General features: G+C 58.8%; 14 protein-coding genes and 1 long non-coding RNA gene across 27 annotated transcripts; 10 read left to right on the top strand and 5 right to left on the bottom strand.

Annotated features, from left to right (window-relative positions):
• Positions 1-3,741: 3,741 nt before the first annotated feature.
• Positions 3,742-12,243, bottom strand: ZW10 (zw10 kinetochore protein). Its single transcript, XM_042034182.1, has 16 exons — positions 12,103-12,243; positions 11,586-11,720; positions 10,957-11,058; positions 10,738-10,815; positions 10,467-10,626; positions 10,111-10,260; positions 9,506-9,697; positions 9,157-9,320; positions 8,789-8,971; positions 8,367-8,605; positions 7,940-8,011; positions 7,186-7,355; positions 6,499-6,629; positions 6,125-6,256; positions 5,719-5,921; positions 3,742-4,905 (listed from the first exon to the last, which is right to left on the bottom strand). Exons 1-16 carry the CDS (start codon positions 12,217-12,219, stop codon positions 4,785-4,787), a joined length of 2,349 nt encoding a protein of 782 aa, XP_041890116.1. The 5' UTR covers positions 12,220-12,243; the 3' UTR covers positions 3,742-4,784.
• Positions 12,244-12,519: 276 nt separating this feature from the next.
• On the top strand, positions 12,520-14,527 carry LOC121667495 (T-cell surface glycoprotein CD3 gamma chain-like). The gene is made up of 5 exons (XM_042034184.1): positions 12,520-12,969; positions 13,257-13,466; positions 13,816-13,947; positions 14,107-14,147; positions 14,313-14,527. The coding sequence occupies exons 1-5, from the start codon at positions 12,546-12,548 to the stop codon at positions 14,373-14,375; spliced, it is 870 nt and encodes a 289-aa protein (XP_041890118.1). The 5' UTR covers positions 12,520-12,545; the 3' UTR covers positions 14,376-14,527.
• Positions 14,528-15,635: 1,108 nt separating this feature from the next.
• Positions 15,636-20,908, bottom strand: CD3E (CD3e molecule). Of its 3 annotated transcripts, XM_042034218.1 has the most exons (9): positions 20,783-20,906; positions 18,898-19,046; positions 18,699-18,801; positions 17,708-17,728; positions 17,423-17,437; positions 17,096-17,296; positions 16,657-16,809; positions 16,224-16,270; positions 15,636-15,920 (listed from the first exon to the last, which is right to left on the bottom strand). In XM_042034218.1, exons 3-9 carry the CDS (start codon positions 18,745-18,747, stop codon positions 15,864-15,866), a joined length of 543 nt encoding a protein of 180 aa, XP_041890152.1. In that variant the 5' UTR covers positions 18,748-18,801; positions 18,898-19,046; positions 20,783-20,906; the 3' UTR covers positions 15,636-15,863. The 3 variants fall into 3 exon arrangements, with proteins under 3 accessions (XP_041890152.1, XP_041890155.1, XP_041890154.1); XM_042034221.1 differs by lacking the exon at positions 18,898-19,046 and having other exon boundaries at positions 20,783-20,908; XM_042034220.1 differs by lacking the exon at positions 20,783-20,906 and having other exon boundaries at positions 18,898-19,190.
• An 86-nt stretch (positions 20,909-20,994) lies between these two features.
• Positions 20,995-25,670, top strand: MPZL2 (myelin protein zero like 2). 2 transcript variants are annotated; one of them, XM_042034209.1, is made up of 6 exons: positions 21,030-21,309; positions 22,681-22,847; positions 23,196-23,406; positions 23,623-23,767; positions 24,191-24,278; positions 24,789-25,670. In XM_042034209.1, exons 1-5 carry the CDS (start codon positions 21,255-21,257, stop codon positions 24,249-24,251), a joined length of 639 nt encoding a protein of 212 aa, XP_041890143.1. In that variant the 5' UTR covers positions 21,030-21,254; the 3' UTR covers positions 24,252-24,278; positions 24,789-25,670. The 2 variants fall into 2 exon arrangements, with proteins under 2 accessions (XP_041890145.1, XP_041890143.1); XM_042034211.1 differs by lacking the exons at positions 24,191-24,278; positions 24,789-25,670 and having other exon boundaries at positions 20,995-21,309; positions 23,623-23,772.
• Positions 25,671-26,527: 857 nt separating this feature from the next.
• MPZL3 (myelin protein zero like 3) lies at positions 26,528-32,616 on the top strand. The gene is made up of 6 exons (XM_042034213.1): positions 26,528-26,619; positions 27,332-27,498; positions 27,908-28,118; positions 28,742-28,907; positions 29,656-29,719; positions 31,593-32,616. Exons 1-6 carry the CDS (start codon positions 26,553-26,555, stop codon positions 31,617-31,619), a joined length of 702 nt encoding a protein of 233 aa, XP_041890147.1. The 5' UTR covers positions 26,528-26,552; the 3' UTR covers positions 31,620-32,616.
• A 797-nt stretch (positions 32,617-33,413) lies between these two features.
• LOC121667507 (junctional adhesion molecule-like) lies at positions 33,414-39,281 on the top strand. 2 transcript variants are annotated; one of them, XM_042034207.1, is made up of 8 exons: positions 33,414-34,107; positions 35,638-35,683; positions 36,986-37,143; positions 37,478-37,703; positions 37,795-37,921; positions 38,249-38,309; positions 38,517-38,612; positions 38,789-39,281. In XM_042034207.1, the coding sequence occupies exons 1-8, from the start codon at positions 33,928-33,930 to the stop codon at positions 38,948-38,950; spliced, it is 1,056 nt and encodes a 351-aa protein (XP_041890141.1). In that variant the 5' UTR covers positions 33,414-33,927; the 3' UTR covers positions 38,951-39,281. The 2 variants fall into 2 exon arrangements, with proteins under 2 accessions (XP_041890141.1, XP_041890142.1); XM_042034208.1 differs by having other exon boundaries at positions 33,429-33,894.
• Positions 37,459-43,572, bottom strand: LOC121667504 (microtubule-associated protein tau-like). Of its 3 annotated transcripts, none has more exons than XM_042034202.1 (3): positions 38,750-43,572; positions 38,008-38,267; positions 37,459-37,906 (listed from the first exon to the last, which is right to left on the bottom strand). In XM_042034202.1, exon 1 carries the CDS (start codon positions 43,161-43,163, stop codon positions 41,721-41,723), a length of 1,443 nt encoding a protein of 480 aa, XP_041890136.1. In that variant the 5' UTR covers positions 43,164-43,572; the 3' UTR covers positions 37,459-37,906; positions 38,008-38,267; positions 38,750-41,720. The 3 variants fall into 3 exon arrangements, with proteins under 3 accessions (XP_041890136.1, XP_041890135.1, XP_041890137.1); XM_042034201.1 differs by having other exon boundaries at positions 38,768-43,572; XM_042034203.1 differs by having other exon boundaries at positions 38,768-40,587.
• Positions 41,053-46,154, top strand: SCN2B (sodium voltage-gated channel beta subunit 2). Its single transcript, XM_042034212.1, has 4 exons — positions 41,053-41,137; positions 43,568-43,734; positions 43,887-44,097; positions 44,219-46,154. Exons 1-4 carry the CDS (start codon positions 41,068-41,070, stop codon positions 44,416-44,418), a joined length of 648 nt encoding a protein of 215 aa, XP_041890146.1. The 5' UTR covers positions 41,053-41,067; the 3' UTR covers positions 44,419-46,154.
• A 4,142-nt stretch (positions 46,155-50,296) lies between these two features.
• On the top strand, positions 50,297-56,451 carry SCN4B (sodium voltage-gated channel beta subunit 4). Of its 4 annotated transcripts, XM_042034215.1 has the most exons (6): positions 51,192-51,262; positions 51,830-52,100; positions 54,723-54,886; positions 55,552-55,777; positions 56,004-56,133; positions 56,221-56,451. In XM_042034215.1, exons 2-6 carry the CDS (start codon positions 52,049-52,051, stop codon positions 56,312-56,314), a joined length of 666 nt encoding a protein of 221 aa, XP_041890149.1. In that variant the 5' UTR covers positions 51,192-51,262; positions 51,830-52,048; the 3' UTR covers positions 56,315-56,451. The 4 variants fall into 4 exon arrangements, with proteins under 4 accessions (XP_041890151.1, XP_041890149.1, XP_041890148.1 ...); XM_042034217.1 differs by lacking the exons at positions 51,192-51,262; positions 51,830-52,100 and adding an exon at positions 50,297-50,507; XM_042034214.1 differs by lacking the exons at positions 51,192-51,262; positions 51,830-52,100 and adding an exon at positions 51,528-51,622.
• Positions 56,452-58,725: 2,274 nt separating this feature from the next.
• TMPRSS4 (transmembrane serine protease 4) lies at positions 58,726-65,987 on the bottom strand. The gene is made up of 13 exons (XM_042034206.1): positions 65,895-65,987; positions 62,645-62,675; positions 62,450-62,563; positions 62,153-62,305; positions 61,938-62,067; positions 61,113-61,214; positions 60,986-61,026; positions 60,405-60,564; positions 60,110-60,276; positions 59,810-59,905; positions 59,555-59,694; positions 59,269-59,418; positions 58,726-59,130 (listed from the first exon to the last, which is right to left on the bottom strand). Exons 1-13 carry the CDS (start codon positions 65,901-65,903, stop codon positions 59,119-59,121), a joined length of 1,305 nt encoding a protein of 434 aa, XP_041890140.1. The 5' UTR covers positions 65,904-65,987; the 3' UTR covers positions 58,726-59,118.
• A 689-nt stretch (positions 65,988-66,676) lies between these two features.
• Positions 66,677-70,651, top strand: LOC121667516. The gene is made up of 7 exons (XR_006017081.1): positions 66,677-66,936; positions 67,855-67,946; positions 68,309-68,496; positions 68,836-69,632; positions 69,943-70,059; positions 70,358-70,450; positions 70,562-70,651. It is a non-coding gene; the product is annotated as an uncharacterized LOC121667516 (long non-coding RNA).
• A 2,554-nt stretch (positions 70,652-73,205) lies between these two features.
• On the bottom strand, positions 73,206-77,397 carry IL10RA (interleukin 10 receptor subunit alpha). The gene is made up of 7 exons (XM_042034200.1): positions 77,266-77,397; positions 76,386-76,506; positions 76,119-76,297; positions 75,709-75,875; positions 75,241-75,391; positions 74,956-75,080; positions 73,206-74,827 (listed from the first exon to the last, which is right to left on the bottom strand). The coding sequence occupies exons 1-7, from the start codon at positions 77,327-77,329 to the stop codon at positions 73,901-73,903; spliced, it is 1,734 nt and encodes a 577-aa protein (XP_041890134.1). The 5' UTR covers positions 77,330-77,397; the 3' UTR covers positions 73,206-73,900.
• A 2,265-nt stretch (positions 77,398-79,662) lies between these two features.
• On the top strand, positions 79,663-90,014 carry TMPRSS13 (transmembrane serine protease 13). Its single transcript, XM_042034204.1, has 13 exons — positions 79,663-80,465; positions 85,036-85,210; positions 85,468-85,569; positions 86,239-86,361; positions 86,446-86,575; positions 86,790-86,882; positions 86,967-87,010; positions 87,275-87,434; positions 87,518-87,690; positions 88,052-88,150; positions 88,386-88,528; positions 88,630-88,782; positions 88,887-90,014. The coding sequence occupies exons 1-13, from the start codon at positions 80,445-80,447 to the stop codon at positions 88,899-88,901; spliced, it is 1,431 nt and encodes a 476-aa protein (XP_041890138.1). The 5' UTR covers positions 79,663-80,444; the 3' UTR covers positions 88,902-90,014.
• Positions 90,015-94,324: 4,310 nt separating this feature from the next.
• FXYD6 (FXYD domain containing ion transport regulator 6) lies at positions 94,325-104,366 on the top strand. 2 transcript variants are annotated; one of them, XM_042034223.1, is made up of 8 exons: positions 94,325-94,427; positions 101,095-101,154; positions 101,356-101,397; positions 101,482-101,556; positions 101,692-101,728; positions 101,949-101,998; positions 102,100-102,142; positions 102,608-104,366. In XM_042034223.1, exons 2-7 carry the CDS (start codon positions 101,097-101,099, stop codon positions 102,126-102,128), a joined length of 291 nt encoding a protein of 96 aa, XP_041890157.1. In that variant the 5' UTR covers positions 94,325-94,427; positions 101,095-101,096; the 3' UTR covers positions 102,129-102,142; positions 102,608-104,366. The 2 variants fall into 2 exon arrangements, with proteins under 2 accessions (XP_041890157.1, XP_041890156.1); XM_042034222.1 differs by having other exon boundaries at positions 101,092-101,154.
• A 99-nt stretch (positions 104,367-104,465) lies between these two features.
• On the top strand, positions 104,466-107,522 carry FXYD2 (FXYD domain containing ion transport regulator 2). 3 transcript variants are annotated; one of them, XM_042034226.1, is made up of 6 exons: positions 104,466-105,290; positions 106,112-106,150; positions 106,288-106,362; positions 106,975-107,011; positions 107,160-107,190; positions 107,333-107,522. In XM_042034226.1, exons 1-5 carry the CDS (start codon positions 105,218-105,220, stop codon positions 107,182-107,184), a joined length of 249 nt encoding a protein of 82 aa, XP_041890160.1. In that variant the 5' UTR covers positions 104,466-105,217; the 3' UTR covers positions 107,185-107,190; positions 107,333-107,522. The 3 variants fall into 3 exon arrangements, with proteins under 3 accessions (XP_041890160.1, XP_041890158.1, XP_041890159.1); XM_042034224.1 differs by lacking the exon at positions 104,466-105,290 and adding an exon at positions 105,339-105,496; XM_042034225.1 differs by lacking the exons at positions 104,466-105,290; positions 106,975-107,011; positions 107,160-107,190; positions 107,333-107,522 and adding an exon at positions 105,506-105,702 and having other exon boundaries at positions 106,288-106,339.
• Positions 107,523-114,323: the final 6,801 nt, after the last annotated feature.

Raw genomic sequence — 114,323 nt, 5'->3', positions numbered from 1 at the left:
CGCGGCGCCGGGGACAGAGAGGCTGCGGGGAACACGACAAACGTCAAAAGCCTTTGTTCGCTGCCTCCCCTTCGCTTCTCAGCCATTGACAAATCTTCCCGCAGTGAAACGCGAACGTGTTGATGAGGAAAGGCAGCCCCGGCCCGTGGCAGCAGAGCCGGAGCGCAGCTGGAGCCTCCCCGGTGCCCAAGGGGTGCCCAAGGTTCCTCCGTGCAGCCCTGCAGGAAAGAGCAGCTCCCGAAAGCGTTTGTAAGCGATGTGAAGAGCAGCTTTCCCCCTTCCTTGCCTGCAAACACGGGGCTGACTCATCACCTCGCAGATGAAAAAAGCAAAAATCTCCCTGGCACCGGGGAAAATGATGTTTTCTCGCACGTGCGAAGCATCTCTTTGTAATGCTGGGGTGAGAAAAGCGAGCTTTGGGCTCAGATACAGGAACTTTGTCCCAGTGCTGTGTTTGGGGCGATTTGTTAAACTGCTTCTCCAAACTCGAGCGAGTGAGTGAGGACCGATACTGCTGATGGGGTGAGGATGCTGTGCTTGGGCTGCTGCGGGGGTTTACAGCAGCCAAAATAAAAATCCCCTCTCTGTGCTGGACGGTCAGCGCTGCCCTCGGGTTTATCAGCGTTGGACGAGGCTTCAGCAGTGCAGATAACGCTCGAGTGAGTCGGGCTGAGTCACAGCCCTGAGCCGCTGCGGAGCTCAAACTGCTGGAAAAGCCGAATTAATTAGTTAGGAACTTCAGCCAGTTAATTATACGCGTGTTAGCCTGGCACCTTTTGAGCTTTGCAGCTGCACTGAGAATCGTACAACTCTCTGGTTCGAAACAAAGAGAAGAAATATATCTGGATTGCTGGGACCTACTAAAATATGTGTCTATTTTTGAGTCACAGATGGCAACTCTGTTAAGCCAAGCAGCTCCTTAGCACCGTACAAAAGCTCTGCTGGGCCACAAGGGGTGACACAATCTGGCAGGTCCCCAGGGCTCAGGATCGTTGTTCTCCCATTCGGGATCATTCTTGGTTCGTTGTGTTAAGCAAAGATGGGAAAAAGCCGTGGAAATAGTTGATGCTCACAGGTGTGTTCGGTTTCCTCCTTCGCTCAGCAGTTCTCGGAGTAATTATAGAAGTCTGTTCCAGGAGGGTAAATTGGGCTGATGCGCATCCGAGCTGATAAATGGGTACCGCAGCACTTCCTAAATTAAATCCTTTTTATTTTTTTTCCCCCTTTTCCAGTCGGCACGGGCTGCTTTGCAAACCTGAGCATTCCCGAGCTGCAGGAAGCTGCTTGCCCCGAGGAAAGCTGTGCTTGCCAAACTGCTGCAGAAGTGAAACAGAAAGAAAAAGAGGGCATTATTTTGTTTGAGCTTTAGGTGATCCTTCAGGGAGGCATCGAGGCCGCTGCTTTAAAGTGCTGAGGAAGTCCCCCGTGTGAATTTAGGGGAGGAAATAAATCAGAAAGGTGGAGGAAATAAATAAGAAAGCTGAAGGAAAGGCTGTATTGGAGCTTTACTCCCCTAAGGGTCGTGCCTTGCAGCACCGCTGCTGGTAAACGCTGGCATAAAGGGGAGTTATTTCTCTGTCAAGATGCATTAAAGATGTTGCACTTTGTAGCCTGGAGAAATGCAGAGAATTCCAGGAGGGAAAGGGTTTCCTGGTGCCAAACGAGGTGTCAGGGTGTGAAGGGGACAAGGGAGAGCTGCTCGGGAGGCGCGGGCCTGGGCAGGAGCTGCTCTGAAGTGATTTTCTCCTCAACCGAATCTATATTTTCTAATAGCTTTTCATAATTTTGTAATCGCAGGCAGCATATTTATTTACATAAGTAGTGGCTGTAATTACAGAGAGTGAAAATGTGTAATTATTTAATTAGGATCCATAATGAGGCTGTGTGAGGGAGCTTGGAGGCAGATGTTTTTGGGTAGCAGCACTGGCCAAGACTTTGTGCTGTGTCGTGGAGGGGAAGAAAGTCCGGATGCAGGAGAACACAACCAGGATCTGAGCACAGGAAAAAAGCTGCTGCTGGCTGGGGAAACCTTCATTTCTGTCCCGAGGAAGGAGGTTAGGTTGGGCAGCCTCTCACTCGAATATCTCACTTCGAAGACTGGCAGGAATATCCTGCCACTCCTGGATTCGCCTTTTCCTCGCTGAGGGAGAAGCCGCTGAGCTGAACAATGACAGATTTCCCGGGAATGCTGGCAGCTTAACTGCCCAGGGAAAGCGGAGGCTGCCCTGGAGCGCACGGAGTTAATTTTACCGGGTGTTTAGCAGCCTCTAAAGAGCACCCAGAGACCTGTAGATCTTCGCAGGTGGATAACTCCCTGGCAGGACGGTGATTGCAACTCCATTTTATACCTCGTAGAGCCAAAGCCCTGCCAGGGATGTGTCCCCAGGGAAGCACACGGTGCAGGAAGGTTCTCCAAAGGCAATGCTTCTTGAGAAAGAACCAGAAAGGGAAAATCCTGCTGCCCTTGACGTGGATTTCAGTGCCCCCTCCAGGAGCAGGGAGTGAAAAAACCAAACCCAGCGCCTGTTTGACTGCTGTTCAACAGCTGGGGTGAAATCCTGGAGGAAACAGCCCCGAAAGAGAGCAGGGCAGGGGTTCAGGGAGAGCAGCTGCTGGAACTGCAGCCCCGGGCAGCTCAGGAACATCGCCCTACCTTTGCCTGTGCCGGGACCCTGGGGACAGGAGCAGTTAATGGGGTGGAAGCTCCGTGCCAGCAGGCTCAGGGCTCTGCAGGGCTCTGCAGGAATTCCTCGCTGCTGGATTTGCTGAGCCTGGAATGTTCCCTGCGGGGGGGGGGGGGGGGCCGGCACCTTAGGACTGTCACACATCTGGGTTTCCTCCTCAGCCTTCTCAGTAAGGATTGTTGTATTTTCCCTGGTGCCCCTGGGGCCAGTCAGTGCCGGAGAAATCGCTGAAAACTCCGGAGGGGGGGGGTAGCTTTCTGTTGGGTTTTTGGCTCTGAAGAGGAAGGGGCTGGGCAGAGCAGTCCAGCCCCTGCAGATGGGGATGCTGCAGGGACCTGGCCGCCCTGCAGCCTCGGTGACATCACTGGGACTTCATCCGGGCTGCCGGGGAGGGCGAGTGGCCACCGTGTGTCACAGCCGGGGCTGCCTGTCTGGGCTGCGATGTGGGGCCAGCCCGGGGGCACAGCCGGGCTCTGCTCCGTCTCGGGGTCACCCCGGTGCCAAAGTGCTCCGAGTGCCACCCCGGGGTGACTCCCCTGCGGTTAAAAAGCAGGAATTCCATCCAGCCTCCTGAAAAGCCTTTCCCTTTTCCCTCTCTGGGATTTGGGTCCTCAGCAACTTGCAGCTCAGCCGACAAATGACAAATGAACTGTTTGGAAACGGGGGGGAAAAGGGCATTAACTTAACTTCTTAAGGCCCTTGGTGAGGCACAGGCTGCCCTGAGGTTTGGATGCTCCCTGGAAGTGCTCCGGGCCAGGTTGGACAGGGCTTGGAGCAACCTGGGGTGGTGGCACCTGGCAGGGGGTGGCACTGGATGAGCTTTACGGACCCAAACCGGGCTGTGATTCCATGATCTGCCTGACTAGGCCCCCTTGGCTGAGCCTCTTTCATGGTACTGATTCCTTTTTTTGGTTCCTTTTTTATTTCTTTTATTAGATCCACTAGAAATCAGGCAAGGACAGACTCCACAGACCAACACTGTGCCCTTCCTACAAGTGCCAAACAGCCCAGGACTGGCTCCTCCTGTGTCACTGTAACCCAAAGAGACTCCCAGATGTGCTCAGTAGAAATAGTTTATTAAAGAAAGTAGGAAATTACAATTCTGTGAACAATCTACAGGGGAGAAGTGTTTTTCAAAATAGATGTTTTTTGGCCATGTTTAAGGGGGCTGGGGACCCCACGAGATGCCAGTGTTCTGGGAACACTTGGAGGAGGGAAAAACAAAACCAGAGGGGTTTCTGTGAGGACTGGGGTGACAGGAAAGCCTCAGCCCCTGCACAAACACTTGGAACAAAAGTGCCAAGGACAAGGAGACAACAGGAGACAACAAATTAAAATATTAAACTCTGACTGAAAATCTTCTAAGCCTGACAGGGCAGGAAGGATCAAACAGAGCCTTTTGTGACTTAAGAGACAACGCTGTGAGTGTACCTTTCATTCCCTTTTTATACTGGTTTTTCATTATTTTCTATTATTTCTCTCATTATTCTTTAAGGACAGAAAATGTAACACCAGAAAGACACCACAGTTACCCAGTTCACACCCAACAAAAACATAAAGGAACGAGCTGAAATGGCTTCTACAGTTGGGAAAGTGGGATTGAAAAGTTCTAAGTCAGTTTGAAGACATTTTCCATGAGAAGTAAGAGAATTTTCCTCCTTGTGAGAATCAATGGTTCATTCAGCACAGGATCTCTCTTCCCCACATCCCTCCCTAAACTGTCTCCCCCTTAAGGTCTGCTCCTCAGGGGAACCTGAGATGGGAAAGTTTGGAAGGACATCCAAGTGGCTTCCATGTGTGGTTTGAGGGACAGAGGAGGTCACAGAGGGGCTGCAGGTCCCCTGACACAGAACTGCATAGAAGAGTCCCAGCTGAGCACTGAGAACGCCCCTGCAGCGCCCTGAGCCCAGCCTGAGATGAGGTTACACAAACACTGAGCCAGGAAATGCTCCTTCCCCCCAGCCAAACTCCAGGGAGCGCTTCCCCAATTCCCAAGTTTTCCAGACCAGTACAAATAAGAAAGGTGCAACCAAAAACGTGTTTGGAAGTGTTGGTTTGCTCTGCAGCACCACGAGGTGCAGGTGCACGTGTAAACTGGAGTCACTTGATCTTGGCCAGTGCTGCCGCTCTCCTCTCTGTGTTCTGGAACAAGGCTCGGATCAGGCTCTTCACCTCAGCTGCTGAGAACTGCTCTGCCAGAGGCCCCTTCCCATCTGCCCACCTGGAGGGGAGACAGGGAGAGCTTTATTTCACCCACTTGCCCAGAAATGGCACCTCAAACGAGCCTCCAAGGACCTGTGCCAGCGCCAGCAATCCAGGTACGGGAGTCCAGAATTGTTTAGCCAGGTACACAAAGGTGGGAGGTGATTTTTGCACTCAGAACCTTTTCCTTCTCCTAAATAAGACTAGAGCCTGCCTGCAAAACTCCCATTTGCCTCCTTAACAACACAAAAAAGTGCTTTATGCACTGGTGGAAGAGTTGGGAAGCTTTGGTGACTTAGATGTTTCCAAGAGCAGGGCCCAGGGCAGGAGCTGCTTTCCCTGTCCCTTCCTGGCTTTACCTGCTGGAGACAGGGTGTTCTGCCCTTCAGAGCTCTCTGGGAGGCAGCTGGGAGCAGGGAATGCCCAGCTGCTGACAACTCATGCCAACTAAAGTAACAGAAATAACGATGCAAATCCTTATGGATAAGGCAGATGAATTCCCCATTGCAAGGCAAAAGGAGGAAGAAAAAAGCACTTGGGTGGAAGGACAGCAGCAGGCAAAATGCCAGGCTGCTCCCTGTGAAGTATTCCTGAACTTGGAGAAGCCAAGGGGATGCACAAGCTGTGCTTTGGATCTCTCATGGCACCTGTTTTTTTACCATTTTGCTTTTCTCTTCAGAAAAGAAATACATGAGCAAATTTTAAATGGGCTGTGAAGACCCAGCCACAACCAGGAGCTGATCCTGACCCTTGCTAGCAGTTTCTGCCTCTCCTCTGAACCCCAACTCCCTGGCACAGGTCTGGAGAACCAGCTGGAAAGGAGAACACCTACCGATCCACGATCTCCTGGAGGTTGGCCCGCAGGATGATCATCAGCTCCCTGAATGTCATCCACTTCTGCACATAGACAGGAACTTCCTCCTGGTACTTCTTATTTTTGTCCTCTTCAAGCAGAGGGGTGAAAACTTGGGGTCCCTCATCCACCATGATCTTGCAGAGTGAGTACAGCCTGTCTGCACCCTCTGCAGAAATATCCTGGGAAGGGGAAAACATGAACAGAGGGGAAGTGAACTTTAATTTTGGAGTGCCAAGCGAGATGGAAAATTTGGACGGTGAGTATTTCCCACGGACACACCATTATAATTTCTGTCTGAGTGAACCCTTCCCCCGAAATGTGATTGTGGGGAGAGTTTCTGGAGGTGACAAACGCTGTCCCCAGCACCCCCTGTGGCTGTTACCTCCAGGGCAGTAATCCTGGTGACAATCTCTGCCAGGGCTGTGTTCAGTAAGGTCCCCATGGCCTTGCAGTACACGTGCACAGGGAGCACATCCTGCCACACCGTGCCCAGCCCCCTCAGCTGATGCAGCACCTGCAAGGCAACAGCTGAGTGTGACACCAGGAACAACACTGGGGCAGGCCCCAGGGGATCAGCTGAGTACAAACGGGGAGAAACAGCGGAGCAACCCTGCTAAAGACACAGCCTGGGACAAAAAACCCCGAAGCATCATGGCAGAAAATAGCAGTCCCACAGCTCTCAGGACTGGGATTACACACTGTACCCTCCCCATGATACCTGCAGGCACTGGGGTGTTCTTTCTCTGCCTTCCTTACCTGCTTTATGGATTTATTTGCTGCACGGTAATTCTCATCATCATCCATATTGGAAAAATTCCTGGCACTCCAGAGCCTGTCCAGGACTCCTCGCTTCTGCACTTGCATCTGAGCCAGAAAACACTCCATCCCTTCAGGAGCAAAATGAGCAGAGAGAAGCAATTATTAAATTTGCTCTGCCTATTTATGACTGTAAGTGCTGAATAATGAACTTGCTATAATGTTTTATTTTTAATCACATTTCCAGTCTCCAAACAATCTCCCAGAGCCAGTTTAACCAGTGAGCTCTCGTGCAGCTTGCATTGCTACAACACTGCTGGAAAAAGCAGCAGAGTAGCAGAATGAACTGTGGATGACTCCTGTTAGCTCACACAAACTCATCTCGGAATTTATTTCTATAGGATAACGAATGAAAATATCACAGGACTGAGCAGCAGACCCAAAAACACAGTGCTGCATCTGGCAGGACACCAAACTGCTCTTGGGACTCAGCTCAGGACAAGGAGATACGGGTTTCAAAGAGCCAAAACTTCCTAAACTGGAAAATGCCACCTGTTCAAAAATACCAATCCGCTGCCCGCACTGAGTGAGCAGCCACACCTGCATGAAACCATTCAGCAGCAACTGCCAGGGTTGATTCCCACGTGATCCATGAGCAAGTTTCAAGAGGGAAAGGTGGGAAGTTACCCAGCTTCCTGAAGTCAGGCACCATGTCCACGAAGGTGCCTCCGCAGTCGCTGAGCACGGCGCCGGTGAGGTAGCGGAACTGGTGGCCCAGGGTGAGCAGGTGGTGGACGATGTACATGCAGTTGTTGTAGTGGATGGCAGCCAGCTGGGGCAGCTTCTGCAGGTTCTCCCTGGCCCAACACGAAGGCAAAAGGAAGAAATGGGTTTATTTAGAGCTGGTTCTGTTAGAAAAATGGTCATGTCTGCCCTAGGCAAGGCCCGACTGACATCAGAGTTAAAACATTTAACTTCTCACATCCCCACAGGAACTGGCAGGAAAAAAAATGGCACTGAGGCATTTGAACCCTGTGTTATCCCACACTGTTTCCAGCCATGGACTTTCAAACAGGAATGTATTTTGTTACAGCAAAGTTACGGGGAGGAAAAGGGAGAGAAGTTGTCTAACAGGATTGTGACCTTTCCACCTCCACTGCTGCTCTTATTGCAGACAAAACATCATGAAAAATCTGTGCATCAGACCTGGGGTCAAAGTTACGTGGCTGGAAACAAATACAGCTGTGTGAGAACTTCACCCATGCCCTTCACTGTAAGATTGACAACGCAGAAACTCTCGAGCACCGGCTTTGCACAGGTATGGTTTAATCACAGATTGAATAGTTGATTTCTCCTGATGGAGCCCCTGGCTGTAGTGGACAAGTGGGACTGTTCCAACAGCATTACTGCCCCTCAGAACAGGAAACATGGACACACTCACCTGTGGTATTTGGGCACGACCTCACAGAAGACGTGGAAGATGTCCCGGACGCAGTTGCAGAGCTGCAGACAGCTACAAGGGAAAGAGGCCTCATGTCAGCCTGCCATTAATGTCTTGTTCACAGCTAACCCTCAACCTGCCCCAGAACAAGGTTTTATGAGCAGTGAAGCACTGGCACAAAGAGGAGATTGTCAGGATCAATGGCAGCACTGTCAACACTCTGGAAAGCTCACAAAGGCTGTGGTGACCTCGAGGTTCAGTGTGAAGGGAGATACGTGAAGCCCCAGAAGAAAGGGGACACTGTCCCTGCCCCTCCACGTGTGAACCTTCTCCACAACTGCCCCTGGAGACCTTCAAATAAAGATGCACCTCCTTACTAAAATTATCTCGAGTTTCATTTCTGGGAGGGAGGGGAAGGCAACAGTACCAGAACTTTGTGCTGGTTTTGGCCTCCTCCATTGTGTTATAAGCCAGCTCCATGAGCTGCTGCACGGAGGAGCTGATGCGGCACGTGGGCAGGGACAGGGTGGACTGGCTCAGACTGCTCTCACTGCCCAAATTCACGGTCCCACTGTCCAGAAGGTTGGAAGGTCCGTGCGTTTTCGGGTGGTCTCCTGACCAAGGAGCAGGGAGCTCCGGTAGGGCTGCGCTGGAATCGGGTGTGATCTAAGGGAAAACAAGAGAGAGGGGTAACAGAATTTAGAGCTCAGAAAGGAGAATCTGCAAGATTAAAAAGCACTGAATGGCAGAGATTTAAGACTCACAATAAACACAAGACTGCAGCACTATTAAAAAATATTTAGAGATTGTTTTCCAGATGGAAAAGCTGTGTGAGGCATCCCCAGTCACCTTTACAGTGTTGTGTATTTCTGAGGTCATCAGCTTCCTGGCTGCCTTGATCAAATCCTGGCACTTCTTGTTGGCGAAGTGGAAATTGACGTTGCAGGCGTATTTCAGCAAGGCAGTCTTGTCTTGCTTCAAAAACTGCATCTCCTTCAGGGCTTTCTCAAATTCCTTTGTGGATTCGATCACCTGAGGAGAGCAGATGTGTTCTGTGTTAGCACAGGCTCCCTAAACCACAGAACAAAGTTAAAATTGGGTATCAAAGCCGAAAGCAAAGGATGAAGGAGGCTTTGGAGGGCATTAAGCACTGGAATGACATCACACTGGAGTGCCTGGGCTCTGTGTTCAAGCCTGAGGGGGTTTTTGGGACCCACCTCTTTGTACTGCTCCAGCTGGCTGCTGCTGGTTGGGAGGGAGTGCACCAGGCAGCTGTGAATGAGGCAGTTTGAGAGCTCCTCCCAGATGAGCTCCCCCAGCAGCTCTGCCAGGGTGACTCTGCCGTCCTTTCCGCCTTTCCCAGGCTCCTCCAGAGGCACATCTGCATCCCAGAGAAGAAAAATGGATTTTAATACAGCTGCTTCCTGGACCAGACCCTCCATCAGTTCAAAGGCCTTTCCTCCTTAATTTTCCTTGCACGTAATGCTGACTAACAATCAGATATTCTAAAAAACTCTCATTAAATTAATTGATCATGACTAATTCCAAAAGAGAGGAACTACCTACTTAGCAGGTATTTGTGCAGAACTTCAAAAATCAGCTTGATCTTGTCAAACACCTTTATAGGAGAGAACTCATCCAAGGCAGGCTCCTGGGACCTAAACCTCAGGATGAACACATCTGGCTGCTCCTCTGTGACTGGCTCCAGAGATGGGTAGGAGATCAGCGGCTTCAGGATGTATTCCATCAACAACTGGCCTGAGGAAAGGGAAAAACAGAGGTTTTCCAACAGCAGATTGCTCCAGTGAGGTCCAACCCTGACTATTCTGGATTTAGAGACTGCAAGGAGTGGAAGGAACACCCCCTCGATCAGTTCTATCAGGGAATTACTAATGAGGTAAGGCTCTTTAAGCATCAGACTATGAAACCACATAGTCATAGATCAAAAGTACACTGAATTGTCAGGAAAGGATACATAATCCCAGGTAAATACTGGGATGAATATTCTCCTATTAATAAGAACCCCAGCATTCACCCCAGCGGGAAACACAAGCCAGGAGAGAGACGTTTTCCAGCGTCCTGCTGGAGTGAAGTGGATCTCACTATCCACGTTAAAACAAGCCTGAACTATCCACCTGAGCTACTGGGGCTGTTTCTGGGGTCAGTCTTACCAAAATCTTTGAGCTTGTAGTGCAGCTCTCCCATGACAGCCAAGGCCTGCAGCACGGCAGCGACGGCTGGGACAGCAGTGTCCTCACCCTGCGGCGGCACCGCGTGTAAGTGCAGCTCCGAGAGCACGACGGCCTCCAGGCTGCTGCTCCCTGCACACAGACCAGACACGCCCAGGGCTGTCACAGTGTCACAGCAGAAGCCACTGCAGTCAGCTGAAGCGAAGATCTCCCAGAGCAAGAGCTCGTTTAACCCCCTCAGTCCAAGAGTTTCACTGCATGTCCCACCTGGCAGGTGAGAGCAGGCACTTCAGTGGGGCGAAAAGAGTGAAAGGAAAGAGAGGAAAACCTGTGAGCACCTTTGGAATGGGGAAGCTTCCACACAATCAGCTTCTGCCACTCCTTCCCGAGCTGGTAGATGATGCTCTGCTCCTGCACCGTGAGCTCCTTGCGCAGGGCCTTCGGGATCCTCAGCTCAAAGCCCCTGTGGGATTCCACGTTCCTGAGGCTGCTCCGTGCCTGGTGGGGGAGAGCAAACACAGCTCAGGCAAGCGCTGCCCCTGCCAGGGAAAAGCATCCTCTGCAACTTATTCAGTGCATGAATCTACATTGCCAAGGGGTCACTGTTACCTTTTCCAGCCGCTGAGCTGCTCGCATGTACCTCTCTTCCAGCAGGGCAGTGCTGAACTCTTTCACAGCTGTGTCAAACTGCAAGGGCCAAACACACGCAGGTGTCACTGCAGCTCTGCTCCTACACTACAATTTGTAGGCTACAGCCACTTATTCCAAAGGGAAGCCCAGAATAATATCTGAGACGGGGGAGCAGGATTTTTTGCTCCCCCTCCTCACCTCCTGAAGCTTTTTCAGGACACTCAAGACCACTGAGTCCCTCTCCAGCTGCTGCTTCAGCTCTGTGAACTCAGTAACAGCGACATTTAGATCTTGCTGGACCTAAAATAACAAGATTTTTCAGTTCGCTGGCAGCATTTGTTAGCACACACATTTTTCTCTTACTTTAAATTTCATTTATCATTTATTTCTGTTCACAGAATAATTTGGTGAGAAGGAAAAAAAGACTCCATCCTTTTTATTCCTGTGTCACAACCCCTGCCACAGCCAAGGCTGGTCCTTCTCTCTGAAGGACACTGTGACACACTTCTCTACCTACACAGGAGTGACGATCCCTTAATGACAGCTCTTAATGTACACCCTGGTGCCACCTCAAGGCATTCTTTAGGACCACCCAGGGATCTCAGTCACAGAATCACAGAATCTCCTGAGCTGGAAGGGACCCCCAGGATCATCGAGTCCTGCCACTCACCCCAAAATCCCATCATGAAAGGGTTGTCCGGACACTCCTTGAGCTCTGGCACATTTGGGGCTGCGCCCTCCTCCCCCAAACCAATCCCAACACTCCGTGCCGGGGTGGGGCTACAGATTTGGGATGAAATGGAGCGGAATGTCCCCCCCGGAGTCACCTCGTTCTCGATGGCCGCCTTGAGTAGGTCGATGTCCATGCACAGCCCCTCCACCTCTGCCACCAGGTCCTCTCTGTTCTGCACGCTGGGCAGGAACTCGCTGTATTTGCTGTTCATCATGGTCCAGACCTCTTCCTACGGACAGTGAGCAGCGCGACAGCGTCACCCCGCGGGGAGCAGCACAGGAGCGCCGGGAGCAGAGCAAGCGAGCCTGACAGGGCTGGGGCACCGCGGGATGAACCAGGGCTGGGCACCCCCTGACCCCGGGCTGGGGCACCGCGGGATGAACCAGCGCTGGGCACCCCCTGACCCCGGGCTGGACATCCCGGGATGAACCAGGGCTGGGTACCCCCTGACCCCGGGCTGGACATCCCGGGATGAACCAGGGCTGGGAACCCCCTGACCCAGGGCTGGGCACCCCGAGCTGACGCAGTGCTGGACACCCCGGTCCTGAGCGGCTCCGCCGCAGCGCCGGTCCCGCGCCTCTCCCCACGCCCCCTCCATTCCCGTCCCTTACCTTGAGCTCCTCGACGCGGCGGGAGAGGCGCCCGACGTGGGCCCCCAGGTGCTCCTTGTCCAGCTGGCCCGAGTGCTCCAGCACGGCCGCCACCAGCGAGCCCGCTCTGCCCGCCATGGCCGCGCACCCTACGGCGGCCGCGAGGGACACGGGGCCGCGGGGCGGAGCTCGATCGCGGGGGCCGCGGGTTCGAGGCTGCGCGGTGACACCCCGAGATGGCGGGGTCGGGGTCCGCGGTTGTGGGGACACGGAGATGCCGGGGGGCTGCTGCAGGGTTCTGTGGGTGGCGTGAGCTGTGGCTGCTGGGGGCACACCAGTGGATGCTGGAGGTCTATGGCTGGGGGGACACCAGTAGATGCTGGCAGTCTGTGACTGTAGGGGGGCAGTGACTGGGGAGGGACATGGAAATACTGGGGGCTCCCCAGCTCTGCAGGGGTCTCTGGATGCTGGGGGGGGGACTCCCTGGATGCTGGAGGACCTGTGAATGCTGCTGGGTTCTGTGGACTTGGGGCACCTTGACTCCTGGGGGTCCCTGGCTGCTGGAAGCCCATGGCTGCAGAGGGGATCCCGACCTCGGCCCCTCACGTCCTCAGAACCCTTCCACGGGCTGCAGGCTGCGCTGGGGTGAGGAGGCCGGCGCCGAGCCCCTCATCCATCCCCAGCTGCCGGGGGAGCGAGGATCGGCCCCCAGCATCCGGTACCTGACGCAGCCCCGGGCGGGCGGTGCCTTGTGGTGGGTGAGCAGCTCTCTCCGCACGTCCTGCGAGCGGGGACAGGGCTGGCACCGCTGTGCCACCATGAGGGGGAAGGTCCTGAGTGCCTGGGCACTGCTGGCCAGCCTGGCCGTGGCCAGCTGGGGCGTCCGAGGTGAGTCCGCAGGTGTGGGGTCAGCGGCCGGACACTTGTTCCTGGAGATGCTGGGAGGGGTGCTGGCAGGGAGCCCCGCGGCTCGATGAGGTTTTCCGCCAGAGAATGAGGTTTGGAATGTCGATGGGGAAAAAGGAATCGGTGCAACAAGGATGGGAGAGTCTGCTTTTCCCAGAGTTTTTTTGGGACAGTCTGATGTGGTGCTTCATCCCCATAAGGAGCTCCGAGCTCTGCACCGCTGTCGGTAACTCAGAGGTGAAGCTCTCTGCTCTCTCTTCCTTTCACAGGGCAGGAGATATTCGTGAAGGAATTCAGTGGAAGGGTGTTCTTGGAATGTGTGCGAGGCCAAGGCAACAAAAACATCACATGGTGGAAAGATGGGAATACTGTGGGAAACGAAGCACAGCTGGAGCTGAGCGCAGCTTACGACGATCCCAGAGGTCTCTACGTGTGTGAGACAGGAGGCCAAAGGAAAAGCCTCCAGGTGCACTATCGGAGTAAGTGTTGCACACCTGCTTTTCTAGAGCCAGAGCTGCTTGGAGTTTTCACCCAAGCAAAATCTTGAGGGAATTTCCCCTTGTCTGGGGGTGTCTCCACCAGTTTGCTGCAGGTTCCTCTGTGTGTGGTGTCACTGTGGCAGCTTTGCAGCCTTATTTAGTGCCATAACCTGCCTCTCTGGCCCTGCACTGGGTGTGGGGGACACGTGGCAGCTTGTGCCACTGCCCCGGCTCACACGGCAAACCCAGCTGGTCTCTGTTGGCGGGGCTGGGGCCTGGACTGGCAGAGCTGGCTGAGCACTCTGGATGTGCCCCTGCTCTCAGTGTCCGTGTCCTTTTGGGCTTCCAGTGTGCCAGAACTGCATCGAAGTGGACGCTCCCACCATCTCGGGCATCGTCATCGCGGACGCCGTGGCCACGCTGTTCCTGGCAGTGGCCGTGTACTGCATCACTGGCCACGACAGGGGACACACATCACGAGGTGAGGGACGGGAGAGCCCCGAGGGCTGTGCCTGGGCACCTCCGGGGGCCGTGTGTGGTGCCCCGGGGCCGCAGCCAGCTCTTGGGTTTGTTTGTAAATGTTCCCCACATTGCCCATGGCTCCCCTGATCCTTGACCCTGACCTTCTTTCTTCCTTCAGCTTCTGACAGGCAGAACCTGATTGCCAACGAGCTTTACCAGGTCAGTGTGGGGGCACCTTCAGCACCCCTCTGTGTGTGGGGGGGGGGGAGGACACCTTCAGCACCTCAGTGTGGAGAGAATCTTCCCAAAGGCTGATCCAGCTCCCCCTCCCAGGGCTGGGCAGGCACAGTTTTGGCTCATGTCCCCTTTTTTTCCCCCTCCCAGCCCCTTGGAGAGCGGGAGGATGAGCAGTACAGCCGGCTGGCTCCTGCCCGCGCCCGCAAGTGAAGTGGGAAGACTCTGACACTCTGTGACTGCCTTCACCAGCGCGCTGGTTTTGCTTGGAGGCCCCTCCAGGATGGGCTGCTTGTAGCACTGTGATCATTCCATGACCTCTTGCACTTCTGTATTCCTGTCATTAAAGATGAGCCTGTCCCACAGCCTCCCTGCTCCATCCGTTTGTGTCGAGGTCCTGGGGAAGGCGCCCACGGGATGGGATCTGGTGGCTGGGAAGGTGCACTTGGGGTGGGATCTGGTCACTGGGCAGGCCAGGTCTCCGCTCCCCAGCCCTGAGCAGAAACAGTTCATGTGGTCTGAGTCCCCAGAATGGGACACTGGCACCAGACAGGGCCAGCCAGCATCGCCTCACCCTTGGAAGGACAAAGAGGTATTCCTTTGGTGCAGGTAAGCACAGAGGCAGAGTTGTTGTCACTGGGTGAGTGCTGATCCTGCTGAGACAAGGAATGTGTGGGATGGTACTGGTTGGGGCAAACACTGGGGCAAACTTGTACATTGCTGTACCCCAAAAATGGTGGTAGAAGCACTGGGGTGTAGCAAAATTTAGGTTTTTTGAAGCAAAATTTAGGCTCCATACACCCAGAGCGGTCCAAGCTTCTCCCACCCTACTCCAGGGTGGGAATGTCCTGCACGGCTGGGCTGAGCAGGCGGCCCTGCAGCAGTGCTGGTTTGCAGCAGGTAAGAACATGGCCCTGAGTGGTTTTGGAGCTGCTGGGGGTTAGTGCTGTGTGTATCTTGCCATCTCCCTGCTCGGGGTGTGGGGCCTGTTGTGGTGAATAAACCCAGCTGTGCCTCTGAACCGCATCCTGCGGGCGCGCGGCTCTGCCCCGGAGCTGCCGGAGCTGCTGGTGTTCACCTCGCCGGGGCTGAACCGCCCCCAGCCCGGCTCTGCTGCCGCTTCCTCTGCTCAGAGCTGCTGCTCTGCTCAGGAACAAACGGGGGTGGCTCAGCCAGGGTTCGACCTGAAACCTTTGCAGGCATCAAAGCAACCCAGGGGCCCTTCTTAACCTGTGCCGCTGCTGCTGGGCTGTTTGGGGGTTTTTACTGCCTGCCTCTGCTCCTTTGGCTGCAAATGAGGGTCAGGCTGTGAAGGTGAGAGCAGGACGAGGTCAGAGGCAAATCCCTCTGAGAAGGACCCACTCTCAGCCCCACGGGAGCAGATGGAGCCACTGAGGGCAGAAATTAAATTGGAGGGAAAACCAACTGGAGCAGAGAGAAGTGTGAGGGGAAAAGGAGACCAGGAACCACCAGTGAGGCTGCAGTCCTTTAATGAGAAGGAAAACTCCTCTTGCCAATGTGCTCATTTCTGTTCCCTGATGGCAAACCCAAGCACGCCCCAGGGTGCGACAGCGTGTCCCTGTCCTGTGGCTTATCCCAAAATGCCAGGGCCTCAGCAGAGCTGCAGAGAGCTGGGAACAAGCTGGGCAGAAGCGTTCAGCCCCAGTGCTGCTGGCTTCCAGCCTGTCATCCCCGGGGATTTCAGAAGCCCCTGGATTCCAGGCCTGCATACACCTCCCGCTGGCCTTTCCGGATGGGCTGTGGGAACAGCAGAGATCCTGGTTCAGGAATCCTTACCTGAGCCCGCACAATACGTGGAGAAAAGCACAACAGAGCAGGGGCAGCGCAGGGGAAGCTGCAGTTCTGCTCCCAAATACATCCCTGTGGCAGCACCAGGAAAAGGGGCTGCACCTTCACCACCTTTTTCCTCCACTGTCAGGAAAACTTGGAGCTTGACTGGATGCTTCCTCAAGGATAGATGACCTGGCTATCAGCCCCAGTCCCGGCCCTGGCTATCCCTCCCCAGGCAGCAGGGATGGAAAGCCCAGGGATAGTCCTCACCTCATAGTCCGGGTTTGGGACAGGGGGAGGGCGCTGCATCTTCGGACCTGAAACAGAGGCACAGAGAGGGAATCCTTGGGGATTCCTGTCACGAGGGACTTCCAGGATGATCCCAGAGCCAGGCACACCATGGGTCAGCTCCCATGGCTTTATTCTGAGCTCTTGAAGATGCAGCTGCTGCCAGGAGCTGGAGGGTTGGCTCCAGCACAACAGCCTGGGAAACGGGTTCCTGTGTGCAGGGAGCCTTTGGCACAGCAGCCACTCCCATCCCTGCACACACAGGCAGCCTGGAGAACACGTGGGAAGCAGGAGCATCGTTTGGAAGCTCCTGGAGAGCAGAGGATGCTCCGTCACGTCACGCAGTGGGGACGAGGGATTCACTGGGTGCTCAGCGGATGTCACGGGGAGCAGGGGGGTCTGGAATGGCTCTTACCTCGTGGCCGACTGTCCCCACCAGCACTGGCTCGTCCCTTCCTGCCTTTGCTGAAGTAATAGACCAGGATCAGCACCCCCAGGGTGATGAGAAGGTCTGCAGTGATGATCCCTGCCACGGTCAGGGCATCCAGCTCCTCGCAGTTGGCACACACTGCCGGGGGATGAGGGGAGGGGGAGATGCTCAGAGCCAGGGAAAGCCCTGGCCTCGCTCACCTGAGTGCTGGCACAGGGCTACAGGCAGGTGGGAAGGGGAAAAGGGCAAACTGAAAGGAAAGGGGAGATTCCTTCTGCCAAAAATCTGCTCTCAGACTCTTACTGCCCACACAGAGCAGGAAGGGGCTTGGCAGCACCATATTTACCCACCCCAGCGCTGAAAATGAACTCCCAGCTCCCAAAACCTGCCACTGAAATGTGCAGGCTGAAGGGTCTGCACTCACCTCTGGCATTCAAGTACAGCTTACGCTTCTTATTACCCAAGGAACAGCTCAGGTTGGCAGGAGTGCTGTCATGGTCCTTTATAATGAACTTCCCCTCCTCGATGTCCCCTCTTCTCCCAGATGGATCCCACTTGATGCCCTCGTCCTCCAAGGGACACGTGATTGTCACCGTGGTGCCAGAAATCTCCACCAGGAATTCCCCTTGGGAAGACAGACCAATGAGAAAGGAAACTAAGGGGAAACATCAAATATTTCTACCTCTTTTTTAGTCAGCTGCAGTTTTTATATTACACTAAACCGTTAAGAATGCTGATAAAATTCACTTACCCTCCTGTTCTTCATCTGCAAAACAGAAAATAAGGAGTGTTAAAAAATCATCTCACAACTGCCTCACTGCTTGGTGCTGTTGGAAATGCCCAACACTGATAATAATTAGGGACCAATTTCTCCAATCAGTAAGATCCCTGTCGATTAACAAACAGTGTATTTTTCCTACCCTGCCATATTTGCAAAATTCAAATATTTCTATTTGACTCTTAGTTCTCACTTTGGAGGCATATTTGGGGTTTTTAGCATGCTAAATAGCTAAGGATGGTGGTAAAACACACTTACCCTGCTGAGCTGCGGTGCCAACTGCAAAAAAAAAAGAGTAAGAATTATTAAGTAATTGAGCTTCTGCTATGATATGATTTCCTACTCCCAGGACATCCTTTCTGAACTCAGCTGCTTGAAAGAGATGTTCATAGTCCCCCATTCACGCTGAAAGCATTAGAAATATTCTGGTGGTGAGACAGGATGTTGTTCTGGAGTTGGAAGCCATTTTTAACGCAGCCTAACGCAGAATGGAAACTTGAATCATTTCCCGACCCAGCTCAGAAAAAGGGTTGTTATTGCACTCTGTCGCCCCAAAATTCTGCTTTATTATCACTGCTGGAAAACCCTGGTCAGAGGCTCTGTCCTCAGCAAGGGAACTCGCTGGGGAGTGGGACCCTGACGTTGGTGTAACGCTGTGAAACAGTTTATCTGTGTTATTTTTCTGCCTTGTAGGAAACAACTTGCTCCACGGAAGGCTCTGGAGCATTAAAGAAACCGATTTTAGGAGGTGTGAATCAGACCTGCGATTTCCTTTAAAGACATTTGTCTTTTTACAATAGATTTGAATTCCACAGACAGCGGACTTGGCTGGAGAGAAGGTGACCTGCTGCTTTTTTATTTTATGTAGATGAATTTAAATCTGAAACCAGAACAGGCCACTGATAAACTAGGCGCTGGTATTTGCAGCACATTGGCAGAGTAGCTGTAGTCTTATTGTAACAACTCTTAATGAACCGCTAGCGAGTTTATCTCTCCTCATTACTGGCTTCTTTAGAGCCTCTACAGGTACTCTGCACCTCATCCTAAACCAGCATTCAAACTGCTCAGGTATTGAAATTGCCGCCACACCCTTGATATCCCACCGAGTCTGCAGTTCTTTACCCAGGATCACGAAATGCTTTAAGAAAAGTGCACGAATAAAGGATAAACCCAAACTTTAAGACCGCGGCACCTCTCAGTTCTCAGTGCACCGAGCTCCAGCGCTGCTGCCTGCAGTTTGGGGACTCACCTGCACACAGCAGGAGCCCCAGGAGGGGCAGGGACCGCTCCAGCCTCATCCTCGTGTTCCTCCTCCTCCTCCTGTTCCTCTCCACCACATCAGACTGGCGTGGCTGTGGCAGGAAAGAACACGGTGGCTTCTCAAGAAAGAGGCCCAGGATTTTTTTTCCCAGAATTGCTAACGACCCGGGCAGGGCTGGGGGACTCACTGTTTCCAGAGCGGCCAAGGCAGACCCAGACACGTGAAATAAGCCCAGGTCAGGAAGTGCGGAGGCTCAAAATGTCTTCATGGGACGTCACCGCCAGCGAGGGGTGGCTGCTCTGCTCTGCACCAGCTCTGCAGGGCTCAGGAGCTGCCCTGGGAGCAGCAGGACAGAGAAATGAGCCAGAATCAGATTCGCCAGCAGGACCTTCCCAACCGCTTCTCAAAGTGAGAGCTTGTGAAGTTCCAGCTGTGCCAAACGACTTCACGTGGAATCACAGGATGGTTTGGGGTGGAAGGGTCCTTAAAGAGCATCCCATTCCACCCCTGCCATGGGCAGGGACACCTTCCACCATCCCAGGGTGCTCCAAGCCCCGTCCAACCCGGCCTTGGACGCTGCCAGGGATGGGGCCAAGCTGCTCTGGGTACCCTGTGCCAGGGCCTCACCTCCCTCACAGGGAGGAATTCCTTCTTCCCTGTATCCCATCTAACCCTGCCCTCGGCCAGTTCCATACCGTTCCTCCTTGTCCTATTCTACAGTTTCTGATCAAGAGTCCCTCTCCAGCTTCCCTACAGGTCCCTTTCAGGCACTGGAAGTTTGGAATAAGGGAACCAGAAGCACCACACGGAGCTCAGCACAGGAGCCCCTGAACGGAGCTTGGGCGCGCCAGGCCGGGACATCGTTCCCTGCCCGGCTCTGCGCTCAGCCCCCTCCCCACGGGCCCACCCGGAGGCATCCCAGCAGCATTTTTGGGAGGCTCTCCCGCCCGGGCGCTCCCACAGGGAAGTGGCCCGGCCCCACTAGAGGGGGCTCCTGCCCCGGCCAGCGCCGCACGCAGGGCACGGTCCCTCCCAGCTCGGGCTTGGGGCGGGCACAGACCCGCCGTGGCACCGGGACAGGGGCACTCCAGGTGGCACGGACAAAGGGAACGTTGTTGTGCCCCGTTTCCTTGATTGGGGTGCTCTCTTTGGCCGTCAGAGCTTTCTTGTCCTTATTTATGTTTCCAAATGGAACGTCGGAGAATTTAGGTTGTTGGTGGGTGTGCCAGGGACGTGGTCTTCTTTTAAAAGTTGGAGTCCACGCGTTTTGAAAGAAGATGGAGATTAGCAAAAGTCTGCAGGCAAAGGTGGGAACAGCGGCTGTTCACAGCCCTGTGCAGAACCAGGATTAGGAAGCGGCAGCAGATCGGCTTGCAGGTACTTTAAACACAACCTGAACAAAGCCCCAGACTGATAAATATTCGTGGTGGCAAGGAAAGAAAGGGAGGTGATACTTTGCAATAGTAACTGAGTGGAAATCCGGGGAGATGCAGTGATGAAGGGCTAACAGGCCCAGATCCCTCCCAGGGAGATAGAGATCCTTGGTGTCTCGGAGCTGTTAGCAGGGATGTGGTAGCAGACACAGGATTCCCTGCTCTGTTCGGGGGACAATGCACGGAGCTGATGGCCTCAGTGCTCTTTTTCCACCGCCAAATCCCTGAAGGGAGCCCCTCAAACACCCAGAGGTTCAGGCACCATCCCCAACCCTGCCCTGGCACCCTTGCAAAGGAAACCAGCACCAGCCACAGCTACCACCGATAACCTGGGATGGCTTCTTGGAACGGGATCGTGAACCAGACACAAACACTGGCACAGCCAGTGATTTATGGCCCTCAAATGCAAACTTCCTCATTTCGCCAACACACGGGCTCGGATTCGTTTCACATTCTCACAACTGCCTCGTGCCTCCAGCAGAATATTTCGTGTTCTACGGAATTTCTCCCTTGTGGAGCACCGCAGGGTTTCCCCAGCTGTGCCTGGAATGCGGCCAGGCTGACCCATTTTCCACTTGGCTTTTCCAAGAGCGCCAGGCTCCCAATCCTTGAATGTTCCGATTATTTTAGGGTAGGTACCTGTGGTTTGGTGGGACGTTTCCATCCTCTGGATGAGTGCTCGCACTGCGGCCGCGGACTGTCAGTTCTGGGCTGCTCTTTTGGGGATTGTTTGCAGGTTTTTTGCCGAACAAATGGCGCGCGTTCCTTCGAGCCACCTATGAACACCTCCAGGCAATTTTTCTTTTACCTCCCACGAGAGGGGAGTGGTTTCAGGTGGCAGCTGGGAGGAGGAATGATTGCAACACAAAAGAGCAGGGGAATATGGGAGGGAGAAGAAATTAATCTTACCTTGGGAATCTCGCTGATTTACGGGCAGAAGCGAGCGGGGCTGGGCACACCTCGGCAGGGAGCGCTCACCTTCCCTTGCAGGCCGAGCTGGCGGCAAGGAATCTGCCCTGTTGTGCTGGGAAGACTTTGTGAAACTCATCTTCCACCCGGTCACCGAGAGCCCGGAGCGGATTTGTCTTTGCAGACCTGGACTTTCTCCCCGATGCGCGGCCGCACCTGGCTGGGCGCTGCGCTCGTCCTTGGGGTGCAGCTCCGAGGTAAGGAAACCTGTCCCTGGCCGGCCGTGCTGCCGTCCTCACCCCCCTCTTCTGATCCCTTAAATTATCCCTAAGGCAGAGGCTTTCTCCCCGTCCTTGCTGCGATTCTTTCTGTGCGGGGTTCGCTGGAAGTGGCACGAAGCGGTTGAGTTTCTTCCCCGGCAGGTTTAGGCGTATTCCAGCGGAAGAACACCGATTTCCTTCACTGATCTCCTCCTCAGCTCGGGTTTCAAAGTCTTTTTCTCTCCTGCCAGGAATCTGAACTTTACTCCCAGCCTTTTTGTCTTTTTTTTCCCCCCTACCTTTGTTCCTAAACAATCAGGGATTGTCCAGGAGCCCCAGGTTCAGATCCTTTACACAGCAAAGGTTCCAGACGGACACGAAACTCACTTGGATTTTCAGTGGTTTATATCAAAACACCCGGATTTTAAGAATGACACGTCTTCTTTCCCAAATGCATCAGCACGCGGCGCGGGTGTAATCTGCCTTGGGAAAAAGTATTTTACACTTATTTCTCACTTAGTTCTTTTCAAGGAGTTTAAAATGAAAAGATTTGGCACCGAGTCTTCGTATGAGCAATGTGATCTCTGCCAGTGAAGTTTCGCACGTGTGAATAGCCTCAGTGTTTCGGCATTCCAAATATTTTCCCTTTTGAGATAAGGAATTATTTGGAAGGAAGTATTTAGTCATAAATTACTTCCAAATACGTCTTTATTATGCAGTTATGTTTTACAACCCTAGATAAGCTTTTTTTTGGCTGGAATCACACTGGGGTGAGTTAACTTCCTAAGGTGACAGGATAGTCTTTTTCCTTCACTAGCAATCATTAATTTTTCTTATTTTTCATTTTCCTCCTCTCTTTTCCTTGCTCTCCCTCCTGCTGGTTGTCCCTCTTCCAGGGGAGCATCAAGTGAGCGATGCTCACTTATTTTTAAAGCAGCAGCTGTGGTGGTTGTGGGGATGTTTCTTGGATAAACAAATCCACATTTACCTTGAGGATTTCCTCTAGAATTCCTCAGCCTGACTGAATTTACCTGCAGCTGCCCAGCTGGGCCATAAACCCTCTAAAACTGGCTCTGGATACATCAGTAAGAGCAGTTTCACTGTGGTGTGCATGAGGCTGAGTATAAAGTGTATAAAGGGAAGTTCTAGCACGGGAAACAGCAGTTATTGAGTGGGTTTCAGTCCAGTTTGAGAAGGTTTTTCTGAATAAATCTGCAGGACCACCCGCCTTGGAATGTGCCTGACACACTCAGGTTATCCATTGCCAGCGCACATAAGGCTCCCAAAGAACTCAAGCTGATAAGGAGCAGTGATGAGCTCACTCCAAACAGCGATTTCCCCCCTCTGAGCCCTCTGTTTGCCCTGCAGCGCTGTGGCTGGCGGCAGCAGTGGAAGTTCACACTGCCAAGGAGGTGGTTGCCGTGAACGGGACCAACCAGCGGCTGAAATGCACCTTTTCCAGCAGCAGCCCCGTGAGCGATCAGCTGTTAGTGAGCTGGAACTTCCAGCCCGAGGACCTGAGCTCTCACGAGCCGGTGAGTGAGATCTTTGTGCTCTGTTTCAGGGGTTCACCCTTGCCCCAACACCCAGCACTGGGTGAGCAGCGAGTGGGTATGGACACACCCAAAACCCACAAGTACATTTGGGCCTTTGTCACTTGTAGTGATTAATCCGAGTTCTGTTTATAGACCCTGCCTAAAAAACACCCTCTCATGTTTAGTTTTGGGTGATCAGGGTTAAAATATTTGTGGCTTGATAAAGCTGGACCTGCTGACACCACAGCTGAGCCCTGTCTTAGGTGACATCCTGCACCTGACGCGACTTCAGAAATCTTCCAGGTCCCTTCCAACCCAGGCCATTCGACATTTCGGTGATTTTTGTAGGTATTTCGCTACCTGAAGGAGCCCTACAAGCCCCCCTCTGGAAGGTTTAAAGAGCGAGTCACCTGGGATGGGAACATCGAGCGTAACGATGTTTCCATCATCATCTGGAACCTGCAGCCCACTGACAACGGGACCTTCACCTGCCAGGTGACAAACCGGCCAGATGTCTATGGCACCATCGGGGAGGTGCGACTCCGGGTTGTGCAGAAAGGTGAGAGGCCAAGAAACTCCCCCCGAGGCCGTGTGGATTTAGCCAGAGTGGCCTTCCTCCACACCCGGGAAAACTATGGGAGAAAAGGGGTTGTAAGTAGAAAGCGTGAGGGGAAAAAGAGGAGACTGAGGGAAGGTTTTATTCACAGATACAGGATCCCAGCCTCGTTCCTCCTGGGTGTCCCTCTGGTTCACTCCTCTGTCTCTCCCCACGCAGTGACTTTCTCAGAAATCCATTTCCTGGCCATTGCCATCGGATCGGCCTCTGGCCTGATGATCATCGTGGTGACAGCTGTGATTATCTGTCGGCAGCATCGTAGGAAAGCGCGAGACAAGAGGATCGAGGTGGCAGACACTGAGCTGTAAGGACATGGGAGGGAGGGAGGGAGGGAGAGGCTCCTGGGAGAGCTTGTCAACTTTATCTCCACGGCCTTTCTGAATTATTGGTGTGGACCCTGCACGGAGCATCTACAATGCAAAACTGCCAACCCAATTAGCCATAATTGGCTGTGTGCAGGCAGAACAGAGCCCCAGGATGGACAAGCTCTGGAGTCCTCATTTGGCTGTTGCCTCTCTCAGTGGCTCCTCACCCAGAGAAGGAGCCAGGTGCCGTGGTGGTGGCTGGCAGGTGACCACCCTGTCCCCTGAGCTGTGCTCACCACACGTGTGGCACACTCACCATCTCACCTTGGGTGTGCTGTGTGTAACTCAGGACACCCTGCTGCTCAGCATGACACTGATTTGGGATTTTTTTTTTTTTCTCTTTTCTCCCCTTTTTATAACAGTAAAGAAAAGGAGAGTCTGAAGATGAGGGAAGAAAAGGAACCCATTCCATTGGAAGACTAAAGGTCTTTGCTGGTGTGCACAATGCAGGTACACATCCAAGCCTTCTGTAATTAATGTCTCAGTGTTCCTGTGGGCTCTCCAGGACAGATTCCCTCGGGTATTTTCCTGCTATTCACAGTCAGAACTGAGGCCACAGTCACACTTTGCTGTTGAGGATCCTTCAGAGACAGCTGAACAATCCCTGAATCATCACAGCCTCATAAATATGCAAGAGATTTCTCCACCTTGGTGTTGAGGAGCATTTGTAGGAAAGCCATTGTTGCTGCTTTCCATGGCATTCCTGCTTTGTGGATGAAGAGGAATGAATTACTTCCCCTTTGTCAGTTTTGTATCTGCTTTTTGATTACTTTAACCTTTATTGTTTTAAAATTGCTACAGGAAGACTGGATCTGTTTCCATATTCCCTGGCTTTGCCTAAACTTGTCAGCATAAATTTTACCCACAGTTTCTGAGGTCAGCAGTTGCCTCTATTATTTTGGTTTTTGACAATAACCCTGAGTAATGGATGTTTGTTTTTCTTATAATCTTTCTTCTCAGGTACTTCCAAAGCAGCTGGTGAAAGCTTGTAATTTGGGGTGTTAGAACAAAGCTGGATTACAGACGCCCCACGCTGCCCGTGTGGTACCTCTGCTCAACCTGAAAGTCTTGCACGGAGATAGGGTGACTTTACATGAGCTGTGAATTCCCTCCAGTGAAGCAAAGCAGGAGGAACTTGCCCCATGAACAAAGAACTTTCCTCTCCATCTTCTCACCTGTGGAATGCGAGCGAGGCTCCTCTGGAAGACAAAAGTGCCAAGACAGCAGACTGAACGGAGGGCTGGGAGGTGTTTGAGCAGATGCACTCTTGCACCTTAGAAACCACAACGTGCCTTTGTGTTGCCCTGTTTTTATTCCCTGAGAATCCTCCCTGAGATCCTGAAAAGGAGGACTGAGCAGTGAGGGCTCAGCTGGTACAACAGACGTACTTGGAATCGCTTTTCTGCGTTAGATGGACAGTGTTAGAGCTGGGCAATGTGTGCTGTTTGTTAGGGACAGCGTTCACCAGCCGGGGTGGTTTTCACATCCATCTCTTGCAGCTTTGGGAGGCTCTGGGGGCTGAGGAGTTTTCTGCCTGGATTCAGCAGCTCCCCCTCCTGTTCACATTCCCACGCTCGTTATCCCAGTGCTCCCCTCTGTTCCCCTTAGTTCCAGCCCCCAAAACTGGAACCCATGGAGCTATAACGGCGTCTAACCAGCCCCAAATCAATCCCATTACAGTATTTACCCAGCCCCAAATCAAAGCCTTGACCAGTTTGTTTGTAGGGCGTCTTTATTGCTTTACAACCTGTGATGTGCCCGCACGTTCCCAGGCTGTTCCTGGCTGTTTGTTTTCATTTTCTCTCACCTGTGTTGTAAATAAAGACACCTTGCTGAGAGCTATGCTGGTATGGAGGGGGGCTGTGACCTGGGAGTCCCTGACACCTCAGATGAGCAGATTTGCACTGTTTGTCCCCAAAATTGGATTTGTTACCTGGTGTGCAACAAACCAATAGTGAAATACTTCATGGAGATGTTGATTATTATTTCAGAGGAGCCCAGGCCTGGGTGCTCAGTGGTGTCTCACAAACCCAGCACCCCCCAGCAGACTTTTCATGCCATTATTTATACACAGAAATTCAGCATTAATAACTTTACGAGTACAGCCCCTCTCTCACGCTGGGTTATTAATTCCCGTACAAGTTACGTCACCCCAGCCAACTTCTACCGCTGCTCAGGGGAAGGGTCTTCACCTGGCCAGGGTCTTTCTGATCTGTAGGTGTGATTTTTATTATTATAACCAAGATAGTTCAGCTCTGGGATATATAAACCTTGGGTGTTTTGCCCAGTTAGCCATGTACACATAGACACACATCAACATCTTGATTTAATACATCCTCAAAACGTGTCAGTTCCAGGATGTCCTTGGCTAAGGGATGCAGCTGCTGCCTGTTCCCCTGATTAGGTCTCCCTTTTTTTGCTGATTGCGCTTGAAAATCTACAAAGATCTCACAGCGAGGAACATCCTGACACATTCCTTGTTTTGCGGCAGCACCCAAAAAAAAAAAAAAAAAAAAAAAAAAAAAAGCGCAGGGAGCGGGCTGGCGGTGACAGGAACCGCTCGGGGATTTGGGGACAACCGCGGTGGCCACGCCGGCCCCTCCGCTGGCCCCGGGCCGGCTGCGCGGCCGTCCCAGGCGTCCCCAGCGCCGCGGCCATTTCGGGGCTGCCCCGCCCTCACCTGCGCCAGGTGAGCGCCATGTTCCGGGGCTGAGCCCGGCCGGGATGCGGCGCCGAGGGGCGGCGGGGGCCGGCGGCCGCCTCCTCCTCCTCCTCCTCCCGCTGCTGCTCGGTAACGGGGGGCTGCGGGGGGCGGGGTGGGATGGACGGGACGGGACGGGAGCGGCGGTGCCCGCGGTGCTCCGGAGGGTCCCGCGTGGGAACCGGGCCGGGAGCGCCCGGGCTGCGGCTCTGGGGGCGGTGGATGGTCCCGGGGCGGTGGGCACTTTGGAGGAGGTGGGAAGCCTGGGAAGGGCCGGCCGGGAGCGGTGGGAGGCTCGGACGAAGTTCTTCCCGGGAGCGGTGGGAGCCTCGGGAAGGGCCGGAGCATCGCGGCAGCTGAACGGGGCAGAAGTGGCTGCACACGCTGGAAACAAGAACTGAGAGCCCTTGGTGCTGTGGGGAGACTTTCGACCCGGTGCGTGTGAAATTCAGGCGCTGTGGCAAGAAACACAGAGCGGAATTGCATTAAAGTACCCAAAGCTGGGGGTTTGCGACTCGTCAGAGACGCAGCTGATTCCATTTCTCGGCTCTTGGTCTCCACACCTGAACAGCTGTGCTGGTACTTCCCAGGTACTTTATTTGGAGCCCGTTCCAGCCCCACGGAGGATTGGTCAGGGAAGTTTGCTGCTTTTCTTCAAATTTCAGTGTGGGGGAGGGAGGCCCTGCTGTGCTTTAGTCTTTGAATTTTGGTTGACCTGCACACGTGTCGGTATTTCTGGGACAATTTTGCATCTCACAGGTAACAAGAAATTAATCCCTGCCTTTTGTGCCTGTTCCATCAGATGTCTGCAGTGTTCTTTCCCTGGAAATTAAAGCCAGTCCTAAAGTCCGAGCTTTTGTGGGTGAGCAAGTGCTGCTGAAATGCTCCTTCAAATCCAGCTCCCCCATCACGGAGAGCCTGCTGGTGGACTGGACCTACCGTCCCCTTGCTGGGGGCCAGATGGAGATAGTAGGTGGAACAGGGCCAGGCCTCTGGGCATGCTGAAAATCTGAATTTTCTGTTTGCTTTGCTGGGCTGCTGCCTCGCTTTGTGGTTTGGGAGTCTCGTTGTTGCCTTCCTTCCCCTGTAAAATTCCTTTGGTGTTCTCTGGGTGAAAAAGTGTTCTATGTAAAGACAAAATAGAACAATAATGATAAAGTAGATAAATTTGTGGGTTTGCCACAAGTGCTGCATTGTGCGCTACACAGAATGACTGTAAAGATTTGATTGGTAGCTTTATTTCTCTTATATAGGAAATATCCTGCCTGGCTTCTTAGTGTGTCATTATTCCTTTATTTTTGCAATGCAACAAGCAGTTCACTCTGCTTTCTTGGGTGAGTGTTTTATTGCCACAATTATTGCCTTTCCCTCCTTGCAGGTTTTTCATTATCAGTCTGTTCCACACCCCACAACAGCGGGGAAGTTCAAAGACAGGATATCCTGGGTTGGGAATGTTGCTAACGGTGATGCTTCCATCGCTATCCAAAGCCCAGTGCTCAGTGACAACGGGACGTTCATCTGCAGCGTGAAGAACCCTCCGGACGTTTATCACAACATTCCCCAGACAGTGCTGGTGGTTACAGAGCGGGGTAAGGCTCCCTGCCCAGAATTTGGCCTCACCTATGTGCTAGAGTTGCTTTCTGGGATCTTGGAACCCTGAGCATCATGTGGGAAATGCTCCCTGGAGTTCCTTGCTGGAGTTTCAGCAGGGGTTGCCTCAGCCCCGCTCTCTGAGCTCAGTACTTTGAGAGCTACTGAATTGATTTGGGGCAGGAAGGGACAGGGGAAGCTGTGGTGATAACAGGAATCAAAAGCGTCCCTTTGTTCAGAAGTTTCAGCCTCCGCAAATTGTGGCAGAACAAGTTAAACATTGAGGAAACGCTGGCCTAAAAATAATCTCCACATCACAAGCACTGATTGTCAGTAATAATTTCCTCATCTGCCCTGCGTGCCAGCCCTGCCCCAAATTCCCAGCTCAGCCGTGCTGATAGAACTGTGTCGTGCCCTGCCTTCCTCTGCAGTGGAGGCACCTGGCTGGGCTGGGTTTGGGGACAGGAGCCCCGCAGATGTGGGCACTGGAGCCCTGCAGATGTGGGGACAGGCTGTTTCCAGTCTGCCAGCCCTGTGTTTCATGTGAAAGGGCCACCAAGCTGTGCTCTGGGTGAGCTTTTGTGCCAGAGGCTCAGCCAAGCTGTGTCTTACTGCTTTTCAGGCCTGGCCTTCCAGCTGACCTCAGCAGCTCTGCTCTCCATCCTGGTGTTTCTCCCTTCCATCCTCGTGGTCATTCTGCTGCTGGTGAGGATGGGGAGGAAATTCCGGGTGATGAAGGAGAAAGGAAAATGTGGCTACAAGAAATCCTCCATCGAAGTGTCTGATGAGTAAGTCCTGGCTGCAGGCTGGAGCCTGTATTTCCACTTCAGGGTGTTGGCGCAGGCATGAGGGATGATTTCCCCACTGTCCTGCAGCACAAACTGTCTGTGGTTCAGTCACTGGTATCTGCTTCTCACCCAGCAGTGGGAAAGCTTTGGGAAATTCCTGTGCTGGAGCATAAACCGAGTGAGTGCACATCCCCTTTTCCTGTCGTTCGCGTGAGGAATGCCGTGGAACTGCAGCAGTTTAGGGTCAGACACTATCTCACTTCTGTAATGAGGTTTATTTTAGCCTGAGTCAGCACAGTGTTTTGCATGGTGAGCTTTGTGTGTTGCATTTTGTACTGAAGTCACCATAACAACAAAATAAACCCAATAATGCTACCTGTGGTGGCCTGAGCAGAGATGCCACATACTGAAGGAGCCTTGGAGACTGAATTCCCTTCTGCTCAATTCCTTGCAGAATGATTTTTTTTTTTTTGCTGCAGTCTCTGAATCTTTTGATTGGTGGTATAAGATTTGCCAGCCAAAAAGCAACTTTTGTTTTAATCTTTGTGGCACTTAAGTGAAATATCTGCCTTCAAAAGGAGGCACCTGGCAGCTTTCAGTCCTTTTGGCTTTGCTGTGTGGAGTCAAAGGCTTTTCCTCACGATGAAAAACCTTCAGTTCCATGTGGTGTAACCAGAATTCAGTCCAGAGGAGATACCGGAATGTCTGGGGGGGAAAAGTCCAACCTGATGCCGTGCTTTTCCTGCAGGCCTGAGCACACAGACACAGCCGGCTGCGGGGGAAAACTCAGGGAGTGGTGCCTGAACTGTGTGGTAAGTGAAAGTTGGTGTTTTCACAGAGGTTTTGCCAACTTGGATGCTCAAAGAAGGTGCTAGGAGCAGCAGGTAAAGTGTCATAACATCTCTGGGTGTCCAAGGTGTGTCCCAAATGGCTCCTGGGAGCTTCCCAGCTATAGGGACTGAGAACTGCTGGTTGTACTGGTGGGGAAGCTGTCATGACATCCATCAAATTGATTTCTCATTTGACTTGATTGGAATCAAAGCTGTCATTTTAAGAAGAAAAATCAGGGCTGAAGTGCCAGCTGCTGTGAGGTTTCTTTAGGGGCTCTGTGTGAGCAGTTTGGGGTTGGCAGTGCTGCAGTGGGGAAGGCAGGCAGGCAGTCACCCCCCAGCCCCCCGTGTTTCTGCAGAGGTGGTGGAGATCTTCCTCCTTTCACCTCGTTTTCATTATGACAGAACATTGCTAAACCCTTGTGATTTGTTTGTTTGTTTCTGCTTTTTGTTTGTTGTGCTCTCTGAAGTGGTGGTTGCCTTTTAATTCTGCTCCTTCCCTTCCCACCCCAGCAGCAGCTCCTGTTAATCAGGTGCCTTGTGCTCCAGCTCCTGAGTGTCTTTGCCATCTGCTGCCCTTGTTTTGTGTGAGTCCTGTGTGCTGGAATCAGCAACCACAAGCATGGCACATTCCAGAGTAATGCCTGCTTTGAGAGGGCTTTCATTCTTCCACCATGTCCTGCAGAGCAGATTTACCTCAGGGGCACCTTTGAATCTCATGAACGCAGTCAGGACGTGTGTTAAGGAGGATTTAAATATGTGTTGCTCTTCTAATGCCAGTGATTTAAAATGTCCTAAATGCCCAAGCCTTCAGACAGGCGTGTGCTGATGGTTTCTATTAGATCCGGGATGAAAAACAGGCAATTACGTAAGTTGAACATAAAATATTTACAGTTCTGCATTAGACACAGCAGGTACAGAGCTGCAGTGTTGGGAACGAGGCTTTGGAGAGGTGCAGGAAGCAGGAAATGCTTTGTGCCAAAGGCAGAGTTGCCTTGGGAGGTGGAAAGGCTGTTCCAGGTGACATTCTGGGAACCAGGGAAGCACCAGGTGGGGAGGTGGGAAAGGATGGAGCCCCAGTTTGGTGAGGGAAATGCTGTCAGGGAATGGGAGATCTTAAAAGTTGAAAAATGTCCTCTCATCCTTTGGGAGGAGTCAAATTGGAGCGATAAAATCCTGCTGCTTTCATGTAGAGTACTTTGTCAGGTGTGATCCTTTGCTGTCTGATACTGCACTGTTTATCTGATCAGGTCTCTGAGAATGCTGCCCCACTCACTTTAATGATTCTGCATTTTTGAGGTGTCTCTAATGTGCTTTTTCAGGCTTCGTATGTGACCAAGCAATTAAAATTGCAAAGCCAATGGAAAACCTCTTTAGGCTCAAAAAGTCTGGGGTGTCAGTGAGATTTCCCTTGTAGAGCTGAGGTGTTGGGGTGAGTTTCCAGCTCAGAGCTGCAGAGGTGCTTGTGGGGACACCGTCAGATGAGTGCTGTGGTTAGAGCAATGATGGGGTGTCTGTCAGGGCTGAGAAACAATAATTTGTGCTGCTCAGGACTGTCTCTGCAGGGTCGTGCTGCACTTTCTGGTTCATCTTTAGCTGCTGCTTCTCTTGAAACACATTTCACTTGTGGGTTATGCCATGGTCATTGTGTCTGGGAGAGGTCAAACAGATTTAGTGCTTATATTTATATTTACAGCAGTGTTTTTGCAAGTCCTCAGGCTTGTTCAAGCACAGCAGCATTTCTGGGAAGCGTTTAGGCTCTTGCCAGCAGCCCAGCCAGGCTCAGCATTTGGCTGAACTCATGACTTCATTCATGTCTTCACACACAGTTTCTGTCTCCATGTTCCCTGTTCAGGACACGGATGAGGATGATCCATACTGATGGAAGACTGAAGCTGTGGAAAAATACTAAAATTTCAGCACTGAAAACTGTGGTTAGATCCTTCCAGAGGCTGCTGGATAACCAGTGCAGGTTGAAGGATGTGCTCTGCTCTCTGTGGATTGGAAGAATAATGCTGATGGGATAATTCACTTCTATTTAAGCACAAAATAATGATTTTTTTTTAAAAAATCTTTCTAATACATTGGGGAAAAGAAAGTCTCTTGCCCTCAGATCTGCAGGGCCTACAGAAGCCTCAGTGCCTACAGTGCCAGCGTGCCTTGGTTTACCTGCAAATTGGTTTTGTTTATTGGTTTGATTTTTTTTTTTTTTTTTTTGGTGACATTCCTCCTTTCCTGAGCCCTGGAAACCCAACTTCTTGAAGTAAAGGCTGCTCCAGCTCTCTGGGCTGCTTGCCTTTGGGCACTGACAAGGTTTATTCTCAGTTTTTGTGGAACATACTGACTCAAACCAGTTTGATGATGGTATCTGGCATCCTCTGTCTTGGAGTGAAGAGAACCTACTGCTTTTGAAGTATTTTTTGGTTTATTCAGCTGCATCACTGGGTACCTCTCCTTCTACTTGTAGAAGTGAAGCACAATTCATAGAAAGCTTTTTTTTTTTTCTTCTTCTTTTTTAAATCAGAAATGCCAATGGGGACTCTGTTTCTGGGGACACACAACCCCATCTACCTCAGCCATGGACTCAAGCACTGCCCAAAGGAATGTTCTGTTTGCAGTAGTTGTTTTCTTCCTCCCTTCTTCTAGGACCCATTTTATGGAAATGTTTAATTGTGCAGCATTACTTCCCCTCGAGGAAGGGCATTTCCTCTTTCCCCAGCCTTGTCCAACAGTGAATGGCAGAGAGCAGAGGAATTCACTCACTCAACCCCTAAAAAGCTGCTGTCTTTCTGTATCAGTCAAATATTCTCCTTTTACAGATGTGCTACAGGTTTGCTGTTGATTTTGCTGTGCAATTACCAATAAATTGCATTATTTCATTCTGGGCTGTGGGTCTCTTTATTTGGCTAAATAGAGCTGAACTCATAAAACTGCCATCCTGAGGTGTAAAAATTGTCGTGTGATGATGGGTAAAGGTTTTTAGGGAGCAGATTTAACCCAAAAGGGGACAGGTACCAGGTCCCCTCTCAGCAGCTCTGGGCTGGCTGCAGGTTTCAGGTGTGGTGACGCTCCTACTGAGAAGTAGGTCAGCTGTAGATCTGTGCCTCCAGATAAAGAAATAAAATTTTCTCCTGTCTACTATAAAGCAATATTTAAAATGTCTGTGCTCCCTGGTGACACAACACCTCTGTCAGCCAAAACATTCCTGGGAAAGGTTTTTGGGGGGATTGTGCAGCCTGCAGGAAGTGGCTTTGCTGTTCCCCTCGCAGCACTCACACCCACATGACTTCTCTGTGAAAACCAAAGGCTCTTTTTTGCTGCAAAATGTTGGATTTCAGCTCTGCCTCCTTGGCCATGAGTGTGCTGGATCCTGGGCAAAGCTCCCTGGTGCAAAGCTGAGCTGCCACCTTGGAGCTGTGACTGGTGCTGAGCTTTCTCTTCCTCTGCCGCCCACATGGAAATTTCTCGGTGCACCATGCAGAACAGGGTGCTACTGGAATGGAGAACAGGAGCTGCTCTGGTGTTTCAAGGAAAGAGGAAGGGTGAAAATGGCCTTTCGAAGTGGCCAGGAGGGGAAGCAGTGATGAAAATCAGTGGCTGGTGTGTGTTTCCGAAGGAAGCAGCTGCCCATGCTGTGCCAGGCAGGCCCAGGGGCCCTTCAGCCCCTTGAGGGTTCTGGCAGCAGCAGGAGGAAGGCACAGCCCCATCACTCAGTGTTGCTGCTGCCTCACTGGGACAAGATCCAGCGTGCAGCAGCGGCAGCTCTCCAACCAGCTCTGAGCCCCGAAAAACAAAGCAGGAGGGAGCACAGGGTGTGGGCCAGCAACCTCTGTGTCCTGGACTGGTCATCGTGACTGGTCAGGCCAGTCTGCCCCGCTGGGCCTGAGGCACAGCCGTGCCTGTGAGCTGCCTCCTGAAGCTGCCCCTTCGCCCCTCTCAGGCAGGTGCACCTGCAGTTGGTTTCTCCTCTCTGGTGCACATCCTAATTTGCTGTTCCGCTTTCTCTTGCGTGTGAAAGTGACCACCAGACTCAACCTTAAAGAAGGAACTGCCAAGAAAGGTCTTGCATATGCGACCTCGGGATGATTCAGAGTAGCTGAATCAGTCGCTGAAGAAGCCTTCATGCTAGACAAGCTGGCTTCCCCAGGCCACACTAGGTGAGTATTTTTTGCTGTAATATTTATTCCTGGATGCTTTTTCATTTGTTTTTCCCAGGAAGAGAACCAGGGGAGCAGAAGTGCTGGCGACTCAGATGCCACGTGCAAAAGCAGGGAGATGTGAAGGCCACGCGGTGTCCGTGCCCTTTCTCCCCCGATCTCTTTGGGAGAGGCGATTTGGATGTGTCAGCACTGGCACACGCAGCACAGCTGGTGAGTGGGTGCTGGCTCCAGCTGGTGCCTCCCAGCACCCTCCCACTGCTGTGTGGCACAGGGGGAGACCCTGCAAAATGTGTCCCCAGATGGGACCAGAAATCCTTCTCGAAAACAGGCCAATAAATCCAGCAAGGACTTGGTGGCACATAAAGCCCAGAGCCCCAGCTGCTCAGCTGCAGGGACTTTTTGGAGGTTCTGGGCATACAAACCTCAGCTTTCTGCAGCTGAGGACTGTTTGTGGAGCTGGCTGCTATTTTGGCTGCTGCACAGGGGTGGTCCTGGGAGGGTGGAGCTCTGCAGGTTTTGGCAGTGTCTCTGGGAAAGCAGGATGCTGTGTCTGCTGCCCTGAGCTGTGCTGGCCGTGCTGAGGGCCCTGGGGCTGGGCAGCAGTTGTGTTTGTAGGTCGGGTGTGCAAAGCGTGTCACGGCAGAGCTGCACAGAGCACAGCCAACCACGCAAAAACCCAACCCCAGAGGGCTCCTGTGTTTTCAGAGGCAGGTGGGAGAGGATTCCAGAAGGTTTGCTGCCACTTCTCAGGATATTTTTTTTGTGGAAAGGGCAGGGTGATGAAGGTACAAAGCTGTAGTGACTTTCTCAGCCTAGAACTGATCCAAGGGTCCTGAGCAGCTGATTCTGGGCCTGGAATCCCTGACTGTGGCTGACCTTTAGATCCTCTTGCTTGCATGATGGAGCAAAGAGAGAGAAGCCACCAAGATGCCAGAGATGATTCAGCTCTTGTCTTTCTATTTCTATTTCATTTCTGCACTATTGGAAAATACGTGCTGGTAATGGCAGCCTCAATTCCAGCTTCATGTGGGGCAGGAGAGCTGCTCTCAGTAACTTTTTACCCTTAAATAAGTTTGGAATGGCCACAGCTGGGGTTCGTGGAGCAGGGACAGGGCAGCAGGGTGCTGCCTCTTGCCTTCCTTTGGACACGGGCTGGCACATTCCCGGTGGTGACAGCCAGTCCTTCCCTGGGCTGCAGGAGAGATCTGTGATGTGCAGGAAGGAGATGTCAGCTTTATTCTGAGATATGTGGAGCAGGTCAAGCTGAATCCAGGGACCAAGTGTGGCACTGCTCCAGCAGAACCTCTCACCGTGTGCAGCACCCAGGGGCAAGGATTTAGTTCTGGAGTAGGGGGTCTGTGTTTTAGAACCAAGCTTCTCTGATTCTGTCATATTAAAAACCTCCGATTGCTTTCGGAGCAGAGTCAGCACCTGTGAACATCTCAGCTCAGATGTCAGAGGCTCGACCCCCAAACCACCGGAAAGATTCGTGACTTAGGAGAAAACACGAAGGGGTTTAGGCTGAGCCCTCTCCCCCACACTCGCTCTTCCTCTCCCGGCTCAGCACGGTCTCACAAACCAGAGCCCTGCTCCCTGCCCCCTGTGCTGCGCTGACTTTCAGCCTCCCAGCCTCAGAGGCTGCACATCACAGTCTTCCTCTGACCTTGAGCCTGTTGCCAGTCCTTGGTGTCCTGCCCCAGGGGACACTGGAGCATGTGTCACCTCTGCTCTTCTTTTCAGAGTGAGAAGATGTTGCTGAGCCTGACCCTGCTGCTGACATGGCTGGGTGAGCACTAAGTTTTATCTCCCTCTGCTTTCCCCCCTGCCTTTGCTGTGAGACCCATCAGTGCCTCTCCTCCCGTGGTGAGAACCCCTTGGGGCTGCTCCTCTCCTGGGTGCCCGTCCCTCCTCTGGCCCTGCATGTGCTCATCTCCCTTTCCCACAGACCTCCCCTATATAGGCTGCAAACTGCACTGGCATCCTTGGATGTGTCCTGTGTTTAGGCTCCAAGGCTTTGAAAGAAGCAGAACTGCTTTGCCAAGTCTAAATACAGGGAGAGGTTTCCAAGGTATTGATTTTGGCTCTGCTCAAGGCAAGGAGCTCCCTTGGTCCTCTCCGCTGGCAAATATTTGTCATTTTCAGCTCCTCAGCTGGTCAAGACCAACAGAACTTGTTTGGGAAGCTGCAGCACTTTGCATTCATTATTTACAGGGCTTCAGACAAACACTTGGTGCTTGGCCAGGGCCCAGCCCTCGGTGGTTGTGGACAGGCTGAGCAGAGTAGCCCAGCCATGAGGACGAGCCTACCTGTCTGAGCAGCTCCTGCTGAATCAGCTCAGCCAGCTCTCAGCAAACAACAGCCAGAGCCTCAGCCTCCCCTTGCAGCTCACTGCAGGCTCTGAGGCAGGTGGGGTTCCTGCTGACAAGCCCCAGTGACATTTTCTGCCCCACTCATTTCAGACAATCGTTTAGTTCGGAGAAGACCTTTAATCCCCTTCCTGCCACACACTCTGCAGCCAGCGAGCAGCAGCTGCTTCATGCCGGTTGTCAGCTCTCTGCTCTTTGATGTTCCCCTGGTTTGCTTTTTTTCCCACTGTCCAGCTTCTCTAGAAACCCCAAGCTGTGTTTACGTGGCCAGACAAGTACAAGCCCAGGTCTGGAGCCTGTGAGCAAAGGGGAAGGAAGCCAAATGGGCAGTGAGGGAGGAACTGAAGCGTTTCATGTGAAGCGCTTGAATTGCCCCTGGCCTGGTACAGATGAGAGCAGCACAGGTTCTCCCAGCCAGTGACTCACAGGCACAGCCCTGCAGGAGCTGCAGACTTTGGCTCCGAGGCGTGCAGGGCAAGGGTTGTGCATCCCAGCCTCCTTTCGGCTGGATCACACGGCAGCAGCCCTTGGTGTGGCGGCGGGAGGATGTGCTGCCCCACATCCCAGGCACGCCACGAGCAGGGGTCAGGCACAGGTTTGGCCTCTGGACTGGTCAGGGCCGGGAGCCCCAGGCTTCCCTGGAGAGGAGACAGTGATGGGGACAGGCAGGCTGCACCTGGCCGTCCTCCCTGGGCTCATCCTGCTGTCCTTGTACCCGGCAGAGCGATGCAGCGGGGCTGCCGGGGTGTTCATGGAGCCTCAGCTCCAAGCTAGGGCTGGGGACTCTGTGCTGCTGCGGTGCCTCTTCCTAGACCCCGACAGCAAGGGATGGACCCTGCACAAAGTGGACTGGCTGCACAAGGCAGGAGCTGGCACTCAGGTGGGTCAGGACAGGGGTGGCGCGGAGGGGACACGGGGGCCGGTGGCAGGGGAGCAAGGCAGCTGTGGGGAGGCTGTGGGGAAGCCCATCCGCCTGTCCCCAGGCCACGAGGAGAGGAAGTTTCCAAGAAGGGTCCCCGAGTGGTGGCGGGACCCGTCCGCATGGCCCCGCAGCACCGGGGAAGCACCGCTCTGGCTGCTGCATCCTGGAGCCTTCCCAGAGAGCGCCGGGCTCTGTGCGAGGAGAACAATCCACGGGATAGGGAGAGAGCGTGAATCTGAGGGCTCTTGAGGGCGGACAGGGCACCTGACATCCTTCACCTGTGCCCTGGCAGGAGGAGTTGGTGTTTTATTACTACAGCAACTACGGCGTCCCCGTGGGCCGCTTCAAGAACCGGGTGCAGTGGCAGGGGAACATGTCCCGCTGGGACGGCTCCATCCGGCTGCAGGACGCGCGTGTCAACGACAGCGGCATCTACGAGTGCGAGCTCCGGCTGCTCCAGAACAGCAGCATCTTCCGCAGCCGGACGGTGCTGCACGTCAGCCCCGCGGTACTCAGAGGTGCGTGCCGCGCCCCGGGGCTGCTCCCTCCGCCCGCAGGCTCCCGGAGCTGCCCGCGGTGCCATCCCCTGCCCTGGTGTCTCCCCGGCAGGAGGAGGAGCAGCAGACGCCGAGGATGCGGCGCCCCCGAGAGACTCTGGGTTCTGGCCGGCCGTGGTGGGCTGTGGCTGCGTGGCCGTGGTGGTGGCGTTCCTGGCCGGGCTCTGCGTGAGGAAGAGGTACCGGCGCTGGCTCTGGGTTTAGGGGGGTGAGAAAGCACCTCCCTGCAGCCCCCCCTGCGCTGCTCTCGCTGCTTTGCCCTGACCTTCTCGGGTGCGAGGGTTCAGCTCCTCAGCTGTGGGGTGCAGCCTCCTGCTGCCATCTAGTGTCACCCTGCCCTGGCCGGTGTCCCCTCGGCTCCCAGACCTCCTGGGCTGTGCCCAGGCAGCAGAGACAAAGGGATGGGCAAAGGGATGCCAGTGTCCGGGGAGAGGGAGGGAGGGAGGGACAGGAGCAGCGGGTGTTGCTTCTCGCCGGAGGTGACACTGCTGCTGCCTTCCCTCGAGGTTTGCAACCAACACGGCCCTGGAGAGGATGGGGAAGAGCAGCAGCAACAACAAAGCAGAGGTGAGAGCTGAGGCTGGAGGGATCACTGGGGTTGGGTGTGTGGGCCCAGGGCTGGGGAGGCTGAAGGAGGGGATCCCACACTGCCCAGGCACGAGGGGCCATTTGCTGGCCAGCTCCAGCCATGTTGCTTGCCCTGTAACTGGGGTCAGGCAGCCCCTCCGTGTTTGGGGCTGCTCGGTTCCAAACACCCCGATCTGCCCTTTGCAGGAAGCAATTTACTCCTCAATCCCTGGAGCTGAGGTACCCAAGGCTGAGCAGGAAACAAAGAAGAAAAGGAGAGCTGAGGACACGTACATAACCATGGTGAGGAGCTGCAGCAGGCATGGTGGGACCCCCACATCGCTGTCCCTGTTACCAGGGTCACGGCATCCAGGGCCTCACTCCCCATGCCAGACCCCAGCATCCCGTGCCCCCTGCCCCCTCCAAACCCACTCTGGTACCCGTGGTGAGGCTCACACCTTGTCGCTTGCTCCCTGCAGCACCCCTCTCACTGCCGGGACAACGGCGTCTATGTGCAGCTGGCCAAGAGGGCGATCCCGTCGGAATGGATGGCAGAGGGGACACAGGGGGATGGGCAGAGCAAGGAACCCCACAGCAGGCCACAGGAGGCACTTCCCTGGGCTCCAGAACGGGAGAAATAGCTGTGCTGTGGGATGGCAGCCCCTTGTCCAGGAGTGTCCAAGACAGCTTCGTCCGTCTGAGGACTGAGAACTGGTGACACGTCACTGTGTGCTCCGTGCCAGGGCACTGCTGCGGCACAGCCCAGCCCAGCTGTCTGCAGGGAACCAGGGGACACCTGGGCCTTGCCCCCTGGTCTCTGGAGAGGGGCACAGTGGGCACAGCCTCACGCTCCAGCTTTGATCCTGGCACAGGATAAGGATCTCCAGGGGGGAGATGCAGCAGGAGCCGTCACGTTATTTTTCTGTAGATAATAAAACTCAGGGAGTCTTCCCTGACCCTATCTTCGTTTTACCTCCTGCCTAAGCGTGTGATGTCCAAGTGTGCCAAAGTCTGCCTGGCCCAGGGCCTGGGAGCCCCTGCACCCTTGTGCAGCCTCGCATGGGCACCCACCAGCCCCGCTGGCTGCAGGCGGGAACAAAGCCAAACGGGACAAAAAAGGGGTCCCTTGGCAGCAGGATGGGGACGGAGGGGTTCAGGACAAGAGCCCGCGGGCAGTGGGGTCCCCCACGTGTGTCCCCTGGCCACGGGTGAGCAGCCGGGTGACGCGCAGCGCTGGCCGGGGGGAGCCCGGCAACCCCTCCCGGGCCGCCGGGGCAGCGTCTGGGCCGGCGCTGGCGCTGCTCCCGCTGTGTCTCTGGGTGCTGGGCGCTATCCCCGCTGTCGCGCTCTATCTTTAGATGTTTGACACCTCCAGGTGCGGAGGGAGCCGGGACCCTCCACCTCCCACCGCTGCCGGGAGACTGCAGCGCCGCGCTGCGCTCCTTGGTTCTCGTTGACACCCTGCTCTCTTTTCCCGCAGGCAGCCGCGGGACGGGATTCGGGAGGAACCAGCCCCCGGAGCTGGATTTGGGAGGGTCGGGGCTCGCACAGGGCCTTTGTAGGGTCGTGGGAGCTGTAGCAGCAGAGCAGAGCGGGCTTTGCCTGCCCAGGGTGGGTGGGAAAGGGCTGTGTGTGCAGTGAGGGTTTGCTGAGCGGGGCTGCTGGGACACTCCCGTGCCTTCTCTCCCGGCTGTCCTGCTTCCCCTCCGGACTCTGGTCAGGCAGCAGAGCCCCCCTGCACCCCTCCTGCCTCCCTGCTGCCCTTTCCGTGCCTCCCCAGGGCTCTGCTGCACAGGAACCAAGGTGTGCCCTGGCTCCGGGGCATCCCTCTCCTCTCTCCCCAGTGATGCTGTCCCAGCAAAAGCCACCGCCCCGTGTCCCGGGGCCTGAGCAGCTCTGTCACTGCCACTCCGGTCTCCAGGAGGTCTTCTTGTCTTTCCTGCACCCATTTCTGCAGCCTGAATCCAGGTTTGGAGCCCAGGGCCAAAAGGCTTCCTTGACTGATGGTGCGAAGGGGACCAAAGACTTTCTCCAGCCCTGTTACTGCTGGGCAGAGGCTCCCCGTCCCAAGGGCTGGGTGAGGAGAACTGTTATCCTGGGAGGAGGTGCTGCTGGAGAAGGGGAAGGAGCCTCCAGCAGAGTCTGGCAGCCCTGGGAAGCGATGGAGCTGTCCGGGAGCGCGCAGGTGACCGGGAGCACCTCCACCTGCTGCAGCCTACCTGGGGCATCCCGGCTGGGCGCCTCGGGCCCCTCTGCTCTCCCCAGCCCGGAGCAGCCCCTCTGCTCCCTGCCCGGCTCCAGGAGGGCATTTCCAACGCTCCTGGGCCCCGCTGGGCTCTCCAGAACGGGAACTGCTGCTGCGGGCGGTGTGAGCGGGGCTGGCCGCCAGCCTCCAGCAGGGCACAGGGGACACACCTGCACGTCCCCACTGCACCCGGGGGGCTGCGGGGGCCGCGGGCACCCACCGTGTGCCACAGCCCCTGCTCAGAGCAGGGAGCCGGCAGTGCCAGGAGCTGTCGCCTGCAGTTCAGGGGAAAATTTTTCCGCCCTCCCACTCCGGCGGCTGCAATCCACCAACCACAGCATTTACTGCTTTTTTTCGCCCCAGCACCGCTCCAGCCATATTGGGCTGTGGGGAGAAAGCGGCTCTAATGTTCTATGTCACCTGCAAATAACCCGGGCGTTCGAAAAAACACCTCCACCACCTCCACAATCCACACCAACACCACGTCCTCTTCACACACAAAAGTCCGTCAAAATGAGCCTGGAAGCCTGGCTCCCGCAGCCCACCTTGTTCCTCACTGGCCTCACCTTGCTCCTCTCGCTGGGTAAGTGTCGGCTTGAGCCCCCTTGCATGTGCCGAGGTGGGGAGACACCCGTGTCCCTGGCCAGGAGCCCCCTGCCCGTGTCCCAGCCCCGGGAAGCGCTGTGCCGCAGGGATGGGGATGGAGGTGGTCTGGCGTGCACCTTGCAGAGAGCCACCAGCCAGGGTGACCTGCTTTCGGGCAGGGTGGGGGGTATGGTGCCACTGCATCTTCTCCTAAAAATGCCCTGCATGCTGCTCGCTGGGGGCTGAGCACAAAGCCCTTTGCATGTCAGGCAGAGGAGCGGGCTGGCGTGGGGACAGGGCTGGGAAGGTGCTGGTGGGTGGGCTGGGCTGGCTTGTGGCTGTCCTTTGGGTGCTGGCAGGGGTGCTGTGGCTGTTCCTGTGGCTGTCCCTGGGCTGGTGGCTGTGCTGGGGGCCGCGGTCCGTGCGTGCTGCCCGGCCCCGCAGCAGCAGCGTTGTGTCAGCAGCTCGGCGGCCGCATCGATCGCAGCCGGGCACGCATCGCTCCTTTGAAGTGCTGTCCTGGAGCTCCTGATGGGCTGCTTTTCCCCAGGGAGACAGCCTGGGAAAGGAGGATACAAAACCTAGCCAGGGCTGCTGTAGAGGCTGCCGTAATTGTACCCCCCCAGCCTGGGTGCAGCGTGACAGAGCGTTTGGGAGCCTGCGCAGCGCCGCAGGACGCGGCCTGGATGGTCCCAGGGGTTTTGGGGCTTTCTTCCCCCACCTCTGTTGTCCCCCAGGGCTGAGTGCCCGGGCAGTGGCAAAGTTTGGACCCACACACGAGGGTGCTCCCAGGTCCTGCCAGGCCGCGGTCTCCCTGCTTGGGGTGGCAGGTTTGCTGCTGGTGGCACCTCATCCCTCTGTAGAGCCCTGGGCAGCCCCGAGGACATGGGACAAGGCCATGCCACCCACCCGCAGGCACACAGGGCATCGTGTGAGGGGCACCCAGACAGTGATTCCATGCAGGGATTCCTCCAACCATTCCTGCTGGCGCAGGCCGGCTCCTGGCTCTTCTCTCCCATCCCTGGTGGTGGCTGCCACCAGGCAAGGCTGCAACACTGGCTTGGGACATTTCTTCCTGCCTTGGGTGCTGTAATCGTCCCCATGCACCAGCCGTGCCATCCCTGTGTCCCTGAGCCCTGTGGGAGCCCTCCCTGCGCTGGGGCTGGGTGGAGGTTATTCCCCACAGCTGCCAGCACAGCAAGGAGCCGTCTCCAGGGCTTGGCCGTACCCGAGGGCACCGCTCTGCCTCCAGGGAGCTTCAGGGCGCTGCTGGTTCCCACCTCGCAGCGGGACCTGGGGCTCGACACAGCCGTACCTGCAGCTGGGAAAGGCTCTTCTCCCTGGCTGCAGAGCCTGGCCCCTTTCCTGCCCTGCTTGCAGGCGGAGCGGAGCGGCCAGCGGAGCAGCCCTGACATGCACCCAGCTTGGCCTCGGGAAGAAGGTTTGAGAGCAAAGAGCAGCAGCCCAAGGGGAGAGGTGAGGTGATCATAAAAGCACCTGGGGGCAGCGTCACTGTCCCTGCCCTGTAGGGTGTCACAGCCCCCCTGTACCCGTCGGTCCCTCCCAGGGCTCACTGTCCCCCTGTCCCTGCGCTTCTCAGGGCTTGGCCTCGTGTTTGCAGCCAGCTTGGCTGTTCCTGTCGCCCAGCCTGGGGACAGGTGCTGGATGCAGGCGCTGGGTTTGGGTGCTGCTGAGGGGAGCTGCAGGGAGCGAGTAGAGGAGGGAGCAGGGCAGACCCCCCATCCCTGCCCACTCCCCAGGTGAGTCCTGCCCTGTGAGCTGCACCAGGTAATGCCCCTGTTTCTCAGCAAGGCCGGGGAGCAGGGACTGGCCTTGCTCCCCCAACAGCGACTGAGATCTTGCTCTGGTCGTTCCCAGCTGGAGAATCCTTGCGTGGGCACTGCTGGCAGGGGAAAGCATCTGCATTCCCCCCCCCGAAGCCCCTGGGGCCGGCCCTGGCAGATCCCAGCCCTCGCTGCCGTAGCTGTGTCCTGCTGGGAATGAAATGTGATGAGCGCAGCCATAAATTCCGTGTGGCTGTGGCGCCGGGCCCCCGAGCTGACGCTGCAGCCTCGCACAGCGCCATCGATCCCGCAGCAGCACAGCCCCGGGGGACGGCCGGGAGCAGGGCTGGCCTGCAGGCAGCAGCATTCAGCACCGGGGATGGCACAGGAGGCTCATCAGCCCTGCCAGCGCAGGGATGATGCTTTTCCTGTGCAGCCAAGGGACGGTGCCAGGGCTGGGGGCTGCTCCTCTTGTTCCTGCTGGGCAGGGGAATTCCGGTCCTGGCTGGATGCAGAGTGCGTGGATGTGCCTGGAAGGCAGTGCCAGGCCCGAGGGAGAGCTCTGTGCAGGCAGGGCAGGATGGGGACATGGGCTCACAGGACGGCTGCCTGTGACACCCCCCTAATTCATCTGCGTTTGGCAGCACCCCCGGGACTGGGCATGGAGGTCATGGCCCCTGCCACCATCAATGCCTTGAATGGCTCCTCTGTGAAGCTCTCCTGCACCTTCAACTCCTGCTACAAGGTGGAGAACAAGCAGTTTTCCCTCAACTGGACGTACCAGGAGTGCAGTAACTGCTCGGAGGAGCTGGTGAGTCTCACTGGGGATCTGCTGGGGGTCCTGGGACCACCTCAAAGGGTGTTCCTCGGAGTTCCTTACAGGGCGGCGTGTGCAGGGAGGGGGTGCCTGGCTGGGGAATGAGCCCGTGGGGTGCCTCACCTGCTGTCCCCACGGCTGCCCAGTTCCTGCAGTTCCGCACGAAGATCATGAACAAGCAGCTGGACCGCTTCGGGAACCGCGTGGAGTTCACCGGCAACCCCGCCAAGTACGACGTGTCCTTCACCCTCAAAAACGTGCAGCTGGAGGACGAGGGCACCTACAACTGCTACGTCCTGAACCCCCCAGACCGGCACCGGGGCCACGGCAAGATCAGCCTGAAGGTGCTCACCAAAGGTCAGTGGTCCCCTGTGCTGCAGGGCACCCACGGGTGCAGGGTTTGCTCCCAGAGCCCTGCCCGTTCCCAGCCATTCCCGCTGGACACTGTGTGCCCTGAGCTCCTGCCATGTGTCCCCAGAGCCCCCGAAGCACGACTCGACGGTGGCCGTCATCGTGGGCGCCTCTGTGGGCGGCTTCTTGGCCGTGGTGATCCTGGTGCTGATGGTGGTGAAATGTGTGCGCCGGAAAAAGCAGCAGAGGCTCAACACGGACGACCAGAAGACGGAGGAGGAAGGGAAGACGGACGGCGAAGGCAACCCGGACGAGGGCACCAAGTAACGCCCCCCCTGCTCGCCCCTCCCTCCTCTCCCCTGTACAGCGTGACCCTCTTGATGTGCTTCCCAGAGCAAGGATTTCTGTCTCCCCAGAGCATCCCTCCTTCCATCCAAACACCCAACCCAGCCTGGAGCAGGGCGCAGAGGGAAGGTCCCTGGAGCCTGGCTGTGCTGGGCAGGGCTGGGGAGGGGGGGCTGCAGCCCCTGAGGCTGAGCTGGGACCAGCCTGTCCCCTGCTCTGAGTGCCGGAGAGTCGTGAGGAGGTGCTGGGGACAGGCTGGGGCAGGTGAGACATGGAAGGACTGCAGCAGGGGGTGCCAGGAGGGGCAGAGGGCTCTGGAGAGCCCCGTGCCCCATTGTCTGCTCTCTGTCTCAGTAGAAGATGCGAGCAGGGGCCAGCAGTCTGCCCTGGGGGTCACAGCTCATCCCGAGGTGCTCCTGCTGTGCCTGGGCCACTGGCACTGGCGTTCCCATCCCGAGGGATTCCGATAGCTTCCAGTCTCCTCCTTGCAAGCTCCTGCTCCTCAGGGACTGTCCCAGGCTGCTCAGAAGTCAGGGGCCAAGGCCATGAGCACACCTGGTATCTTGGAGCTTTGCGGTGTTTGGGAACCATTGATGGCTCTAGGTGTGCAAGGGATGGACCCTTCTGCCTCTCGGGCTGTTTTTGGGTCTGAGCATCTCAGCCCAAGGCGCTGGGCTGACGTTTTTGTGCTTGTTTCCTTCATGGGGAGGGTGATTGTGGTGGGAAATGTCCTGCTGATTTGTCAGACTGAGGTGGTGGAGACAAAGAGCTGCTCAGAGGAAGAGCAGCTTTTGGGCACTTGCTGGGAAGGACTGGGCACAACAGCAGGCCCGGAGTTAGGACAGCTCTGTCACCCTGGAGCAGCCCTGTCATGCTGAGACTGCCTCCTCCAGCCTCCCCACAGAGCACTGCACACCCGTAACTGCCACGGCAATGCACTGCCAGCGTGCCCAGCCCCGTATGCCACCTGCCTCCCCTGCAGGTGAGCTGTGCTGGGCAGCACCAGGGGTTCAGGCAGGGAATGACCCAGGGCAGTGTCCCCTGTGGCACCGGGCCTGAGCTTTTCTTCTCCCGTGGCTGCCAGGAGGGGGACAGTGCACGGAGCCACGGGGGACACTGCCCAGGGGCAGGTGGTGGAGGTCCCGTCACCCACGAGCAGCACTGCCAGGGGAGAAGGGAGACCTTTGCAGTGTCCCTGTGGAGAGAAGGGACACCTTTGCCATGTCCCTGTGCAGGTGCCACCCCGGCAATGCCATCAGGCCCCAGGGATGGCAGGACAGCTGTGCCCTCCCTGCTCTGCCCCATCGCTTTCCACCCCAGCCCTACATGCCCTGTCCATCCCACTCGACCCCCCTGGGCTCCACGCTGCTCCCCTCCCATCCGCAGCAGGAATGTGCCGTGTCCCACGCGTGGCTCCCTTCCCCGGGCCCTGCTGCCCAGGGAGGGCCGGGCTGTCCCCGCACCCCCGCACAGTGCCAGCGGTGCCCCGTGCCGCAGGGCTCCCGCACCGCCTTCCGCCAGAGCCGGGCTGTCCCTGGCTGCTGGTGGGACTGAGCCAGCACCTCGGGGGTACAGAGGCCTCTGAGTGTTGCACATGACCAGTCTTGCATCTGCCTTTCATTTCTTTCGTGCACTATCCTTGGATTGCAACTTGCCAATGCATCTGTCTGTACATGGCTGTACACAGCAGAGACAAATACAGATCTGTACACACAGGAGGAGCTGCTGTGGGTCGTGCTGGGGCCTTGGGTGTGCGCCTTCCCCTTGCCGAGCACTCTGCCGAGCGCAGGATGTTTTTATTGCTCTTTGTACAGTCAAACAAACGAAAGAACAACAAAACACCGACTTTGCCCTCGATGCTTTTGTGCCGCTGCCTGGAGGGGCAGGATGGGTCCCTCATCTGCTCTGCCTGGAGGGATGAGCCCGCTCCAGTGTGGAGCTCTGTCCTGCTGGGGTGCTTTGGGTGCTGAGGGAGCCCAGGGCACCCTGTGTGTCCACAGCTCTGTCCCTGGGAGCCGTCGCAGAGCCAGGGCAGTGCTGGGGGTGGGAGTGTGGCCAGTGCTGCCCCAGCCTCCCCACAGGGAGATTTCAGGGGTGCTCCACACCCACTGCAGGGCCTCCAGGACCTGTGCCCTGTCAGCTTCTCCACCTGTGCTTCTCAGAGAGCTTGGATTGATGGCTGCTCTCGGCAGGTAAGGCTCAGCAGGCTCGAGCAGAGCCCAGGGCATGTGCTGGGTGATGGACACCCGTAACCAGCTGTTCTCCCAACCCAGCAACGCCGTGGGGATGCTCCGGAGCAGCACGACACAACTGGGGCACAGTTAATAGGCACATCCATCAGTTCACCCACCGTGGAGACACGAGGGAAGCTCTGACAGCCGCCCTCTGCTGTGCCTCTCCCTGCTGCCCTTCACTCGGGGCTGCCGAGTGCTGGCGCATCCCAGTTCCTCACACGAGCAGGGTCTGGCCACACACTGCCCCAAGGCACTGCCACCACCTCTTTCCACCTTCCAGCCGTGCCTTGCCCCCTCCCCAGCCCCCTGCCTTTCTCAGCTCACCGCTGTTCCCAGCAGCAGTGCCAGTGGGATGAGCTCTCGCAGTGTCCCTGTCCCTGCCCGCCCGGACACTGCGCCCTGGACACCTCAGCGTGGGGTCAGTGCTGCGGAAAACTTCCAGCTCCCCATGGCACCTCTCCCTCCCTGAGGAAGGGCACCCAAATCACCTCCACTGTGCTGCTGACACAGTCCTGCAGTGCTGGGCTGCTGCCGGGGGGTGCAGCCAATCGATCCCTGGCCCATGGCACTGAACAACTTTGCCATGCAGGGAGCAGCGGCTCCTCGGAGGAGGACATGGAGTTATCCGAACCCAGCTTCAGGGGGTCAAATGCAGTCACAGGCAAAGGGGATGGGGGACCCTCAGCTTGGCACTTTCAGGATACTTCTTAGAATGTTGCTGGCAAAAAACTTGAGGGAAGCGGTGGGATCACAGAGGAGACCCCGTGGGACACAAGAAGGGTGAATTCTCATCACTGCAGGGGACTGAGGGCAGTGACAGCAACCCCCCAGCACTGGGGCTTCACGGATTCTCCAGAACCAGGGACATTTCTTGTTACAGAACAAGAACATTTCTTCGGGCCAGGTGGGATTACAGATGTTAAAGAACAAGAGAAGGGGTGGGAGGTGGCAGGGACCTCTGCCTGGTCCTGTGCAGTCACGGGGGACTGCTGGGGTGTCTCAGGGAGAGTCCAGAGCCACAGTCCCTGCAATGCTGCCCTGCTCCTGGGGCTGGAAGGAATGAGGGGGCACCTGGAAAGGGAACAGCCTGGGGCAGTGAGGCCCGGGGCAGTGAGGGGTGTGAAGGGCAGCTCTGGGGGGACAGAGTGGGGACGGTTCATTGGAGGTGGCCTCGGGCTGTGCAGGGTCAGGAACAAACTTTCTCCTGGGATACAGCAGGGTTGCCTCAGCGGTTCTTGCAGATGCTCTGCAGTGGCTGCCGGGGGACACGGCCGCTCTTCCCCCGCGTGTTTAAAGGGCCCGTGGAGGGGGGTGAGGAACCTGTGCGCTCCGGAGGGCAGGCGGCTCTGCGGGCGGGGACGAGCAGGCAGCGGCAGCGCTGGCAGGGAGAGGGGAAAGCACCGCTCCGAGGGAGAGCTGCAGGCAGCCGAGAGCTGGAATGACAAAAGCAGCCAGGTACTCACCCGCAGTCTGTGCCCGGGACCTCTCGCTCAGTTCCCAGCCCGGCGAGTCCGTCCCAGCCAGGACAGTCCTGCAGAGCCTGATCCCTGCGGTGCCTCCTGCCCACTGCCAGCTCCCGGGATGCCAGGCCACCTTGTCTTTTAAAGGTCACAGCCAGAGGACCTTGCAGTAGACATAACGTGCTGATGGGAAGCTCTGTTCCAGCGTTGCCACCTCCTCCTCCCCTTCCATCGGCAGGAGGGCTCTGCCTGCTCCGGGTCCGGGAGCACAGCATCATCTGGCTCGGGGAGGTTTGGGAGGAGGCTGGGAGTGTCCTCCTGGGGCAGCCCCTGGCAGGATGCTCCAGGGCAGCCGGGGCCAGCGCTGCGCCTGCTGCATTGAGCTGGGAGCTGCAGCCCAACTGCTCTGCTCAGCCCTACCTGGTCGGTGCCCACGTGGAGGGAGACAGGAGCCCTCCTCGGAGAGCAGCAGCCTGGCATTTTAACCCTCCCAGTTCCGCCAGTGCAAGGTGAGAGGGGCTGAGGGCACACAGGCAGCCACAGTGCCCCCCCGGCAGGCTGTGAGCCAGCTGGCAGCACAACTGAGCCCTCCTTCCTGTCCCCCAGGGAGGTGACAGCGTCCGAGCACAGGGGGCTCGCCTTCCCTGAAACCAGACGCAGCCGCCTGGTGCTGGACTCAGCAGGACAAGTTTCCGCTGAGCCGCAGGAATCCCGGATCCCACGCCGGACATCTGCGTCCTGCCGAAATCCCAGGGCCAGCTGCTGCCAGTGCCCTTCCCGGCCACGGCAGCGGCCGGGCTGGGGGACAGCAGAGCCCTGTCCAGGCCCGCGGCAGTGGCAGATGTCTCACGGGATCAGTCGGCCGAGGAGACCGGCTGGAGCTGCCAAGTGTGACAGCTCCATCAGGCGCTGGTGACAGCCAGCATCCCTCTCCCAGCCCCAGGGCTGCGTGGGCACAGCTGCCCCGGGCGTGCAGGGGAGAGGGCAGGGGGATGCCAGGCTGTCAGCTCTGCGGGGATGCTCAGCAGGGAGACGTGGCCGCCGGGCCATGTCAGCATGGATCTAGCTGGGTGCCCACCTGCCCAGTGCACCCTGTTGGTGCCAGCACCCACAGCAGCTCCGCTGTATTTACTGGCCAACCCTTGCAGCCAGGTTTCCCAACCTTCCTGCTTCCAGAAGCATTTAGGGCTCTGCTGGCGAGATTCCCAGTGGCAGTTTGGCCAAATCCGTCCCAGCTTGACCCCTCGTTTCAGAAGCAAACTTGGCAGGCACCTGAGTGTCCTGCACACCTTTCCCTGCACCAGGGTAGGGGTGCTCCTGTTCCAGGTCCCCACTGCTGCAGGTCTCCGTGCTCCTGTGTGCTGGATGCTGGCCTCAAACTCACCTGCACCTGTGCCTCTGGCCCCAGCAGCCACCAGGCACCCCTGCAGGGGTGACAGGCGTCCCGCCACCCCCTCGGCTCTCTCTGCCTGCCCTCTCACAATTAGTGATGCTCCAGCAAACGCTGCGCTCCTCCTGCCGTCTCCTCACAGCGCCTGCGGCTCCGCTCCCCTCGCTGTATCCATCACCTCGCTGTATCCATCAGCTCCCTGTCTCCATCCCCTCCCTGAATCCATCCCAGCCGCCCGCCAAGGCACCTTCTGCTGCATCAGCAGAGCCGTGCACGCCGCTCCCGCAGCGCCGGCTGCCAGCGCTGCCTAGCCCGCTCCGCCTGTACTTTTCCTGCCTCTCTTGCCAGCTCTGCAGCCCTAACGCCTCAGCCCACAGGCACTGCTGGCATCCTCTCAGGCTCCCCTGGGATGTCCCCGTGCCCTGCAAAGCCTCCTGCTTTCCCTCCTCCCTGCTGCTTCATGCTGCTGCAAAGGAGGCTGGATGGGGAGGGGGAGCCTCATCGTGCCCTGAAGGTGACAGGTCGTGGCACCTTGGACATGCAGGCAGCATCCCTGCAGGTGAGCTGCTCTCACACCCAAAATCCAATCAATCCACTTCGAGGAAGCCATGCCCGGTCCCTGGGGCGAGCTTTGGCAGGACGTGTGCCCCGTGTCACTGCAGGCCAGAGAAAAAGTCAGCGCCGTGCCTGCTCCGGGAGTGTGGCAGCGCCTCCTCCCCTTCCCGCCGTGCCTGTTTTGGGATGCGTCACCTCCCGCAAACGCTGTTCCCTGCGCAGGGCTCGCTGTCTAATGGACCTGGGCACGAAGGTGAAGCTCTGCCTGCCCACACCACGCCCCGCGGGCTTACATTAGGAGGGCCCCCACCGCCGCCGTCGGGATGCGGTGTGCCGAGGGCAGGCCTAATGGATGCGACGGCGAGGGAAAGGCTGCTGAGACATGAACTTTTGTGCAGCCAATTATCCCGGAACAAGCTCATGGTGAGAAAAGTAAGTTCTCAGAGCGTTCCCTCTGGCGCCGGGCGGGTCCCTCTGCAGCCATCGGGGTCTGGCTCTGCATCCCCACCCGTGTCTGCTGTCTGCCTTGGGGATGGAGGGCAGGGACACCCGGTGTCACACTGCAGAAGTGCCTCGAATGAGAGCTGAGCCCCAGCCTTGTCCTGTTTTGTTGTCCTGGGAAGCCACCGGCCATAGTGGCACTTTGGCCTCTTCCCAAGGTGGCCCCAGGGCAACACCAGTCCAGTATTTGCAGGCCACCACAGAATTGCTGAGGTTGGAAAAAACCTCTGAGATCAAGTCCAGCTATTTACCCAGCACTGCCAAGGCCATCACTAAACCATGTCCTCAGGTGCCACAGACACGTGTTTTTTGAACTCTTCCAGGGTTGGTGACTCCACCACTGCCCTGGGCAGCCTGTGCCAGGGCTGGACAATCCTTCCTTTCAGTGAAGAAATCTTCCCTAATATCCAACCCAAATCTCCCCTGGCACAGCTTGAGGCCGTTTCCTTTTGTCCTGTCATTTGTCACCCGGGAGAAAAGCCCGACCCCCACCTGGCTCCACCCTCCTGTCAGGGAGTTTGACAAGAGCGAGAAGGTCCCCTCGAGCCTCCTTTTCTCCAGTTTAAAAGCCCCCATCTCCCTCGGCCTCTCCTCTTCCGACTGGTGCTCCAGCCCCTTCTCTGGACACACTCCAGCACCTCAATCTCCTTCTTTCGAGGGGCCCCAAACTGCACCCAGGATTCGGGGTGCGGCTGCATCCGTGCCGAGCACAGGGGGACCGTCACTGCCCCGGCCCAGGGAGCGCTCCCTGATCCCCCGGGCGGGCGGATGCGCGGGGCGGGGGAGCGAGGGGGGATGCGCGGGGGGATGCGGAGGAGCGCGGAGGAGCGCGGAGGAGCGCGGAGGAGGGCTCAGCGCGGCCCCGCCCGGCGCGGCCCCGCCCGGCGCCGCTCGCCCTCCGCGGGGGCGGCCAGAGCCGGGCGCTGCGGGCAGCAGGGACCGCTCCGCTCCGCTCCGCTCCGCACCGCCCCGCGCTGCAGCCATGGCCCCGGGCTCGCCCGCCGCTCGCCGCCGCGCCGCGCCGCGCCTGCTGGCCGCGCTCCTGGGTAAGGGGCGCGGGGGGCTGCGGGGACCCCTCCGGGTACCGCCCGCGTTCTGTGTCCCCCCACCCCGGCTTCCCGGCGGGGACCCTGCCCCGGGGACCCGCGGCAGCCCGAGGCGGGGGAACCCCGCTCCGCGCCCAGCCCCTGCACCCCGCCCGCCGCGCCCGGGGATGCCGCCCGCGGGCGCTAACGCCGCTCTCCGCTCTGCAGACGGACGGTCCGGAGCGCCGGGGATAAGTCACTTGGCCAAGGTGACTTCGCAGCCGAGCCCGAGCTCCGAAGTCCCGGCTCCAGCCCCTGCCCTGCCCGCACCGGCGCTCCCGTCGCCAGCGCTTCTCCTGCGAGCACTGCGGCTGCACCCCGCTTTGCCCCGCTCCTGCGCTGCCCGGCGAGCGGGGACCGCGCTGCCTGCCTGCCCGGGACCGGGGGATGGCCGCGGGGAGGCCGTGCACTGCTTCAGCGCCAGCACGCCCGCCGACAGGTCATTGTCTTACAGTTCATTTGGTACAACAACCATTCGCATGTGCTTGTCCCTGGCGCGGAGAACGACCCGCGCTGCAGGGCCGCTGCTTGGAGCATGATGCCCAGCCCTGTGTCCAGGGATGCCCGAGATCCCCTGCCACAGGGTGCGGGGAGGGGCTGGCAGCCGTCCCCTCCCCACTGCACACCTGGGGCAGGCTCCAGCCACCTGCATCGGCCTCACGCACCCGCTGCACTCCTGCTCCCGTGGGTCATCCTCATGTCAGCCTGGAACCGAGGGCTGGCTGTGCAGCGCTCGGCTGCTGGGGAACTCCTGTGGGATGCGTTTTAGAGGGCATAGTTCTTAAGTTTAAGGGTGCTGGAGACACAAAAATTCATGTAAGTACCTGACCCCCTGCGAGATTTGGGTGCCAGCACCAGGGCTGGCAGAGGGGTGGTAGGAGAGACTCGGACACGCTTGAGACCACTCGGGGATCTGTGGTCCAGGGCGTGGAGGTGGGAACCTGGTGCCACGGGTCGCTCAGGTGGGCTGGGAGCTGGAGAGGGCGCTGGGCAGGGGAGTGCAGGGCGGGTCTCCCTGTGTCTGTAGGTTTCGGGGATGCCGTGCCCCGCAGGGAGTGGCAGCGGGCTCCTGGCTGCACCAGGGAGCCACGGCAGAGCCCCTTCCATGGGAGGGGTGCGGGCCGTGTGTCCTGTCCCAGAGCGCACCGTACCTGGCTTCGGGCTGGCCAAGGAGCGCCTCCCTTTGATCCCCGCTGGAGAGGAGCCCGGCCAGCCTGCCAGGCACGGCTTGCTGCCTGCGCCAGGATGTCACGCTGACTTTTATGGGCAGTGAAAGTTTTCCTAGAGCAGCTTTCCCACAGATGGCAGTCCTGGGGGAGCACAGCGAGCCCCCTCACTGTGGGGGGCTCACCCTCGGCAAGAGCAAAGCGCGGGCAGCCAAGGCTCCGGCAGCAGCAGGAGTGGCCGCTCCCCGTTTCCCTGGGCTGTGTTTTGGGAACCGCTGGTGCCCGCAGGCAACGGGAGGGAGCCTGGAGCCCCCAGGGAGTGGCCCTGAAGGCTGGGGGGTTGGTGGTGCAAAGTGCATCAGCTTTGGGCGTGTATGGAGAAGCAGCGCTGAGAGCTGGTGCGTGGCAGGTTCAGTCAGTGCTCCCCAGCGTGTTTTCCTCGGTGCTTTATTTAGTGGTAACGTATCAATTTTGTCTTCCTGAGAGCACAGGATGACAGGAACAAGGTCAGCCTCGATTTACCCCACACATTCAATCCAGATTGCGTTCTAAGGGTGGCAGACAGGATTTAAAGTGTTACAAGCTGCAAGGAATCATCTTTCCTGTGAGTGAGTGTCCGCTTGCAGCACGCTGCAGGCTCAGACATACCTGCAGAGCCAGGCATCCCTCTGCCAACTCCTGCTCCAGGGGGACAACTTCCTGCCTATGAAGTCCCCTCTGTAGCATCCCCAGGGCTGCTCTTCAAGCCTGACAACTGCAGGAGATTCCATCTGCCGGGAACCACTCCCTGACGTTAGCTCCGGCCTCTCGAGCAAAATGAGGAGTGCTTCTGTGTAAAGTTAAATAACTCCTCGCCTGCAGTGCTTGCAATGCAGCACTGCAGCAGGGCCTGGAGCCCAGGATGCAGGGCTCCCGGGCTTGGCTCCGGCTGTGATGTGCCTGGGGAGTTGTTAGCACTGGCTTGTGTGGGAGAATAAATCAGCAGCTGAGGCGGCTGCAGAGAGAGGTGAATCCCAGACTGAGGGCAGCGTGTCTGAGTTGAGGTGTTGGGGCAGCTGGGAATCAGCTTGTAGCCATGGAAAAAGCTGTGTCCCCTGGATTTTGTGCCCAGGGAAAACTCTGCAGGGGTGGCTGAGGTCCGGGAAAGGGAAGGACAGTGTTTTGCTGGGCCGTGTCACATCTTAGCCGTGCCACATCGCACCAACGGGATGGGGCCATGGTGGGATGGGGATGGGGAGCGGGGCTGCTTCTCTGGCCAGGACCAGAGCATCCCTGTGCCCCCAGAGAGGATCTGTGGGGACAGTGGTGGCCCAGCCCAGTGCAATGCCAGTCCCTGCACCCCAGGAGCGTTCAGCTGCAGCTGGGCTCCTACCTGCTCCTCTCTCCCTGCTCGTGGGGAGGCGAGGAGAGGGAGAGCTGCATCCTGCAGTTTGAAGGTCGTCTGGCAGCTCCAGAAGGAGCTGGGACTCTCGGCTCCCGGGCGTGAGGGGCTGCTCCGGAGGGCCGGGCAGGGCTGCGGGAGGGCGAGCGGGTGGCAGGCGGCCAGGACAGCCACGCTAATTACTGCTCCAGCTCCCGCCTGAAGAACAGAGCTCTGCTTCGCTTTGGCTTTCTTCTCCCCCTTGAAGGTCTAGCTGGAGGCCTGTGGATAACATGCAAATCAGGGCTCTCATTTGCACGCTTTATTCGTGGGGATATTCTGGTTCCCTTTGAACCCGTGCTGTCTCTGTGGGTGACCCAGCCCCAGTTTCTGCAGGAGCAGGTCCCCTCTGTCACCGAGCAGTTCTGGGGCTGGGGACAGGCACCTTTGCTCCTGCCATGGCAGCCTGGTGTGCCAAAGGGGATGAGGGGTGACAAACCCATGGCCTCACTCTCTCCTCCCCTCTCCCTGCCAGGTTTGCACGTCTTCGCCATCGCCTTCGCCTTGGAGGTGTCAGTGGGGAAGACCAACACGGTGATGGCTCTGAATAACTCCAATGTCCTGCTGCCCTGCACCTTCACCACCTGCATAGGCTTCCAGGACCTGGTCTTCACATGGTATTTCAACTCGACAGAGCTGGTGGGTGGCTCTCTGGGCTCTGCCTCTGCTTTCCTGGCAGGTCCTTTTGTGCTTCCCCAGCACAGCCCGGCACTGCAGTTCTCGCTGTTCCCTTTCTCCTCATGCAGGATGCCCTTCTCTCCAAGTGCCACCAGCTCTGGGGGGGACAGGGCTGTGCAAACGGGGTGACTCAAATACCCCAGAACATCTGTGCTTTTGGCACAAAGCTGTTCTAGGTTTGCTGCTGCCCACAGGCTCATTTGTTTTCATAAATTGGCTGTTCAGGTGCAAATCTGCACTTGGGGCAAAATATGGTTCATTTCCTCCTCCTTTGCTTGCCCTGAAATATGAAAGGTTCTGTACAGATTTGCTTCCTGCTGGGAATATTTGGCTCCTCAATTCCTCAGCAGGATGGCTGGTTTGGAGCAGTTCTGGCCAGCAAAAGAGCTCGCTTCTAGGGATCTCCCATTTTTTGCATAGTCTGTTCCATTACTTCAGGACAGGTTGGATCTGCTGCTTCCCAGCAGGATGTGCATCAGGTTCCTCTCCACGGCCATTCCTGCTTTAATGGGGTGTAATGGGACATTTGGCACAGGTGTCTGTGCGTGCAGAGCTGAGTCTGGGCACCCTGAGGAGGATGTGAGCCTTTCCCTCACCCAGCTGATCCTGCCTCCCTGCCTCTGCAGATTTACCATGGCAAGATAAAGAACAAAGCCTCAGAGCCCACCGTCATCCAGCACAACCCGCGCGTGGAGTTTGTCGGCTCCACCACCAAGAAGGACAACAACATCTCCATCGTCCTGAACAACGTGGAGTTCAGCGATGCCGGCAAGTACACCTGCCATGTCAAGAACCCCAAGGAGAAGAACGCCCAGCACAACGCCACCATCTTCCTCACCGTGGTCCATAAGAGTGAGTGCTGGCCAGGGCACCGGGGTGGCACTGGGCTGGTGGAAATGCCAACACACAGTGACAGCCTCCTTGGCTCACAGTTGTGGTGATGCATGGAGGTGATTGACATCCCTGGAGGCCTCGTGGGGCCTTCGGGTGGAGGGGGTGATGGCTTTTTGGGGTGGGATGTGCAGCTGGGAGCTCCCTGCTCCCCTCCCGAGCCCCCTCAGCACCTTCTCTCTCGCAGTGGTGGAGACAGACAACACTGTGACCCTCATCATCGTGGGCGTGGTGGGGGGGCTCATCGGCCTCCTCATCCTCTTCATGCTCATCAAGAGGGTGGTCCTGTTCATCATCAAGAAGATGCAGGACAGGAAGTGAGTGCGGGGCTGCTGCCGCGGGGTCGCGGTGAGCGGGGCCGGGGGACAGGGGCTGCCAGCTGGCCGTGTGCTCTCCCCGTGCAGGAAGGAGTGTCTGGTGAGCTCGTCAGGGAACGACAACACCGAGAACGGCCTGGCCGGCTCCAAGGCGGAACAAAAAGCACCACCAAAGGCATGAACGAAGCAGCAGCGCCCCGAGCCCGCCCCGCCCCGCCGCGGGAGCCCGGGCAGGGGACGAGCCTTCCCCTTTTGTTTTCTTTCCGAACTGCCAACGCTTGAGACATGTTTCTATTACACACGTGCCTGCAACCTGCACTGCTTCTCGGAGAAGGCTGCGGCTGCCGGGGGGACTGGGAGCTTCTCGCGGACTCGGACTGGGAGGCTGCTGGGGCAGACGGAGCCGCCGGCTCCGCTCAGAGCACAGGCAGGAGGGTGCCGGGCAGGTAGGGCTGGGGCCGGGGCCTGGGGGCGGGTGCTGGGCCAGCGGGGGTCCCGGCGTGCCCGGAGGGTGGCACGGTGGGTGCTGGCGATGCTGACCTGAGGTGGCTGGGAGCTCCTGCTTCGTCGGAAAGGTTTCTGGAGCAGGGCAAGGATGCTCCGAGCTGGCCGTGCAGATGGAGTGGCACAGGAGCACGGGAGGAAGCAGGGCTGTGTTAAGCACAATGGAGAACCAAATCCGTGAGAGACCCTGGTTGTGCCTCGGTCCTTCCCACAGCAGGCTGGGCGGCTGGCCGTGTCCCAGGGTCACTGCTGGCCCGCGATAGGGGGGGATGCTACATTTCACACTGGCTTTGTCTCCGTGCAGGGCCATCCCTGGGAGCAGGGGTGCTTCTCCCCAGGCAGCCATCCTGGCAGCACTCCCCGGCTTTGTGCCGCCCCCACCCCTCTCCCTGGAGCTCGGCACTCAGAGCAGCGATGCTTTTGATGCTGGTGCCAAGGCTGAACGCGTTACGTGGATATTTTTGTATGAGATTCCAGGGGGAAAGCAGCCACTTGCGTTTCCCTTTCACCGTGGCGTCCATGGCCACGCAGGGAGGGAGCACAGCCGAGCCCTGGCGAGGGGAGCCGGGCCAGGGCTGTGCCACCGGCCCACTGGGCAACCTTGGGCAAGTTGCTCTGCCTCTCCATGCCTCAGTTTCCCCATCTGTAAAATGGGGACAATAATACTGCTCTACCTCACGGAGTGGGTGTGAGGGGTCCTTGGCTAATGATGGTGAAGTGCTCTGGGGTGAGGGGTGCTGCAGAAAGCCGGGGGGGTCTTCATGAGTGGACTCACAAGGATGTGAGACACGAAGTGAGAGAGCTACAAATGAGCTTGTCAATGTCCTTTAAAATGTGATTTGTTCCCTATTTCTCCAATTTGTGGGTGTCTGACAGTGAAGCTGCAGGACAGGCGGCTCCCCCGTCCCCACAGTAAACTGGGATTCACAGCTGAGCCACGACTTGCTGTGGGGGCTTGTGCCCTGGCAGAGGTGCTGGAGTGGGAGGTAGGCAAGGATTTGGTGGCCAAGGTGAACAAGGAAAGGCTGGGTGCTACCTTCTCTGGAGATACTGGTGCACAGCGGGCTGGTCACCCCAGGCTGGGCTCAGGGGCACCCATTGGAGCAGGGCTGTGTGCTCGGGACAAGGGACAGGGACAGGCACCTGGCCCCAGGCAGGTTCCCTTGGCTGTTGCTAAGACAGACATGTAGGAGTCGAGACCTTGATCTTCTCTCTGATGGTCTGTGGGACCCTCAGGCCAATCACTTGACCTCTCTGTGCTTCAGTGTCCCCATTTGTAAGCTGGGGACAGAGAATCTGAGCTACCTCTCAGGAGGTGTGAGGTGCCCTGCACGGCTCTGCCACCATCCGGGGGAGGAAGGCGCTCTGGTGCCAGGTGTTGTGACACACCACTGCCACCTGTGAAACCTCCCAGTCACCCCGAGAGACCCCCGGCCCGCCCTTGGAGGAGCCCTCCCGTGGGGGAGGACAGCGAGGGGAGGAAGGGAGTTTTTTAAAGAACTATTTTTAGCTGTCCTAACCTGTTGGCCTTTTTTAGCCGGTGAGTGGACGCAGCTCCACTTCCCGCCGGATATGCAATGCTGCACTATGCATGGATTACTCCTCTGGCTTGATGGGAAAAGTCCACATAAGCAGTTTTTGGAATGTGACTCCATGTGCACACGGGTGCTCCGGGGGAGCGGGCTGCCTCGGGGGCTTGTGCCAGCACCGGTGGGGCCCCTGCTGTCACCGGGGCTTTGGGGGGGCTGCAGAGGCTTTCCGGGGCATTTCGGGGAGAGGGCCCCCCCGGGAGAGTGTGCTGCCACAGGCACGTGTGTGTGTCCAAGCAGATGTAAAGCTGTGTGAGAGGAACCTGCGTGTGAGCACGGGGTGTGTGCGCGCCGGGCTGTGTGATGACTTACAGCACATCTTTGCACTGTAGAGGTTTAGTTAGCTTTGCCTTGAATGAAATAAAGTTTACGTTTACTAGAGAAACTCGCTGTGGTTTGGGGTTGCTGTGAGTGTCTGGGGTGTCTGTTTGGGTTTGGGGGGGGCAGCTGGGTAAAAATAACCCTGTGAGGAAGCAGGACAAAGGCTGGGGAGGCTGTATGAAAAAACAAATCCTTTCCTTTAATGGGAATAGGGGAACGCTCTAACATCAAACGTAATTTCTCTCTGTACAATAGGAGTGAGCTCACAGCAGCTTGGCCCCCCAGGAGCCACCCTGCCACAGCAGGGTCAGCACAGGGCAATAAATTAATCTTTCTCCGGAAGGGAGCTTGAGCTGGTGAGATTCCTTCATGGGATCAGCGGCCGTCACTCCGAGTCACCCTTTGCCTCCTTGGCTGGGCTCTGGCGCCCTAAATCACAGCTGCCAGCGATGGTTTGGGAGCCTCTGCTCGCCTTCCGTGGCCAGAGATCTGTGTCCCTGTTGCTGCCAGAGCAAGGGCAGAGGGATGGGAAGGGAGGCTCGGGACGAAGAGTGTCTTGTTCCCGCAGGTCTCAGAGCTCCGACTGCAAGGAGAGAGAGGCACAGAAGGAATTGAAAGCTTTGAAAGCACAGCCAAAGCCAAGAGGAAAGTAGCTGTGTCCTTAAGGAGGCAGCTCAGCTGAAGGGAGCCGCCTCTGCCCCTCGAGCAGGACAGCACTGACCCTGCGGACGGCGTAGATCCAGTCGAGGTAGGCACGGACGCTGGTGTAGACGCCGGGCGTGCTGGGGGTCCCACAGCCCTGGCCCCAGCTGACAATGCCCACGACCTGCCAGTGCCCGCTCGAGTACAGGAGGGGCCCGCCGCTGTCCCCCTGTGAAGGACAGACCCTCAGGATGGGCCTGCACACCTGACTGCTCACAGCAGCCGTTCCCATACAGCTCCTCCCTCAGAGGAGCCGTGTCATGGATGGGTACGGACCCACCCCCGTGTCCAGCCCGGGCCCCCACCTGGCAGGTGTCCACGCCGCCCTGGGGCAGGCCGGCACACAGCATCCTGTCGGTGACATCGCCGTGGTAGGCGGCCTGGTTGCAGCTCCGCTTGTCGATGAGCTGCACCTTGGCCTGCTGCAGGCGCTCCGACAGCTTCCCTGCGTGACCCACAGCCTCTCAGGGTGAGGAGGGAGCCCTCCAGCCCCTCTGCTCCTGCCAGCAGTGCTGGGGGGCTCTGCCCTGTCCCTCTCACCCCCATGCTGTGCTGCTCACCGTGCTCCTCCATGTAGCCCCAGCCGATCACCCACAGGGGCGTGCCCGGCACCAGCTCTTCGTTGAAATAGGGCAGGCAGATGGGCTTGGTGCTGTCTGGAACAGAGATGTCTGGAGGGGCTCACAGGGAAGGGGCCCGGACTGGCTGGGGACAGCCACCAGCCGGGTACCCCGCTTCCTGCCCCAGCACTCGGTGCCCATGGAACGCTGCCATGCCGGGCATCACCCTCCCAGCCCACATGCCAGTGCCATCAGGGGACACCGGTGACTCCTGCCACAGGAGGGCTTTGCCAGGCTCACCTGTGTCATGCACAGGAGAACGCAGCTTCACCAAGGCGATGTCATTGTCCTTGGGGGACGCGGGTGTCACCTCTGCCAGGAACACCTTCTCCACGGCGAAGGTGGCAGCGCCCGACAGGAGGTCGGAGCCGGCCTTCACGCGCCAGCTCTGGATGATGGGGTTGTTCCTGCGCACACACAGCGCTGTCACCGCTCGTCCCCCCACGGGGACAGGCCCAGAGCCCTGTGCAAACTGGGAATCACAGGACACTGAACCCACACACGGCTCAGACCCAGCGGGGAGGTGCCCACTCACTTGAAGCAGTGCGCGGCCGTCAGGACCCAGCCGGGCCCGATGATGCTGCCCCCGCAGATGTGCTCCTTCCTGTACTGCAAACTGACCTGCCAGGGCCACGTCTCGATGGCAGCCGGGCTGCCCCCCAGCACCCGCGGCGTCCTCCCGCTCTGCCCGCAGTCTGTGAGGCGACACATTGGCTGGGACAGAGCAAACGGAGGCTCCCAGGGACAGGAGCGTGGCCAGCGTGCTTCATGCCCACAGCACTGCTGTCACCCCTCATCCCCAGGCTTGCTGGAAGGGATCCAGCCATCCCTTGCCCGGTCCAGCCCCCCAGGATAATTAGTTTAATCAGGGTAATTCGCCGGTAAAAGTAAAGCCAGGCAGGCAGCTGGGTAAGCCTCCCTTAGGAGTTTTGTTTCTGGGAGGTTTGTGCTGCCTTAACGAGGTTAGCAGTAATTAAATCCAGCTTTCCTCGCGCAAACACTGCGGGATGGGTTTGGGATGGAGCCACGCTCCCACTGGGCCGTGCCAGGAGCGAGGACCTGGAGCAGGGCAAGGCCCCAGAGCCCGCAAGGTGCAGCCACCACCGTGGTACTTACTGGAACAGAAGAGTGACACAACCAACCCCGAGAGGCATTTCCTGCAAGAGGAAGGAAAAGAGCTGGATTTGGCTCCTCTGCCAGGCACCACAGGCTCCTGCTTGGGGCCCACACCCTCCCCACTCACCTGCCCGGCTCAAGCACCTGGATGCTCCCATTGCTCAGCACGACCTCGTAGGGAGGTGGCAGCTGCCCCGCACCCACCTCCACTCCGTGGAAAGTCGGGGTGCTGGAAGACACAGGGGGACAGGGCTTCAGGTGTGGGGGAGGACAGGCACTGGAGCCCCAGCACCTCGGGAGCCTGGATCCCGCAGCAAAAAGGGGCTTCCTCGGGACAGGGATGCCGAAGTGGGGATGTCAGAGCCCTGGAGGGCCGGGACACTGAGCCCAGGACCAGGGACAGGAGCAACTGAAGGAGGGGAGAGTGTTCCCTGCAATGCAGAGGGGTGAGCAGCTGGCTCTGGGAGAACTCAGGGGGTCCCTGCTGCTGTGACATTTGGGAACTCTGTTCAAAGCCTCAACCAATGACTTTTTGGGCCTGGAAAACACCAGGTTTGGCTCAGTTTGGGCTCCTACAGTGGCTCAAACACCAGAACCCATCTTAAAAGGGAAGTGCAGGGCCCTGAGCCTCCTCCTCAGATGAGCTGTGTTGGCAGGGAGACCCTGGGCTGCTCTGGGGAGGGCAGGGCTGCAGGTAGGGGGGATGGAGGGAGAGCAGGAGCAGGGCAGGGTGCCCGTGGGCTGTGAGAGAGTGGGGCACAGCACTCTGCTCTCACAGGAGGCTGCCAGGGCTCCGAGCCAGCTCCTGGGGACTCACAGAGTGCTCTGCGTGCTGAGGATGGACTGAAACCATTAGTGCAGAGCTCTGAGTGCTTTGCAGATAAGCAGAGCCCGGCTCCAGAAGAGCTTTTAAGGGAGAGGGGCAGGTGAAGCAGGGCGAGCAGCCGGGTACCTGCTGTAGCCCATCTGCTCGCAGGCGGCCCTGGCCAGCGCCGGGGTGAAGTGGTCGTGGCACACACAGGACCAGGCTCCAGTGTTGCTGTTGAGCACCTGCAGGATGGATCTGTCTTTGGAAACGCGGGCTGGAGGCAGACACAAAGTCAGCTTTGGCACAGGGGGCTGCAGCAGCCCAGCCCCCAGAGCTCTGCAGGGGTGTCCTGCACTCACCCCTGGCTGGTGGCCCCTCGGGGACCCACTGGGGACAGTTGGCCTCGTCCTCGCCCTGCAGACAGTCCAGCTGCCCGTCACACACCTGCTTCAGCGGCACCAGCTTCAGGGGCTGCTTGCAGAACAGGTAGTGGTGGTCCAGGTAAATCTTCACTAGAGGGAGAGGGGGGCTCAGCACAGAGCCCCAGCTCCTGGGCAGGCTCAGGGCTGGCACGGGGGGCTCAGCAAGGAGCTGGGTCTGCGTTTGCTGGGCCCTGGCCGTGAGAAAGGAGGGGAAGAGGAGATCAGGAGCTGTACCCAGGAACCCGATGGCGACCAGGCAGGCGAGGGTGAGCACCACGGCCAGGACGAGGATCCCGACCCGCTTGAAGGACTCTGACACCCTGGAGGATTTGGGTCTCGTGCAGGGATCTGCAACACAGAGGAGCGTGGCCCTGCGTGGCTGGGCTCAGCCTGGCACCACTCATCTCTCCCAGCTCCCACAGGTGTTACCTCTGCCGTTGAGCCGCTCCAAGGCCGAGTCCTGCAAAGCAGAGGAGAAAACCAGTTATGAGCTGAAACAGCAGCCAAAAAGCAGCTGGGAGATGGGAGGGTGTGTTGGAGTGTGGATAGCCAGCCCATGGTGAGCTCACAGTCCTGGGAGGGCAGCAGGGAAACTGCCCCAGCCTCCATCAGAGGTGGCTTTGGAGCTGCTGGGAATGGGGGTGGCACGTCCTGTGTGACAACGCCTGGCTCTGCGGTCACCTGCTGCCCTGTTCCCATAGACACCACCTGTGCAATTCCAGTAACTGGCTCTCAATGGTGTAGAGTTACTGCCATTAACACACCAGAGGCTTAAAAAGTCACAGATGTTGCAAAAGAGGCGCTGTCTGATGTGCCGAGAAACCCTGAGTCAAAATACACACGCCTGCGGGGCTGCGGCACACGGGCATGTCACAACGGGGTTGTGTCTTCAGTAGGATCAGAGCCGGGGTGGCACAGCCCGAGTGCTCCCCATGGGCTGCAGGAGCACTGGAGGAACCAGCCCGAGCCAGGGGAACCAGCACTGCCAGGGCGGGGAGGGAGGGAGGGAGGGAGGGAGAGGGAGGGAGCTGTGCTGCTGCTAGGACACGAGGTAAACACAGCCAGGGCTGGAGTGGGCATGAGTCAGGCATTGATCCGCTTGAGCTCCTCAAAGTTATCCTCCTGTGACAATCCCTTCTACGAGAAACCCCCGGCGATGGGAGGGCAGGTGCTGTGAGCCTGTGCTTGGTGGATGGGCTGAAGCCCAGAGCCCCTTTGGGAGGGTTCAGGTGGGCGCTGGAGCTGTCTGCTCCGTGCTTTCCAGCCCCGGTTGTGCCGTGCCACCAAGCAGCCATTTGGAAAAGGGTTCCTGCTCCACTGAGCCTGGTCCCTTCCATGCCCCGCCAGTCCCAGTCAGCTCTTTTCCTTTGCTGTTGCTTCTGGACTGTGCCACCACAGGTAAGACAAGATTTTTGCATGGACAGAGGGAAGGAAGGTTAAACCCGCTGCGATAAACCCACAGATCCAGGTGCACGATCCAGGAGGGTTTGGGATTTGGAAGCCTTTGCTCCAACTGCTGAACTTCAAGAGCAGCATGGGTCTGGAGATGATGGTGTTTGTCACCTCAAATGAGAGCAGAGGTCCCTGTGCCATGCCAGGGCTCAGAGGCTGGGGCTTGGCAGGGCGCTGTGGGGGCACTGGGGATGTGGCACAGCTGAAGGGGGCTGTGCCAGCCCTCAGCAGGTCAGAGGAGAGTTGAGCCCTCCCTGCCCGGGTCACGGTGCCAGGGCATGTTTAGCCATGCACACACGCTCTTCCAGCAGGATTTTACAGCAAGTGCCAAGCCATTATCCCTGGGTTAGCTCACAAAGGCAGGCTGGCTGTGTGTGCCAGGAAATGGTGCCTCGCTGTTGTGGCCCTGCCGCATGGCTTGGGCTGCCAATTTTGGGAACAAGAAGTGACCTGTGCCGGGGAGGACTGGATCCTGCCTGGTGCCATGTGGCTGTGTCCCAGCATGTTGGTGTCTGGCTCTTTGAGGAAATGCCAGCAGCCTTTCTCCCAAAGCCAGGCCCAGCCGGCGCCTGTGCCGAGTGTGGGCAGCTTGTGCCAAATTCTCCACCCCTGGATGGGCTCTGCTCAGCTCCTGGGGTGCAGAGCCTGTTTCCTGGTGGCAGGGAGCAGCTGGGAGCAGGAGGGCAGGATGGGAAGGGAACCTGGGTCCTGCATCTCCCACCTCGGCTGCCCCTCCTGAGGCGCTTCTCTGCGGAGAAGGGAAAAGCTCCCAAAGGCCTGGGAGTTTTGTAATGCTGCACCAACATCTTCAGCACAGCCACCCCAGGGAACGTGGGGCCGGTCCTTCCTCATGCTGACCTCCTGTGTCACCATGGGCCTGGGTTGGGCACCACCTGGATAATGGGATCCTAACGGTTCCCTGCAGGAACGGTCCCAGGTCGTGATGGATGCTCCAGGCCCCACTGCAGCAGCACGGCTGCCCCTGCCTGTCCCCACACTACCCACACTTGTCCCCATCACATCATCCAGCACTGGGCTCCTTTCCAAGACACCAGGTCTGGTGCTGATGCAGATGAGATAGGTGATTATTAGGGTTTTTTGGGGTTTTTCTTGCATTTTCTTCAGCCCACGAACTTCTGTTTCAATGGGATTCAGAGCTTGGAGCTGCCTCACCATGACTCCTCTCAAACCCACACCATGAGCAGGAGCTGCACTGGTTAAATCCAAAGCAAGGCGAGAGCCATGCCCGCTCCTGCGTGGAGTGGAGGCACATGACTCCCTGCAGAGCTCAATGCTACCGAAACTAACCGAGCTCCCTTGCTGTGCTCTCTCGGAGCGCTTGGTGTCCACGGCCACTGCAGGCTCAGGCTGTGCCAGTGCCGGCCCAAGAGCCGTGGGGTTCCGATGAACCTCTTCACCCCTCGCCAGCTGGGAAGCCGTGCTGGGGGGCTGCAGAGTGTGCTGAGCTGGGTTTCATCCCTCCCTCAGGAGCAGGTGGGATGTTCCTTCACCAAACCAAGCTTCGTGGGGTGATCAGATTCCGAGGGTGACTCCTTGGCTGCGGGGATTTAACCCGTGGATGTGTGTAGACGTTGTGGGGAGTGAGTTCCCCACCCTGAAGGGGTTGATGTCCCAGTGTGCTTCTGCTGGAGGGTTTTACGGTGCCCGGCGAGCTTGGTCATAGGTACCTGCCCTCTCAGGGAAGCGTCTCCCTCCCAAGGAGGGACTGCATGCCAGGCTGGGGTTTGGTGGCCATGGCTTTTCCTGCACAGGTGTGTCCCCTGTGCCGAGCAGAGGGACCGGCAGTGTCGCGCTGGGAGCTGCACTGGGGGGTGGCAGGGCCTGGCAATCACCCAGGCGGTGCCCAGGAACCAGCCCCTTCTCGAGGGATGGGATGAGACACTTCAGAAGGGCCTGTTCCCCTCGGCAGGGGGGACACTGCCTTGCTTGTCTGCTCCCGGGGCCGGGAGAGGGGAAGGCAGCCCCAGAACTGTGGGAGCAGGAGCTCGTGGGGGTACCCAAGTGCTGTATCCAGCCACGGCGGGGTGTGAGAAACGGGGGGAAAACCCTTTCCTGGCTGCTGCCAAGGCCGGGGAGCAGCAGCTCTGTGGACTTGGGCTGTCCAATCCTCTCAGCACCGCTCCGGGCCCGGAGCACGACCGGGCACGGGGTGTGCGGGGGGCTGGTGCCCATCCCGGGGCCAGAGGCAGCGCTGCCAGTGACTCACCATGTTCATCCAGCTCCGGTGTGGTCCTTCTGCCCGCAGAAACCCGGCAAATCTGCCCCGGTGCGGGACCCGGGGAGGCTGCGGCTGCCCCGGTGCCCTGGAGCCGGGCCGGCGATGCTCCCGTGCCCCTGTGCCTGCGCTCGGTGCCCACGCCGCGCTCCCACTGGGGCAGCACCGCCCCGGCCCTCCTTAAAACCCACAAGGGGAGTTGTGAAACAGGAATTATGGTTTGTATTGTAATACAACACCGGTCTATCAGCAGCACCACCACCTGCGGTAATCTCCCGAGCATCTGCCACTGGAGGTGACTCATCTGCGGGGCTGCTGTCACCAAATAGCTTATCAGAAGTGAACGGACTGATTTTTCCTGCTCCTCCTGATGATAAGAGGATCCACGGCCATCCCGCTCTTTGTCCGGCTCTTCCGCGTTGCGCTGGGTTGTTTTCAAACCGATGTTTGAGGAGGTGGAGGAGGAAAGGAGGAGAGTTTGTGCTCTCGGGTCACTCGGTCTGTGTGTCCCCGCCAGCCCCAGGTCACAGCTGGGGGAAGTTGAAGGAAAGGGAAGGCAAGTGGGTGCCCATGGAAGGCTACCCCAGCGGGGGACCATAGGGCGCTCTCAGGGATGGTTGAGGGCCGTGGATCTGTGGTTATCCAGGAATAATCAACCCTTCTGGGATGGAGCGGTTTGCCTTAGCCTGGCAGGGTGGGAGGAAGGTTGACGGTGCAGGAGCCACTGCCCCAGCGGGGTGAGGGTGGCCCAGGGAGCGGGCTGGGGTCGGGGAGGCTGCGGGCTGCCCTCTGCACCCTCATGCTGCAGGTGCTGGGTGCGCAGGATGTGCTGAGCAGCTAATTACCCCCTTCCCCTGTGCTAATCCGGCTTTCCCAACAGTCTGCTGCTGCCAGGCGTGTGGCTGTGCCAGCGGGAGACTGCGGAGCACCCACGACCTCAGGGAGCTGTGCCATCGCTGTGCCAGCTCATCCCTGCCAGAGGGGTCCTGCCCGCTCCCACAGCCTGGCCAGGGATCCACCTGTGGCTCTGCAGGTAAGGGGCAGAGCTCCCCACACTCACACTGAGGATCCAGCCCCCCTGGAAGGTGTGGGGACCTCGTCTGGCTGCGTCCTCAGCCCTCGTGGTCCATGCGATGCCCAGAGAATATGGGATGCAGGGTCCAGCCAGAGGCTGCCTGTGCTACTGTGGCAGACTTCAGCTTGAAAAATGGTTTAGGGGCTGCAGCAGTGGGAGCTGGGCACATTGTGGGTCACTGGTGCACCTGGCAGGTCCTGGCAGCCTCCCCAGAGCATCCCAGTGCCAGCCCTGCTGCCATGGAGGGGAGAGCAGCCCAGGAGCGGCGGCATGGCAGGAGCAGCCCTTCCTCCTTTGAGGTTCTGAAGGCTCTGAGGAAGCAGCTCAGGTTTGCAGATGTGTTACAGGCTCCGGGGCTTTGCTTCCTGGAGTCTGGCTGCAGCCAGTCACCCTTCCCTGCTCCCAGAGCCCAGCATGACACAGGTTTCTGGGCGTCTGGCTCCACTGGGGTCAGGCAGGGGTCAGGCAGGGATGACTCAGGGATGACCCAGGGCTCTGAGTGGCCACCAGCATCCCCGAGCCGCACAGACACACCCCCATCCCCTTCCTCTCGCTGTCCAGCAAGGAGTGGTCCCAGCTCAGAGAGGCTGGGACCACTGCCAGGACCTGGGGGGCTGCAATTCCCGTTGTCCTATCAGTGTTCTGCTGGCCCTGCACCCCTGCAGGCCCTAGGCATCGCCTCTGCTCTTGGCACCGAGGTTCTCACCCTGGGCAGGGCTGCTGCGGGCTTGGCTCCTGCCCTGGCCGCCCGCTGCCACTGACGTGGGGCACGGCAGGGTCGGAGGCTGTGCAGCACGAAGCAGGGGGGAATTTTGCCCCTGGATGCCCAGTTTCCAGCTGTTAATGGTTGTACCTGTTTGTCACTTTTCCCTGCAGCCGCGGGAGGTGGTTTTCCCTTTCTACGAGCAGGAGTTGATTCCCGCCTGACCCCGTGGTTTGGGACTTTGAGAAGAGGATCCAATACAGCTGTAAGTGCACCATCCTGGGACATGTCTGACGGGGGGCAGCTGGTGAGGGTCACCCCGTCCTTCCCTGTCCCCTGGGGTCCTGCATGAGGCTCCAAGCCTGGGTTCTGCGTGGGCCTCGGCCACATTCCTGGCTGCTGGTCTTTGCCAGGAGGTGGCAGTCGGAGGACACGGTCACCCCGGCACCTTGCCAGAGCTAGACACACCTGTGTCCAGGGTGTCCCTGCCCCTCAGGCTCCCAGTATTCCCAGTTCAGCCTCTTCCAGCAGCGGGAGGGCAGAGCTGCCCGCGCAGGTGGGCTGGGCACGGCGATGTGCTGTCTGTCGTGTCTGCTGCAGCTCCTCTGCTTTCTCCCTGTGAACCAGTTGGACCAGTGGGCCAGGACTGGTGCTCAGCCTCGCTGCAGTGAGACAGCTGTGCCATCAGGAGAGGAGGGGACAGGCAGAACGTGCCAGGCTCCAGCACACACAGGGCTCTGCAGCAGCGGCCTCCAGCCTGGGATAACCGAGAGCAGCTCCTGTGGCAAAACACCGGGACATGGACCCCCGGACAGGTGAGTGGGTGGCCTTTGTCACCCTCACGGGGCAGAGGTGGGATGTTTATGCCTGGGCAGTGGTTTGGTGACCTCCCTCCCCTCTGCCCCGTGAGCTGGGGCTGGGGCTCAGTGCTGGCGTGGCTCTGCCCGAGCAGTGCTGCTCGGAGCCATCCCCCGGGATGTGGGGATCTCTGCTCCCGAGGGGGCCAGGGCAGGGACGCCTCCCACACACGGCACGGGGCAGGGCCTGGGCACGACGCCGTCACCCTCCCACGGGCAGTGGGCGTGGAGACGGGGCAGTTTCGGCAGCCGGCTGATTCAGGGAGGCTGTTGCACCACGTTCCTCCTGCCCCGCAGCTCCCGCTGTGAGTCACGGCTGCAGCAGCTCCCTGACCTCACCCACGCCGGGGGTCCCGGGGCTCCGGCTCGCTCCTGCCCCAGCAGAAACACCGGCTGCCCACGTACCCTGAGCCCTGCCAGGAGCGCCGGCTGGAAGGGGCAGGGCAGGACAGGCAGGTCCTGCTCCTCTGCACGAACCCTGGGAGCTGCGGCGCGATGCTCTGCGGCTCCGGCTGTTTGTGGATCCATCAAGTGGAGCGGGTGCTGCGGGCTGCAGGACGCCCGGGGACCTTGCTCGCTGTGTAAACACCGTGACCACAGGGGAAATGTTCTCACTCCGATGGCATCTGCCTAAATTTAGCTGCTCTTAGGTCATCCCTTTCCGCTGTCTCCTCGCTCCCGGTGCCGCACTGAACCGCGTCCCTGTGCCCTGCACTGACCATGCTGCGGGGCAGTGCCCACACCCCCTGCGCCCTCCTGGCACAGCCCCAGCAGAACTCTCAGCACAGGAATCGATACTCAGGGGCTGTGCTGGGCACCTTGGTGTCCTGACAGTGCCAGGATCGTTGGTCGGTGCCGGATTTTGCCAGACCCTGCGGCACGGCTGGGGGGGATGGAGCGGTGCAGAGCCCGCGGATGTCCCGCACAGCCCCGTCCGTGCCCCGTCCCCGCCCGGCGCTGGCGGCAGGAGGCTGCTCGTCCTGACAAGAACATCCTCTAGAGGGAACTGCCAGCCCAGAAATGGGGCTGCGCGGGGCTGGCTGCGCGCATCGGCCGCTCCAGTGCCACCAGGAAAGGAGAATCACCCCGCGAGGGTGTGAGTGGGACCAGGAGTGGGGATACAGCATTGTCGGGGTGGCCAGCTCCCTTCCCAGTGACCGTCCCACCTGCCAGCTCACCTGGGACAGCGGTGGTCTCCATCATGGGCCTTTGGGGGTAGCAAAAATCTCTGTGCCACAATCCTGGACAGCCCTGCAGGGTGCAGTCCCTCCCCGCCGTGGGGACAGCGCACGCCGGAGAGTTGTACCCCAGCTCCCAGGTGTCCTGACCCTGCAGGGGACAATCGGGACCCCCAGGCTCCCGGAGGTGTCTGTCTGCAGACCCCCTCCTCCCTCTGCTTTCCAGGACAAGAGCCCATCAAGGTGATCGGGGTTGTCTTGGGCATTGGGCTGGCCCTGCTGATCCTGGCGAGTTTTGGCTACACCTTCATCCGGTGGTACCGGAGGGGCCGCTCCCGGCGCCGTGAGTACGGGCAGGGCAGGGGACAGGAGGGACAGGGCAGGGAGGGCTCAGAGCATGGGGCTGCAGGGACTGGGATGTGGGGAGCATGGGGGATGGGGTCCCCTGGTGCACGGGGGCTCTGGGCCGAGCTGGGGGCACTCTGGGGTGAGGAAGGGATGCACGGTGATGTCCTGGTGCTGTCCCACTGGCTGTCCTGCCTGTCCCCCCCCCGCCACACAGACTCACGGCAAAGCAGAGGTGTGTTCATGACGCCACATGGCTCTGACACCTCTCCCTCCTCTTCCTCCTGCCTCCCCAGGGCCTGACTTCGTCTTCAACCTCTACCACTCGCGGTGAGTGACACCATGGGAGGACCAGGGCAGGCTGGCAGCTCCCTTTGTGCAGTGCCAAGGTGTCACACACCCTCCCAACTCCCAAATCCACCCAGCTCTGCTGTTGCCAGGGGGCTGGCAGGGGCTAGAGGGGGACAGGCAGCTTGGTGACCTCTCTGCTTTCCCTGCAGCGGGCTGGGGTCGGTGGCACTGGAGCTGGTGCCACCCTTCAGCATCAGTGGCTCACTGGGCACCTCGGGCAGCGGCTACGAGCCCTTCCACAACCAGGGGCCGTGAGGTGGGAGCTGGGCTGGTGAGCAGGTAGGACATCCCCCTGTCCCCCCCATCCCCCAGTGCCGTGCCCCAAAGCCTCCGTGCTGCCTTGTAGCCCCTGGCCATGGCACCTTTCCCCAGGACAGTCCCACAGATTTTCCAGCAAAAGTCCTGCCTGTGGCTGGGGGGCTCCAGGGGCTTTCCCTGGGCTCTGGTTTTGGTTTCTCCCCGCACAGGCTTTGGTTTGTGTTTCCTTCCTGGCTGTCCCTGGGATGGGACGTGTGGCCAGGGACAGAGGGATGCGGCTGGAGCCCGGGTGCTCTTGCAGTGCTTCCTCTCGCTGCCTCTCACCCACCGCCCAGCACCAACAGAAAAAGCAACCAAAACCGGCTGGGGGGAATTCCTCCATTTTCACTTCTGTAATAAACAGCCCCTGAATTGTTGGATTTCGACTGAAATGGCAATGGTGCAGTTTCTGTTGCTAAAAAAGCCTCACGGAATCACAGAATCGTTGGGGTTGGAAGGGACCCCTGGAGAACATCTGGCCCAGCCCCCCTCTGTCCAAGGCCACGTGGAGCAGTGACACAGGAATGCATCCAGATGGGTTTGGGATATCTCCAGAGGAGGAAACTCCACAATTTCCCTGAGCAGCTCCTCCATATTCAGTTCTCTCGCTGGCCCTCCACAGCCATGGGAGCATAGGAGGTGCCTGGGGCCTGCACTGGCCTCCCCTTTCTTGGGATGAGGAAGAGCATGCAGCCTTATCCCAGGATTCCTCAGCACTAATCCTGGAGGAAACAGCCCCATTCCCCACGGCTCAGAGACCATCCAGCCTCCTGCATGCCCAGAGACCTGGGAGCAGACTGTTCTTAGGGAACCAGCTGAGGAGGAGGGCCAGGAGCCCCAGACTGTGGCTGGATTTGTGCAACTGCAGAAGACGCCGTGAGGGAACAGGAAATCTGGCTCAGAGGGAACGGGAAATCTGGCTCAGAGGGAATGATCTGGCTCGGACCTCCTCCTCCTCCTCCATCCAGCATCTGCACCAACATGGAAGCTGGTTCTCTGCACTGCCAGTGCAAGGAAATGCCTCAGAAGGCCCCTGTGGAGCTCCTCCTGGATTTTTTGTACCAATTGCCTTCGGTCTCAGCAGAACAAGTGGCTGTGGAAGTGCCTGGAGCAGGACAGCAGCCATGGGAAGCTTCTGTGGCCACGGAGAGGGGCCCTGCTTGGCCAGCGGGGGCTGGCGAGGCACAGGGGGCCTTGGGACCATTTCTTTGCAAATTTCTCTCAGAAGAAAAAGGAAGAAAACCTCATGAGGCCCACGTGGTTGTGTGTAGGGAAACCCGTGAGGACCGAGTGGGATTTCCGTGGAGTCAGGGGGAGCATCTGTGCTTGCGGCTATCGAAGCTAAACCCTGTGGTTTGTGGCTTTCTCCTGGTTGAAAGGAGAGCTCTGACTGCTCATGGAGAGGGGGAAGTGCCACCCTCTGGGGCCTGGGAGCTCATGGAGAGGGGAAAGTGCCACCCCCTGGGGCCTGGGAGCCCTCCGTGGTGAGCAGGATCTGGCGGAGTTCTGCACAACGCAGGATCCGGCCACAAGGCCTGACGTCAGCGGCATTTAAAAGAAAAACAACAACAACAAAAAAGCAACGAGTTTGATGACTCCATTTTCCAGAGGAAGTTGAAAAAAATTAAAAAGAAAGCGAAAAGCTCCAACCCCCAAAATATGCAGAGACAGAAGAAATGGGGCCAGTGGAGGGGCAGGAGGAGGCTCCCAGTGCCCTCCACATTCCTGTGGGATGCAGGGATGGATCTCACGTGCGAGCAGTGCCTCGTGAGATGTAAGAGAAGGAAACACAGCAAGGATCAGCCCCCTCCTGCTGCCTGTGCTGGAAAACCTGAAAATAAAACCAAAAACCCTTCACCTGAAAAACACCTCCCCGAAGAGGGTTTCAACCAGCAGTTTTACTGGGACTATCCCGCCGTGAAGGTTCTTGGAAACAGAGTCACTTTTGGAAAACCTTCCCTGTGAGCTGGAAGGTGACCCAGAGTGAGCTGTTCTGTCTCATCCTGTTTCCATTCTGACGACACCTGCTCAGAGCATCACAGAATCAATTCGTTTGGAAAAGACCTCTGAGATCATCGGGCCCAGCCTATGACTGAACACCACGTTGCTGAGCAGAGCAGAGCCCTGATTGTTGCCTTCCCCGGTTCCCTCCACCCCTGGGTTTGATTTGTTCTGCTCCTGTCCTCCCCTGGTGATGTCCCCACGCGCTGTCCCATGGGATGTGCATCCCTGTGGAATCACTGGGAGCAGCCCAGCTCCTTTTCCCTGCTGCTCCTCTGGTGAGTGCTCCCACAAATTCCCCAGGGACAACCACCCGGGAACTCAGGTGCGTGAGAAGCTCTTGGTTCTCCTTTTTCCCAGTTGTGACCTGGAAATGCTCTTCCCCACGTGAGGCAAAGGCACATTGCTCTTTGCTGATGGGGGATGTCCAAATCTGGAAACAGAAAGCTCAGCTTGGCCTTAGGAGAGGATGAACAGACAAGTGGACCAAATAAATAGCATCATATCCTTTCTGTATTTACAAGTGAAATGCAATAAATAATGTCTGTGTCCAACAGTGGCAGAACACAGACCATAGTGTGGGTAGGGCTGCCCTGGCTTGTGCTGGGCTTGTAGGTGCATCCCGTATCCTGTTCTGGGGCTCTCCCAGAGGGGCTGGATGCTGAAAGGTCTCTGTAGGGTCAGAAAAGTCCCTCGGTCCATCCATGAGAGGTCAGGCAGGGTGCTGATGTCAGGCTGACGTCTGCTTTTGGTGTCCGTGTTGTGAAAGTCCAGGATGGCATCAGAAGTGTGGACATCAGCAGGAGGAGCCCAGTGCTGGCCCAGGAAAGGGGGAAGTGGAAGCACAGGACTGCCCCAGGCCCTGAGAGTGGCCCTGCGCCCCGTGCTGGGTTGCTGAGGGCAGACAAGGCAGAGGTGCCTTGGTGTGCATCCTTGGTGGCCCGAGGAGGTCGGGATGAGCCCCTCCAGCACAGCCCATCCCTGTTCCCATTAGCTGGACTGGCTGGAGGGACGCACTGGGGGCTGCCCACAGCAGGACCAGGGCCAAAGCAGCCCCACCAAGGGCGAGCTGGTGCTCCTGGGCCACGTCTGGGCCCGGCACCGTGAACATTCAGGGGTTGGCGGTAGCTTATCCAGTGGCAGACGAGGTAGTTGGGTCAGTGTGCAGGGCTGGTGGCCCCCAGGACGGGTCACAGGCGGCTGTCCTTGCTGTCCCCACTGAGCCGGGTCAGGGGCTTGATGGGCAGCGTGATCCAGTCGGAGCTGAGGCTGGAGACGAGCGGCAGCGTCCCCAGGAAGGCAGTGTTGTCAAAGATGCTCAGGTCGAAGGGAGATTTCAGGAGCTCAGGGCTGGCTTTGGAGGTCAATGGAGCACCTGGAGCCGCCCAGCTCAGCAGAGTGGGGGCTTGGGGCCCCATCTGGCTGGAGAAGTCCCAGGCAGGGGCTCCCCACGGAGCGAGGTCCTGCGTGAGGGGATGCTCAGGAGACGACTGCTTCAAATACCCTTTGGACACGGCCAGCTCAGAGCACTCAATGTCCAGCACGGTGTCGGTGCTGCCCAGGCCCTGCACGGACCCTGCACAGCCCAGGAGGGGCATTCCCTTGTCCAGGGCCTGCTCTGGCTGCACGGTGCCCTTGGACTGCTGCAGGTACCCCCGGAACTCCACGTCTTCCTGGATGGTGGGCGAGAGCCCAGGCTCCCCTGGGCTGGCATTCCCGCTGCCAGAGGAGCAGCCAGGAGCAGGGCAGGGGCTCTCCAAGCCCACCCCACTGTCCTCAGCAGTGGGCAGCTGCTGCCTGTAGCCCTGGGGCTCGGGGCCTGCGGAGCAGCTCAGGGAGGAGGAGGAGGAGGGGATGTGCAGGCAGATGCCGCTGTCGGTGCTGGTGCCGCTGCTGTCTCTGCTCCCTGTGGGCCCCAGCTGGTCCTTGGGCCATGCTGGGAGCTTCCAGCCCTGCTCCAGGGACAGCTCAGCTGTGCTGGTGCTGCCGTCAGGGCTGCTGTCCGGCTGGGGCTCCTTCTGGCCCAGGAAGAGCTGCTGGATGGGGTCTGCGTCCAGGCTGCCTGAGGATGGGGGCTCATGCTCCACCCAGAGCGAGCTCTGCTTCATGAAGGACTTCTGGGAGGGAGAGAAAGAGGGGAGTGAGCTGTGCTTCACCCCTGGTTGGTGCCCACCTCTGCAAGCACTCCCCAAGCCGCAGCCTTGCTCTGGCTGCAGAGGGTGCCACGGCACTGTCCCTGCCTTACCAGGGCAGACGGCGTCCTCACAGGTTTCCTTATGTAGGTGCGTGCCAGCAGAGCCCCCAGGAGGCCCAGCAGCAACAGGATGATGAAGGAGGAGCTGAGGATGCCCGAGAGAAGCTCTGTGCTCCCTGCAAGAGAGGACATGACCAGGTGAGGGGGGAGAGGGGGATTCCTCAGTGCACACAGCACAGAGAGGCTGCCCTGGCGTGGACCCCCACATCCCCAGGGCCAGGAGGCTGGGGGGGAATCTGCATCTCGTGATTCCCCCCTTCCCTGGGTCCCACTTACCGTCCCTGTGGCCGGTGGTGACGCACTGCTCGTCGGTGCGCGTGGCGGGGACGGGCCTGTTGGCCATGCTGGGCTCCACGCTCACGCAGTACTCTGTCACCGAGAACAGGTCACTGATGGTGAACTCTGCACTCTTCTCCAGCACTCTGAACTGCAACAAACAGAGCACAGGCTGGCACCTGAGAGCCCCCAGCTCCTGCTTTCCTCCCTCCTCCTCCTCCTCTGTCCCCTGGGGAAAGTCCCCAGGGTGTGTTGTGCTAATGATGACAGCAGATAGACCCAAAATCCCCACTAGAGCTGGAAAACTCTGCCATAAAACATGCAGAGACACCTCTCTGTGCTGCTGTGGCTGTGAGAAAGCTCAGCATTTACTCCTACAGAAGACCGTGCTTTAGCAGTCTGTTTTTCCACTTGAGTAGCACCGTGTGGGACAGATGGGGACAACACGGGAGCAGCAACTCCTCTCACCGTGTGGTTGTCCTGTGTCCTCCTGACGTGCACGTGGTACTGGGTCATTTCCTTCTGGAAGTCACTGTTCTCCACGGTGATGTTCCCGGAGCGGAGGAGCAGCTGCAGCCGCACCTGGATGGAGTTGCCCCTCACGGAGAGGCTCTTGCTCGCCAGGCGCAGGCCGGCTGGAAGCAGATCAGTCACAACAGCAGGTCAGGGCTGTTTCCTGTTCACAGCTCTCAGCCTTTGCAGCACCAGGCTGAGCTGTGACTGTCGCACCCATCCCCCTGCGCAGCCCGCCTGCCCTCCAGGGAGGTGTGGAGGGAAATATCCCTGCGTTCATTCATCCCACTGCTCTTCCCAAGCAGTTTGGCACCCTGACCCCACCAACCCCAGTGCAGCGTGGACAGAGGCAAACCCCAGCCCACCTTCCTGTGGGGAGAAGGCGTTGGTCCTTTGCCAGGGGGACGTGCGGTTCCCAGACACGGCTCTGACCTGCGCATAGTAGCGCCGCTCAGAGTCCAGGGTGTAGTAGGTGAGGTCACAGAAGTGCTCTGAGGTCTTCCCGCACTCTGGGATGGCTGTCCAGTTGACTTTTGAGCCATAGCTGCGGGGAGAAGCACCAGGGGTGAGCAGAGAGCTGGAATCAGATCCTGGCAGGGCAGGACCCCCATGTTTCCCCTCGTGTTACTCACACTTTGTACTCCACGTCGTAGCGGGCGCTGCTGGGGGAGTCGTGCCCCGGCTCCCACCTCAGCAGGTGCCGTGCCACCTCCGCGGCGAAGCGCACGTGCTGGGGGCTGGCCAGCTCCTCACCTGCGGGACACACGGTGAGCTCGGGGAGGCTGCACAGCCCTGTCCCACCAGCCCCACAGGGACAGCCTTGGGACAGCCTCCTGCATCGCCCCGTGATGGGTGACGTGACAGCACTGACCACCCAAAACGTGCAAGCCTTTGCCCAGATTTCTCTTTCTGACTTTCAGGATTTACTCATCCCCCTCTTCTCCTTCCTCTTTCTTTGGGGACAGCCCAGCTGGGGCTTCTCGGTTCTTTTCTGCCTCAAGAAAGGAGCTGTATTTGCATCCCTCGTCCCCTGCTGTTTGCCACCAGCTCTGTTTGGACTCGGCTTTCCTGTTTTGCTCATCTGCTGCCTGGATGAAACCAGACTTTTTCACACCTCCTGCCTGATCTCGGTATTGTCACCTGGCAGAAAAGCCTCACTTGTACATCTGCCACCTTTCCTTTGCAGGTTTCCCCAGCAGCTGCTGTCTGCTGGCAAACACCCACCCCAGCACTGTGTTCCCAGTGACCATGGCCCCTCGTGGTCACACCAGTGCGGACAAGCCAGGCTGGTGCCCCTCGCTGAGCCTTTGGGCTCCCAAGCAGCAATGAAAGGCAAGCGATGAGCATGCCCTGCTCCGAAGCACTGATCTGAGGGCTGAGCACCCAGCCAAGGTGTCCAGGCTGTGGCTCCAACCCCCTCTCTGTCTGCTCCCCCTTTCCAAGGAGCCCACCCGGAGCCGTGGGGCTCAGCCCCAGCCAGCAGGAAGACGAAAACCAGCACAAGAGACTCACCGCGCGTCGGGCAGGCAAGGAGCAGTGCCAGGCACAGTGCCAGGGCGGTGGCAAAGGGGACCATGGCTGCTCAGCATCCTCCGTGGCAGCAGGGCGAGCGCGTGGCTGGGCTCTGTCCCAGCAGCAGCTGAGTACTCGTTTTTCCCCCGGGGGCTGGCTCAGTGACGTCTCGGAGGCGTTCGAACAGCGCCAGCAAAGTGACTGAGCAGCCGCTTCCACTTCTCTTTGCTGTCCACCCACTCACCCCAGCCAAAGCCTCAGCCCAGGCTGGGCATTTCCGACAGAGCTTGACAGGAAGAATTCTGGGGGCTTTTCTGAGCAAAGCGGGGTCGTGCTGAGAAAGGCAAGTACAAGTGAATGATGTCTCTGCTGCTTTGGTGTGAAATGAGGTGTTAAAAGCACCGCACAGGTGAGTGTTAGCACCGAGGGTGACCTGGCTCAGGGGTTTTACTGAGTGCAGCACTGTGTCCTGTCCTGCCAGCAGTAAATCCAGCCAGATACTAACCAGCCCCGGAGTCCCAGGAGGGGGTTCTGGCTTTCCCTTCCTTTGGGCTCAGCCTTTCAGCCTGCAATTCCCCTTTCTCCATTTCTGGGGCTGAGTAACAACCTCTGGGCTATCCCGTGTCCTGCAAACACCCTGGCACAGGGGTGCCATCGAGAATCCAGTGTCACACAGGGGCTGCCACTGTTCCTGAGGCTCTGGTAGCCCCCCCGTGTGTCTGTGACCCCTGGCCCCACGGCGATGTCCTGCCTGCCTGGTGATGCTGGGACCTTCGTCAACTCCCAGCAGGCTGCGAGTGCTCTGCTTTGCCTCAGAGCTTGCTTGAGGGCTTTCCTGGGGCCCTCATGTGGTGGAAAGTGATTTTCCTCAAAAAGAGGAATTTCCCACTGGGGAGTTAGTGGAAAGGATACAGACAAGAGAAACCAAAAGTGCTCTGGACAGACTCAGAGAGCATCATAGGGGGCACAGACATGAAGGCTCCTCTTTGAAGAACCATCTTAAATGCCTGAAGTGGGAGATTTCTCCTGCTTTCCCTGACTTATCCTTTCTGCTGAAAGCCAAGGGCTTCCACAAACTTCCAGCCTGGCCGGAGCACCAGCAGCAGATGCCCTCCCTGCCTTGGGTTTATCCCCCTGCCCTGGGCAGACCAGCTGATGTCTTGCCACTCTGCTCTCAGCCCCTGCGTCACTGGGCAGCCACTGAACAGAGGCGTCGAGATGAAGCACAGCCAGACCCACACAAAGCCACAGACTGTGTTTTGTGTAAGGTGATGACAATTAAAAGCAACGGGACCAAAACCCAGGAAAGGGGAGTTTTGTGGAAACGCCGCTGTGGGGCTGGTCCTGTGGGTGAGGCGGTTCAGAGGCTTGGGAGAAGTGGTTGGCAGTTTAGGGGAAGATGAAAGAGGCTGAGGAGGAACGAGAGTTCTGCAGAATTCTTGCATGGCAAGTGGGACTCGGGCTGGCTCCTGACCTCTGCAGGGAGGGCACTGCCAGGTGCCACAGGAGAGGCAGGCGAGGGAACAGTGTGAGCTGGGGGTGATGTGGCTGACCCTGAAATGCCTCCCTGTGCACACACTGCAAAGAAACGCAGGCCAGGAGCACCTGGGTCTGTGCATTTCCCTTCCTGGTGTCCCTCAGGAAGCTTTTGCAGGGTGACAGCAGGGTCACACAGGTGATGCTGCACCGAGCAGGGCAGGGATGGGGCCGGAGGGCTGGTTCTGCACAGCCCTGCCGCAGGACAGAGCAGAGCAGAGTGATCCTCATCCCAATTCCCTCATGCCTGGAGGTTGGAGCAGCTCTCCTGGGCTGGTGGAGCTGGCTCTGGCTGTGTGTTTTAGCTCCTCTTTGCTAGCTGGGAGGGCTCCCAGCAGCAGTTACCAGCAGGGAAGGTGAGGTTTTCCCCTGGGAGCTGCTGTGCACGCTGACATTTACCATCGGGCTGCTGGAGTCAAGCCACACACCCTGTTCTCTGGAACTTGCTCTCCATCGGTGGCTTTGTAGCACACAATGAATGATTCCTGGAATTGTTTTCTGAGAATCCCTTTCTGAAGCGGACGCAGCAGCTCAAGGGGGCACGGCTGGCTCAGGGCTGTCTGGGGGTGCAGCTCAGTGCTTGGCCACCCCTGGCACTCAGCAGGCAAAGCCTGCAGAGGCACAAAAAGCAAACAAAACCCCCCCAAAACCACTCATGCCTGTGAAATTTACAGAGGAGTGCACTGTGGAGTGAGGGCTGGCTCAGAACTGCTCTGTGAGCTGGGATCCTGAGAGCAGGAGGGGTCCAAGGGATCCAGCCCAGGCTTCCCAGCCTCAAGAGGAAGGGGCTTTGCAGCAGGGCTCCTCCAAGCTTGGATGTCCCTGCCGGTCTCCTGCTCTTCTGATGAGCAGGTGTGGGTGGGGAGCTGGATGAATAAGGGACTTACACTATGAATAATGCCCAGAGAAACGTGTGGCACTGCAGGTCATGGGCCTGGCTGTCAGAAAGCACAGAATGAAGCTAGGCTTTTCTCCTTTAACCGGGATATTTTCACCTGCTTCTGCCTGGGTTCTTGGTCAAGCAGAGCAGCCCCCAGGCTGTGCCTGCAGGGGAGGCAGGGGCTGCTGCTGGCTCCTGGAAGAAGCATCGCTCCATTAGTGGAGGAGTGAAAAGGCCTCTAGAGAAACTAGGGGGAAATGGCATTTCATTTCCCTTGGAACAGAGAATTCTTGACCTCTGGGTCACACTTGAAAGCTCTTCCTGGGGCTGGGCAAGGCTGTGCATCCCCTCCTGTGCTTGGCAGGGCAGGAGAGCTCTGGGTGAGTGAGTGAGTGGTGGGCACAGAGGGGAGGAAGCGGGGCTTGGGCAGCCAGGAGAGCAGCGGGCAACCTCAGGATGCTGCTGTGCCCTGGGGCCAGGTCTCACGCACTCCCGGATTCCCAAGGCCCCGCTGCCCCTGCCCCGCATCCCTGGGCCGGCCGGCACAGGGCAGGTGTTTTGCAGGCTGCGCCTGGAGCAGTTGGGAAACCGGCGGCGCTGGAGCCGGGCGGCAGGTCCGACTGGTTTGCTGCTGGCACTGACGTACGAGCCCGCTCGCCAAACACCTCCTGCCCCGGCCCCGCGGAGCCGGCTCTGCTCGGCACCGCGCTGCTGGCATGGCCGTGCCGGAGCTCTGAGCCCAGCCCAGCCCCGATCCCGGCCCATGGACGGCAAAACCCCCCCGGTAAGTGCGGGCGGCTCCCGGCTTGGGGGCGCGGGGCGCTCCGGGGCTCCATGGACACGCTCCCCTCGGGGTTTGCTGGAAGGACCGGCCTCTCCCTCCTGCTCTCCGGGGTGTTCCTTCACAGCAGCCGGAGGGAGAAGGAGCCGGGGGAGCTGCCTGGGGAGCTGCTGCCTCCGGCACCTCTTGGCACACGGAGGGAGGGCAGCCAGCAGCATCCCTGGTGCCAGCCCCGGGCTGGCAGAGGTGTCGAGGCTCTCGGGTACTTTGCCACACTGGAGTTGTAAACTGAGGGAACCAGTTGGTGCTGTCAGAGGGATCTGGTGCCGCTTGGCACGTTCCTGAGCCCTCCGGCACTTTCCAGCAGCACTGCACTGGTGGGCACGGCCCTGCTGCTCCCCCTCTCCAGGCAGTTTTCCCTGTGCCCTTTTTGGGCTGGGCTGACTGGGACCTGCTCAGCCCTGGATGTGGGGCTTTGCTGAGCATCCTGTCATGAAGAAAACATCCATCCCGGCTGGGCACCGGGCGAGGCAGCGAGTAATTACCGTGCCGAGCAGCGCCGGCTGTGCCAGCGACACATGGAACAAAGGCGGCGGTGACGGGGTGGATGGGGCGCCAGGGGAGGCAAGGCCAGCTCTAACACTGTCCTCTTCCTGCCCCTTGGCGTGGGGGTGCCAGCCAGGAGCAGGGTCACAGCGGGGTCATGCTGGATGTTGGCTGGGTCTGAGGAGATGCCAAGTGGTCTCAGGGTGGCCCCAAAGCAGGGTGGCATCACTGCATCTTGGTGACAGTGGGGCAGGAACTGGGATGCCCACATACAGAGACAATTGCCCAATACTGGACAACCCGACTGGGCCACCTTGGCATTGTCACTCGGGTTAAATGGGCCATCAGGAGTGCCAGGAGCCACCCTTGGCTCTGCAACTGCAGCAGAGTTGCTTCGTCTTTCCAGGCCTCCGTTTGCCCCTCGGTGGAGTGAGGTGAGCAGCAGTTACTCAGCCCCTGGAACATTTTGGGATCTGTGCCCGAAGGGTGCTCACACTGGCATAGGGTGACCTGTCCCTGGCCACACCGGGCTGGCTCAATCGGCAGCTGGTCACCTGCACTTGCAAAGTGACCCTGGCTGGCTTTGGGATTTCCCTTTGCTGTGTGTATCGGGGTCTTGGCAGTGTCCTCTCGTCCTGTTCTGGCGCTGGGTCTGTCCCCTCCCAGGGAGGCCCCTCTCAGCAGTGGCACTCGAGCAGGACAGTGTCACCCAGCGGGACTGGGGCTCTCACAGGCTGGGGACGGCTTTGTCCCCAGCGAGGACAATGTCTCTGTTGTGTGCTGGCTGAGCTGCTCTGCGCACACAATCGGCGCTTCACAACCAGGTGAAGGAGTTCCCAGCCTGGACACGGGGCTGTGAGCAGCTGGAGCCATGGCGAGAGTGGGCGGCCGAGCTCAGCTGGCGAGGATGATCTGAGGCAGCTCCTTCCAGTTTATCTAAGCCAGGGCCCACACGGTGGGGCCCTGGGTCTGGTTGCAACACCCAGGTGTTCCCTGGCTTCCGCTTTCCCTCCCACTCTGAAACTGCGGGTGACTGCTGGCTGGTTTCCCTGGATCCTGAGCCTCCAGCCAGCCTGGATTGCCGTTCCCCTGGTGATTGTCCTCTGCTGCTCCACGTCAGGGTGCAGAGCTGCAGGTCAGTGCAGGTGGCAGCTCACGGCGCAAAGGGAACAGGCACCTCAGTGCTGCTGTCTTTGATTTGGGTGCCTTGCCCAGCTCTGCTCTAAGCCTTGGAGCAGGGAGAGGGAGTTAAGGTGATGTTTGCACTTCTGACAGGTTTAGCAAAGGGCTCATGTTGCAGACAGGCAGTGTCTGCAAGGTGAGCAAAGCTGGCCAGGAGTCCCCGAGTGTCCCCAGTGTCCCTCCTGGCTGTCCTGTGAAAGCCATCTGTGCCACAAACAGGGCCTGGCTGTGCCCCCCTCCCCACAGCTGCCTCTGGCATGGATCACTCCCGTGGCTGGTGGAGCATTGGCAGAGGCCGTCGGGGAATGGGCTCAAACCACAGCCGCGCGTGTGATCTGAGCTCGGCTCTGCCTCTGACTTTTACTCAAAAGCCAGCGAAGGATGAGTAAAGGTTTTGTGGGCAGGAGCCATCACTCACTCACCGGGGTCACACGCTCTCCTCAACAGAAACATCTCGTGAAACCACCTCATGCACCACTGCATGCACCCTGCTGCAGTGGCCCTAAACTGCTTACCTGGAGCCCGTGGCAAGAGCTCTGTTACCTTCTTTGGCAGGTCCACAAAATTCTTTAGACTTTTAAGGAAGTAAGTAGCTGGAAGTTCACTGAAAGAGCATTTGCTTCCTGCTGAGGAGTGCTCAGAGCAGTCTGGCCTACGGCATATTTCGGTGTTAATTTGATATATTTGCACACTGGAGGTGGGAGTGCTGTGGCATCCAGCCTTGCTGGCTCCCTGGGGAAGCTGGGCTGTGTTTTCTGAGTGTGATGGAGAGGTTTCCCCTTTGGAGGATTGCACTTCTGCTGGTCTGATAAGCAAAGGGTTACAGCTGCTGCAGGGTGAGACTTGAAATATCAGATGTGTGGAGATGACAGGCACACAAATGCCGGGGTAAAAGGACATTTACAAAAACCTCATTTAGACGTAGGCAGGAGAAATTCTTTTCCCCAGAAGGGTTTCTGGCATCCCCCCATTGCTTTGCTCAGGACCTGTCACCGACAGTGAGCACTGAGGGTAGCCAGGGATGCCCCACGATGTGGGGGCGTGAGAACTGAAATCCCCTCAGTGTTGTGGCTGCTCAGGCTCATCAGGGGAGGGCACTGCAGGGCACCCTCCAGGCCTCCCAGCCCCGAGGAGAAAACTGAGGGGCTCTCCTGATCTCCCTGGCACCTCTGGGAGAGGGCGAGGCTGCGGTACTGGTGGGAAATCCGGGTGTAGGGAAACCTGGAGCAGATCCAGGCTTGCTCCTGCTGTCTGGCAGGGGAGAGGTGAGAGTGGGGCTGATGCAGTGAAACAGAAAGTGCCTCTGCTCCGGAAGGTGCCTCTCTCTGCTCCTCCCCGTGCACAGGAGCCCGGGGAGCTCCACACGAGCGGGGAGGTGGCTCCCCATGGCCGGGGGACATTAGCGGTGCCTGTGCCAAGGGCCCGCGGGGGTGGGAGGAGGTTTGTGCCGGGGGCTGGCCCCGCACACCCCGCTGCTGGCCAGGGCGGGTGGCCCGGCCGCTCCCGGAGCCCGGGGTGCTGTGGCCGCCGGCTCTGCGGGGCTGAGCTCGGCAGGCACAGCCCGAGCAGGGCAGGCGTGTCCCCGGTGCGCGGCCGGCGCTGGGCTGCGCTCGGACCCTGCGCGGGACGCGTGGCCAAGCCGGGCCGTGAGTCACAGATAATGCCCAGGAAGTTACACCAGCGCATCGCAAGGGAAGGCACAGCCGAACTGACAAAGCACAAAGCACGAGCAGCCTCACGACCTGCTCATTAGGGCTCCCGGTTCCCGGCAGGAAACACGAGGGGAGAGAAAACCCAGCTGGAAGGGCGAGGGGGGCTCCCAGCAGTGCCCCCGCTGTGCCCATGTGCCCGTCCTGCCCGTTCCAGGGCTGTGCTCCAGCCCCAGTGCTCCTCGCTGGCTTAGCAGGGAAAGGGATGATTTCTGCCCGTGGGGAAGGTGATCTCTAGCAGAGCAGGGCCGAAAATCAGAGACAGGCTCCCAGAAGGATGTGTTAGAGCCCATCTCTGGCTGGTAAGTTGTCCCTGCGGGGTGGTGGCTCCACTTCACCCTGGGTTCCCCTTCAGAAGAGCTGTTACAGAATCCCAGAATGATTTGGGTTGGGAGCTCACCCAGTTCCAGCCCCGTACCCTGGGCAGGGACATCTTCCACTGGACCAGGTTGCTCCAAGCCCCATCCATCCTACAAAAGGTAGAGGAAGCAGCATTTATTTGGGGATTTGTTCACAGGTTCTCTCTGAAGGAAAATGAGAGGCTCTGGTTTCTGTCACTGAGGGAGCATTTGGAGAGTGTATTTTGAGGAAAGGAAACAGATACATATTCTTTCGGGAATTCATGGATCGGGAGTGACACAATTGCAGAGCAGCATTCCAGGGTGCAGGACGTTTCAGGGCTTGGAAAACACTGATTATTAAGTGTTACTAAATGACAGCTGGAAATTGCAGTGTATTTTTCAAATGGCTAATTAAGGATAGATGCATAAATTGGGGCACTGGCCCCGTGGAACTGGGCCACAGCGTGACTGTCACGATGCCAAATGCCCGGCTGATTGCTCGGCACACAGTGATGGCTTTGGGAAGTTCAGCCCCCTGAAGGGGAAAAGCCGTGTGACAAGGAGGTTTTTGGCCACCCTGGGTGGGATATGGTTCAGGTTCTGGTGCAGAGAGAAGCACTGGGGTTGTGACTCTCTGTGAGGCTCGTGGTACTGTGCGGAGCAGGCTCGTTGTGGTGCCAGGGGGGCTCAGCTCCGTCCGTGTGTTGCTTTTACCTTCACAGCTGGCAGGGTGGCAGCTGGGGGACTCTCTGGTGGGCAGCAGTCGCTGCTGGTGACAGTCCCCTCTGCCCACAGACCACTGCCTCGCCCAGCAGTGTCCCCCCCAGCCTCCTCCATGTCTCCACGGTCAGCAGCATCTTCGGTGCCCGACCTCCGCAGCCTCGAGAGAACGTCCTGGGCATCAGCTTCAAACCCTACAGCCCCGAGTCCGGCCCGGCCCCGAGCCCCTGCTCGGCCTGTGAGAGCACACGTAAGGATGGGGCACGGGGTGGTTCCTGGCCCTGGTCCCACCCAGGATGGGGCGGGATGGAGGGAGGCAGGGATGGCACCGAGAGCCGGGCTGGGGTTTCCCTGGGGGTGTGAGGGGACAAGGGAGAGGATAGTGACCACAGGGCAGGTTGGGTGTGCGTGGCCCTGCTCTCCCACAGCCCAGAGGTGGGCAGCAGGGTCTGAGGTACCCTGGGGTGGCAGCTACCCCCCCTGACCCTGCCTCTGCCCTGCTGCCAGGATCCTCCATGTTCAGAGCTCCTTGCATGAGCCAGCGGCGGCTTGCGCTCATCTTCTGCGTCTCCGTCCTCATCGTGCTGCTCATCGCCCTCATCCTGCTGTGTGAGTGGGGTCCCAGCCCGGGGTGGCTCTGGCTCCTGGAGGGCACCTCAGAGGGGCTGGGAGTTGGCGGAATCTGGGAATACCCACACTGGGAGGTGCCAAAAGGAAACCCCTGGCCCAGAGGCAGGGATGTGCTTGTCCCTTTCCCTGGGTGTTCCTAACATCTGGTGGAGAGACGGGAGCTGGGGAGGCAGAAAAGGGATCTGCTGCCTGGGCTGATGGCAGCATCTGGGGGGCTTGGGGCTCTGCAGTGTGCTTTCCTTCTGCTGGGCTTACTCCGGTGGGCAGCAGAGCACCCCAGCAGCACCCACAGTTGCCCTCCCCAAGGCACATCATTGTCCGTAGGCAGAACAGGCACAACACCGGGAAACCCTGGTGACATCCAGCTGCCACTCTCCAGCCGTGGGCTTGAAGCACTCAAAGGCTGAATGCATTTTGTGTGGGTGAAGGGAGAGGGGCTTGCAGCAGCTGGGCAGCACAGGGGGGTGCTCGAGGTGGCCAGTCCTCCCTCAGCCCTGTGTCCAGTTCACTCTTGGCTCAAACACACCTCACACCTGGTGACTGGGAATGTTTCTGTGCCTGGCACGCCTCCGGATGCCCACCCAGGTGGGTCACAGCCCCTCACCCACGGCCAGCCCTGGCCTCAGCGTGGCGTTCTCCTGCTTCCAGTCATGTTCTGGCGGTCGCAGACGGGCATTTTGTACAAGGAACCAGCAGAGAGCTGCAAGGACAGCGCCGTGCGCTGCGATGGCGTCGTCGACTGCTCCCAGAGGAGCGACGAGCTGGGCTGTGGTGAGGCACCGGGAGCTGGGATGGTGGGAATGAGGGGAGCCCCGGGGCGCTGGGCACCCCTGACCCTCCCGCTCCATCCCACAGTGCGCTTCTCATCCGAGGAGTCCTTGCTCCACGTCTACTCCAGCACCGAGAGCCAGTGGCTGCCGGTGTGCAGCAGTGACTGGGACGAGTCCTTCTCCAGGAAAACCTGCCGGCAGCTGGGATTTCAGAAGTAATTCCTGGAGGATAGGTTGTTCTGCTTGGGTGCCAGGGCCCTGCCAGGCCCCTGCCCTGCCTGAGTGCAGGGTCTGCTGTCCTGTTTCCCCGGTGTTGTGTTTTCCCGCTGGAAGGCGGCGTGTCCAGCGCTGCTCTGGCCATAATGCAGGGACCAAGTGGTCAGTGCCTGGATGGGGGGGACCCTCACTGCCTGTCCTCTCCCCTCCCAGTGCGTCACAGACCGAGTACATCCCCATGCGTGTGTCTGGCAAGAGCCTCACAGTGACTGACGAGAGAGAGACCATCCAGCAGAGCCTCAACAGGTACCAGGGTGGCCTCCTGCCCTGCCCCTGCCCTGGTGCCGCAGGAATGGGGCTGAGGCTGGGTCTCCCTCCTCTCTCCTGCAGCTCCCAGTGTCTCACAGGAAAGTACGTCTCCCTGCGATGCACAAGTAAGGAGCTGGCTGGGACATGGATGGGAGTGGGCCCCTTTTTCACAGGCCTGGGATCACTTTTCCCCCTTCTCTGCACAGGGTTGGGCAAATGGGGCGTTTTCCAGCAAATTTTCTGGGTGATAGAAAACTAATATTGCATACCCTGGTCCCCACTGGGCCTACAAGTGTGGCACCCATGGGTGGTGGGGATGTTGTGTGCGTGTCCCCCTCCATGCTGCCCTTCCCCCCGAGCCTTTCTCCCAGCCCTGCTCTCCCCTCCAGCCTGCGGGCAGAGGATTTCTGGCCGGATCATCGGGGGGAAGGAGACGTCTGTGAACAAATGGCCCTGGCAGGTCAGCGTGCAGTACGGGTCCATCCACATCTGCGGCGGCACCATCATCGACGCTCAGTGGGTGCTCACTGCTGCCCACTGCTTCTTCATGTGAGTGCCACTGCCAGCCCGGGCACCCAGCCCAGCCCCACGCCCCGGGTCTCACTCCCTCCTGCCCCATCTCACCCTGCCAGGAACAGCATGAAGATCCTGGACGACTGGAAGGTGTACGGAGGGGTGTCGGACCTGAAGCAGCCCATGGAGGGCATCCCTGTGTCCCAGGTCATCATCAATTCCAACTACAGTGACGACCATGACGACTACGACATCGCCCTCATGAAGCTCTCCAGGCCACTGCTGCTCTCGGGTGAGGCCTCACAGCTCACCTGGGCTTGGCTGGGGTGGCGTTTGGGGGACAGGGCAGGAGCGAGAGGCCGCTCGGGTCACCTTGGAACCATGGGGTGTGTGGGGCTGCTGCCAGCTGGAGCATCCAACCGTGCCGTGGCCACCTCGCTTGTCCCGTGGCCAGAAAGGGTCTGGCACACACAACCGTGGGCTCGGCTGTGCCACCAGCCCCACATGGGCCCGGGGAGACCCTGCTGGGGTGGGCAGAGAGGGGAGCCTTTCCTGCGCCCCACGCTCCTCCCTGGCTGCGGGGCTGCGAAGATTTCTGTGCCGGGTGACTCACCCGTCCCTCCCCGCCCGGCTCCCATCCCGTGTCCCCGCAGCCCAGGTCCGCCCCGCCTGCCTGCCCATGTACGGCCAGCGATTCCAGACCGGCCGGTCCTGCTTCATCACCGGCTTCGGGAAGACCAGGGAGAATGAAGGTGAGGGAGGACTCCGGCTCCCCGCAGGCAGCTCCTGCCCACGAGCACAGCCCTGCTGTGGCCCTCGAGGGCTTTCCCGCAGGGAGAACCCTCGGGATTGCCCTCCCAGCTGCGAGGCTTTGCAGAAACAAGCCCTGTGAGAAACACCCGCTTCCTCCCTGCTGCTGGGACGGGGCCCGGGGCGGTGGGGGGATGACGAGGCCCCTCCTGCCCCACAGCTCTTCCTGCCTTGCAGATAACACATCCCCGAAGCTGCGGGAGGCCGAGGTGAAGCTGATTGACTACAAGATCTGCAACAGCGACAAGGTATACGAGGGCTACCTGACCCCCCGGATGATGTGCGCCGGGTACCTGCAGGGAGGGAAGGACGCCTGCCAGGTGAGCTGGGGGCTCACCAGGGGAGAGCTGCCCGGTTTTGGGTACCCACAGAGGGGCGTCTCCCATCTCCCCTTCCTCACTGCTCTGCCCCTCTGAGCCAGGGTGACAGCGGAGGGCCCCTGGTCTGCGAGGACGACGGCCGCTGGTATGTGGCCGGGGTGACGAGCTGGGGAACAGGATGTGGCCAGAAGAACAAGCCCGGAGTGTACACCCGGGTGACAAAGCTCCTCAGCTGGATATACAGTAAAATGGAGGTGAGGTGGCAGGGCTGTGCCTGGGCAGGGTGGCCCTGCAGAGGGGCTGTACCCCCAGCCCAGCCCCTGGCACCTCAGCCCGCTCTCCTCTCTGTCCCTTGCAGAGTGAGAACGACTAAGAGCGGGATGGACACTTGCCTGGGCTGTGCCTTTCCAGCTGGCACGCGCCACTGTCCTGGGCTGTGGCCAGGGCACGATGCCACCAGCCAATCCCCCACCTCTCTCTGGACTGTCTGTGCAGCCAGGGACCTGTGGCTGCCGCCGAACTCTGAAAACAGCGCCTGCAAAGTGATCCTGCCCTCACCTGGTGCCAGGGTGACATGGTGGCAGCTGGGCACAGCACCAAGCCAGGCCCGGGGGGACACAGCCCATGCCAGCGGCTGGCCGTGCTGGCTGGGGGACACCTCCTCGCCCCGTGTCTGTGGCTCTTCTCCTGTAAATAGACCTGTCTGGACAGGGTGTGCGAGTGCTTCCTGCCAGGGCCGTGGCACACTCAGTGGGCGAGGGGCTGCCAGCAGTGCCCATGGAGAGGGAACTCTCTCCTTTTGCCACGTCACAGCTGTGCCACCTCAGGGTGCACGGTGTGCCCACGCCTCCGGGGCCACGCTGGCAGCTTTGTCCCGAAGGGGAGCCCCGAGGTGCAGATATTCCACCCTCTGGGAGGGGCTCTCCTGTTTCTGGAGGGATTTAGGAAGTGCGTCCCTCCCTGCGAGAGAAATGCCTGTTTGTTTGTTTTTCCATGCCGTGGCTCTGCTCTGAGCCGGCGCTCCCTCCCAGGACCGCAGCCACTCTCAGTCTGCTGCGGGGAGGGTTTGGCAGCGGTGTGGGGCCGGTCTGCACCCTGAGGGCGGCTGTGCGAGGTGGGACAGAAGCCAGCGGCAGCCAAAGGCCACACTGGAGTGCGGTGCAGAGCAGTCACCCACCCGGGCAGTGCCCAGGGTGAGCCAGCCCTGGATCTCCCTGCTGTGAGCTCTGCGGTGCCCGAGTGCTGCCTCGTGCCTGCAGGGGTGGCACAGCCAGCCTGCCCTCCCTGCCCACACCGGAGCAGGGACACCTTTCCCTCGAGGAAACAAATGCCTGCGTCTCCTTGTGGATGCTGGGGCGCACAAGGAGATCTCCAGGGTGAGCAGAGGCTGCCTGCTCCCCTCCCCAGCCCCGTGGTCAGCTGCAGGGATGTCCTGTGGAGCCTGGCCACCCTGCACTCTTCTAATAAATGTTTTGGTAGTGCTCCACGTGGAGATGGATCTTTGGGATGGGCTGGGAAGGAAGCAATGATGTGCCAAGGTACCAAAGACCCCTGGGGAGCGGGCACGTGGGGCATGTAATGGAGTAGCCCTCTCTGCCATTCACCCTCTGCATTACTGCTCGTGGCTGGGAGAAAAGGAATGTTTTAGGTTGCTCAGGTACTGGGAACATCCCCTGGGTTCCCAGCACTGACCACTTCCCCTGGGAAAGGGTATGGGCCGCTGTGGTTTGGGATTTTGGGACAGCAGGTCTGGTCTGGTTCTGGGTGTGCAGAAAGCACCTGCCTCTCCCTGGGACTGGGGCTGCCACCTCCCTGCTGATGGGAAGGGGTGGGTGAATTCCTGGTTTTGCTTCACTTCTCATGGATTTGGAGCAGTGCTGGGTGGCTGCCCCAGAACTGAACTGAAACAAAGGGAGTCGGTGCCTTTTGGGAAGCACCAAGTCAGCCTGACCTCAAATCCCTTTTCAGAGCAGCAGCCCAGAAACCTCCCACGGATGCAGGAGCTGCCTGTGAAGAACGGAGTGTGCAGGGCCCAGGGGACTGTTCCCACCTCATAACCTGTGAAAAGGGCCTGGGCACCCCTGCTGAATTCCAGGGAGGAGCAGCAGGCTCCCGCTCCCCGCACACCGAGGCTGGGCAGGCTGCAGGGACTGCCCTGCATGTGCAGCGGCGACGGCAACACAGTTTTCCATAAACAGAAGCAGCTGATCTTGAGTAAGGGATGGGGCCCTGCCTGATTTCCCTGTTTTGTTTTGGTCTGGTTAAAGTGGGAATTCAGCAGGCCTCAAGCCACAGACCCAGCTTAGGTTTGTGCAGAGGCTCTCTGGGATCTGGGGGTTTCTGTGGATAAGTCGGAGCGGAGCAGCAGCTCGTACTGGTTTATTACTGGAGAAATTGATCTCTTGAGAAGGAATAAGCCAAAAATTGGAACCCAGTAAGGGCTGATCTTGCTGGAGCTGTGTTCTGGGACCAGTAATGGTAACATTTCAGCACGTGTGGGACCTTCTCCTCTGCTGTGGATTTCCCCTCCTCAGGGCGTATTGCTCTTCTGAAAGTCTCTCACAGCAGAGAAACACTTTCAGCCCCTAATACAAATTTAATTTATTTCTTCTAAACCTGCCATCCAGCAGTGTCTCCCCCCAGGCCCACGGGTAGGTATGCTGTGTTTTCCCAAGGGATGAACTTTTCTAAGCAGATTAGGAGTGATTATTTTCCTGTGAAGCCGCCTGGCCACGGCTGTCGTGCTGACCCCAAATGCCGTGCAGCTGAGGCAGACACCTTGGGCACCGCTCTGCCTCCACTCCTGGAGCACCGTCCATCCCCCGGGGGAGCAGAGCTGTGGTGGGTACCAGCCCAGCCCCGAGGAGCTCCTGGGACAGCCCAGGCCGTCACCTGTGGAGCCCTTTGCTCGCTCAATGTCCTGCTCCAGAGCATCTTCCAAGACAAGGGGTGCCGAGCGTGGCCCCACATCTGGCCGGGCTGTTCCCATGTTCCTCTGTGCTCTGGAAATCATAGGCCAGCGTCCCAAAGGGATGCAAATTACAAAAATACAGCCTGGCGGGCACCACGTGAATTACCGCCCATTAGCGGTGGTTTTCCCGATCTCTCCTTTTATAGCTCTTTGTTCTGCTGTGTCAAAACAGATTTGTTTATAGGGTTTCAGCGATGATGTTTCTCTGCAAAAATGCTTTTCCTCTACTTGGGGATTGGTTCCCTTCCATGGTCAGTAACATCATCACTTGGCACGGAGTCGCTGGAGTTCAGCTGGAGCTCTGCTCCACGGGGCAGTGCAGGAGCTTCAGTGCAGCCGCTGCTCGATCCCCGCTCCTGCAGGAGCTCAGGGCACAAGGAATGACTTGGACCTGATGGAAAATGATGTTATTGGGGTAAACGGAGCCTTACGGCCACACGCAGCTTTTGTCACTGCTCCATTCTCCCGTGTCCCTGGTGGGGCTGAGGGCTGCGTTGCCACTGAACAGGCAATTTCCAAGCATGGCATTACAGGGAGAGACCTTGAAATTGGAGAGGAAAATTCTGGAGAGCGAGTCTGGGGAGGAGACACCTGCTCCAGGGTAAGGGACACGGGCTCAGATGAAATCATGCCCTGCTGGAGCTGCTGTTCACTGTTCCCCTGGCAGTGCTCCTGTTCACTCAGACAGCTGAGGAGATCAGCCCAACCCCTTTGTTAGCATAAATCAGCATCTCCTGCCTGGCCTCCACATTACTTTTGGCCCAATTTCTCCAGAAGAGAAGCTGGAGCTCGGTACAGCCTCTCCAGCAGCACAGCTCTGGGGAGCAGATGTTTACCACGAGCAACTGCTGGAGCTGCTTTTCCTCTTCCCTTCCCACAATCACATTGGGGTCCCTATTTTACCTGACTTTATACAGGAAAAAAATAATTGCTGCTAATTTTTTTGATTCTGCTCACTTTGGGCAGCTCCTTGGGAATTTGTAAGTAAAGAACCAAGGGAAGGAGAGCGTGGAGCACACCCAGCCACATCCAGCTGTGTCCTGGCTGCTGCTGCATAGGGGATCTGTGCTGAGGGTTCTGCAGAGCCCCACCGTGCTCGCTGCAGCCCCCAGGGCACGGTCACACCTGAATGTTTTACTGTGTGCTGTGGATAATGACAGCTGAGGAGCAGATAAGGTCAGAGAAGCCCAAAATTTGATTATAATGGCTTGATCCCTGCCTCCCTCTCTGCAGGGTAACTGACAGCCTTATCCTGTTATCCCTCTGTATTAGAGGGACTTGATGTTTTCCAGCTCTTCGGTGCTGGTCTGTATCTCTTGACCCTTTGAATAATTGCCTTGAAATGCCAGTGCTGGTTTATTTTCTTTTTATGTTTTACTGGAAGCAGGGAAATGGCTGTGGAATGGTGCCATCACCACCTGATTTCTATCTCAGTTGCGTTGGAGTTAATAGGGGATGAGCCAGCTCGGTGGTGACAGCATTGCTGAGGTGTTTTTCCAAGAAGAAATGGCTCTGCAGGGCAGCAGCAGGAGCCATGCAGACAGAGGTGTGCCAGTCTGGCCAGGGAGAAAGTGGTGCCCATGGCTCTCAGCTACTGCCTGGCAGTGCCCCCAGCACCCTGCTCCCATCTGACATCCTGGACTGAACATGGATCTCCCTCCCAATCTTGCCCCTCCCAACGCGCCTGGCTGTCTGATGGGGACAAACTGGGCTTGCCACAAAGCTCTGTGACTGGGCTTTCAGTGCTTTTCACAGGGCTTTTTGTCCGGCCCTTCTGCCAGACAGCGTTTTGTCCCAGCTGGCTGAAGCGTGGGCTGGTTCCCGGCCTGCTCTGGGTGACACCCAAAGGGTCTGGTTTCCTGCAGCAGCCAAGTGCTGGTGGATTTGGGGCAGTTAGTGCAGGTAACAGGTCCTGGGTGTGCCTGAAACTGAGCCAGGCCCTGCTGGAAGTGGCCCTGCTGCCCACCCTGACCTGGGTGGCCCCTGAGATTGGTGAGTGCCGTGACTGAAGCCCCGTGAACTGGGCCACCTGGCCTGGCAGCCTGGCAGCCCCTCTCCCAGCCCTCAGGAGGCAGCAGGACAGCAAAGCCTCTGTGCTGTGTTTGCCAATTCACCTGTGGGTGTTTTCTGCTGGCCCCAGAGGAGCTCCCAGTCTGTTCCTCGCTCCCCCCATGCCTGGAGCGCAGCTCAGGGCAGAGTCCAGGCCTGCTCTGCTGTGGGAAGGGAGGCTTCACAGCCAGGTGAGCGTTTCCCCTTCACAGCTGCTGCCTGCAGGCACCGGGACTTTTGTAGAACCACAGAATCACTGAATGGTTTGGCTTGGAAGGGATCTTCAAGCTCCAAATCCCTGACAGACCTTCTGCTATCCCAGGTTGTTTCAAGCCCCATCCTACCCGGCCTTGGACACTTCCAGGGATGGGGCAGCCACAGCTGCTCTGGACACCGTGTGCCAGGGCCTCACCACCCTCACAGGGAGGAATTTCTTCCCCATATCCCACCTAACCCTGCCCTGTGGCAGTGGGAAGCCATTCCCCCTAATCTCATCAATCCATCAGTCCCTCAGTCCCTCCCCAGGTCTCTTGGAGCTCCTTCAGGCGCTGGAAGGAGCTCTAAGCTCTCCCTGGAGCTTCTCTTCAGGCTGGACACCCTCAGCGGTGTCAAGAGCTGAGGGGCTCCATTCCCCTGAGCATCCCCGTGCCTTCCTCTGGGGGGATCTCGGAGCCGCCGGGGGCCGGGCCGTGCTGGCCGCGCCCCCGCCGCTGCCCGCGCCCCCCGCCCCGCAGGCACCGCCCTCGCCCCGCCCGGCTCCGCTCCGCTCCCCTTTGTGCGGCAGCCCCGCTCCGCGCTCCGCTCCGCTCCCCCGGCACCGCCCGGCGCCGCGGGGCCAGCCCGGCCCTGCCCGGCTCTGCCCGGCTCTGCCCAGCTCAGGTGGGTCCGGCCGGCGAGGGGTCTCGGGGGAACGGTGGGGAGGAAGGGAGGGAAGGGGTGGCTGGGGGGTCTCGGGGTCCGCCCCGCAGCGCGCGGCTCGGGGGTGCCCGCTCGGGGGTCCGTGCCCCGGTACCGGGGTGCGGTACCGTGCCCCAGCCCGCTCCCGCCGGGGAGGCGGCCGGGACCTCGCCCCGCTGCCCCGGGGCATCGCCCCGCGCCCCCCACCCGCCCGCATCCCGGTCCCGGCGGCTGCCATGGCAACGCCGGGTATCGCGGTTTCCCTTATCCCACCGTTGCCTGGTTACCAGCCCCCCGTGCAGGGGAGGATGCCCCGGCGGACCCCGCCCGAGACCACCGCGGGTAGACCCGGAGCACGCCCGGTGCTCCCCGGGCTGGCAGGGCTGTGCGGAGCGGGGGGATCCCGGGGAGCCGGGGGATCCCTCTCTCGCAGCCCTTGGCAGCGCTCTGGCTCCTGTTGTTCAATATTGTAGTAACACCGTGCGTAAACAGCCAAGAGCCTCATCCCGGGAAGGCGTACGGAGGAAGGGAAGAGCATGTCTCTCAGGGTGTGTAATTAATGCTTCCAAAGAAACGGATTTTGGAGTCCATGTGGTGGAACTTGGATCTTGCAGGGATATTTCTGTGGGAGGGAAAGTGACAGGTGGTTTGTGTGGATGTGAATAAGCAGCGTGAAGGAGCAGCCTCTCGGGGAAAGCCGTGTGTGGATTAGAATGGAGCACCCATTTTGACAAGCCCACAGTGCTCCAAGATGCTGCTGGGTCCTGCTGGGATTTTCAGTCTCACTGGGGGTTTTGCTCCCAGTTTGAAACAAAGACAAACCCGGAGAATCCCTGCTCATGCACAACTGGACCGTGGTTCCAAGGTGGAGTGAGGTGGAGAGCTGCCAGCGCCAAGTGCCATGGCTGCCAAGCTGGGCCACCTGTTAGAGCGTTTGGGACCGGCTGGAGAATACCCTGTGCCTGCAAGGTGTGAGTCTGCCTGCGCCTCACGGCTCATGCTCACCTGGAAATTGTATCTGCTTTGTCTCAACGTACCCATTCAGGTAAAACATGGTGGGGAGCCACGGCTTTGCCAGGTGTGGAGGACACTCCCTGGCACAGCAAGCCAGCAGCTCTGTGCCCAGCTGTCCCCCGTGTTTGCCTTTCAGGCTGTCTGTGTGTTTGCAAGGTGTAAAGAGGCTGCAGAGCTCTGCAGCTGTTGCATTCCCGAGCATGGAGAAGGCACCGCAGGCACTGCCAGCATGGAGGTGTCCTCTCCTGGCCTCTCCTGTCCCACCTGGGGGGCTGTGCCAGCTGCCCATCACTCTGTGTGTGGGGCAGTGTAGGTGGGGACAGCAGCCGTGCTGCTGGGGACTGCTGTGTGCCTCGTGCTCGCGGCTGATGGTGACAGCGGAGGAGAGAAGGGAGAAAATGTCCGCTGTGATGTGTGGCGGAGCGTGGCAGTGCTGTGGTACCCAGCACGCACGGGAGCCTCAAACAGCTTGTGGCACGCTGCTCTGGCGGGGTGTTCTGGTGCTCTGGGGTGCTCTCACCACCAGGATCCTCCAGGTAACCTCTCCTGTGTCTCACCTGTGGGATTCCCATGGCTGATGCCCGTGCAGAGCCCGGGTTCATTCAGCTGGTGTGCGGCCAAACGAGGGTGTGGCGGGAGGATGGGACGGTCCAGGCAGGTGCACGGTCAGGTTTACGGCACCTGGTTATCTGTTAATTAAATAAGGAGGGATCAGGAGCAGCAGACTCCTGGTGGGAGGTGGTGGTGATGTTTACTGCCTGCTCGAGCCCAGGGCTGGGTTCCCTGGCCAGGCAGCAGGGTTTGCACTGGAGGTTTGCCTCAGCGAAGGATTGGCCTGGCTGCCTCATTGGGGTGTCATTGGGGGGCTGGGGACTGTGCTGAGCCACACATGGCCAGGCAGTCTTGGCTGAGGTTCCTTGATGGTTTAGGGTCAGTTCCATGAGGCTGGAAGAAGCCCTGCAGGAGGCAAGTGGGATTCTGGGGTACAGGTGGGGGATGGTGTGCTCAGAGACACCCCAAACCAGCAAAAGAGACAATTAGACCGTAGTAAAGCCAGGTTTGTGTCTCCCATCCAGTCAGGCTCTGAATCAGCACCGGATTTGGGAAGGGCCGTCCATACCGGAATGGCGAGGGCTGGAAATCTCCTCTCCTCTCTCATTTGGAAGCAGGAGGCACAACAACAGGCACATTAATAGCCAGATTGATGCTGACGTGAAATGGCAGAAGAGCACATCTATGCAGAGCTGGAAATGTCCATTCACACATGCACGCTCTTAAACGCCCCGGGCAAAGGAGCGCTGCTGTCACGGTCTGGGGGGCTTTGCACAGAAACCAGAGATTTTAACTAGGTCTGATCTTCGGGAGATGCCCTGAGGACTCCTGACGGAAGGCGGAGGCTGCCCGGAATTGCGCTGTGATGGCTGAGACTTGACAGGGCAGATCTATGCAAAACAATGGGAAGGAAAAGGGGATTTGGAGATCCAACAGCCTTACAAATTCACCTGCCTCGCTCTGGCAGGATTTGCCATGCTGCAAGAGAGCGGAGCCAGGCAGGAGAGACTGGGTCTGTCTGCCCGGATTTGCCTGCCCCTCTCCCTAGCCAGGGCTCCATGCATGCACACACGCCAAGGCAACGGCGTGGGAATGGCGAGGAGGGATGATCCAGGAGGAAGAGGCTGAGGAGGAGCTGCGGCTGTGCTCTGCGTGGAGGGAATGCTGGCTGTGCGCGTGGCAGGGCGGCGGCGGGGCGGTGAATCATCCGGCCGGCTCGTGTGGGTGCGGGTGGCTCCCAGCTCCTGGTGCCAGGGTGGCCCTGCCACTGTCACTCTTGCTGGTGTCACCACTGGCTGTGCTGGGCAGGGGGAACAGACCCTCACCGTGGGGCAGGTCCAGCTCTGGCTGCCTCTGGCAGCCCTGGGTTAGTCCCTGAACCCGCTCTCATCCACGTCCTGCCAGAAAACAGCAAACTCCGTGTACTTCCTCACTCTGTGTCGCTGCTTCCTCCTCCCGAGCCTCTCAGATTCCTGCTGCCTCCTACCACTGGCTCTTCTGTGGAGATAGGGATGGGGGGGAAATGTCTGGTTTCCCTCATAAGGCAGCAGGCTGAGCTGGCATGAGCGGGAAGGGGAGTTCTGGCCTCCACTGCTCCACTCCTGTGCTGCTCTGCCTTTCTCCATGTTTAGCCGGATCTCGCTGTTTTAACAGGAAACCCCAACATTTTGGTTCAAGTCACAGGCATTGCCACTGCCCGTGGTGTCCGGGGTGGTGACTCCAAACTTTGTGTCACTGATGCAGAGAAAACAGGGGGAGATTTGGGCTGTGGGATGTGGCAGCTGCTGGATTTCCTCTCCTTTCCTGTGCCAAGGCACAGCTGGATTCAGCAGGAGGGAAGGCAGGAGCAGGGAGAACGGCAAACCCTCAGCAGTGCTCGCTCTTCTCACTTTATTTCAGCTTCAGGAAGAAGTGGGTGGGCCAGCTTGGAGCAACCCAAAAAACCTGTGGCTCTTTGCAAGGCATATGCTTCCTTGGAGGAGAGCTGGGCTCGTTTGCACTGCAGAACGCCGTGTTTGCCTTTGGAGCAGAGACACTGCCAATCCTGGCGGTTCACTCGTGCAGAGATAAGTTCGAGCGCGCGGAAGTGTGTGAATTCTAGGAATTGAGATAGAAAAACAAAGAACATATGTGTGCTGCGTGCTTGGCTCGGCCCAGCAGCGAACTCTGCCGCGCTACGTGCGAGAAGCCAAACGCTGTGCGAAGGGTTGGAGGCGGCGTGTGTGGCTGGGCAGGGCCCAGTGCCACGTGGAGGGGGCTCGGGGCAGGGAATAATGTCAAATTCCCTGAGCATGCTCTTCAGGGAATACTCCAATAGTGGGCAAATAGCAGCAAAACAGCAAAAATCTGATTGGTGATTTGCTTGAGAAATACAGGAGCCGATTGATATTGATCATGGCTTGAGAGCGTGAGCTGTGTCACAGCCCTTGTGGGCACACAGAGCCCTCAGGGGTAAAATGACTGACTTTGCAGCCTTGGTGGTGAAGAGATAAAGAACGTGAGAGAAGGACTCGAGCAGCTCGAAGTGACTTTGTCACCAGCTGTGGCTTCTTTGTGTGTGTTTCTAAGACCTGGTAATTACCCCGAAATCTGCGTCTCAGCAAACGAGGGGGTTGGTCTGGGCGCGCTCCGGTGCAGCCCCGCGCTGCACAATGGCACAGCAGCTGCAGCAGAGGGGGGTGAAACCCTCCAGTGCTCGGATAAACACATCGCCTGCGGAATGGCAAATCGTGGAAGGGGAGGGAAGGATGGGAGTTATCGTGGGATATTACCGCAGGCCTAGGGTATATCACCGTGTCCCGCAGCCGTAGGGAGGAGGAGGAGAGAAGATCCAGCAGGCAGGAATTGTGCAGCAAGATTGATTTATTTAATTATTTTACAAACTCTTTTACAGACTTTTTCTTCATAGTCTAATTGGACAAAGGACCAGCCACCCCTTGGGGGTGATTGGCTAAAATCCTAAAACATCCATTGTCAAAATATTTTCCTACTGTACCATAAACAAGACTTTTCAAGGTTGCAGGTGGCTTGGTTGTTTACATACTCTGCTACTTCTTCTGTGTGAGAGAAAAGTCTCTCATGGATTTAGAAAATAGCAAGAAAATCCTTGCTAGCAGCATTTTTGTATCTACAGTGGGATGCCGCTTGTTGTGATAAACAAGGCGGGTTCTGGGAATGTTGGTGAGGCCGGGGCTGCCTCCTCTGTCGGTGCAGTGGGAACTGGCTCCCAAGGGCAGCACTGGGAAAGGCCACGGAGCCAAGCGCTGCTGGGGCCAGCACCTGTGGGCATTGCCGAGCCTGCTCCACGCGTGCCGATCGTGGGAGCATCGAGCACGCACTGGGAGAAGGGGCCGCGGCAGGGGCGGGGGGACCTCGGTGTCTCGGGGAGCCGGCCCGGGGCAGCTGAGCTGCCTCCCCCGTGGCTGGCAGCGGCCGTGGGCTGGGAATCAGGTCAGGCTCTGGAGGGGCTGAATAGCGGCACGCCGGGATCTGCATCCGTCAGCGAGCTGAATTCCTGCTGTGTCGAGGGCCCCTTCCTTATCGGCACTAATCCAGCGCAGCAGCTGCAGCAGCTCTGTAGCACTCGGCGCTATCGGAGCTGCGCAGGGCTCCCGATAACCCCCCCTTCCTCTCCCGGGCCAGCAGCGAGCTCTCTGCGTGCCCCCGGCCATGTATGGCCACCCAGGCCGGCGCCGGGGCACGGGGAGGCTGCCTGGCACGGCTGACACCAACAGGCAGAGCCCCGGGGCAGCGCGGGGAGCTGCGGGGACGGGGAGGCAGCAGCCAGCAGACGATCGGGTCTGCAGTGCCCTGTGCCAGCTGGCAGGACATGGAGCAGCTCCCCCCTGTCCCCTGGGGGCTGGAGAGGGGGTGCTGGCAGCAGGTTGTGGGCACCAGTGGTAGAGCAGCGGTGCGGGGTCGCTCCCAGCAGCGAAGGTGCCCATCTCAAATGCAAATGGGGACATGTCCCCGCTGCCCGAGCTGGCAGGGAGCGTCACAGCCCGGCCACAGCGTCCTTACACCCGGGCAGAAATGTCCGAGCTCCGGCCGGGTGTTCCCAGTGAAGGGACAGGGCCAGGCTCCACTGGGAGGGGACACCGAGGTTATTTATGGTCTCTCCTTGCTGCTGCAGGGAGCCCGGAGGGCAAGTGTGTCTTTGAGCTCACGTCCCACCAGGGCCACTGGCCTCATTGCGGGGGTGTAATTGCTATGCTAATTGGGACAAATCATCAGCAGGGGCCGGGCTGGGGGCTGATGGCCGGATGCTGTTCCGTGCCGAGCCGTGCCGTGCTGAGAGGAGCCCTGGGATGCTCTAAACCAATCAAGTTTTAAGTGCAGATGTGGAAAGAGCAAACTAAAATTGTTCTTCTTGCCTCTTCTTCCGTGGTGTCTCTTAAATCTTCTTGAGAAAGTTTTTAATTGAAACGCACCACATTGAAAAAATAATAATCCCAAGTGCGAGTGGAGTCTGTCCCAGTTTAGGAGGCTGGAAATATTCAGCAAACTGGTTAAGTTATGCCAATTTCTCCCAAAGACAGAGGGATTTAGGCTTGGGTGTTTTAGCAAACGAGGGTAACTGTAAATCCAGCCTCTTTTTTTTTTTTTTTTTTTTTTTGTCTGTGGAGGTTTAGGTTGAATATCAGGGAAAGGTTCTTCCCCCAGAGGGTGCTGGGCACTGCCCAGGCTCCCCAGGGAGTGGGCACGGCTCCGAGACTGCCAGAGCTCCAGGAGTGTTTGGACAGCGCTGCCAGGGATGCCCAGGGTGGGGCTGTTGGGGTGCTGTCCCCGTTGCCTGCAGAGCAAACTTGAGACTGCCCTGAGATTTATGCCAAGTGGAGATAGTCGAAAATACATCACAGAACCCCACAAAAAAAAGTCTGGCTGGCTGCTCAAACCCTTCCCCTCCTACCTTTGAACTGCTGGGCTACCAGGTAACCTGGGTGTTTCCTAGGACCAGCCTGGCTCCTTCTCCCATAGCATGGGCTGGCCCTGCCTGCCCCACACAGCTGGCCATGGGTTGTCTGTAGTTCCCTCCCTGAGGCATGTGGGTGCTGACACCCTCTTCTCCCCTCTCTCACAGCAGCCATGGAGGCAGCACTCATCTTCCTGTGCTCCCTGCTGGTGCCAGCGGCCGTGGCAGACGGTAGGTGCCCGGTGCTTCCCACACACAGCTCGGGAAAAGGCTGGGGGACCCTGGGGGACAGCCTCCACACGGATCCAAGGGGGCTGGAGCTGGATGTGGGGCAACAGCCATGGGAGCCCAGAGCCCCAGGGTTTGTGGGGAGCCACCAGGGCTCAGCCAGGGGCTCACTCACCTCACACCCCCTTGTCTGCTCATTTCCAGTGGCCACCCAGGAGAAGGAGGAGGAGGATCCCTTTAACTACGGTGAGTGAGCATGCCAGGGCGAGCAAAGGAGCCACCCCCTTCCCTGAACCCAGCAGGAATGAGCCCTGTGTCTCCCCTTCCCAGATTACCAGAGCCTGAGGATCGGGGGGCTGGTGTTTGCCGTGGTCCTGTTCACCGTGGGCATTCTCCTCATACTCAGTAAGTTTGGGATGTGGTGGATGCTGGGCTGGCAGACAGGGACAGCAGGGGCTCTTCTCGTGGTGAGGGGCGCTGGGAAAGGCCACATCCCATTCCCCCTTTGGCCACGCTCACGGAGTTTCTCTCCCGTTGCAGGCAGGAGGTGCAGGTGCAGTTTCAAGCAGAAGCCCAGGTGAGTGGGGGCAGCCTGGTGGGGAACGTCTCCTTTGGAAAGTCCCTCTGCTCCGCTCCTCCCGGGCTCCCTCCCGCAGCTGGCAGAGTGGTTGCACTCTCTGAGTGTCCCTTTGGGGCTCTGCCTGCTCCCTTCCTGGCATCCCACCACGCTGTTGGGCATCCCATGTTGGGATGGGGCACAGATGCCAGCTGCCCTCACCGTGCTCCTCTCCTTGCAGGGCTCCAGGGGATGAGGAGGCTCAGGCGGAGAACCTGATCACCTCGAACGGTAAGGTCACTGTCCTGCGGTCCCTGTGCCACTGCCCCGTGCCACAGCCCCCTCCCAGTGCTGGGCAGGCACCACAAACCTCTCTGCTCTTCCCTCTGCAGCGACGGCGGCACAGAAGGCAGAGAACTGAGCAGGAGCCATGCGGTGAGTGCCAGGCCAGGCTGGGTGGGGGCATCGGGATGGGAGGGACAGCTGGGGACATGTACGGGGTGACTGCGGGGCACTGAGCAGACCAGTGGGACTGGGCAGCTCTGCATCCCTGGGATGGGGGTGAGCACTGATGGGATCCACAGCAAGGAAACTCACAGTGCTGGCGAGGTCCTGAGCGTCCACAGGCAGGCCAGCAGGAAAAGGAAGCATCTGTCTGGATTTTCCCTTGTGTTGCACTTCCTTTTCTTGTGCTCCTCCAGCTCAGAGTGGTTTTGGCTTTAGGATGTTCAGAGAGCTGAGTGTGAGTCCCTCGGGGCATCTCACTCTGAGCTCCCCCACCTCCTGGCCCGTGCCCTGGTTTGGAGAGGGGGAAGGCTGGAGCCCGTGCTGGCTGGGGTGCTGCTGGGGTACAACCCCTGTGTGGGGAAAGCCTGACCCACTGCTCTGCTCCCCACGCAGACCCAGAGACCCGAGGACGGACGCTCGGAGCGCAGATGCCCGCGGCCTGCGAGGAAACTGAAACCCCAGCAGCAGGTCCCTCTCAGGAGACGCGGAGCTGCCGTGTCTGTGTCCCCCTCTGGGCTCCAGCACCGGTTCTCTGTTTCCTAACCTGACTAAACTCTGCTCACCGTCCTCGCTGCCTCCCGTGGTGTGTAATGTTGCTGTGAGATGATCATTACCTCTAGGGCTAGTTGTTGCTGATGTTGTAATCGTGACTTTCTCTTCACCTTTCTCGTGCTGTGCGTGTGATTTGGGCTCTGTAGGACTGGCAGGCGCTGCCCTTTGGGCTGCCCTCCAAGCCTGGGAACAGGGAATGTGGGCTGCGGGGCAGGGACCCCCATTCCCTGCCCAGTGCCAGCAGCACAGCCCCACTGGCTTTGGGCAGGGCTTGGGGGCCTGCAGTGCTCTGGGAACCTGCCCAGCCATTTCAGGGCCACCTGTCCCCATTTCAGCAATAACCCCTGCACGCCCCAGCCTAAAAACAGCCATGGTGTGGGGTGAGACAGGCAGGGACAACCATGGCTCAGCCCTCCTTGCTGGGGTCACTGGGGTGCTGGATTCAAGGCTGAAGGGAGCTCTCCTGCCTCTCCTGCTTGTCACTCCCCAGTTCTGTCCCTGGTTAAACCTGTGGGACGCTGCTCTAAGTGTGAGACAAGGCCGTGGTGGCAGAGAAGCGCGTGAGGTCCCCAGCACGGTGACACTGTGGAGGAAGGCAGCAGCACAGCGGTGACCCCGCTAACCAGCACAAACCAGCTCCTGCCCGCAAGCCAGAGCTGGGTGGGTGACACAGTCTGAGGGCTAAAGAGAAGCAGAGATCCTGTCCGTGCTTGTCTCCGGCAGGGAAGGGGCAGCAGCATTTCCTCCTGGTGCTCCCTGCCCCTCCTAACGCTTTGTCGCTCCCTGTGCCACCCATGTCAGTGCTGTGTGTTGTCCCATGGTGGTTCCGTGTCACCCCTGGTGCCAGCTGTCCCTTCTCCCCACAGAGCAGCAGCAAGTGGCACTGAGCGATTCTCGGGGCTTTTGCACACCTGAGCTTGCACTGTGACAGCGTGCTGAGCCCAGAGGCCATCGTCACCCTGTGTCCTCTCATGGGTCAGAGGCAAGCCTGTGATTTTTGGCCCTTCCTCAAAGGCTTGGGCAGGCAAAAGCTTGGCTGGGGCTGGGGACTGCCAGCTCGGATGGGGGCAGGAGTGGGGGTCCCCAGGGCTGCACTGAAACACCTCAGGGTGCCATCCCCACCCTGGGAAGGGGGTCTTGTCCTCCAGGATGGCTTTGAGAGGGGTTTCTGCTTTGTCCGTCCCACTGTGGTGGCCCTGCTGCCAGCGTGGGCTGTATCCCAGTGTGCTTGGCATCACTTGGTGGCACCGGGAAGCTCTGTCCCGTCTGTGCCCGGCAGAGGGACCGTGTCTCTCATGTTGTGTCCCTTCCCTCCATCCTGGCTGTCGCAGAGAGCTCCCGGGCAGAGCAGACCCCCGGCCCGGCCCCTGCGTGTCACGGTGTGTGTCCCGTCGGAGTGCCCGTGCTGTCCGTAGTGTGCCGTCGGTGTAACCACGAAACAAAGAGCTCCCTGTGGTGTGTGAAATGGCCAAACCCTGACTGTTGTAAAATAAACTGAGCTATTGTGTCTCCTTTTAAATAGGCGAGTGTGCTGCTGTGCTGGAGGGCTGGTGTGTTCTGTGCTGTGACCTAAGGGGAAAGGAATAAAATATCGTTTCTATCGGTGCCTGCCTGCGTTGTCTCGAGGGCCGTGGCGTTCCTAGGGCAGCCTGGCAGCTTCCCACGCCGTCCCATTGTGGCCTGGCTGGGGCCAGGGGAGCAGGGGCAGCGCCCTGGGCAGCAGAGCCGGGCTTTGTGCCGGCCGAGCCCCCTCCTGCTCCCTTCTGCAGCTCACCAAGGGCCAGAGCCCGTGGGAAGGGAGCGCGGGGGCGCGGCCACGGACACTTTTGTCCCTCGGCTTTTTGGGAGCCGCTGTGTCGGGCTGCTGGCGCGCCGGTCCGGCGGATGCTGAGCTCTGCCAGGGCACCGTGACAGCAGTGACAGCAGTGCCACTGTGACGGCCCCACGCAGCACCCTCCTGGGGCTTGGCTGCACCCCGTGGCCCCGGAGCCGGGCTGCCGCGGGCTCCGGGTGCCTGCGCTCCTCAGCCCCGCCAAGGGGAGCGTCCCTCGGGGCCGGCTCTCCCCCGGCCTCCCCGGCGTTAATCGGCTTGGGCGCGTGACTGCCGCTCGCTGATGGCGAGATTAGAGCAAACTGGATTGCACAGCCCTCCTGGCGTCTGGCCCCGCCGGGCCCGGGGCTGGCACTGCCCGGAGAGGGGCGCAGCATCCCGGTGCCCACTGCCGGCAGGGATGCGCCACGGACATCGCCGTGCCGGGGTGCTGCCGGGCCCCGGGATGGCTCGGTGCTGGCACGGAGGTGCTGACCCGGCCGAGGGACACGCTCGATGCCAGGCTGGGAGGACGGGGCGTGCTGGCCGCTCCTCTCCAGGAAAAGGCAGTCACAGCCTGTATCTGAGCCCATCCCTCGGCTCGTCACCGCCGCAGGAGGTGAAGCCCGGCAGGGCTGACAATGGGAAGGGGAGGGCGGGCTGGGACAAGGACACGCAGCTCGGGGTGCCCAGCCCTCCGCACCGGCTGGCACGGTGGGTGCTGCCCCTGCCCTTCCCTCCCCTCCCTCTTTCCTAAAGGCGGGCGGGAGCCCTGTGCCTCCCCTCGTGACTGCGATAAACATTACACCGAGGCCATTAATGTTTAATGAGGTTTGTCTCCCAATTAATGCGCGTTCCCGTGGGTGCCCACTCGCAGAGCGAGGCGCCCGCCGGACGACACGCCGAGGCCATGGGTGACGGTAAGGACAGACATATCTCCATGCGAGGAGAAGGGCTGGTCCCTCCCACCACGGGGGAAGCTCTCGATGAGGATTTGGGGTGGGGAGACGTGGGGATGGATCCTCAGAGCTCCACAGCCCTGTGGCACATCGGTGCCAGCTGGTATTTGGCTTCTTGGGGTGATTTCTCCTTCCAAGCCGCTCCCAGCAGGGGGATGCGCAGTCAGGTAAGGTGGCTGACACAGTGATGAGCTTGCTGGCGTGGAGGGGGGTTGTTGGGGTGCATCTGGTGTGAGGTGTGAGCCTGAGGGGTTGTTGAGCCCTGTGCACTGCGGGAGCAGAGCCATGGATGGAGTCCTGCAGGCAGTGGCACTGCCCGAGGGCAGTGCAGCCGGCTCCCTGGCTGCAGCTTCACCTGGAGCTCAAAGGCTCCCGACCATCCTGCAAATGCAGCCTGCAACTGCATCCCGTGAATTTGCCACGGACATTAAAGCCCCTGGGGTGGGACCCTGGAGTTTCCTGGCTCAGCTGCGTGCCAAGGAAGTCACAGCTCTCTCACTTGCAGTCCTCATTCCTGGTCTCTCCCGCCTCCATATTGAGGATGTGGCTCTCACTGGAGTTTCTCCTCTTTTCCAGAGCAAGTGCCCGAGCAGGGCCCGGACAGGTTCAGCTACGGTGAGTGTGCCCCGGGCAGCCTGGGGGCTGCGGGCAGGGGTCGGGCAGCCCCCTGCCACTCTGCCACGGGCTCTGCGCTGCGGGCTCAGCCCCACGCTCGGGCTGGCCTGACACCTCCTGGCTCTCCTCCTCCTCAGACTATGACACCATCCGCAACGGGGGGCTGATCTTCGCCGTCGTGGCTTTTGTGATCGGGCTCCTCATTATCCTCAGTAAGTGCCTGGGTGGGCTGGACACCCTTGGGCTCCGCTCCCTGCTCCGCTCAGCCCCCTGCTCTGGCCGGGAGGGGGCTGGGGGAAACCACCCCCGCCCCACAGCACCAGGGGTGGGCACAGCCTGCCCCCGGGGCTGCCTGGGAACTTTCCATCCAGGCACGCTCCCAGTGGAGAGCGAGTTGGGAGGGAGACCACGTAAATATTTAGTGTTTCCCTGCCAGCGCCAAGGCTTCAGAGGGAAGGTCACTCATTAAAAATAGCAGAGAAAACTCTGACATTTCCAGAGAGAGGAACCAGCGTTCCCAGAGCCCTCGGACCTCAGCAGCTCCCAAAGTGACACAGTGCTGAGTGTGCAGGGCACCCTGTGACCCTGCCTGGGTGTTCTGGCACTGCTCCGTACTGGCACCGCTCCGTGTGGGGTGGCCGTGGTGTCACAGCTGCTGCAAGGATGGCTCCCACTAATTTTAGGGAGAAAACCATGAAAACCAGCAGCATATGCACTCGTGGGACAGCTTGAGCAGAAGCCTGTGGCTGGGCAGTGCCAGGGCTGCAGGGGGGGTGTGATGGGGCTGGGGGAGGCTCAGCCTCAGTCGCTCCTCTCGCCCCCAGGCCAGCGGTTCCACTGCGGAGGGAGGAAGAAGAGGAGGTGGGTATTGCGCTGTTTTCAGGCAGCCTCGTCTCTCCTGCCTGTTCCAGTCCTGCCAGCTGGCAGGGCCGCGGTCCAGCCCATGTTCCCCTCTCTCTCAGCCACGTTGCCCAGTGTAACAGTTCTCCGCTTGCTTTTTGCTCCACAGACAAGGGAACGAGGAAGAGCTGTAGGTGCAGGTAGGAGGCTCCAGCTCCCTGTGCTGGGCAGCGATGCTTTGGGGTACTCGTGCTTCAAGGGAAGGACTTCTGGGGGGCTTTTCCCGGGAGGAGAGGGGCTGGGATATGCTGGCCATGTCACCTTCCCTCTCTCCGCTTTCAGAGCTGCAGTGCCGCCATGGAAGCAGAGCTCCAGCCGAAGTCCAGGAGACCTGGCCAGTGGCCACCCCTCACCCCGCTCCAGTGGATCCATTACCCCGCAAGGCCAGACCGCAAATTACCCTCGTGCTTCCCCCTCTCTTAGACCCAGCAAGAGTTTCTTGGCTAATAAAGTTCAAGCTCTGAGAGGTTAAGCTCTGTGCCTGAGGCGTTTGAATCGCCCACTTTCCTGGGCCAGCGCCAATCACTTTTCTGCCCTGCAGGCGTCTTCCACCACAGACCCAGCAAAGGTCCCCGCTGGCTCCTCCGCAGCCCGAGGCACGGAGCAGCCAGCCGCCTCCACCCTGGGTTTGCTCCTGGGTTTTCTCCCAGCTGCAGGTCCTGGATCCTGCGGCACTTGTCTTTCCCTTAGGATGCCGAGGCAGGGGCTGGCAGCACTGTGGGGCTGTTTGTGTGCTCGTGTCTGGCTAGGATGGGGTTAATTCTGTCCCTCGCAGCCCTCGCGGTGCTGGGCTTTGTGTTGGGAGCTGGGAAGGTGTTGGTAACACTCCAGTTCTGGCTCCTGCCCCTCCTGCTGCAGGGGACATGGCCAGGACAGCCCCAAACTGACCAAAGGGACATTCCAGACCAGGTGACACCGGCGCAGGTACAGAAGAAAAGGGAAAGGAGGAGAAAGGGGGGTGTTCGTACGTCACAACATTTGCCTTGCAGAGCAATCCTGACTTCCCGGAGAGGGGCTGGACATCGCCTGTGGATGGGAAGTGGAGAATTTCAGTCTTCTGGGTTTCTTTTTTTTCCCTTTTCTTGTGTTCACGCTCCCTCTGCTTTCACTTTATAAACTGCCTTTATCTTGACCCACGCGTTTGGGTGATTTTCCCTCTTTTTAATCCCTCCCTGCCCTGCTGGGGAGGGGAGCGGTGGAGCAGCTCAGTGAGCAACTGGTGTCCAGCCAAGGTCAACCCAGCACAGCACCACGGAGCGTGATTCAGGCGTCCTTTTCGGTCGGGAACAGGGCTGGGATGAAGCACAGAGCTCTGTGTGAGCTCTCGGTCTCTCTCAGCTACGGATTCAGCCAGAAACGCCTCTTTCAACGAGAAAAGGAAAAAAAAAAGAGCCAAACTCTCCCGCAATTGGGCGGTGAGTGAGGAGGGAGGTTCGCTCTGTGTGCGGAGAGCCGGCCCGACACAGACACCTAGTGACGGGAGGGCAGGGCTGCCTGTCCCCCACCGGGCTGCCTGTCCCCCACCGCTGCCCCCCAGAACCTTCACCCCTTCTCCTGCAGGCCTGGGGCAAAGGGGCCCTCGGGGCACCCCAAACAAGCAGAGGAGGCACTCAGGGAAGGATGTTCGCTCTCACACTGTTAAGTCCAGGGGGTGTTTGACCAGGGAATGGTTTGGGTGAGAAACTCCAACTCAGGGGGTTTCCTCCCCTCGCCTGAATCCACTGTGGTTGTTCAGGTGTGCGAGGGGCTGCCTTCAGGGACCCCGACCATCCCAGCACAACGGGGATGGAGAAACCAACTCCCTGGGTCTGTTTGGGCTTCGATCGAGGTCAGACATTGACAGAAAAATAGGATTAACTGGGGGAAGGTTATTAGGCAAAAATCCGTGCAATTTGTCTAATCTGAGGTGCTTATTTAACACAATAAGGAGATTATTTTGGAATATAATTTTGACTTGACACTGACCCACTAGTAAAGACTCATTGCCGTTTTGCACAGCTCGAACAGGGACCTGAGTCCTTTGACTGAGGGAGAAAATGGTTAATGGTTGAGCTTGATGGTCTTAGAGGTGCTTTTCAAACTAAATGATCCTGAGATTCCATGAAAAGTACCTGTTTAACAGCACAAAAGGGTTTGGTCACACCAGAACTGCCCTGCCCACACCTCACTGAGTGTGGTGGGATTGTGTCCCCCAAAATCAGGAGCTGAAGGTCTCGGCAGACAGGAAGGCAGCAGGTGTGAAATGAGCCCGTCCTCAGCAGGATCTCACACCCTGAGCCCCAGGGCTTCCCTCCTTCCCGGCTCCCGAGCGTGCCAGGGCTGCAGCCGTGCCCTTCAGCTCCCCGTGAGCCCCGCAGACGGAACCCCCGCGGCTCTGGGGCCGGGGATTATGGGGAGCGAAAAGCCGTGTCTGGCTCCCGTGCGGGATCTCTGTCTCGGCACCAGATGGCATTAATGGCATTATTCTGCACGGCTTGGGGACTCCCACGTGTGCCCGCACCTGCACAGCCCCACAGCCCGGCCCGGGGTGAGCCAGGGCTGGGGACACCGACGGGGGCAGCGGCAGGGCACAACCCAGCACCCAAACCCTTGCACTGGGCGTGACATTTGGAGGGCTGGGTCTTGTCAGAGCTCCAGCTGTGAGCAGCCCAGCACCGTGCTCCTCCAGGAATCTGGGAACCAGGAACAGAGGAAAGTAAATGTGCCCTCCCTGTGCTGGGGTAGGGGGGCTGCCAGCAGCTCTCCACACCTCCATAGTCACTTGTTTTGGACGTTGAGCCCTGGAGCTTTGGGAGAGGGAAGCTGGGGGCACCCCAGGAAAAGGCCACCGTGTCTCCTTCCTCCTGCCACTGCCCCGATGGGAGGGTCCTGCTCTCCCCACGGTGAGTCATTGTCCCCACTGGAGGGTGTCCCATGGACAAGCCCAGCCCCTCAGCCCTTTCCTTGTGCTCCCTCTGCTCCGAGGCCTCGGCGAGGAGGTGTTTGCCATCTCCCCTGAACCAGGCAATCTCGGAGGATTTCTCTCACAGCCCCTTGAGCCATTAATCTTCTCAAAGTAAATCTTTTCTGCGGCACAAAGGGGATTGGGTAAATAATACAGTGGACAACTGAAGTGCCCTTTTCCTCTGGGAAGGCTTCCAGACCCAAACAGTTTCCCCTTGGCGCTGGTTATTCCCTGTTTTCTTCGCCAGTCTCTGAATGGACAGGTATGAGGGAGAGGGGCTCTGGCCAGCTGTGGCTTGGCCTGTCCCTGTGCTTCATCGCTGACTGGAAGTGAGGACATGATGCAGCAGGGCCGGAACCGGAGGAGCAGCAGCCAGGGAGGAGCTGCCATCTCTGCTCCGTGATGCCAGGGACGCATTTCGCCCATGAGGAAACACGAATGCAAAATGTCTCCTCATTAGTTTAAAGAGGAGAGCAGCAAATGGTGACTCAGGGAGACAGAGAGGAACACTGGAGAGCGGAGAGATGGGCCGGGCTGGCGGGGAGCCAGCCACGCGCCTCGGCCTCCCTTTGTTCTGCTCCCGAAAAGGCAGCGCATCCAACAGCAGCAGCAGCACCACCTCTGCCAAAACAGCAGCGCTCCACAGGCTGGAATTATCCTCCAGCCCCAGAAAACGACATTCCAGCCCCCATTTCCGTGCTGCACGTGCCCCAAAGCGGAGATGGTTAGGGAATAACTGCTCGCATGAAGGCGGCCGGAGGCAGCAATGCTGTGGGAGCGGCGCCTGGGGATGGACAGGCTGGGTGCTCCCGGTGGGATTTACAGTGGGATGTGGCTGGAAGCAAAGGAGGGTCCCCATGAACCCAGTCCGTGTGTCTCAGGACCGTGCCTTGGAATCACAGAGGTTGGAAAACACCTCTAAGACCATTGAAGTCCATTAACCAACGCTGCCAAGGCCAGCACTAAACCGTGTCCCCAGGGGTCACATCTGTCTTTTAAATCCCTGTTTTAAATCCCTCCACCGCTGTCCTGGGCAGGCTGTTTAGCCCCCGGAGCGTGCTAAAACTGTGCAAAGCCCCTGGCGCTGGCGAGGACAGGGACCCCGCTCTCCTCCCTGCACGGGGCTCCCCTCGGCCAAGTCCCCTCGCCCCTGTCCCCGCTCAGCAACGGAGCGCGGCGACACTAGAGGGAACCAAATCCCAGCTTCTTGCCGGGAAAGCGGCTTTTCCTTGGGAAGCCGAGCATCCCGACTGCCCGGCGAGGAGTTCCGGCTCTGGGTACGGGGGACACGGAGCCCTTCGCAGAGAACAGAACCACAGGATGGTTTGGGATGGAAGTTTAAAACTGTTCCTGCTTTTCGTGTCACTGCCTGTCCACAGTCACAAGTGCCAGGGATCCCTTATGGAGGCGCAGCTGCTCCTGTAGTGCACGACCAAGGGGCTTAAGTAGGATGTCATTTTTGGGTAATTGACCTGCTGGCGCCAGTTTGTCCAGGGGGTTGCCAGCCCTTTACTGAGGCACAAGCCCCTTGCCACCTCCAGGGCCACTGGAGTGCCACCACTCCATGTGGCAGCCGCCTGCTCCCCTCTGCCACTGGGGAGACTGAGGCACTGGGGGGACTGCAGCCACAGGCAAGGTGGGGTCCTTCCCCCCTGAGCACCCACACAGGGCCAGCCTTGGGGCTGGGGGCAACTGGGGAGGAGAGGCACGGGGATCCAGGACAGGTTTTGCTGGAGGGAATCAGTCCCGGGCACGCCCAGTACTTTTCCACCCAGGTGTACCCAGTAATCAGCCCAGCTGAAACCCATCCTGCAATCACCCCGCAGCCGGTCCACCATGCTACTGGTGGGACTGGGCTGGAGGCGGCTGTGTGGGACACAGTTCGTGTCTTTGTTCCTGTGGGACAGTGAGGGGTCACAGCGGGCTGGCCTTGCTCGCCGGAGAGGTGCTGTGAGGGTAAGTTGGCGATGCGTGGGAAGGGCTTTGTGGCAATCGGCTCGCCGAGATAAGTAGCCCTGTTGTTTTAATCACTGCTTCCTCCGGGGATTTGTCTGCGAGGGCGGCCGAGGCCACGGGGCTGGGGCCGGGCGGGAGGTGAGGTGTGCCCCGGCCGGGGGGGATGTGGGGTGCTGACCCCGGGAGCCATGGGGGTGCTATGGGGACCCTGCTCTTGGTTGTTTTCCTCACGGTCCCTCTGTGTCCCTGCATGGAGAGTGGGTTTTTCGAGTATTAGTGGAATAGTTGTCTTTAGGAGGAAATACCTCCCTGGCTAACGGGGTGGGTGAGCACAGGGCACTGCTGTAACCCCCAGAGCTCTGGGGGAGCCTGGAGCTGAGTGTAATTCTGCCCAGAGGTAGAACAAGTGCCAGGGAAGGGGGTGGCTGTTTTTGAAGGGCTGTGGGCTGCCTCGTGCCCTCAGGAGAGGCAGCAAGACCCTCCCCTGTGCAATTTCTGCTGTGGTGAAGCACAGAGGGTCCCCCCTCCCAGAGCCTGTTGGGGCTCAGAGCTGTGCGTGGGCATGTGTTGCTGTAATTCCTCCTGTGTCTTGTGCGGAGTTTGGGCCAGGGAATTAATTCCTCAGTATGAGCTTCACCTTTGAGCCGTGCAGCTGGGCCGGCTGCTGGCTCTGGCAGGCTGCTGGCTGCCTGTGAGCAGGGCAGTGGCTACAGGGAGCGTGAGACAGGCTTCTCCTCGCGAGTCAGCACTGGCCTGGCTTCCTGCGAGCCGCCTGTGCTGCCAAAGCACAGGTCAGCAGTGCCCAAATAATTACTGTGGAGATTTCCTGCCTTTCCTCATGACAGCCACACAAAGCACACGGTGCAGTTCTGGTTGTTAGCAGGACACCAGCTCTCCGGGCTGAGCACGCGTGCAAAGGCGACGCACAAACGCTTCCTGTGTGCATCCAAACGCGGAGCTGTGGAGAGGCTGATGTCCCCAAACGGTGGCTGGCTGCTGGGCAGGAGCTGAGCTCCAGGTGTGGGCTGGCAGGAGCTCCTGCTCCTGGAGTCCTGGCTGCCTGCCCGACGCTGCCAGCCCTGCACGTGGGCCGGGGCTCAGCGAGCTGGCAAAGGGCCTGGGCTGAGCGAGCCGTGGAGGAGCAAACGGGGCCATAGTGAATGGCACAGGCAGCTCAAGGACTCACCAGGCCTCCCCCAGTGTGACCCAGGCTGAGTGCTCGCCCCACCAGGCTTAAGTTTTGACTCTGGTGATGCTTCCTGCCTTGCTAGCAGCTCCTGTCCTGGAGGAAGGAGCCCTTGGTGGGGGAGATCAGTGTGCTGGGCTGGTTCTCTGAGCTGGGGATGGTGAGGAAGCTCACGAGAGCTGCTGAACAGCCAAGGGAGCTAAAAATGAGCGGGCGAGCAGCATTTACTCCCCCTGCTCACATGCCTCACAGAGCTCCGCGGGGCCCCGTGGGTGCTGTGCCAGCGAGTGCCCGGCCAGCCCACGCACCCCCGTTTCATTCACTGCCAAGTGTGGGAGGGTACCAATCACACCTGAGTCCGATGCGTTGTGTGCTGGTTTGCAAAGTGCTGTAGCAGGTTCCGGGGCTGGCAGCTCGCTGGCAGCAGGCTGGGCTGTGCCGTGCTGCCATCCTGCAGCAGCTGCCAGGGAGGGAAGGGGGCAGATGCCTGGCATGTGGCTGGGGCTCCCCAGAGCCCGGGCTTTGCTGGTTGTCTGGGCATGGGCCTGCATACCAATTTCCCCGCAAAGTATCAGCGAACATCTGTACGGCGATGTAGGTGGCGATTGAAATGCACCTCGGTTCCTGGAGGGATGTGTGGGCACCGCGTGTGCATCAGCTGCTGCCTCGCCGCCTCTCGGGACGCTGGTGGCACGGCCAGGGGTGCGAGCGTGGGGCTGGTGAGCGGCACATGCCCGTGTGGGAGGGCTGTGACACCCACGCGCCGTGACAGAGCCGCTGAGGTGGCCTCGGAACGGGCTGGGGAGGGGGTGGTGACAGCGCTACCGAGCTCGGCAGCACCGAGGAAGAGGAAGCACATCCTTGGAGAGGAGGAGGGGGGAAGGCTGTGGTGTGCCAGACCCGCACAGCACGGGCAGTGTTTGCCCCTGTTTCTGCTGTTGGCACTGAGGGCTGGGCAGGGGTTAGGTGGCGGTGGCCTCGCTGTGCTTGTCACTAAAATGACAGCGTTTCTGGTGTGGGTGGCCTGGAGCAGGGAGGGGATGGGGGACACGGGGTGGGCGTGGAGGATCCTGAGTCCTGGCAGCTTCTCCGTGTCCTTGGCTGTGTCCCCGCTCCGAGATGGGAACCTCCCACCCACGGGTACCCCCTTGGTGAGCTCTTCAGGGGACTTGTAGGTGAGAAGGCTT

Source organism: Corvus kubaryi, unplaced genomic scaffold, assembly GCF_017639235.1.
Source record: "Corvus kubaryi isolate FWS band 111438036 unplaced genomic scaffold, C.kubaryi_AGA036_p1.0 37367, whole genome shotgun sequence".
Classification (NCBI taxonomy): Eukaryota; Metazoa; Chordata; class Aves; order Passeriformes; family Corvidae; genus Corvus; species Corvus kubaryi.
The sequence above is the reverse complement of the archived record's forward strand: the minus strand, read 5'-3'. Positions and strand labels throughout refer to the sequence as shown.

Coding starts and splice junctions, on each gene's coding strand:
- CD3E (XM_042034221.1), bottom strand. CDS start 18,747: ATGAGGCTGGAGCGGTCCCTGCCCCTCCTGGGGCTCCTGCTGTGTGCA. Junction 16,810..17,095: donor GCTGTACTTGAATGCCAGAG/GTGAGTGCAGAC, acceptor ATCCCCCGGCAG/TGTGTGCCAACTGCGAGGAG. Junction 16,271..16,656: donor TGGGGACAGTCGGCCACGAG/GTAAGAGCCATT, acceptor CCTCTGTTTCAG/GTCCGAAGATGCAGCGCCCT.
- SCN2B (XM_042034212.1), top strand. CDS start 41,068: ATGAGCCTGGAAGCCTGGCTCCCGCAGCCCACCTTGTTCCTCACTGGC. Junction 41,138..43,567: donor CACCTTGCTCCTCTCGCTGG/GTAAGTGTCGGC, acceptor TGCGTTTGGCAG/CACCCCCGGGACTGGGCATG. Junction 43,735..43,886: donor GTAACTGCTCGGAGGAGCTG/GTGAGTCTCACT, acceptor ACGGCTGCCCAG/TTCCTGCAGTTCCGCACGAA.
- TMPRSS13 (XM_042034204.1), top strand. CDS start 80,445: ATGGACGGCAAAACCCCCCCG. Junction 85,570..86,238: donor CATCGCCCTCATCCTGCTGT/GTGAGTGGGGTC, acceptor TCCTGCTTCCAG/TCATGTTCTGGCGGTCGCAG. Junction 87,011..87,274: donor CGTCTCCCTGCGATGCACAA/GTAAGGAGCTGG, acceptor TCTCCCCTCCAG/CCTGCGGGCAGAGGATTTCT.
- IL10RA (XM_042034200.1), bottom strand. CDS start 77,329: ATGGTCCCCTTTGCCACCGCCCTGGCACTGTGCCTGGCACTGCTCCTT. Junction 76,507..77,265: donor CCTTGCCTGCCCGACGCGCG/GTGAGTCTCTTG, acceptor TGTGTCCCGCAG/GTGAGGAGCTGGCCAGCCCC. Junction 75,876..76,118: donor CGCCTTCTCCCCACAGGAAG/GTGGGCTGGGGT, acceptor ATCTGCTTCCAG/CCGGCCTGCGCCTGGCGAGC.
- LOC121667507 (XM_042034207.1), top strand. CDS start 33,928: ATGCTTTTTCATTTGTTTTTCCCAGGAAGAGAACCAGGGGAGCAGAAG. Junction 35,684..36,985: donor CCTGCTGCTGACATGGCTGG/GTGAGCACTAAG, acceptor TGTACCCGGCAG/AGCGATGCAGCGGGGCTGCC. Junction 38,613..38,788: donor AGGACACGTACATAACCATG/GTGAGGAGCTGC, acceptor TGCTCCCTGCAG/CACCCCTCTCACTGCCGGGA.
- MPZL2 (XM_042034211.1), top strand. CDS start 20,997: ATGATTGCAACACAAAAGAGCAGGGGAATATGGGAGGGAGAAGAAATT. Junction 22,848..23,195: donor ACCTGAGCTCTCACGAGCCG/GTGAGTGAGATC, acceptor TGATTTTTGTAG/GTATTTCGCTACCTGAAGGA. Junction 23,407..23,622: donor ACTCCGGGTTGTGCAGAAAG/GTGAGAGGCCAA, acceptor CTCCCCACGCAG/TGACTTTCTCAGAAATCCAT.
- LOC121667495 (XM_042034184.1), top strand. CDS start 12,546: ATGCTGGGGGGGGGACTCCCTGGATGCTGGAGGACCTGTGAATGCTGC. Junction 13,948..14,106: donor CAGGGGACACACATCACGAG/GTGAGGGACGGG, acceptor TTCTTCCTTCAG/CTTCTGACAGGCAGAACCTG. Junction 14,148..14,312: donor TTGCCAACGAGCTTTACCAG/GTCAGTGTGGGG, acceptor TCCCCCTCCCAG/CCCCTTGGAGAGCGGGAGGA.
- TMPRSS4 (XM_042034206.1), bottom strand. Junction 59,695..59,809: donor GGGCTACATGGAGGAGCACG/GTGAGCAGCACA, acceptor TGGGTCACGCAG/GGAAGCTGTCGGAGCGCCTG. Junction 59,419..59,554: donor GCGGCGTGGACACCTGCCAG/GTGGGGGCCCGG, acceptor TGTCCTTCACAG/GGGGACAGCGGCGGGCCCCT.
- ZW10 (XM_042034182.1), bottom strand. CDS start 12,219: ATGGCGGGCAGAGCGGGCTCGCTGGTGGCGGCCGTGCTGGAGCACTCG. Junction 11,721..12,102: donor GCCGCGTCGAGGAGCTCAAG/GTAAGGGACGGG, acceptor CACTGTCCGTAG/GAAGAGGTCTGGACCATGAT. Junction 4,906..5,718: donor CTCCAGGAGATCGTGGATCG/GTAGGTGTTCTC, acceptor TCTCCCCTCCAG/GTGGGCAGATGGGAAGGGGC.
- MPZL3 (XM_042034213.1), top strand. CDS start 26,553: ATGCGGCGCCGAGGGGCGGCGGGGGCCGGCGGCCGCCTCCTCCTCCTC. Junction 26,620..27,331: donor CCTCCTCCCGCTGCTGCTCG/GTAACGGGGGGC, acceptor CTGTTCCATCAG/ATGTCTGCAGTGTTCTTTCC. Junction 29,720..31,592: donor AGTGGTGCCTGAACTGTGTG/GTAAGTGAAAGT, acceptor TTCCCTGTTCAG/GACACGGATGAGGATGATCC.
- FXYD2 (XM_042034224.1), top strand. CDS start 105,403: ATGAGGTTTGTCTCCCAATTAATGCGCGTTCCCGTGGGTGCCCACTCG. Junction 106,151..106,287: donor CCCGGACAGGTTCAGCTACG/GTGAGTGTGCCC, acceptor CCTCCTCCTCAG/ACTATGACACCATCCGCAAC. Junction 107,012..107,159: donor GGAGGGAGGAAGAAGAGGAG/GTGGGTATTGCG, acceptor TTTGCTCCACAG/ACAAGGGAACGAGGAAGAGC.
- SCN4B (XM_042034214.1), top strand. CDS start 51,559: ATGGCCCCGGGCTCGCCCGCCGCTCGCCGCCGCGCCGCGCCGCGCCTG. Junction 51,623..54,722: donor CCTGCTGGCCGCGCTCCTGG/GTAAGGGGCGCG, acceptor TCTCCCTGCCAG/GTTTGCACGTCTTCGCCATC. Junction 56,134..56,220: donor AAGAAGATGCAGGACAGGAA/GTGAGTGCGGGG, acceptor CTCCCCGTGCAG/GAAGGAGTGTCTGGTGAGCT.
- FXYD6 (XM_042034223.1), top strand. CDS start 101,097: ATGGAGGCAGCACTCATCTTCCTGTGCTCCCTGCTGGTGCCAGCGGCC. Junction 101,155..101,355: donor GCCAGCGGCCGTGGCAGACG/GTAGGTGCCCGG, acceptor GCTCATTTCCAG/TGGCCACCCAGGAGAAGGAG. Junction 101,398..101,481: donor GGAGGATCCCTTTAACTACG/GTGAGTGAGCAT, acceptor TCCCCTTCCCAG/ATTACCAGAGCCTGAGGATC.
- LOC121667504 (XM_042034202.1), bottom strand. CDS start 43,163: ATGGCTGCGCTCATCACATTTCATTCCCAGCAGGACACAGCTACGGCA.